Below are 139,634 nucleotides of genomic sequence, written 5' to 3'. Positions count from 1 at the left end.
TTACTAAAGAACAAATTATAAATTATTAAAGAATAAACTGTAAAGGATTAATTTAGGTTTGATTTTTAAGAACACCAGTCGTGTTGGGTCCATGCAGTCTTTGCTTTAATGGGAGTTTAGGAGTCAGTTGTTATTTGGATTATTAATACAAGAAGGTCAATTAGATCTTGTTTTAAACCAGAAATGAATGGTCTCTTTAAAATTCATGCACTTAGGTAATGGAATTAGAATCGAAGCTGAATGAAGCTAAGGAAGAATTTACATCAGGTGGACCTCTTGGTCAGAAACGAGACCCTAAGGAGTGGATTCCTCGTCCTCCAGAGAAGTATGCATTGAGTGGGCACAGGAGTCCTGTCACTCGAGTCATTTTCCATCCAGTTTTCAGTGTTATGGTCTCTGCTTCAGAGGATGCCACAATAAAGGTATGTGTGTGCTCCAGAGAAATGAGCTAAGCAAGTCAGAGACTGTAATAGTGGATATCAGTGTATCAGACTGGACATTCTGGATTGGTGGAAGGTTGTTCTTGGTTCTGCTTCAGCAGGGACAGTTCTCTCAAGTATGATGCCCTATATAATCTACAAATTTTAGTTTTATGCAGGTCCAATTAATGTCTTAAAGGGTACTTTACTATCCTGTGTCTTGAGGAAAAAATAATGAAGCTAATGTGGATTTAGATACCTTAAACCTGTTCCTGTTTCTGCAGCAAACAGTGCCAGCTGAAACAGCAACAGCTTAGTGTGTGGTGGATGTTACAGAAGGGCCTAATAAGCTTTATTTTTATTCTCTTATGAACGAAACGCCCACTTTGTTGTGTATATTTTGGGGGTTTGTTTTTTGTTTAGGATATAATTTACAATGAAATACCTCAATTTTGTGCTTAAGAGAGATACAGTAAAATCTGTAGGAGCTTGCTCTGTTTTAAAGGCTTTGTTTGTGGTTAGATGATGGGAGACTGCCTTAATTAGGAGGTGAGAACAGGACTGCATGCTGTCCTGCAGCTGTTAACTGCAAACATTTGTTTAATCTCTGAGCAGTTCTGTAATCTCTGAATGTTTGAATGTGTGTGTATCAAACTCTTCAGAAGGTTTTGGATTATCACCCCTAACCCAAGGCATTTTGAGTATTGCTTTGTGGTATGCAAAATATTTGCTGGTTGGTTCTGAAGAAAGCAAGTGAATCCTGGAGTGACAGTAAAGCTGCAAAATGGTGAAGGGGACATTAAAGATGATCCTTTCCCCACGACTGAAAGTGGGCTGTATTGCTAGAGAGCTGGCACAGAAAGAGATGGAGAAAAACAGTCTGTACAAAGTGCATTTGTTCTGTCCAGTGTTTTCTAAATTGGCCTTATTTTTAAGGGTACTGGGTATTCAGACTTCCATATGCAATGAAACTTGTCCTCCTGGTTTTGTAATGCTTTCAGATAGCCTGAAAGCAGTTTCAAAATGTATGATTTTAGTTAATTTATAAGTAACAAAATTACATAAGAAGAATGCTTATTTTCAATGCTGTTAAGCTTTTTAGGGCTGTCTGTCTCTTGGTCAATTAAATATTGAACAAGGTGTCAGACTGGCCTGCAGAGTGCAAATGTGAGGCTGGAGAATACAAAGAGTAATGGGTTGCTGCTGACCAATTGTCTGTTCACTTGTCAGGTGTGGGATTATGAGACAGGAGACTTCGAGCGAACCCTGAAGGGGCACACAGACTCTGTGCAAGATATTTCCTTTGACCACACTGGCAAACTTTTGGCCTCCTGTTCTGCTGATATGACCATTAAGCTATGGGATTTCCAGGGCTTTGAGTGCATCAGAACTATGCATGGTAAGGTATAAAGGGATTGATTTAGCAGTCTGTAAAGTGAGATTTTTTATTTTTTTTTTTAATCCAGGAAAACTGCTGATGTGGAAAGGGGTTATAGACCAGAGTATTGTCCAAAAGAAGGAGAGGGGATATTTTGATGCTTTGAGTGCTCTGTAAATAAGGGATACATGTAGCATCTATGGAATGAAATAGCATCTCAAGTCTGCTATGCATGATGCAGTGGGAAGCATCCCATAATGACATTGAAATGAAATGGCACTTAGAGGGATTTTAGCACTAAATCTTAAATGCTTACGAGACAATAAAACTGCCTGCAAATCAGTGAAAGATTACCTCCTTCAACCCTCTGTGTCCCTGATGCAGGGCTGCAGGAAGGGAGCAATCAGGAGTTGTGGCTGCCTCGTGTGTGTCTGATCACACAGGAACCTGCCCTTTGCACCGAGTTCAAAAGCCATAGGAAAAATGGGAAAGTGCAATAACCACAACTGTCTAATATTAACAGCAAATATTTATTTTAGTCTTATGTAAAAGCATTTTTCTTGCTTTTAGTATCATCTTGTAGAAGTGGTGAGTAGGAATAGGGAATGTTTGAGAGTTACAAAAATAAACACCCACTCATAGATATACCCAAGTAAACAGAAAGCAACTTTAAAGGATACACAGTGTCTGGACTGTGTGGGCTCTAAAAATATAAATGATTATTTCATAAAACCCCAAGTTTATATGGAAGGATTATACCATAAAACACGCGCTAGTGCTGTGGCTACTTGCCCAAGATAAAGAAATGATAAGTTCTGTGTCCTATGTGAAAACTCTGCCAGTGCCACTTAGTGAAGGTTTTATTTTGTTTTTAGGTCATGACCATAATGTTTCTTCAGTAGCCATCATGCCCAATGGAGATCATATAGTTTCTGCCTCGAGGGATAAAACTATCAAAATGTGGGAAGTCCAGACAGGGTAAGTGCACTTTTGGGCAAACAGCAACACTGGAACAAAGCAAGCAGAAACCACTGTGTAGAGGAATGGGCCACAGGAATCCCAATGTCAGCAGGCATTGTTTGAATTGAGAAATAATGTTGTGCCCTTTAGACTAATTCAATCATTAGACACAGCAGTTTAGGTGTTAGTTTTAATTAGTCAGTACTAATGGGTTTGTCTTTCTGGGAGCTATAAGGGTAGAACTCAGGACCAGTTAGGGAAACAAATTTGCTGGTTAACAATGACTTTAGAGGAGGGAGCATCTATTACCTTTCTTACACAGATCAAGGTGTTTCCTGATTTTATTGCTTTTTTGTTGTCTTGCTTGTTTTATTCATCAGTTGTCTCTCTGATATCTGAATGACCTGTAAATCTCTACTTGTACTTAAAATACCTATTTGATACAAATAGTCATGTCACCTTTATTTGTCCCAAGAGCTTCCTGCCTTAACAAGGATTTGCCATTTCTTAGTGGTCACTTCTTTCTCTTGTCAATTTCCTTTCTATGAACTGTTTATGGCCTTGTCCATGACCAGCCAGAATGGACATGTGTTTACTAAAATATTTTATCTGAACTACTAAGAGTAGGTTGAGTGTCCTCAAATTTCCAAGGCATGTGTAGTGGGTTATTTGATGGTGGTTGAGTCATGCTGTGGGTTTGGGTGTTTGGTTTTTTTTTGGCAGTTACTGCGTGAAGACTTTCACGGGGCACAGAGAATGGGTGCGCATGGTGCGGCCCAACCAGGATGGCACCTTGATTGCCAGCTGTTCCAACGACCAGACGGTGCGCGTGTGGGTGGTAGCGACAAAGGAATGCAAAGCTGAGCTCCGAGAGCACGAGCATGTGGTAGAATGCATTTCCTGGGCTCCTGAAAGCTCCTACTCCACCATATCAGAAGCTACAGGATCAGAGGTAACGTTCCCAGGCTGTTACACAAGCACACACAGGGAGCTTTGTCCGTGCTCTGTGTAGCGCTGACAGCAACTGAGCTTTGGGCTCAGAGGGCCTGGCAGGTACAACAGGTATATGGGTACTTTGGCTGAGTATCTTGGCATGCACTGAATCCTCATCTTGGCTTCACAGGATCCAGCTCTTGTGTTTATCAGTAGGAATTGCCTTTGCACTAGCAAAAGTGAACTTTGGAGACATACTCTGTTCTGGGAAGGGTGAGAGTGGGACCACTGTTTCACATTGCAGCAAAGAAATGTGGAAGGCAGCTGCTCTGGCATAAAGTGAAGATTATAAGGATGTTTAGCAATTGGGAGCTAGCAGAGGGAAGGAGTCAGTCAGGAATTCAGAATGAAGCTGTCGTGGGTGCACTGTGCTGGAGTCAAGCTCTGTCTGCTGTGTCCTGCTGCACAGTTAAAGATGGGAGAAAGCATTCTGTAACTAAAATGAATCCCCATTTGTGTGATCCCAGATAAGATACCTCTTCTGGTGAGCCTCAAAAAAGGCTTGCTAAAGGCCAGCAAAACTTTTCTCCTAAGGATGTCAAAGTGTAGAAGAAATTAACTAGAAATTAACTCCAGTTTCTAGTCAAGCCACCTGGCATTGGTGTCTCGCCCTCCACTTCCAAAGGTCATGCACACCCCAGGGGAGAAGTAGCTACACCGAACACAGGGACTTGTCTAGTGATGGCTTTTACAGGTTATTTCAGTCAAATTTTACTTGAATCCTTGAAAGATCCTACAATTTTTTAGTTCTAAGTAATTAAAACGAAGTTCTGAGTGTGTCTGTGTTGCCGAGGGCTCTGTCGTGGTGCGTCCCCTGCCCCCTGCTGGTGGGATCGGGCACAGCCTGCTCGGGAGCAGCTTCACTGCACACCTGGGACAGGTGTGTGGCCCTGGCAGCTCGGCCGTGGGTCACACCGTGTGTGGATACACACACAGATGGCTTAGAGCTGGGCCATCAGTCACACCATGCACGTGTACATGTAGAAATGCCTTCAGATAGGAAGTTTTCAGAAGTTCTTCATCCCTCCTCATTGCATTTTATGAGGAATGTGAACACAAAGGTATGTGTGGGCTGTATCCTGGCTTGTCCCAAGATGTGGGGCTTGAGCTATGCCTAATGTTAACAGAGGATGTCTTGCAGTAGGCAAGTGTGTATTCAAAGTGTAATTCAGGTTGTAGCATCAGCAGGCTGTACAACAATTTCTTTTAACAGATTAATTCCTATTTTGGTGTAATTCTCCTAGCATTAGTACTAATGCCTGTGACCCAGCTTGGGTAGTGTGGGTTTATTTGCTGTAAGCTGTCATACAGTCTGATTTTGGTACTAAGAAATAGCACTGGGAAGGGATCTGCTCCCTTTCTCCACATCCCCCTTCCATTCCATGTATGCCATAACTTAAACCATAATTTTCTATAGACTAAGAAGAGTGGCAAGCCTGGGCCTTTTCTGCTGTCTGGATCCAGAGACAAGACCATTAAGATGTGGGACATTAGCACTGGCATGTGCCTTATGACACTTGTAAGTCCTTTGATGTTTTTGTGGCAGTCATAGCTGAGTATGTAAAACCAGTTTTAATGAAATGTATTATCTTGCATGTTATGTTTTCAAGAGAAGGCAGAGTTATGGAAATAAGACAAGTGCTGGAAATACAGTTTAATGGCTTCTATAGTTCAGATGTTGTTGTTGCTGAGAAATACTGAGAATCTCCAAAACCACAGAGTGAATGCTGTCCTGTGATGAGGAGCTTGGTTTGTCTGCAGAAATGCTGATAATAATCTGAATTTCGTCTGCTGTAAAATGTTGTGTTGTTCCCATGTGTGGGACTTCTGTGGGCCATAGCCTGCTGTTCCCAGGCTGGATTCTGGTGAGACTGGGTGGTGGTGCTCCGCATGGAGAGCAGAATTGGTGCAGATCACATGAGGACTGCTGTTTGTTTGCCTTCAAGGACAGGAACACACATTGTTGGGAGAGCTGATAGAGGTGTAATAATAGAAACTGGAGATAAACTGTGAGTTCTAACGAGTTTGAGGAGCTTGGTGCTGTCCTTGTGGGGCCGGGAGGGGGTCCCTTGGTGTGCTGTAGTGTGAGGTGTGGGATGCTCAGCTCTCAGCCTGCACCTGCTCACTGATCTCTCCTTGTGCACAAGGTGGGCCATGATAACTGGGTACGTGGAGTCCTGTTCCATTCTGGGGGAAAGTTTATTTTGAGCTGTGCTGATGACAAGACTCTCCGTGTCTGGGACTTCAAGAACAAGCGATGCATGAAAACGCTCAACGCGCACGAACACTTTGTTACCTCTTTGGGTACGTATTGCTCCCGTGCTTGCTGCCAGGGCAGAGCCAGAGCTGCAGCTGGGTGCCAGGCTGGAATTCACCTTTGAGCTCTAGTGACACCTTGTGCTGTGTGTGTGTTAATCAAATAAGGACATAGAGGAGTTGGAGTGTGCTGGATTTTTCCACTTCTGCTGCCAGTGTAGCGCATGGATAAGGATGTTAACTGCCAGGGAGTTCTGGAACCTGTCAGTAGAGAGTGCAGGCATCTGGGGAGTGCTCTACTGCCAATGCTTGCCCAGCAAAGGGAAGAAAGTGGGAATGTGCACAAAACAGTTAGAAAAAAATTACTTGAATTCCTGGGCGTGCCTGGTTGGTGTTACCAGTTCTTGGTAGACATTAGTTCCCCTTTGCCTTGGTGAAGCCAGAGCAGAACAACCCCTCCCTGTTCAGCCAATCTGCCTTTGATTGGAGTATTTTCTGTTGTTTTTGCCTCTGTTTCCCTGGCAATCTGTAGCTCCTTCAGCAGAGCTGTATGAGTTTGGTCAGCAGGGAGCCTGGAGCTGGCTGCTGAGGTTCCCTGACCAAACTGGCAAGTTTAATTAAATGCAGGGCTTGACTTCCCCCTGAAATGGCTGAGGAGAGCTAAGGAGAATGGGTGAGGAATGTGTGAGTTGAAGTGCATCAGAATCCTAGCAGGGCCTGCTTAAATCTGGAACAGGCTGCTTCAGTTTACAGCTGGATTTTCTGACCCTTTCTACAGCAAGACAGATTTCTCTTGCTTAAACTTCCTTGTCCTGTCTCTGAGCCAGCCCCAAATTGGTTTGTGTATATGAAATATTTGGGGATCTCCTGCGGAGCAGGACACTGTACAGTTTTGAAGAGTAGCTTACAGACTGTACTGTCTGCAACAAAAAGGTCAAGTTTCCCAATTCTTGAACACCTCTTATTAAATACTTGAAGTTCTGTCTCCTGGTAGAATTGAAAGGTTTTATCAGTGTGAGATGTTTTGTAACTTTGCCTTGAGTTCCTTTGTATGAAAGCTCTTTTACAGCTGAACTGAAAGTAGATTTTCACTCTTTACAAAGTTACAGTATGAGAGAATTTGCCTGCAGAAGTACAGCCACAATGAGCTTTGGAATTTAGCCTTTGAGCTGGTAGAATTATTTTGAAAAATCAGTGCCATTCAGTAAGAGTGGGAAGTGCTGAGGTTTTGGGTTCATTGGTAATGTGAGCTTTTGTCTCCTGGCAGATTTCCACAAGACAGCCCCGTACGTGGTGACTGGGAGTGTAGATCAAACAGTAAAAGTGTGGGAGTGCCGCTGATGGAGTTCACAGTGACCCCTTTTCCTCTGGATGCACTCAGATACCATGGTTACCCATTGAGCTCTGTTTAAATAAATATTGTCTTTTCATGTAAATTATTCTGGATGTAGATTGAGCTTATTAAATGTTACACACAAAGTATTCATGCATGGTGAATCCAAATTGTATACTGTAAATTTACATACGTTGTCTAGAAGTACCATAGGTTTAAGAACATGGGCTGGCATTGGTCACATCAGACCTGAGAAGGCAGAAGTGGGATGATTGGAATAGGGCACTTAACTGAATAGTTGACAGTGTCGTTATGTTGGATAATTTACCTGTTTTTCTTTCTGCTGTCTGTTGGTGCCTGAATTGGTGACCTCATTTGGGAAAAGTTTTGTAGGGCTCTTTCAGAAATGTGTATCTATGTAACATCACTTAAGTGTGCTTAATAAATCTTCTCTAAGAATACTAGATAATAAGGCTGCAATTCAGAATCTTCTGAACCTTATATGTAATTAATGGAAATAAATTAAACTCTGGAATATTTGTCATGAAACATTTGCCAAATCAACAGAAAACACTTGTTTTGGCCTCCTATCACGCAAGGGTTGGTATATTTATAGAACTGACTGTAAACCTGAAATAAGACAACAAATCTTAGTAGCAGCTGATGTGATAAATGTATTTATTTTTTATTTGGTCATTGGTTAAGCTGTGCTGTTAAACTAAGTTTAAATGGTTTTTTTGTTTGGATTTTTTTATGCTAGACAAACTTCCAGGAGGAGTTGTCCATCCCACTAGAGTTTAGTGATCCAGTTTCCAGTAGAGCTTCCTCTCCCAAATGACTGCCATGGTCCAACTTGCTGTTTGCTTTCCATGTTTGTTAGAGATGTGCAATTCCTATTACACAGCAGGATCAAAGGACTCTTCCCTCATTCACTGGCAGGAAGTTGGGGTATACAAAAGTTTCCTCAGTGCCTCCTTGGAAACCCTTTGACAATGAGGTGATCCTCACCTTAGCAATGTGGCTCCAATAAAAACATCCTGGGGTTTGCATGTGGAGAAATACCTTGGGCTGCTGCATTTAAATGCTTTAAAGGAAGCACTAAATACCTTGAGACTCAGCTGACAGTGGCAAGTCAGATCCATACAGGCTTCTAAGAGAAAAACACCATGAACAAAGCCCACTTCCATCTGGCGGAATTGTGCTAAACACTAAAACCAAACCCAAATCCTATCAGCAAAACCAGCCCAGCTCAGTTACTAGTATTTATGTTGTTTGGTGTACACAGTTTTTAATTTGCATATCCCTAAAGTTACATATTTTGATCTGAAATGAATGAAAATACTATAAATTAATATTTTAATCAGCATTTTTGTGACAGATTCCATTGTAGATAACAAAGAATTACAATACTTATCAAACTAACCAGGTCTTTTTAAAAATCCACCTTAAAATTGACAATACAATGAATTACGAGGCTGATGTTTTAACAGGTGAATTTGTGCTTTATTTTATTCCTTTGGTTTAATCTGTGGCTTTTAAACTGTCCCTTTTAAAGCTTAGAGTACCTGACCAGCTTAGGGTGGGCTGGAGGGTGAACACACTGCACTGGTGAGGGGGAACTTCCACAGTCACCCCAGAAGGACCCGTTGTTCTGTGGGAGGAACTGGATGGGGGTGTGGGATCCTCTGGGAAAGGATGGAAGAAGCAGCGTTCTGATGTGGGGGTTTTCAGAGCCAGTTTAAGATCCAGGCTAATCTCTTAAATCCAGTGGTTTCTGTCATTCTCGGTGTGTGTTGCTGCAGTTAAGCATGCACGAATAAAGTCTGTTTCGTTTGTTAGCTGCTTGGACTGGAAACATTTGCTGCTTTTTGTCCTATTAGAGAGTTCCAGATACACAAGTAGTGCATCTTAAGTCCCTCCATGCATCTGCAACTGTAAATTAGTAACATCTGTTTAATTCCTGGTAGGACCTAGAAACTTTATTTAAGTCTAAAGTAAACCACCCTCATGTACATAACTCAAACCTGAATGAGAAATTAAAGGTACCTGTGATGTGGAAGTTGTCTACTGCATTTTTTCCCTGTAGCAAGCAAGCATTTACCAGGACAACCAGCCCCAGTGTCACTGCTGCCGTGCAGAGTGAGCCTTCTGGGGCAGCAGGGAATGATCTCAGGGATGGTCCCCGCTGGACCAGAGCCGAAGCCCTGGTTGGAGGGGAGAGCCACACCAGAGGTGTGGGGGTGAGGGTGCCCGGCGTCACTCCGGGACCCCACTGTTCAACTTTCCCCTCTGTTTCTGTCAGCTCATGCTGTGCCTTTGCTGTGATCAGAACTGCAACAATGAGGTGACTGGGTTAATTGTGAGCAAAGTGTATTGGAGGGGGTGGGAGGGTCACTGCTTATCTGGCACTTCTGACTAAAATTGGCAACACTCACCAGGACCCACCTCTGGCCTGTGCTACTGGGGAGCCACTGCAGACCCCTGGGCTTAACCCAGCCCAGGCGCTGCCACATGGGCTGAAAAGTGCAACATTTATTGTGTTTTAGACAGAATCTGGAAGTTGATGTTTTATAGCATCTTGCACTTTAGAAGGTGAAACAAACCCGTCCTGCTTTTGTGTGTGGTGTGACCAATGTGTGCTCGGGGCACTGAGGAAAGGAAAACAACCCCCACTTGGTAGTGAGTGAGGGCTGTGGGCAGGGGGTCCCTGCCTGCCCCCTGCCTCCTCCTTCCTGTCCATGTGAACTGCCTGAGAAATCACTCTTAGACAGCTCCTGACTCACCTGAGAGCTGTTTAAAAGAAAATATACTTTGTTTTAGTAGACAGTGGTGGCTTGGTAATCTAATGATTTGAATATCGCAATTGCTGAATTGAGTGAAGGAAAAGCGCCCTTGGAGTGAGCTGTTGTGTCCAGCTGTACATAAAGTCCGTGTATTCAATCAATACTGAGAGTCCTGTAGCAAGAGCACGTGCATAGAGGGGTGGGATGGCCAGGGGGGGAGCGGGGGGGTCGCGTTGGATTTGCAAGTCACAACTGGATTTAACTGGCCTTTTTATCTTTCCACTGTGTCATGTAAGTAGCTGCTTTCTTGTCCTACCTGTCCCTCAGGCTTCCCCGAGTTCATTCTGAAGAGAAGTTAGCAAAATCCTCACAGTTTAGAGTTGATCCCGACATTGAGAAGGCAAATGTCAGATGTTTGTTCGAGCGCTGTTAGAGGTTGCAATTGGAGAGAACAGTTCCCAGCTGTAGGAGTTAACTGAAGCTATTGACACAATTAAAATCGGTAAAGGAATGTATATAATACTGCTCTGTGTTTTACAGTAAGATTTGTTGCTCTCAGACTGTGTAAAACAAAATTTATTCATGTTTTCTGCATATTAAAAAAGTCTTATTGTACCAATTGGTAAACTATTAAATGCATATAAAACTAGATGTGGTTTTGTTTCCTTGGATGCAAGAATTAAAACTATTTTGAAAAAAGCTCTTGGTGTTTCACCCTCCGATTTTGCTCCACACCTGCTTTGCCTTTGCTCTAATTTGAATTTAACTTGAGCTCACCTGAGGACAAGGGAAGCAGTTTTGAGGCTGTTGGTGGCAGTTGGAGTAGTGAGAGGTTTTGTTGTTTTGTCGGGTGCAGTGAGGTGCTATGGGAGATGCTCTGTGTGGGCTGAGCTGGTTTCACAGGTGGTCAGGAGAGCCTTGTCCCTGCACTGGGCTGATCCCCAGAGCCTATGTACCCATGGCCTGCTCATGCCACGGGGGACCACCCCTAGGGGCTGTCCCAGTGCTGCTCTTCCCTAGTTAGTTTGGGTTTGGTTGGGTTTTTCCTTTACCTTGACCATCTTTTTACCACAGACTCAACAGGAGCTGCCTTTGACTGTTCTGCACTTGGATGTACATGCTGTTGAGGCTTCTGATTGTGCACTGCCATGAATCCTTGGAATCATCACTCCTGACTTCCTGAGGCAGCACAGGTCCAGTGCAGGGGAGGGGGGTACCTGGAAAGCCAAGGCACTGCATGGTTCTGGAAACATTTGTTCTGCTATTGAGGTCTTGCAGCTGGTGTGTGCTTGGGTTTGATTTTTTTGCTGTGATTTGGCCTTAATTGCCTCAAGTGCTGCTTAGGAGATGGGTCAGTGACCTGAACTGGAATGGGTGCATCTTCATTGATGGAAGAGCACAGACGTGCCCTTGGGCTTGATATGGGGAGAAAATGAAAGGGCACTCTTGCCAGCTGAGGTCTGTGGAAGCAGCTTGTATGATGGTGCTTGACAGCAGGAAGAGCTGTGGGATGGACACTTGGAGATGACCCACTTGCATTTGAGAAAAACAACTACAATCGGGCTCTGCCAGAGCCAGCATATGCATGGGCCATGCCAGCTGGGGTGACAGGGTGGCACAGAGGCAGTTTTTGGAATGAGGGTTGGAAGGATGGCCTTTTATGTCCACAAGCACAGTCAGCTTGTCATAGGGAGCATAAGGGAGGTTCAGGTGTGAGTTGCCCTGAGCAATCTGGGCAGTTGAATTTAATTTCCCCCCTCAGTTTGGTAAGTTGTTTCTTGTGCAGTGAGTGCTGTGCTGACAGCAGCTCTGTAGGTGTGTGAGGTTGTTTCTACCAGCTATTTCCATTCCTGATATAGCTCTGATGGATGGGCATTAAAACATTCTTCAGCAGACAGGGCTGAATATGTAGTGACATAGTGTTTGGGAATTGGGGGGGATGACATGGTTGGAAGTGCACAGGCTTCCCCCCCAGAATGTGACCAGGGAATGCCGTGATGGTTTAAGAGGTGACTTTCTTGGAAAGAAAGTTGTAGCTTTTATGGTGTGATGTGTCTGATGACATTTAAGTGGAAAGAGAGGCAGGAGGCTACAAGTAGTGTATTTCCAGGTGCCTCCTTCAGGATTGCTGAGGAGTTGATCTTTCCCTTCAATTACTTCATTTTGCTGCTGTAGCAGTTGCTGTCAGTCCTGGGGCCAGTGCAGCCTCAGGGCTCCTGTGGATCACATGGGGCTTAAATCCTGTCTGGGCCAAACCTGAGTGAGGTGGGCTACATGTACGTCCGTGAACTAGAAGCAAAGGTAGCTTTGCAGGCAAGTTGTTCTAGGGCTGAACATCTGCCCACCTCTGGTCCAGCTGTGGCCCAGGGCTCATTGGAGTCAGTTCTGACATTTGTTTTTGTCTAAGAACTTGTGAACAGAGCAATGAGAACACCCAGATTCTGAAAGAGGTCAAGAGAGGTACAAACAGATGTTGGTAAATGCAGTTATCAGCCTGCTCTGCCCTGGGAGCTGTTGGCACTGGAGCCTCAGTAGCTGGGACTTGCATCCTTCAGTTTCATTGCACATGGGTCCAACATCCCCCAAGGCCCCCTGTGTCCCTGCTCCCCCCTCTTCCCCTGGAGGTGACTCCTCTCCCTTAGCACAGATTCTGCCAGCAGAGGGTGGGTCCTGCCCCTGGCACGTGGGGTTGTGACTGGGGTACTGGCTTAAAAGTTTTAAAACTTCCAGCTCACCTCAACCTGTTCTCTTCTCTGGCTCCTGCTCAAAGGAACCAGGAGTGGTGGCTCCAGTGCTGTACCAATACCTTGCACCAAATCGTAAGAAAACCAATAAAGTACCTAAAATAGTTTAAAAAGCTTTTAATGGACTGAAAGACACTAGTAAAAGAAAAATCTTGTAGGAAAGATGCACTGTAGTCATTTATTGATTGCTTTCCAGGAAATTCAGAATTTTTCTAATAGGAGCAAGTTCATTTGCAGTGAAGAGATTCTGCTTTGTTGCCTCCAACACCTCAGAGGCTGCTCCCTCCTTACTCCCACACCCCGAGTTACAAATACCTGTTAGGTCAGACAGGAAACCGAGGGTACAGAGCACAGGGACAGCACTTGGCTCCAAAGGTCAGTAAAAGAAGCAGCGCAGATTAGCACGGGGCACGATCCATGACAGACAACGCGAGGGAGGGAGAGGCTGGGCACCGGCAGTGCAGGGCTGCGGTGGGCCCAGGGTTGTTCTACAGCTTGATCTGCTTGGAAAACAAGACATTCAACTCTGTCGGCATCCCAGGGCCTGCAGTGGCCACGGTCTTCCTGCCTGGGGGCAGTGACAACCACCTGGGATGTGTGTGTGAGGGGAGGGGACAGGAGGATTTCTTTAGTGGCACCTGCCATTCAGTACCGTCCATTGCCAGCAATGGAAGCTCCTGGTGCCAGTCCCAAAACCAGTGTGCAAAAACTCCAGAGAAGGTCTTTGCCAGAGGTTTCAGTGCTGGGGGAACTTCAGTTTTTATTTAAGCCCCCGGCCCAAAGCCTGGTACTTTCTGGTTGTGATTCTGTCAGGTTCAAGGCCCTCAGCTCTGTCACAAATAAGACCAAGTCTCTATTTCTGACTTTTCCTCCCCTCTCCCCCCACTTTAATAGTGACAATTCCCTCCTCGCTTCCCTCTTAGCTGCGTTCCCACCTCTCTGAGGCACTGGGGTTTCCACTGCAATGGAATTTTGTGCGCTTTTTTAAACATCAAGCCCTCACTCTTTGGATACAGTATCCCAATTTACTCAGCAGCAAGCAGAGCAGAGGTGGAACAGTGAATATCATATATATATATATATATAGATCTATGTATATATCTATCTATATCTTTACCTTGAAAATTAGAATGTGAATGTTACAAAACCCCACTGAATTGCTAAACTGCCAACCAAACATAGAAAAAATGGTTAAAGGAATCCCATGGCTATATCCTGATGTAGAAAATGCTGTACATTCCCCACTTCCACACGTCACAGGCTTCAGTCATTTGAGCGACACAAATATGGCTGTTCTTAGCACAAACTGGGATAGTGACTTGGGGGAAAAAGAATAAAATCAATCTTTTGGCTTGGAATCCACGTTTTACAAGAACGTGGAACAGTAATGGGGCTGGTTCTGTACTGGTTTAGCAAAGCAGTGTCCTTAGTCAACATAAAAATGACCTGAGAAATGTTACATCCCTCCAGACAGTTCATTTGGAATTCGTATGTACAAAGTAGAAATAACTGCTGCGCACACACACGACACAGACACACACACGGCAGGACGGCCCCGCGCGCGCCAGGACGGGTCTGTGCTGCCTCTGGCCACTTCCCCTCGCGTGGCAGACACAAGCTCGGGCAGACAGATTACATTGCTCAGATTAGTTCTTTGCATTGTGTATTAATTGTACCAGTGCAATAACATTGTCAAAAAGGAGGAGCTGCTCAAGCCCCGGGCCAGATTCAGAAAAGGGTGGTTTAAACTTTTTTAAAGCGAGGTACACGTTAAGCAGAGCTCTGTGTTAAGGGGATGGCAGCAGAAGGCATGCTTGGCTCAGCCTCTTTCTCCTCCACAGCTTTGTCCTCTGCTTCCAGCTGTTCCCCAGCTGTTTTCATGCTTTCCTGGAGCTGCTGGCGTCGCTGCACCTCAGCTTTAAGGTTCTCCAAGTCTTTTTGGCTGAAGGGGAAAGCAGGAAGGGGAGCAGACATTAGACTGGTCTTGGAAATGGTGAAGCACAGGGACAAGGTCATGTTCAATGACGAGGATGCACTCCTTGCACCTGCTCTCCCCTGCAGCTCAGCCACACCTGAGCACAGCCAGGACCTGGTTTGCTGGTTGGGTTCAAACCAAGAGGCACCAGGATGTGCCCCATCAGTGGAGCTGGGGCAGAGCAGGGGGTTCATCTCAGTGATGGCCAGGCAGCCTCCTGTTACTGCATTTTTACCATCAGTGATTATATAAAGACTTAGAACAACACAGCCTCGGCTCAGGTCATCTATTTCCACCACCACCCCCATCAAATTTTCAACTACAAGTCTAAGAGACAATTTATAATAATTAAAAAAAAATAATCTAAATCCTGCTGTTCATAGTGTCTTGATGATGCTCATCAGGGCCTGAATTGTGATCTTGGCTAAAATAAACAAATCCTGGGGAGCTGATTTCTGCTCTCTCATGAATAAAGACAATACAAAAAGACGACTTGATTTTTAAGGGCACAACCCCGAAGAATCACTGTACCTTAGTGGAATGAAGAGAATTCCATTGATAATGTTGAGCTGCTCCAGGACACTGGCCATACTGGGAGCTGTGAACTGCACAGCAAGAGAAAAGAAGTTGTAGGAGTCAGACCCCAGAGATGACTCTGAGCAAGTCCAGACACCATTTACCAACAGTTGAGAAAAACCTCAGGCTCATATGACATCCAAACAGCTGCAAAGTGCCATCATTTATATTATCTACCTCTTTACATCCATAAGCTGAAAAGCAGGATCTAGAGCTCCCCACCAGTCCCTGCAGGAACCTCCTGCTGAACCCTGCATGACTTCAGTTAAATATAGCACAGTGCCATTTCCAAAATGTGTTGGATTTTCTACCTTCCTTCAAGTACTGTAACGAGGGTAAAATTTTCAGTGCTGTTTTTATGGGTTGGAGCCTCTTTGCTGGCCCCCATTCCCTGGACTTGACTTGATTCAAGGTCCTCATGCTCCCTCCACTGCCATGAATCCCTCAGGTGTCTTCCCAGTTCTCCACAGGGAGAAGAAAACCCATCCACAGAGCACTGTACCACTCTGCCCTTCCTGTGGGAGGGAGGCTCTGTAGGTGGGGAACCCTCTTTTCCAGCCTGCTGGGGAATAGCCTGGGAGGGAGAGCACCCATCACGCAGGTCAGCACCTACTCCAGGGCTGGGGTGCTCTGCCAGGTGCACAGGCAGGTAGGAGCAGCTGAGTTTGGCCCAAGAGAGCCAGTCACTCCTGCTCCATGTAAGGCAAGACAGCCTCCCCAACCACAACATCCTTGGAAGGAGAACAAAGCACCTAGTGAGAGATGACAGCATTTTTTAGCATGAGGAAACTGAAGTTCTTCTGCATTGAGCAACCTGCCCCCAGGCTGTGAGTCAGCAGCAGCGCAGGGTTGTGCGGAGGTGTGCCAGGCTCTCAACCCACGAGCTGTCTCCATGTTCCCACCACTTCTCTGGCACCCTGTGATGCTGTTCTCTGCCTCTGACTGCCCAAGCTCAGGAGAAAGAGGCAGAGCCCAGAACACTCTCTCAGAGGGGGCAGATGCTCTGTCCACACTGGTGATATCACATTGTGTCTGAGCTGCTTCCCTGGCAGGGGCCTCCTCCCGAGGAAGGATCTGACCTGACACAGCCACTACACCCTCCTGACACTCTGTATCCCTCAGGAGTAGCTGGACAAATCCCTGCTGGCATGGCCCACTCCCAACTGCTCCCGGGTTACCTTCAGTGGCATGATGTTGGCGTTGGAGCCGTTCTTGTAGATCTCATTCATTGTGCGCTGCAGAGCGACCGCTTGCTGCGTCAGGTATTTCAAGTACTCGGAGCTCTCTTTGGTCTTTTCATGGTGTTCACCGAGCTGATGGGAAAGGGGGAAACAAATGGTTCAGCATCACAAATGAGAGCAGGACCCAACCCTGGGCACATTCCTGGGCACTGCCAGCTCAGCATCCCTACAGGAACTCAGTGGAACACAATTCCATCTGCCTTGGAATTCAAAAATCAACCAACGAGTTCCTTCTGGGAGCCTTATTATCAACATTGCACACTTCCATCAAATGGGAGCACATTTGCTAGGTGAGCAGCATTCCCTGTGCTGGGCTGTGCTTCCAGGAGCAGTATTCCAGCATTCCCCACACTAGGCTGTGCCTTCAGCCAGCTCAGCAGCGCTGAGTCACCACATGCAGCTGCAGACATGCTCAGACAGCCCTGGGCTGGGGCAGGAGTTTCGCTGAGCAGCAGCCAGGCTGTGAGCAGGAACAGGCACAGCCCATGAAACAGCTCCACTACCAAACCAGCTTGGAGCTGGTATTTAAAAGACTGGTGGTGCAAAGCATGGGAAGAACAAGCCAGTTCTTTCCAACCCCCTCCAGAATGTGGGGCTGTGCCATGACAGAAATGTCTGTCCACTGATGGGTACAGCATGGTCACACTTGCAGGAAGCTGGGCAAAGACTCCTGGCATAGCAGCAAGCAGTTCCTGCACAGGGCAGCAGTTCTGCCCCTGCTATACAGGGATTCCTACAAATAGCTCTGAGCAGATGGCAGGGAAAGTCCTCCCTGAGGCCCAGCTGGGCACTGGTCTGCAGTGGAACTGCTTGATTCTGGCTCTGCAGTGACAGGACTCAAGTGTATGGTGTGGCTGGTCATCACCTGGTTCTTGTAGATGGTGTAGCCTTCCTTCTCGTGCTGCAGAGCTGACCGGAATTCTGCTTTGCTCTCATACACTCGGGCAACCAAGTGGTGGCTGAGGGAAGGAAAAGGGTTTAGAGGCACTTCCATGAAGGAGAAACATTTCTGTGCTGCAGTGAGTGTGACTGTAACATCACAGTGTTTTGGCTAAAAGTCTTAACATGAGTGCAGAAAGAGACTGAATGCAGCACCCTGGGAGATACTTCAAATGCTACACTGACTTGGGTTGGATTTTTTTTAAAAGGCTGAGAAATTACCTACAGAGATAAAGACCGAACTGGGGATCTTTCCTCTTACACCCAGGAAAGGTGAAGGCCACAGCAGTGAACAGAAAGGAGAGACACATCCATGGGAACACCTCAGCTGGAGAGGGAGGCTGCAACTCTAAGCCCTCACCCTTCCAAAGTGGTCTTTCTGCTTCTTAGAAAGCAGATGTCTGTATTTCTTGATTATTCACAGACAAAATTAAAACCCTTCCAGCACAGCAAGACCCAGGAAAGCAGGGACAGAGCTGGGACCAATTTCCCATGGCTCTCTCTAGGTGGGAGAGCTGAGTTGGCTTGGAACTTCTGGAATGAAGAGACTGCTCTTTTTGGCAGTGTTACTCCGTGGGAGGAGGGACCTCTTCAAGCATCCCAGTGCCACTGAGGGACTGCAGGATGCTGTCTCCAGCCTGCACATCTATAAGCCACTGGAAAACAAGGCAGGCTCTTGCAGGTGCTTAATCAGGTTGATTCACACCCTGATAGAGAACAGATGGCTGTGATGTGGCAGCAGGAACTGGGAGTGGGCCATGCCTGGCTGACAGTGAGCCAGTTCTGCACTCAAGGACAGGGCATCCAGCATTGCAGCAGCAGGCACTGGGAGCAGCTCCTCCAGGTGCCACCGCTCCCAGCTCCCCTGGGAACACACTGAAGCCGCTCAGGGTTTTTATTCAAATACAGGGCTTTATGGCAAAGGACAAAAGCACATTAAATGCTTTTTAAAGATCCATCTTTGAGGGCTGGAACAATTAAACACAAGCATTTACGTACCATCCTTGATTCCCAGTGTAATTCCCTTAGCCTGGCTCTCCCAACCTTCGCTACTGACATACATTTTTCTACTGAGAGTCCACATGGACCAAGGTCATCTTGACAGATTCTGGGGGCAAGCAGCATCACAGCAGATGCCACAATTAACCTTAAGAATGAGGGATCTCCATCTTTTGAAATAGCAGACTTGGATGCTGCACCATGACCTTGGCTCCGGGACAAGACAATCTCCAATTTACAGAATCAGACCCTCCCATGTGAGCACTCAGTGACTGTGCTCGCTCTGACAGTGGTGACCCAGCCCAGCACCCCACCCTGCCTCACCTTAGTGCAACCTTCAAAGACTTGGAGCCGTGATACTTGGAGCTGATGGCCAAAGCATTCTCCAGAAACCGGAGGGACAGGTCATATTCCATGACCCCATGGAGCACCAGGCCAATGTTGTTCTGCACAGAGAAGCCAAGCAGGCATTTGAAAAGGCACATTCACACAACAGTTCCTGCTCTGTGAACAGCAGGACCACCCAGGATCCTCCATCCCCATGGGAATTCGGCCCAAGCAAGCCAAGCACAAAGGATGGAAGGAACTCTCTAGTTAATGACAGGGAAACAAAAAACAAAAAATTCAGGAATTTTCCCAAGGTTTACAGGTGCTCAAAGCCCCATTTCCCAGTGCACAGCTCCAGCAACAGAGGCTGACCATTCCAGCTAAAGGGTCAAACTCCTTTCTTCATGCATCTGACGGCACCAACTGGTAACAACCCAAGGAGAAAAAGCACTGCTTGAATGTTTGTTTTGAACAGCCATCATATGGGCATCTTAAAGGCCAAGAGGTTTCTTAGAGATTAGGAACTTGAAGACTCTTAATAGTTTACTTACATCTAAGAGTGCCATTTCTGGGTGATCCTCCCCAAATACCAACAGCATGAGGTAGCGTGCACGGTACAGCAGGTTCAGTGCTGTTGAGAGTTGGCTGTTTGCAAAGCAGTACAGAGCCAGGTGCATCTGGGACAAGAGAAGGGACCCAGCATTAATGCAAAGGAAACTAATCTCTCCTTTCCACTCAGGTCCTCAGCTGCACGTGAATAAAAACTCTTCCTTAATGGTTAAGAAAGACTCAGCCAGTTCAAAAAGTCCAAGTCTGATGACTGACTCAGAACCCCACTGGGATATCAGAGGACAACACTGAGGAAGCTGTTTATTGAATGTTTCATTTCAATTTCTCTTAACACCACTTGCAGAATACGTCCAACCTGACCTGTATGTATGCCCTATTCTGACTGTTGGGGGGATTCTTTCTCTTTTTTTTGAGATAAGCCCAGGGCCAAAGTCAGCAGAATTAACAAATCTAAAAGGTTCAGCAGACAAACACGAAAACTCCAGGTCCAGCAGGACAAATACTGAGCAGACAGGATGTCTGTAATGCACACTCAGCTACTCAGTTTGCAGGATTGTAGGAGATGATGGAAGTGGAGAATTCTGGAAAGAATGCTGCAGAAGGGAGAACTGCAGCTGTTTTCCAGCTGCAGACACAAGGCTTGCAGACTGCAGCCAGACCCCTGAGGTGCTGCTGCTCCCCCCAGCTCCCCATACTCACGTATTCTTGGATGGTGTTGGGGTGTTCGATGCCCAGGACCCTCTCGCTCATTAGCACCGCTTTCTGCTGATTGCTTAAGGCCTGAACAAAACAGAACCCAGGGCAAGTCACACCAAGGCCATGAGCTTGAGCAAGCATGGGGAAGGAATGAAGGCACTGAGACAACCCACTTGGAGCCCCTGCTTACCTCTGAGTAATCTCCCATGATATAGTTGAGCCGAGCTAGCAGCCTCAGGCAGGCACAGATTTCTACATGCATAGCACCATACACATTGTTGAACAGGTTTAAGGCTTCGTTGATGAGCTCACAACCCTCCTTCAAGAAACCTGAAAAAAGGTATATCCACATACATATGTATGTTAAATAACCCGTAACACTGCTGGAGGCCTGTTGCCCATAAAGCGAGAACAGCAGTGCGATGCACAGCCGTAGGTCACTGCCTGTGCAAGGACAACAGCCTGGGGGAAGGAGATCGCTGCCCTGACCCACCCTTGCTTATTGCTGGGGGCTTTACAGCAGGAGTGTTTCAGATGGTCTTGGAGACCAGGGTTCTCTACCAAACCAGCATGGGCAGGGGTGTACTAGTGGCCGTGCCTCACACAGCCCGATCCTCCCATTCTCAGTGGCTGCCCCTAGAGGCAGAGGCACATGGGGCCTGTACCTTGCTGAACCTTTGCTTGCCCGCTCTGGAAGAAGTGGAAAGCATCGGAGGCTTTGGGGTTTACATGTTTCACTACAGGGAAGATGTTGAGAATATCCTCTTCTGTGAAGGTGGGCTTGTGCCTGTTGTCGAAGTTGTACTCCTTCAGCAGGATCTGGAGGAACCAAGAAGAGGGGAGGGCACGGTCACCACTTCCATAGATACTTGGCAAGAAAAGGAGGGAAATTCTGCATGTGGATTCACAGGCAAAACATCCTGTACCATGAGCTGGGACAGAGCTCAAAGGCAGCCAGATGTTGGTGCGCACCACCATGTGTGTATGGCAAAATGGCACCAAAGTGCCAATGCTGGAGCGTGACAGGAGAGCTCTATCCAGTTGGTTTTCCACAGTCTGCAGAGGAATGAGAAGGCAGTACTGTAGGGAAGGAACTCCTACTTCTCCAAGCAAGGCCCCAAGTCCTGCTCTGCTCAGCCAAAGAGCTGCTTATCTTCAGGGATATGTGGAACCCGCATGTGCATGAACTGAAGCTGAGCTTGGTCTGTCAGCCAGAGCAAGCTACAGCCATTGTACTGAGGCTGGCTGCTCTTCCAAGGAGATGCCAGCAAGCCTACCCTAAGAGGGAACAGGATTAGAAATCTCTTTCTCAAAGCTGGGACCTGTATTCCAACATGAACACAACAAAGACCTTTTGGGGTTCATGCTGTGCCAGCAACGCTGTCCTTGCAAAGCACATCACACTCTTCATGTTCCTCAGTACAGAACATGATGGAAAGGGAGAGGGGATGTAGATCCTTACCTGGACTCCAGTTTTGAGGGAGATTTCACGGAGCAGGGTGATTTTCTGTAGATTATACACTTCAGCTGCTTGGTCAGCATTCTCACTGCAAAAAGCACATACAAGCTTCAGCTTTTGGGTGGGTTTCTGCTCAAGTACATCTCTCCACCATGGGTACCTGAGGCACAGGTCCCTGAACAGCCAGGTGCTAAATGAAACCAATGACCAACACTGAAGAGCTTTTCTGTGGTCTCTGAAAGCCTACAGAGCACAGCACTGTTTTTACTGAAATCCTACATGCGTTCTCTTCAAAGCTCACTGTAGTGTTTGTGCTGAATGCCTTCAGCTCTTGGTGAGGAGTGAGCAATTCCTGACCTGAAGGGATGATCCCTATCCAACTGTCCAAAGTTGGTTTATGCAACTAGTCATGGTTTTTCTTTTTGGCCACTTTGCTGATGCTTCTAGTTTAACACACACAATGTGCCCCTTCCAGCAGCCTTATTGCCCACCTCTGCTCAGGCACAGGAGCAGCTGTCTTTGTTTTTGAAACAGAAGCTCCCTTCAGCCTAAATCATCACTGATATAGACAAGTATCTTTTGACTAAACCTCTTCAGCTTCTCGCCTTCTGCTCCCCTCTGCACCCTTAGGAAAGGTTTCCCTTCCTCCTCTGTTTCTCCAGGCTGCTTTTGCCTCATAGGTTTGATCTCATTCCAAATTTCACTTACATTTCCCCCTGCTGTTCTTTGCCCAATTTCTCTCCATTAAAAACCTGTAAAAGTCCCTCAAGAGTATAAATTTTATTCAAATATAAAACGAGGCAGAAAGGGAGGTCCTGTTAAAGAACAAGATCTACAACTGTTTGGTGAGTCCAGGCAGAAGCCAGGGTCACCTGCTCTGCTTACCATTCAAGACTGAAATCAAAGTAGTTCTTTGCTTCTGAACAAATATTCTTCCATAGCTCCTGAGGGGTCATGCTGGCCCATGCAGTGTTATCAGCATTTCCAAGATTCCTGTTTTTCCTTTTCTTATTCTTTTTCTTGGAGACCAGCTCATCAGCTGGAAGATGGGCAATGGGATTTGGGAAGGAGCTCAGAAAGCAATTGAGAAAGTGGCTGATGGCGGCAGATAAACCCGACAGCTCCACACCCTACAGTGAGAGACCAGAGTCAGTCACAGGAGACACCTGCCATCACACAGGCACTGCTCTGACCCTGAGCCTCACACACATCCAGTCCTACCAGAAACAGGGAGATCTCCATGAGGGAGAGTAAGGCAGTATTTGCAAGTGGAACTAGCAGAGAGAATTACATATATGTAAGTATATGCCTACACTCAAATGTGTAGTTACATTTGAGGCTGCCAACTGGGACAGAGAAAGCGTAAAGAAGGTTTTGGCAATGGAACCAAGACAGGTGTATTGCTGTGCTGTGTGTGGAGAGGTACAAGGATCTGTAGTGTTCCTTGAATTAAAAAGGCTTCTTAGAAGGGAAAAAGCAACACTGTTTAAGAGGAAATTGTATTACAAGGAAAACAAGCTGTGATTTCACTTTTAAAAGCCTCCAACATAATGAGTAAGGATTTGCAGAGGAAAAGCATGAATGATTACTCTCTGGGAAAGCTTCCTTCAAGAGGGAACTTGTTTTCTCTTACACACAGGCTTGTACCTATTTCAGTGCTAATGAGCTTGTGCTTCTTGTTGCCACGCAACCCCCAGGAACTGCCTAATGAGAGGAGAGCCCCAAACAGCTCTGTTTGTGGAAAAAAGTCATTAGAGAGGACACAGGAGGCAGGAGGTCAGACTGCAGGTCATACCTGGAGATACGTCTTGAAGATGTGTTTGGCTGATCGAGTGATCAATTCACTGATTCCAATTTTCTACCCAAAGGAATAAAGAACAGACTGAGTCAGTTGGCAAGAACATGAAAAAATACACCAGGCCTTTGAAATGGCCTTTTATCAAGTTCTGCAGAAGACACACTATTCTTCCTGCAGCACAGAACTGTTTTGCATTTGACAGCTCTCCTGGAACCAGTGAGGAGCCCCTGGCACCTCTGTGCCTGGTGACCACAAGCCCCTGGTGCTGCTCAGCACAGCTCCAGCAGTGTTTCCAGGGGCTGGCACAGCTCAGCCCTCACCTGTTCCCAGGCAGCCAAGCTCACATTTCATAGTTTGATCCAAAGCCTAGATGGATCAGAGGTTTAAAAAATATCCATGGCTTGAACTGCAACTGTTACCTGCTATTACACTTGGGAATCCCTGAAGAACTTTTCTACCCCAAAGGACACTTATATTCCCAAACATTATGAAAGCCATTAAGGATTTGGGAACAAAACTCCCCATCCACCACTTAGAGGTTCTTCTCCCTCTTCCCCTATTTTTGAAGCTGTTTATTTTCGCACAGCAAAAGCAACTGGCCAAATGGGAATCTCCTCAGGGCAAATGACACCAGAGGTGGTTTGAACCAAGCCTGATGTTAAGCCTGATGCTTACAAAGATGTGATCCAGCTGTGCGCGGCCGGGGGTCTTGGTGATGAAGTTGATCACTTTGCCCAGGTAACGCATGTTGATGCCCCTCTGGTGCATGGCCTCAGCCAAGGTCGCCCCATCCATCGGGAGCACTGTGTGATCCAGGCAGTCCTTGACCTGCAGGGTAGGTACAGACTTTGGTTGCTGAGGGCAAACATGAAGGAAAGAATTTCAATTTTTAAAAAAACTAAACAAACCAGGGGGCAGAACTGGGGTTCTGTAATGTTACTGCACACACCTCATTACCTGGGTTGCCCCAAAGGCTGACACTGATCCAAAGGAAGGATTTTCTGGTGAATAGAGTGCTGTAACACCAGAGACCACCATGGAATGTTGGCATTGGGACGCTCACAGCAGCCAGCCCAGTCTGGGCCACCTCTTTGATACTGGAGCCAGTTTTACTCTTCTGTCTTAGTGGGGAAAGAGCAGCACTATGCACTCACAACAGGCAGGGGTAAAACAACTCCTGCTTGTGGAACAACCAGGCTGACCCTTCTTTAAGGGCCTCACAGTCAATAACTAAAGACATTTCCTAATAAATGAGTACGTGTAGCTGTGCACACAAAGCTGATAAGCAGAAATGGCACTTGCATTTTAAGTTGTGTTGCAGTGCTGATAAGCAGGCATTTAGCTCACCAGTTCCTCCCTGATATGCAGAGGACCTGCTGGTCTGCAACCTGCCCTCACACAAGGCCTGTGCAGTGTTTTGAGTTTATATACTGGAGTATCAACTACCTTGTAATCAATAATGACCAAGCTCTTTTCTGATTCTCTCCCCCTCTTTTTTATTTAAAGGTTGAATAGTTGATTCTAAAGGTTATGCTGACTATAGAACTAGTGAATCTAGAGTTCAAAAGAAACATTCCAGTTAAGGAAAAACCTCTCCTACGCAAGACCAGCAACTCCTGGACCTCCTGGAGTGGAGCTCATCAGTTCTCCCATCCAAGTTTCAGTGCCTGCTCCAACAGGGGCGTTATCCACCAATTTAGCAATCGTTTGGAGAAGGGAGAAACTGGGATTTCTTATCTGGCCAGGTGCATGGGCAACATCCAAAATGCTTAAGAGGGAGTTTTTATGATAGCTATTAGTAAGAACAATTTCCCAGTTCACTTCAAATTATTAGTCACCAATTGAGTCACAACCAGGGTCAGCTAAAACAATAAGTTGTGCAGGATGCCCAGGGCTAGGGAGGATGGCTTACATGGTCTCTATTGTCCCAAACTCTTAGCAAGAGCTGTTAATTAGCAGTGCCAAAAATTATTTGTTGGATTGAGGTGGGAAATTTGTGCCATGATGCAAGATGGGAAATGGGAAATCCCTCATGGCCTTGAACGAGATTCCTGTGTTGTTCCCTGTGCTCACCCACCAGTGCTTACTTGGCAGAGCTGGTGTCCCAGAGGTCACCAGTGTCACTGCTCAGAGTGGCCAGGCTCAGGCCAAGCCATTGGAGGGCACATCACTGCTGGCCCTCAGTTCCTTACCAAGCCTGGGATCTGGCAGGACAGCAGGAATGCAGCAGCATCCTTCAGCAGCTGCTTCTGATCCTGCACCTCCTCTTTGCTCGACTCAGGGAAGCGAACACCTGGGAGAGGAAAAGGGGAAAAAAATCAACCACGGCAACTCACAGAAACAAGTCCTCTACATAAAGTGTATAGTAAGAGCAGGTAAAAAGTAATTTTGTCCCCCTGAAATTAAAGATGCTTCAAAAACTCATCTCAAGCTCTAGAACATGTTTTTATGGGAAAAGCATTGGCTGTTGTGCTCAGGTAGTGGCTGGGCTGCTCAGCTCAACAGTATGACCATTCCCCTGCAATGTGCCTGCAAACCGCCCTGGTATTCACTCCTAGAAACACTCTGGGAGCTTCTTTTTCCAAATAAAAAATACTGCTTCTAGCCATGGAAAGCCACATGTGATGCCTGTGCTCAACTGTGCATGTGAAAGGGCACTGTAACTGCTTACCAAAATGTTACTAAAACAAACCCTGCCCTTCACTGAGGGCCCAACATCAGTCGTTCAAGTACAACTGTTGTTTTTTGTGTAAACTACTACATTAGGATCAAATTTAGTTATTTTTCCCCTCCCTCTGCTCTCTTTATGTGGTCTAGCAGCTGGGATGCTGGAGAATTGCAGGAAGATTCTTGGCAGCAATGTGCAGCCCTCCCCCGAGCACAGCGGCGGGAAACACTCACTGCCTGCACTTGGCAGCTCCAGCACGGCAATCCATTACACTGCTTTCTCTCTTCTGTATCTTTGTGCTGCACAGAGAGCCCCACACCATGCCCAGCAAGCCAAAAACCAGCAATTTCCTTGGCTACAGAACACAATTCTTGTCTGCAGCTGGCTAGACACAGTGCCCCTCTGAAGGAGGGCTGAACCCAGCTCTGGGTACACGTACCTGGTGAGAAAATATCTGGGTTAAACCGAATGTCAAATGACGTGTCACTAATGGAGCCCACGGCCTTGCAAGCGTTCCGAATTGCTTCTCTGCTTTTGGGATCCACTGGAGCAGGAAGAAAGACTACAAGTGAATGTGGAGTTCATGAAGTTAGGATAAAAAAGTTTTGTTATTAAAAACAGCAACGATGGCACATTCTGCAGAAATCCATTATAAAAACAATCAATTGTAAAGTATTTGGAAAGGAGAATGGCTGCAAAGTGTGAATAAGAACATGTAAGATGACCCAAAGGCCTCCCAACTCAAAACCCCAAGCCTGGGCTTTCCAAAAGTGCCCATGCACTGCTCGCCTCGTGCTTGACCCAGCACTGTTCTGCACCCCACAGGCCAGCCTGGGCAGGCTTTTGCTCCTGGGCAGAGCTGAGAGGCTGATGGGCTTGCAGGCTTCAGACACATTCACCCACCCAGCCTCCCAGGGCGAGTCATTCATCAAGGTGTGAGCAGCTCTAACAAAGAGTCCAGGCAATACTGACAGGCAGCCACTGCTTGTCCTGTTTAACAACCATCAATCATCCCCACCACCCCCGTTCTGGCGCTGCTCCCACCAGTGACAGCCCACCAGCCAGGGCAGGCAGGGGGCCTGGGCTGAGCTGGTGCTGAGGATGAAATACCTGTTCCATCATCAGACGCGATGGTCTCAGCGAGCTCCTTCACCTGATCAAGTCCAGTCACGTTATCGTCTATTTTGCCATCCTCTGACTCAGGCCTTTCGTTGTCTATGGCACCATTCTCTGGAGAGGCACCATTTTCCAGAGCACCTGAGCTCTCCTGCTTGTTGGCTTTCTGCTGCATCAGCTGCAGTGCAGCCAGCTTCATGAATAAGAGATATCTACAGCAAAGGAAAAGGGAAATTCAGCACAGCAGAAGAATCTCAGAGGATCACCACTGCTTTGCAGGGAAAAACTTCACTAAGTTAGCATTACAGACCATACAGTTTACCTGTGAAATGCAGGGTATACACCCTTTTCCCACGAGCTTTCCAAAAATCTAAGGAACGCACGTTATCAGACGAAGCACAAAACTGGGTTTTTATTCCCCACCCCAAAGGGAAGTGATCTCCTTACTGCAGTTATCATTGTTTTCCATAGGCAGCATCTGCAGCCAGCTTGGGAAGACTCACTGCCAAGAAACACGGGACCAGTCACACACAAACCAGCAGCAGCTTGGCCAGGACAGCTCAGCAGAGAGAGGTCCAGGCTCTGCCAGCCATGGAGCAGAAGCAGTGCCCTACAGCCAGTCTTGTGGGCTGCTGGTCTGGAAGCTGTCCCAGGAGCAGCAGAGCCAGCCTGCAGGCACAGGGAAGAGCCACAGTGGGCAATGGATGCAGAACTGGCTGCTCAGCAGACACAGCTCCTCCGTCAGCAGCAGGAAGGCTCATCTTCCTGGCAAGCAAAACACAGGCTCTGGCCACCTGTGACAGCAAAGCACCCACAGCCCTTCCCACTGGGAGCAGGAGTGTTGACATTGCAGCACCCCATGGCTGCACCACATGACTGCAACATGTCCCACTGCCCAGGCTCCCACTGCCTCGCCAGCACAGACACCCCCACACATTCCACCACAACGTGCCTACAGCACGTTTTTGTAGCCTCTAGGAAACAGAGATAACATTCTGGACATCTGGAGTGCCTGAACAAGAAGCATGTATCTTCCCATTCCCTAGCAATCAGATGCACAGGATACCTGCCGAGAAAGAACTTCTAAATGTTTGGACAGGGACCAACGAAGTGGATCTCAAAACTAAAACACAAACCCTGGCTCCCTGGACCCCTGTACGAATCCCTACTGTTCTCACCTCTCATTAATTAAGTTTCTATAATTGCACTTGCATGGCCAAACAATGGGGCAATTAGCTGCCCACTCCTGGCAGCTCTGTTGGGATGTTCCTGGGACAATGCAGCGTGGTCCTGACTTGGACCGTGACCAGTTGCAGGTAGAGGAAGGGAAGAGCTCTGCTCACCTGTGTTCTACAAAGGCATCAACAAGCTCTTGCCGGAGACAGCAAAGCTTGTGTCTGTGCTGCTTGGGGAACCCCATTTTCTTACATTCCTCTGGCATCTCCTCCCCTTCAACAGGCAGGAAGTTTAGATCTGGAGGGAAGGTGCGGAGCAGGTCCAGGATGTAGTGACGCCCATCATTGCCAATAATGCCTTTGCACTCCACTGAGGAGCACAGCTCCACCTCCTCGTTTTTGTCGTTGAGAACTTTGTGCTTCTGGATCTTCAGCGGCCTGCTGGTCTTCTCTAGCAGCTCCAGGTACTTGGGGTGTGAGACAACTGTCTTGCCAAAGTCTATTGACCCATAGATGACACTCTGTTCCTGCTCCCGCTCCAAGATGCCAGGAATAATTGACTGAGCTGTCACCCTGTAACCTCTGTAATCCACCACAACAGTCCCCAGAGTGTACAGCCCTTCCACATCCACAGCATTGTAGGTCCGCACACCATTGAGATCATTGGTAGGAGCTACGTAAGCAGCCACATCTCCACCAAAGTCCTTGTAGTGGTCACGGACATCAAAGCCCAGGCTGAAGAAAATGTTGTTCCAGATGAACATCTGCATCTTGGTCTCCTCACTGGGGTTGATGGCCATGACATTGCCATCAATGACAGCCATAGCACCTCGTGTTGCTGCTGCAGTGAAGTCACTATGAACCTGGGGGCAGGAGAAGAACAAGCTGGATCAGGACAGGCTCCCAGCCCCCTGCTCTCAAAGATCCTTGCAAAATTTCCCTCCGCTCCACTCTTCCTGATAGCCTTCCAGCAGATAGGCAGGTCCATTGGGTTTTACTTCTGTGAGCCTGGCTGGTAGCTTGGATACAAGCCCCAGGAGCCAGAACACAGGCAGCAGAGATGGGGATGTGTCAGGAGCTGCCTCCACATCCCAAAGTTACCTTGAAAATGGCACGTTCCCTCAGCAGCCTCTCAGGCAGGTTCTTGCGTGGAAGCTCCCGTGTGGTCTGCAGCTCCTCATTCCAGTCTCTGGTCTGAAAGAGGGAAGAAAAGCCTTGTGGGAAGCAATGTATTGTGTGGGAAGGGGCTGGCGAGGCAGCATTCCTGCTTCATGAGGGGTTTCGGGAGAGGAGAGACAAAGGGGCAAGAACTTAGGCTGTGGTGGAGCTCACAGGAAGTGAAATAGCACCAGGAACAAACACACCTCCACACTGGACTGCATTCAACAGGGGTTTGGGACAGATGTTGCTTCAGCCTAGCTAATGCAGAGCAGTGTCACTGAAGGAGCAGCACTGTGCAAGTGTCATCAGTCTGCACAGCAGTCACACTGCAGGCACACACCTGCCCACAGGCAGCACTGCACCAGTTTGTGCTACAAAGCTGCAACTGAAGCATTTGGAATAGTCTTCTCAGAGACAGAAGAGGTGTTTCCACACCTGACTGGCACAGTGGAGCACTCTGCCTCATGTGCAGTGACACACCTCAGAGCAGAGGTGTGGAATTTATAAACATCCAAGCCAGACCTGCACCTCTCAGACCCTTCCACGCTCAAGGAGCTGCAGCCTGAGAAGCACAGCCCATAGAGTCAAGGGCCCTCTGAAGAAGTTTGCCCTTGATGAGCAAAACCCTTCCACAAATACCAGAGGTTACTTGTAGAAAGCTAACTCATTCCCAGCACAGTTGGCAGCGAAACTCCAGCCAGTATTGTCAGGCAAAGCAAGACCAATACCTGTCCAGGTATGTGCTCCTCATAGCCCAGTCTAGAAGTGTAAGCATCTTCTGCCCGGACACAGTCCATGGCATGCTCTGCTTGCGGAGCTGTCCAGCTGTACACTTGGAAAGGAGTGGCTATCCTCTCAAAAGGGTGTCTCTGAACCCTAGTTTGGGAGGGAAAACAATTAGGCATTTTCCAATGAAAGATTTATTTCTATTTTAAGAGAAGTTTCCCTGTGCTTTCACACCAGTCCATACAGGTTGCAATGTAACAGCAGCCCACAGAGGAAACACAAGCACTGCTGAAGGGCCTCTCCTGTAATCTGTCTACTCTCAGCAGGGGCTGGGGGCTCATCTCTAGTTACTTCTGGCCCAAGAAGCAATACAGTATAATCATTTTTAAATGGCCAGATAGTCCCAGTGGTGGCTGGAGGCCACTGCTAATTTCGGCCCTTGTCTAGTGTCACTTTCATCTCCTTAATGAAGCAGCAGCAGCAGAGCTCCCGAAAACCACACAATTGCCTGTCAATCCGCACCCTGCTGAGCGGAGGCAGTTCATTAAGTGACTCTGAAGAATGACAGCCTTTTGCACAGGACCGACTGTCCTGGAGCAGAACAAATGGTCCCTGCAGCAAGGACAGGAGAATCAAACAATGCCTTATTGTTGTTTTATTATTACAGGAGTTAGAGGAAATTAAGAGAAAATTAACATGCACAGACATGTTTAAAATAACCATTCTCTTTCTACTGTAAGCCTACAAAAAGCCCTTGTATGTTATGTTCATTGATATTTATGCTTCAGTCTCTTTTTTTGGACCAGGGAAGAAGTACCTACTGATGAGGTTACCAGTGCTGCTGCAGCCTGTGGCTGTGCATTAACACACTGCTGCCCATGTAGCTGGGCAGCCACCAAGCCTCTCACAGGGCATGTGGCCAACACAGAGCCTCGGCGAGGAGACCCACCCCTTGGGAGATGGTCCCTTATGTGAACACTGCAGCCACCTCCAGGCTCGCACTCGCACTGTGCAAATTGTCCTGTGTGTTCACTCTCCCAGCAGGGACAGAGCAGCTGAATTCCAGATAAGCCCCACAACTGATACTCCCATGGCAACTGAATGCTGTCATCCCCCCACCCTTTGCTTCAGGCAGAACTGAAACAGTAAATCTACATGCTGTAAGCAAGAGTCAGAGGAGAGCTATAGCCAAGAGGAACCATCCAGTGCATACAGATTGGGACTCTGGGCTTCCACTGGCCTCTGTCACTGCTTTGCTGAACACCACAGACAGGCACATCAGCTCCCACAGCTCATGTTTTGAACAAGGAAAAGCCAGCTACACCTCAGGGTGTGCCATGACATTCAGTCAGGTGCTTCTGTGGTCCTTGCAGCTTACACTCATGTGTCTCAACCACCCACCACTCTGTGAGCTCAGAGAAGCAGGCACTGCAAATCCTGCTGCACCAGTGGCATCTAGCTTCACAGGACTAGCCAGACACCTGGGCCTCCCCAACTTCACACCAGGCTCAAGGAACTAGAAAACAAGCACTGCTACCGTTTCTTCTGCAAGGCGGAGAAGTTTTTTTTGAAGGTAGGGCTGATCTGGTTAAGTAGTTCCACCAAGGAATGACTGAGAAAACTGGGGTTTGCAGGTTTGGGATTGAAGTTATATGCAGTAGACCTGCAAGAGAAAAAAGAATAGTCACAAGCCATTGTCATACCTGAGACTTCCTACATCCTGGGAACGTGGAATACGACCAAGAGCTCTCCATACATGGACAGTATCAAAGGCTGCACAATGTGCCCTTGCCTGCAAACTGAAGACCATGGGGCACACACAGGTAAATGGGCTGCAAGGACCCTCTCCAGCCTCCTTACATGAGACACAGCCAGTAATCCTGTACCTGGCCCTGATGGGTTATTTAATTTAGACCTTCCTCAGCCACCCTCAGCCTCAAGAGAGGCTTTTATTTTTATAGCTGGGAAGGACTGATTTAACAAAGCTTCCCAAACACCAAAAGAGCCTTTGCTTAACAGAGAACACCCTTGGCACAGCCACTCCAACAGGCATGGCCACAGCAGTCTCTCACAGTCATCATTAGAAAAAAAAAATTCTAGTCAAATCTGTGCCCAGCTCAGGGAGTTCTGACAGGCTGTGCTTTTGCTTTAGGGCACAATGAGATAGTTACAATGGTCGGGAAAGAATTTCCTCCCGACTCAAAATGCTCTAATTAGCTGATGACATTATGGGATGTTTAAACTTTCCCTAAAGCACCGGGCATTTAGCCACTGTGGAGAAGTGGTACCAGGCATAACTGAACAGCCCAATCCAGTACAGCAACTCCCACAAACCCATGTAAGCAGTGAATTAAAATAGGCTGCTTTCCACCAAAGAAAAAATAAAAAGAAAAAAAAAAGGGAGCAACTGTTTGTTTGTGGATTGTTTTCCAGTTGGCAGCTGCGGGGCCGGACAGGAAGAATCTCAGTTACTCACTGATTCAAGTAAAATCCCCGAGTGGACGCAGTGATACTGACGTGCCGATCCTCCACCGTGATGACATACAAGTACATGAGGTCCCCGTGCATCTTCCGGTTACCGGGTGGAGGGTTCCAGCCACTCATTGTCAATACCTTTAGGCACTGCAAAGGCTACAGAAGAACACAACAGAAGCAACTCCTGTCAGCAGGAATTAATTTCCTTGAGTTAGAGTCATTCAGTGTACAAAAGACAGATCCCTTTTACCTGCTTGATTCCAGAAACGGAGCTTACAAACCCACCTGGTCTCCAGAGCACAGCCTTCCTGAGCCCTCTGCAGCCCACTAGAGTTTGTCTTTCAACACCACAAGACATGGGTGAAAACAGACACCCTGGGCCTTTGGGTTGCACAGGGCACGGATTTCTTGCTGTACTGGTTTTCAAATGGCAGCTTCTAAACTGGAATCCAAGTGGGAGGGCATGGGAAAGCTAAGGGCAATCTGTAGTGATCTGCAGATCCTGTCTCCAAGGACTTTGCAGAGGAACTCTCTCTTCTCTGCCTCCCCTCCCAGCAAACCTGGCCCTTCCACACTGCAGATGTTCAGACTCCATGTCCAGTGTTTCACACACCAGCTCCTGGACTTTATTCTTTTAGCTAAGCAGTGCTATCCCAGCATTTGTTAAGCATGAAGCACAGCAAATCCCAAAGTCCACTCCAGCTCAGCTTTCAATCCCTGACCACCAGTTTGCTGCGAGGAATGTGCCAACAGCTGTTTCAATGACACAGGAGAACTCTACCTTCCAGTCTCTGTTCTGGGGCTGAAGGGCACACAGGGGCCTCTCTTTGCTACCTGGCAGGATATGTTCAGGAGGGGTGCAGTCAATTTGTTCCATTTCGGTACCTTTCTTCTTCCGTTTTCCACTGTCTAGAACGGACAGAGATAGAAAGTCAGTTCTGGAAAGTGCAGCATTCCCTCCTCCAGTCATCATTCAAGGAGGGATGCAGAAGTGCTCCAAGTGTTCCTCCGAATGATGTGGAACAGCTGACTGTTACTGTGTGTTTAACTAAACAAGGAGTCAGGGAATGAAACCCCTGACCACACCAGAGAAGTCTTTTTGCCCCATACCTCCCAAGTCTCCTTCAGTGAAGACACTCAGGAAGGACAATGAGTTACAGTCCACACCATTGAAAGCATCTGATGGGTCAAGACTCTTCAGAAGGTCCCGAATGTGACGCACGTGTATCCTGGCTTCTCGCACTGTGTATGGCTCTGATGAGCAAAAAGTGAGGAAAGAAACTGGAATTACACATTTGCTACTCCTTTGGCACACAGGTCTCAAAAACGGAACCACACGAAAGGGCTGCCAAGTGGCCAAAACCACTCCTTATAAAAGCCCTCACTCATTCCCTCCCACGTCTGAAGGAACTTGCCTTCCACCACTTTCAGCAGCGAGCCCTCCTGCAGTCCTTCAATAGTTTTCAGCTCAGCAAAGTTATCGAGGACATTGCCATCCAGCTGCAAGGAGAAGCAAGTCCGATGGCAGGTATCCTCCCGGTCCATCAAAACTTGGTGGATTTCTTGCACCATCTCTTGTGGAGAAACCTTACGGAGGGAAGAACCCAGTTATTTTTCACCTTCACATGTGCTCCTGCCAAACTTTTTCTCTTTGCAGCAGAATCAAGCAACTCTTGGATCTCCCCAGGCTCAGAAAAGCAGACTCTACATCCCTTCCCAGGAAGATCACTTCTGTCCCTGCTGGGAGAGCACTGCCACCTCTGGCAGGGTCAGCCCCACCAGCTCCATCCCACAGGGCTTGGCACCCAGAGGTGTTAACAGCTGAGTGCTGCACCAAGTACTTAGCATAGGACAGAGGGCAGTGAAAAAAGAGAAGGTGGTGTGGGAAACTGGGGGTTCTTCCCTTATCCATTCACATTGCACATTTGTGGTGAGGCCTTGAATGATGCATGTGGAAAACAGCCCATTTCCTCCTCTCAACAGGCTGCGGTGCCTGTGGTACATGTGGTGTGTCAGTACCACATCTCCACACGGCTCCATGACACCACACACCACTCAGGCTGGTGCCTGGCACTGCTCTCCCACCTCCCTGCTCTGCTCCAGCCCCACTGACACTGCTCACAGGCTCAGAGGACTCGAGGTAGTTTACATAAGCTGCTGTAAAAAACACGGCCTGCTATTATTAGCCTATTAAAACTAATAGCCAAGGGGATTTAAAGGAGAAAAAAAGCCAGGCTGAGACACAGCTAGTTCCATGGGGGATGGGATTTCACTGCACTCTCTGCATGTCTTGGGGAGGCAAGATTTCCCACTTGGTTTAGATTCCAGATGACTCTCCTCAGGAGATACCTCACCAAAACCTATTTGAATGAAGTATTAAGCTAAATGAGACTATCAGCTAGGCATGTCAGAGCCCATCCTGATCTGGCAGCACATGTCACTGTCCACATGACACAGGCAGAGCTCTCCATGCAGAAAGAAGTGGAGATTGCATTGTTCCCTTGGTCCTCAGGCTGGTGCTTGAGCACCCTGAGCTGTGCTAGCACGTGCCACTGTATCAAACCCAGGCTGGCCCAAAGCAGTATCATGCCAAAACTGCTGAGCAAGCAAGAGATTTTCTCTTCCTGAGAGTCAGGCCCAGACATCATGTTTTCACAACCCTTCTTTAGAACAGCCCAGAAGTGGGAAGGCCATTTCCTCTGTGCTCAGCTCCACGTCCAAGCCTTCTGCCTTCTCCCTCCCCTTGCTCCACACCTGGGATCCAGAACAAAACACCCTCCCTATCCTTGCAATGTCCAGGCAGGCCTGGGCCAGGCAGCCTCTTGCTCATGTCTCCTCTTCCTTCCTTTTTTCCCTCAAAGGCATTGGTCAGGCAGCCTCTCTCCTGCACACTCCATCCTTCCCCATTTAGTCCTGTCAGAGGATGAACAGGTCAGGGAGCTGTGAGCAGCCTGAAGGTACTGTCCAGACTGGAGGGGCTAACAGGGGCCTTCCTGGGCACAGTCTCCTCCCCCTTCCCTGCCTGCCAGCTGAAGGGACCTGGCTCAAATGCTTCCCACTGCCTCCATTCCCCTCCCCAGCTGGCAAGGGCTGGTACCTGCAGGGAAAAGGGCTCTATCCCTGGTGCACAGATCTTGACGGTAAATCCCGTGTCCTGTATGACGATGACCTCCTGGTCATTCCCATCTTCTCCCGGGTCAGCCTCCTCATGGCCATTCTGTTTGGCTTCCTTCTCACCCTTGAGGTTGTCATGCGGGCCGCTGCCATTCATCAGTGCCACACCAGACGGGTGCTCTGATTGAGAAGAGAAGGATTTAGACAAGGTCTGAGCAAAGGGACAGTTCTCTGAGTGGCTGCAGACAGGCCGGGACACCACCACTGTCCTATGTCCAGCCTGAGCAAGCCAGGGGTTAAAAGACAGGAAGGGTTTTATTCCGCACTTGCTGTTTACTAGACAGAGGTGTGCCAGTCTCTTCCCTCCCTTCCCCTCACAGCATAATTAATGTGCTCTCACTCGCCTGCAGGGTTTGCATCTTCCACAAACTGTGTGTGGAGAGGGGAGGGAAGAAGGGCAGGAAGGATGGGTCAGTGTACACCACACTGAGTTGTCTTAAGAAGCCTCTTAATTAAAAGAAATGGGTGTGTGGTGCTTTGCGGCCTGGAGGCAGCTGTAACCTCTGCACCAACATGTCAAACAGCACCTCACAGCCCTGCTGGGACGCTGCAGCTCAGGAGGGAGAGGGAGGCGAGGAGCTGCAGCGGCACCGCTCTGCTGCGCATCACGTGGGAGCTTGGTTACTCCACAGCCACACAAACAGCTCCCACACCCCTGCCTGCATCTGGCCATCCTCTGCATTGCCAAAATACTTCACAAGATCCCATGGTGCCAGGGTGAGGCTTCGCCTAAGCAATTTTAGTCAAGAGAAGGGTGACGGCATTTAAATGCTCATTTAGATGGATGTGTCACAGGGTTGGGGAGCTCTCTGCACCTACCTCACCACTCTGCAATGGTTTGTTTTCTTTTCCAATAAGGTGGATAGTGGCAGAGAGCTGGTAAGGTCTAGGAAGCTGCCAGTCTCCCAGAGCTGCCTACACCCTGTGAATCAAGGTGGGGACCACACTAAAGAGGATCAAAGTGCTGCCAGGGTAAGCTGGAAGAGCAAAAAGAGCCACTGATGGCAACTTTGGGAGAGGGCAGTACCCCTTCCCCCCAGCCTGCCAGGCTGGTGCCCCAGAGCATGACACCAGCCCATGCACCCAGGGCAATGGACCCCAGAGGGGAGCCAGCACTGTGGCCCACAGGGTGTGCTCCCAGCAGGGGTGTCCTGGCACACTCAGCTGGACCTCCAAGGTCACACATGGCCCCTCCAGCTTGGTGATCCCAGACACCCACTTGCAGGCAGCACAGATGGAGCAGGTGGGGGTTTTTCCCAGGTAGCAGAAACAACCTTTTTAAGAGGATGCACAGGGTCAGAGCAGCTCCTAGCCAAGCTAATGCCCCAAGGCTGCAGCCAGCAGCTCCATCTGGCAGGTCTCTACTCCTCCTCACCTCCCAGCAAGGCACCAGTCTGCAGCAGATAGGGCAGCTCAGCTCCTTCATCTCACAGACAGGTGCTGTGGCGTGAGGACCTACAGCTGTCACAGCTAGCTCTTCCCCATCAGCCCCAACTGCTTCTGCAGCCCAGAGAAGTTATCGAGCCTTCACAATAACCCAGAACAGGGATGGAAATGCCATAGTCCCCTGCATGCCCCTGGCACACAACACGAGGCTGCAGCAACAGGCCCTGCTGAAGCATCCCGGAGGGCCACACTCTCATTTCAGACTAAGACTGCCAACAGTAAACCCTCAGACACAACTGTCAGGGCTGAGTTAGGATGGTGAAAGGGCAAGAAATGCAATGAGCGCACATCCTTTCCAAAAGGCAGCAGGTAGCAGAGCTGCCTCACACAGCCTCTGCTGCCTTCGGCAGCTCAGCAGCTGCTGCTCATGTTCCCTGTCACTGTTGCGTATGTCCCCAGCACAAGCTGCTCATTTCTTTGACAGATGAAGCCACAGGCAAGCCAGACAAGAGGCCTGGCTCTGGCTCCAGCAAGCTGCAGTCATGCTAGAAAGGAGGACGAAAAGCTCCACACAAGAGCGCCTCAAGAGATGCGGTTTCAGAAAAACCACATCATGCCCAGAGGGCTGGGGAGAGCCCCTCGTCACACCCTACAGCCAGCACAGCCAGACTCCTGGACTGCCTGAACACGTGGGGACCTGAAGGAAGTGCAGAAAAGCCACCACAGAAATGCTGTACCTGGAGCTACTGCAGACAGGATGACCACTCGAGCCAGACTGGCCAGCCCCTGCCCACCCAAGCAGGGCAGGATCACTGAACCTTGGCTCCTGCTGTGGCAGCCAGAAATGCGAGGCAGAATTTGGCTATGAGGAAGGCTGGTATTGCAACCCATGCAAACACTGGTATGGAGCACAATAAATGCCTTCAGTGGCAAAGCAAAGTGAGACAGGGAAATCTTCACACAGCAAGATAAAGTCACCAGCCAGGACCATGCTTCTGCTTTTTACTGCTCAGTGGTGTCAGAAACCCAAACTACTGAGTGTTTCAGAAATCAGAAGATTGTTTCTTGTCTGTAGAAATACAAGACATTTACCCTTTCCATTCCTCTTTCCCTACTCAAGTGAAGACAGGGCTGGCCCAACTCTGTACTTTGTGACAAGAGACATGTAGAGGCAACATCTTCATGCCTCCCTAAGCCAGAGGATCCAGCTTCAGCCAGCACTGGCTTAAGTTTAGAAACAAAAGTTAAGCCTGTACTGAGAAAGACCTGCTGTGCAGCAGGTTAACCCTTGGATGTGAGCCATCCAGGACTTTCCAGTGGGGTCTATACAGAATGGGTATGTTTCAACAAAGCACAAGCTGCCCTGGAGGCCATACTACCTCTTGGGTGCTGACTCACCACATGTGCACCCCGAGGGAAGCAGAGCTGCACCCACCTGCCTTAAAGTGGGTCACTGGATCCTCCCACCCCCTGCAGCCCTGTTGTGCCATGGCCTTGGCAGAACCAGCATGGAGAGGAAGGCAGATCATGGGGCACTCAATTTCAACTTACTTGAGATGGCAGGAGGAGCAACAGGGACTCCTGAAAAACCTCTGTCCTGTTCCTCACTCTCACTTCAAACTGGTCAGCAGCTGTGCTTGGCTGCTAGCTCTCACTGCCATGTGCTGCACCCCAGACGGCTCACGGAAGGTGTCTGAGTCACAGTGAAGCGGTCCCACCCGCTCCAGCGGCAAACCCGGCTGCTCCTCCCGCTTACCGCCCTGCTCGCTGCTGGAGACAGAGCAAGGAGATCCCTTCTCCGGGTCACGCTGGCCTCAAGACACAGGTCTTGACTGAAGGCTGTGACCTCTGGTCTCCCCTGTCATTCCAAGGGATGTGCCAGTGCCCCAGCAAAGACTCTCCTTTTCCTCTCGGCCCACGGTTTGCACTCCCAGGCGCAGTGGAGGCTGCTGAGCTCTGGCTCGCGCTGGCTGGCGGCCGAGCCGTAACACGATGTTCTCATTGCTACTCCGAGCACAGCGTGAACAAGCCTCGTGTACACGCAAGAGCAGAGCGTCAGGAGAGTGGGCAGGAGGTGGCTGGGCACCACCTCACCGGGGGAATCGACCCATGCTCGCCCATCTGCGGTCACACCTGGCAGACGGGATCAGACTGAGGATTAGGTTTCATCTTTGCGCCTGGACACAGAGTTCACACGCCAAGGTGACAGGTCCTGCTTTAATCACACTTCCTTATTTACAGCCAGGCTGCAGAGGTGGTGGGCACCTGGCGAATACAAGCAGGCAGGATCTCTGTGTGGTGAGGGCACACACATTGGTTGTTGCACATAGCCACTTATAGCACAGATCCTGGGAAGTGTTAGCTAATAACTAATTAATGCTCAAACCAGTATTTTAAATCAAAGTTAGTCAGTAATTCTTTTCTAAGATTATCAAAAAGTCAGCGACATTACATTGCTGTAAGCTAGCCTGGTCTGCAGGGACTGCTCTGCCAGTGAGGAGCTTCCTTCCCTACATTAGTAGCCACAGAGACTGTCAGAGGCACAAACCTGGAAATTAAACTTTTCCACCACTGAGTTTTGGAATGCATTTCGTATCAGCTCCAGTGCCATTCTGAGGCACCAAATTCTGCCTTTCCCTCCTTAAAGCTATTTCAAATTCCAAAAAATGTAACACAGTTTCTGCAGCTTCCCAACCAGCTGCAGCCTGAACACCTGCCACTGGCATGTCAGTGGGCACAGGGAAAACGAATGGTGCCAAACCACAAACTAAGCCACCAGCTTGGGTCAGTCACAGTAAACATTCCCCTCATGCCACCGGGTGCACCACAAGACAGCACTTGAGCACTTGATTCAGCCACTGCACAGCGCCTGAACAAAAAACATAGGGATAGAAAGGCAAAATTTGACCTTGAGACTTAAAAAAATAATGTTTCTCAGATCCCAGAAGTCTGAGTGAGGACAAAAGCCTCTCTGAGTTACCCCTTGGTGCCACACTGGAGCGGACGCCAGCCAGTTCATGGAGAAGTGGGAGAGGAGTAAAGACAGATGTGGCCAAGTGAGTGGCTGCTCCCTTTCGACACTGCAACATCTGGCTGAGGCCTTGCTGTCCCCACAGCACTGGAATAATGCATCAAGAGATGAAGGAGAAGGAACATCCCCTTCTCAGCACAGCTGCAGAGCTGCTCCATCCCCGCAGGTCAGGCCTCTCCTCTACCCACATGCAGCTCACAGGAGCCGAAGTTACCCCTGTGCTGGTCTCTCCTGGGCCCACATTTCCATCTGTGCTGGTGCAGGCTGGGCTGGAGAGATCCCGTCCCATCCTTTACAAGGACCATGTTTGCAGTCACAAACAAAAGAGGGATTTGCCTTATGAACTAAAAAGATAAGCGAAACACCCTTACTTTTGCTTTGCTCATATGGACAAGGTATAGATAGGTCCCTCTGCGGTACACACTCAGGTGGGATATCCTGCCACCTTCCTCCTTCTCCCATGAAGTCAAAACATCACCTCTGCTCCCCTCCCCTCTTCTTTGTGCTACCCCATCCCACAGGAAGCCACCCATTCCCACTAGAGGCATACAATGTTTTGGCTCCTCGAAGCATGACAGAGCCCCTGGGTCAGAGCTGAGCACCTGGGAGAGGGAGCTTCTTTTTCTTCCTCTTCTTCTTCTGCTGCTGCTTTGAGGGTAGAACCTGCATCTGGGAGTCAGGATCGCAGCTTGACCTGCCACCAGGGCAGGCAGTGGGCTCTGTCACTGCAAAACCAGTATTTGTGTCCCGAGCCTTAGGTGACACCTTGCCAGGGCGGAAAGGTGGCACAACTGCAGTTTGGGCTGGTGGAGTTTTCCTCACAATTGCTGGCAGAGCAGAGGACTGTGTTCCAGGGCTCCCTGGGGAGTAAGCAGGACCTCCGTGCTTTGGCACAGTGTCTGGACCCACCAAGGCTGTGTCTAAACGCATGGCTGCTCGTCCCTCGCCGTGGCCCTGGCTGGCAGGATGTGCTCCAGGGCCTGGATCCCCCCCATCAGCTGCTGCCACGTGCTCCTCCCAGCGGCAGGATCTGTGGGCTAAGCCACTGGCCTCAAGTTTCATGCAACTCTGGCAGGCCTCAAGCGACTGAGCATGATCAACCAGCCCTCCCGGCCCAGCCCCAAGGTCGGCTGGAAGGACAGTCACTGCATGGGATGCCTCTGCCTGCAGGAGCAGGCTGGCACTGTCAACACTGGGTCTCAAACCACTCTTATCACAAACTGTCACCGTTCCTTCTTTGTCCTTGGTCTCAGATAGGTCTTGGATGCATTTGGTGTCCTTCTGCAGGCTTCCAGTCCTGACCACCTCGCTGGGGATGATGTCTGGATACAGCCCAGCACACTGGGCAGCTTCTGGCATCTCCGGGCAGACAGCACAGCTTGAAGGAGACTTTGGCAAGAGGGGAGACCTCTCATCAGGCGAGTCAGAGTTGCGTGGCTGGAAGAGGAGATCAGTGACTTGCCTGCAGCAGTTTGCAAAAAGGCTGTTCCCCATGATCACTGGCAGCCTGGCTCATGCAGCACCAGATCAGAACAGTCAGCCGTGTTTCACACATACACTGAAGTCCCCACAAGGCACACTCCCACGCGCAGCCCGTGCCCTTCGCTGCCTTCTCACGCGGTCAGCCGCCTTCTCCAAACAGAATTCCTCCTTGGCCCGAGAGTGGCAGGACACAGAGGACCTGCAGCCCTGCAGAGACTCTGCACAGGGTACCACGTGCTTGCAAGAATCAGATGTTGAACTTGCAGCAGCTCTCCCAAAGTGCTCCCCAGCGACCTTCATCCACCACCGTGCCTTCGCCCCTCTCCCCTCCTGCCACGCTCATGCCACAATACCCGCCAGGCCCCAGAGCAGCTCTCGCAGCGACGGCTCTCCCTTCCTCTCCTCTCCTCTCCTCGGCTCTCCCCACTGTGCTGCAGCACAGACGGGCTCTGAGGTTCTCCAGGCGCTCGCAGGGGGATGCCGGCCCGATCGCCCTGGCCCAGGGAAGTTAAAAATAGCCCGATCTCGAGTGCCACACCGGTGCAGCATGGGATGAGTGCTCATGCCCCAGCGCTGCCAAACCTGAGCAAGCGAGATGCATTGAATTACAAGGCGAGGGCAGTTACTATGGCACGCCCGAGCCCGGCACAGCCATCCATACTAAGCAGGCGAGCACAAAGCAGGCAGGCATCGAACCAGTAAGTAGTTTCCAGACGAGTTTTCTCTCCTCTCACTCTGCTCTGCCATATCAAACACAAACGAACCACAAAATCACACACACAACCCCCTAACACCTCTTCTCTCTCCATGCTACCTTAAGAAAAATCACAGTAACTGAATCAGGGATTATGGAGCTGGAGACTTCTCCAAGCATCAGGTGCCCTGGGGAGGCTGTGGCCAAGCAGGACACCACAGGCTGCCAGTGAGGCTGCACTGCAAACACTTGCTCCTCATCTTCTCTCGGCAGTATCAGCCAGGCATCACGGCTGCTCTGCACACATCCTGTGATGCCAGGCATGATGCTCAGCTACATGGGTTCCTTCAGTGATCCAGGTTTCCTGGGACACATGCAAAGAACCTGATCTTTCAAACACTTGACATGATGTGCAAGAGCTGCAGACTAAACCAAGCAGCCTTGGACCTGCCTGGGAAAGCTTTCGTGCACACCTGACATAGCTACATTAACAAGAAGGGACAAACTCTGCACCAAGCAAAAGAAAAATACATGCCACGTCTCCAGCACAAAACCACCAGAACTAGAACAAAGCCAGGACCACACAGCTCACGTGGTCCCTGCTCAAGGCCAACACAACACACACAGAGGCAGGGCAATCCCCTTGCAACAGGGGCACTGGGAAGGCCAGGAGCAGCCCGCAGAGCCTGAGCCAGCCAGCAACCTGCCAGAGAAACAGGCTGAAAAACAGATCAGCAGCTCTCCACAGAAACCCTAGCCAGCTTCTGCTGTCCTTTTAAAATGAAGAGGAATCAGAAGCCTTTCACAATCCAACTTGTTTCAGCTCCTGTCCCAGTAAGCAAGGAGCCCTCAGCACCCCCACAGTTGCTCCTTCAGTGCAGCAGCTGATGGGTCTTTGGAGCCCCAAGACCGGGTACCCCTCAGCCTCTTGAGCCACCACCAAGTTTCAGACCACATCAGTATTGCTAACTCATGTTTTTCTGATGATTTTTTGAATGAGTTCAGATGTACTGACAGCATCAAGTCTTCTTCCTTACCAAAACACCTCCGTGAAGAAAAATCTCCCAGAGAAGCACCTTACCAGGTCTCATGAAACTGAGCCAGATTTCTTCGACTCCAGCCAAAGCAAGCTCAGACCAGCATGATATGTGTCAGCTTTAACATATGAAGGCTGCTGTCAGTACAGCAAATGCAAATTAAATTTTAGTGAAATAAGTAATTAAACTAAATAAATAGTTTAATGAATCCAAATAAATTGACTAAATGAACAAGCATTATGTCCACAGATGGCCCTAATGGAAATGTGACTGCAGGACACCCCATCGGGCAGGTGGGAGACATGCAGAGGTGCCTCCTGCCTCCCCCGTGGAAACCACAGCTTCCCAAGAACTTCCAGCACTTTAGGTGCAACAAGGACTTCTTTTAATAAGAGCCCACAGTAAAACATTAGAGCTGTTCTACTGCCATCTTTAAACTTAAATTGGTTCTAACCCATCTGTGGGCAGAAGTACAAGATCTCTGTTTCTTTCTCAGCAGCTTCACACCACAAGGAGTGACTGACACAGAGAGCAGTGGTGGGGCTGCTGCCTGCAGTGGTCTAGGCAGGGCCAAGCCCCAGAACATCCACTGGGTCCCACAGCTGCTGGCTCGGGTACTTACAAGCACTGAAATGCCTGTGCTTTGCATCTGGCACTCTGAGCCACCCACAACGTGCTCTCTTCATCTGGGAACTACATTTAAACCCATTTGTAAACTTTCCATCTGGCCAAAGCTTTGGAAACTTAGCCCTGAAACTGGCTGTCTGGGTGACCTTGCTACAACAACATGCAATTCAAACATCACAGAAATCAGGAGCAAAGAGTAGGACTAAGGCAAAGTGCAAAGATCAGCACCAACAAAAACATCAACTGTCTCAGGGAGAGCATGTTTCTCAAATTTCAAGAGAGCCGAAGGAAGGAACTGCATTTCAGACAGATCCTGAGAAACAACCAATAATTCTCCAAGTCTCTGCGCTTAACTCTGGCACATATCTTAGTTTCACAAAGCTACTGGGACAGCAAGAGCCCAAGGCATGGAAACAACCTACTGGTCTCTGTGTGCAGTGGGACCAGCCGAACATCAGGCCTGCAGACAGAAGTGGCAATGCTGGGAAGCAATAGCTACAGATCCACAGTGTTGCAAGGCAGAACTCCAGCTTCACCTCACGCTACCACCAACACCTGTCACCACAGCCACAGTGGCTCTGGATAAAACTACATGCAGCAAGAGAATGGAAGGACCAACTTTGCCAGTCCTGAGAGTCCCATACAAAGCCAAGAGCCTCAAGACCCACAGAGGGGGTGGCAGGGAGCTCTGGGTAGGGTTTGCAGGGAAGACCTGACAGCTGTGCTGTTGTCCTAAGCAGCTCCCACTGCCTTCCTGCACCCTGTGGCACAGCTGTGCCGATTAGCCTGGAGCCTCCCACTTGGCCACCCACAGCTGCCCCGGGTCCGCCAGGGCCACACACAGCCCTGGGGACAAGACTGGGTGGCCGCTCCCCACAGCTCTGCAAGTGTACTGTGAGCAGCAGCCTGGAAACCCACCCATCCTGCAAGAACCCCTCTGCCAGGGACATTGTGTGACCCCATCCTACCCTGCATAATGCCCAGTGCCCTAACCCAAGTTGGTACCCAAGCCCACCTCAGCCCTAAGCCCAACTCACAGCTGAGCTTCCAGGCTTTGGCGACTTCACAGGCTCCAGGACCACTGACAGCAGAGTCTTACCCCAGTGCCCATCCACAGGGCACTTGGCACAGCTTGTCAACAGCCAGGATCCACCATTCCCAGGCCTCGTCCAACCCCACCAGTAGGAGGGTGGCTAGCAGGAAGCCTGGGAAGCAGGGCTGGTGTCAGGGTAATCAGACCTGCTGCAGCCCAGGGCAAGAGCTGCTATCCTGCAGTTTCCTGTTGTTGGACAGTAACTACATACAACTCCTCTGAGCCCGCAGCCTCTTCAAGTCAAAGTAGAGATTTTCTCTCTAGGACATACTTAAAAGAAATGTGCCATTACCCCAAGGCCACTCAGCAGTAGGGAACCTCACTTCAGTGGTCCCTTTCATGGGATTTTTCCCTCAGAACCAGTCAAGTGGCTGTTGAGCACCACAGCAGTTATTTCTTCAGCTGGAGAAAACAGCCTGCATTTCTGCAAGCGCAGATCTATTGTCCCACCCAAAAGGGGGAAGGTTTGCCCCCTGTGTAAGTGCCTCTATGTCAAACAGTCAGAAAAATGTCCTGGACTCAATAACCTCAGAGAGGCAGAATGCAACAGAAAGCTCCAGTGGCAAAGATGCTCTGCTGCATCAACCACGCGCTTGCAGGAGGCAAGAACCAGAGGCTAACCCTGAGACACCCTTGCTACTATAGCAAAATCCTGACCTGCTGCCAAAAGTGACAGCCACTGCCACCACGAGGAACCACGCAATGGTTTTCATCTTTGACACTGTCCAAGCACTGCCCCATGGACTGGCTTTGCTTCTCAAATGCAAATAAAAAAAATACATGAACTTCAGACGTGTAAAGCTTCTAGAAGTAACAACTTTCCAGCACAACCAATGGAGCACGATGCAGGAAAGCAAAGCGGGTGCTGGGAAGCTGCGCCAGGAGAAGGATGTGCTGCCAAGTTTAGTCATGTACAGACAACGAAGGTAAACACAGGACTCTGCAACACGGTGCTGGTTTTACTGTACATGAGGCAGTTCTGTGTCTGCAGGTGGATTTATCTCAGTGCATGTTCCTGACCTACTTATTTCCACTTTTCAGCTGGGAAACCCAGGAGCAAGGCTGCTCAGGCAGAGTAGCAATCTTCCAGCAGGAGCTCAGCTCTTATCCCAGTTGCAGAACCACCCTGAACATGATCACCTTAGGTTCCCATCCCTCATCTCACTGCACAGATGCTGCGTTATCATGCTCCTTTCCTCTTCTTATCCTTATAGTGGTGATCAGATTTCTCTTGCTCAACTTTCCTCTGACTTCCCTTGAAGCCTGTTAGAGCTGCATACTAAAAAATCCCGACTGCCAGCAATTCAGCCTTTTCTGAAACATCAGTGAACCTCCAAGGTCGGGCTACAGACAGCGATAGCAGATCCCCAGATTAAGAATCAGCCTTCTGACCTTGTTGCTAATGCACAGCTACACTTGCTTCCACAGCAGTTTTCCATTAACACCTGCTCTAACAGAAGACATGGCTGAAGGCATGGGTGGCTGGGACACTCAGGGATGGAGGGACTAAGCTAGAAAAGACAAAATCTAGGCAAGGTGAGGTTGAAAGGCATTTTATGGTAGCCAGAAGCACTGATAACCTTGCACATGAGAAATGTGTTTTAAGGGCAGTGGAGACTGTAGGAACAAAAATAACCAACACTGTGCACAATGGCTGTCTCTGATCTGATGCTAGCTCATAAAAAAGGTAACTTAAGCTACAACCGCCCTCATCAGAAATCATTATAGGACCACCCTTGCCCCCTGCTCCCTGACAACACCTTCCCCCATTCCTCCCAAACCCCAGGAGGTGCCTGAACAATTGTGCAGTGCTGAAACACATGGAGAATTTTTCCACCTTCCATCCTCCCTCAGCAATCAGTTGCACGCAAAGAGGCAGGGATTACACCACGTAACTTTTTAACCCAGTTGCTGGCAATGCAGGCATGATGCCTGCTTCAAAAATCTGGCACAAGGCGGAGAGGGGGAGGCTCTCAGCACTGAGCTCCCCACTCTTGAACTGCATCCAACCTGCTCCACAACTAAATGCCAGTGAACTTTGCTTTGAGTGACAAACTTCAAAAATCCACCTCGACACCATAAAATCAGGGGCGAGGGGGAAAGAAGTAGCAGGCAGGTCACTCAGTGGATTCACGTGCCTCAGGACGAAGACCAGCCACAAGCCATGCTGCTTGTAACCCTTCTGATTGTACTTTAGGGACCAGAGAAAAAAGCCGAGCCTGAAATCAACCCTCAAGAGTTTTAAGTTCTTCAAAAACCCCCAACATACCAATCTGAGCAAACCCAGGGCAGGGGGAGGCAGGGTCTGTGCCAGCCCTGCAGGCGGCACTGAGGACAGCCGCTCAGGCTCTGATACACAGCGAGAACAGCCAGCAAACAATTAGTTAAAATCTGCGATTTCTAGCTGAGGTCTTGAACAAGGCCCTGCCTTTCCCAGAAAAATCCTTGCTGCCATTTCCTCAGGTGTCAGTGGCTCTCGCACCCCGAACTGGCAGCAGGGCCGACCCCCTCCTGCCACCACCCCCGGGACACCCGTGTCCGTGCGCGGGCAGCACCACGCGGTGCCCGGAACGAACTCCGTGCCCGCAGCGCCCCACGCAGCCCACCCGGCCCCGGGAACGGCCCCGCGGCCCACGGGAACGGGGCCGCTCCCGGCCCGGGCCCCCCCGCGGCCGCGCGGTGGAGCGGCCCCATGAAGGTGACCTTCACCGGGCCCGGGGCTCCCGCTCCGCCGGGACGGGCCCGCCTGGGCCGGGGGCGCCGTCCGATCCCGCGGCTGCCCCGGGCCCGGCCCGGCCCCGCCAAGCCACGGACGGGCTCCGGGGATCGCGCGGCCCGGCCCCGCTGCGGCCTCCAGCCCCGGCAGCCAGTGCGGCCCCGGGGCTGCGCGGAGCCTCCCCGACACACGGCGAGGCCGCCGGGCCCCGGCACGGCCTCCCCGCAGAAACGGAGTCCCCCGGGCCAGGGGATCGGGCACGCCCGGGCCGCTCCGCCCGGGTGTCCCCAGGCGGAACGAGCCGCCCGAGCGGGCCAGAACCGTCACGGGGCTCCACTGCGGCCCCGGCCCCCCGCGACCTTCCCAGCGAGTCCCGGGAGCCCCGGCGCCGGAGACGGAGCGGTGGGTTCGCACCGCCGGCACGGGCACTCCCGGCACGGGCACCGCCGGCCCCGCCGGTCCGGCCCGCGCTCCCGCCGCAGGCCCCGGCTCGGTGCCTTACCGGGGCGCTGCTGCGTGTCCGCGGGCCGGCTGGCGCGGGGTGCCGGGTGCTGCTGCTGCTCGGCGCCCTGCGCGGCCGGCACGGCGGCCGGCGGCATCTCGCCCGCTCGGATGACCATGGGCCCGCCGAAGGACAGCGCCGTCCGCCCGCCCCACGTGGTGCGACCCCGCCGCCGCTACGGCGCCCGCCAGGGCCCAACCCCCGCGCCGGCAGCGCCTTAAAGGGGCCGCGCGGCCCGCGAGCCCCGCCCCGCGACCGGCCCGCACAGACCCCGCACGGCCCGGCACACATCGGCACACACCCTGCATGGTCCCGCATGGCCAGGCATGGAGCACGCATGGCCCAGCACGGACCCCACACAGACCCCACATGGCCGGGCACGGACCCGGCACAGCCCCACCCTACAACCCCGCGCCAAGCGGGGACACAGGCAGGGAGTCTCCAGGCCCCAGCGAAGGTCACACCTGCTGCCTGTGACCTTCCCGGAGGCCGCAAGGTCGCCGGGGGGCACCGGGGTGACCCTGCGGGGCCGGCACGGCCCGGGGGCTGCCCTGGCACTGTCACCTCCGGGCTTCGGCCACCCTGCGCGGCCCAGCCGTGCATGACAACGGGATGGAGCAGGGACACCTTCCACTAGACCAGGTTGCTCCAAGCCTCCTTGTTACTGAACAGGTTGTATTTCTTTGAAAAGGAGTCTATAATCTATTACTTTGGGGGAAACTTGGGAAAATACTTAATTGTAACAAACAGTGGTTAGTAGTAAGTGAAAAAAAAAACCATAAAACAACTTCCTTAAGAAAGGATGTTCTTTGATGTTTGATCTTTGTAACTTTCAAATCTAATCAACGAGAAGGGAGATTTAATCTGTGAAACAGACAACAGCTAACAAGCAAGATCCAAGTGATGTACATTTGTTACAAAAACAAAGTTTAGGGCTTGACATGCTTCAGTGATCTCAGACTTGGGGGAGGAACATAAAGAATGCTAAATTTACAGGCCACAAGGACATTTGGCAGGACTCCCAAGATAAGGAAGAAACTAATGAAACCAACTCAGTCGCTGTGCAGAAATCAGCCCAAGTGGGAAAAAGGTCATTCTGGCAGGATCTGCAACCACCAGGCCAAGAAACCCACCAACTCGAGAGAAACTGAGTGTGTGGACTAATAAGCATGAGAAGCAAGGGAATAATTAACCAATAGAAGATGGAATACTAATTAATGAGAGAACTGGGTAGCTTGTAGCCAATGAACACTAACTCCTTTTTTTGCTAAAATGCATTAAATAGTTACAAGTTTTGATAATTGGCACACATGTTCAGAGAAGCCATCCCCATGTACCCAGCACTGAAGAAAGCAATGTTGACTTTCTAACCTAACAAACTGCTTGAAGAATTAATTTCCTGGGTTTTGGTGTCACTGTCCAACCTGGCCCTGAATATTTCCAGGGTTGGGGTGGCCACAGCTTTTCTGGGCAACCTGTGCCAGGGTTTCACCACCATCACAGGGAATATCTCATCTAACCTCGCCCTCTTTCCATTTGAAGCCATTCCCCCTTGGACTGTCACTCCAGGCCCTGATTATGATCCCCCCCCCCAATTACTTGCAGGCCCCCTGTAAGTTCTCAGAGCTCTGAAGGGGCTCCAGGTGGTGAGGTAGGAGCCAGTCCTGGGACGGAGGCAGAGATGCTCATGGTTTGTGGCTGGAGGTCCCGGGTGCTGAGGCAGGACAGTACAACCCTCTGCAGATTTCAATCTCTTTATTAAGAAAAGGCATATTACAACAATTCCTAAAGTACTGCTCCATACTCTAGTCTCTGGGTGTTAACATATTTTGAAAAGCACTTGGTTAAAAAGCAAAGTCAACATGAACATCATCCTGGCAAATAATGGTGACGTAGCAAAATGAACATTCAAATAAAGCAGAGCAGTGTCAAACCTTTGGCATCTGTCCCTCCATGGCGCTCCCCAGCACGAGGCACAGGCGTTTATTGTTCTCACTGAGCTTCTCAAATTCAGCCAAGGACAACATTTTTGCTAAAACAAAACTGCAGCTGCTCTGGGACCAGGGGAGCTGGGACCAGGAGTGCTGCCCTCCTCTTCCCTCGGCCAGAGCCCTCCCTGGCACCCCAGCACAGCTCCAGCCAGGCAGGGGTGATGTCCCCACACATGGAGGTCTGTTAGACCCTTGACAGAGATTGAGGTGATAGGGACCTTGAAACATACAGACAGTGCTTTTCCCCATAGGGCTGCAGAAAGGGTCTGCTGCTTCAGACATGCAAAGATTTGGGGGATTCCCATGGCCTAATAGTCTAATTTCTGTGATAATTGCAATGATGGGAAAGGAGAGCTTTTTTTGGAAGTCTATTGGGAAGAGCCAGGAGGCATCGCCTCACCCTGTCGGGGAGGACCAGGTGCCACTTGGGTGCGGCTTGGGTGCACCTCTTGCACACTGGCAGCTTTGCACTTCTGTCTCTGCCTGAAGGTGAGAAGGGAGGGAGGGTGAGATGAAGGGATCGGATGTGGTGGCAGTACTGAGTGTTACCCTCCGTGTCCTTCTGTCCAGAGGCGCCGTCCTGCCATATGGCTGGGACAGCAGCATCCTTGCAGGACAGGAGGAGAGGAGACAGAGGCAGAAATGGGGCCCTGGAAAGCAAAGGGCAGCTCTGACAGAGGGGACACAGCGCTTTGATCCTTGTGCTTTTACAGGTCGTGGTGTTTGGCAGCTCCTCCGTGGCTGCTGTGCTCATCGATTCCAAGCTCCTCCTGCTCACACAGCCTGGCACACTGGCACTGCTGATCTTATCCACAGCGTGAGGCAACCCATGGGCGTAAGGGAGTTCTCTCCCCTCCTGTTGCATTCCCTGTAGGACTTGGCAGCCAGGCACCGACAGTGCAAGAGAGTGACAAGAACAGGCGTGCACCGAGGCAGCTGCGGCGTCACTACAGCCGCACTGGCTTGTCAGGGCTGCTGGGACATGAGGGCTGGTGTTCTAGGAAAAAGGCAGGATGGTGTGGCTTCATTGGGGCAGCAGGAGCCAGTTCACAAGGCTGCATACAACGACTTGGAAATGTTCACCTAAGCTCCAAAAAGGAAAGTCCCTCATCGTGCTGCTAATTTACCTTTCTGGTGGGGAGAGCCTGGGGAGAGCTGGCTGCTCCTCTGCATCCTGGAAGCTTGTTTTAGGGAACTTGTGCATGGAGATGCACTGTGCAGAGCAGAGTAATCCCTGCACACCACCAGCTCCAGCCATTCCAGGCAGGATGTTTCTTTCTGTGTTGCTACCAGCTTTTCTGGGCACCCAGGAGAGACCACCCCTCAGACCCTCCAGAGTGTCCATTAAGCTGGGGCCTGAACCTGGCTTCACTTGCCATAAGGTGGTTCACAGAAAGCTTTGGGCTCTGCTTTGGGCAAAGCTTCCACAAGCAGGGGGCCTGGCCTCAATGCAGATGGTGTCTGCACACAGCCATGAAGTAGCGGGAAGGTCAGGAGGCTTGCAGGGATGGGAAGGATGCAGCCAGGAGCGTTTAGATTAGCCCCAGCAAACACATTCAGAAAATATGGCTTTTTAATTAAAGGTCAAGAGGAAGAACTTCCTGACCAATCTGCCTGGGATTAAAATAAGTCCAGGGGAGTGTGTACCCTGTCACCAGAACAGGTTCCCCCACAGCAAGTGCAGCAGGCACATGTCACCCATCCACTGCTCACCCCACACCTACTGCAAGGTGCATTTGAGATTATCACTTTCTGAGACAACACTGGGAAAAACAACAATAACAATAAGGAAAAGAGAGATTAGCAAACCCAACACATCAAATCCATGAGCCTCTGCAGCACTGCAGAGTGAAAGGGGGAGCAGAGGAGAGGAGCCCGGCTGTTCATCTGCAGACAGCTCTCAGCACGTGGTGGTTTCCGCACATGAGACGTTGTTTAACAACCGAGCGTTATTGCTATGCTTCCATTTCCAGTCTAATCATTAAGCTTTACAAGTCAACATCAAACACTGCCCGTTCCATACAGAGCACGTAGGTGCTGGCGGTTGCACTCCTGGTCTGTGCTCTCCAGTGTGCGGTGTAGGTCCAATCTGTGTGCACCCTTTGGACTCCCAAGGAGTCTGGAGCAGGGATTAAATGCACCTAAAGATCCCTGTTACACCTTACAGGCTAAGGGCTCATTTACAGTGCGAGGTGGGGGTCTGTGAGAGCCCCCCCACCCAAGGAGGGGAGGGCAGGCCCTACCCTGGGCTACAGCAGCTCCCAGGCTTGCAGTGTCTCCAGCAGTCTTCTCAGTAAAAAATAGGAACACTGGCTTTTTGATCTTTTTTTTCATCATTTCGATCTTTTTGATCATTTTATATAAATACAAAGATTAAAATAATTTATCTCAACATCATTTCTATTACAATCATACAGTGTTTTCCCTTCAAAACAAGTGCCTGTATGTATACATATATATATATATAAGTGTATATATAGTATCTCTAGAGCTATCCTACTCCCCAAGAAAAGCAGCAGTGACTGAAGCAGGTACAACACGCAGGAGCTGATCCTTCCTGCTCTGAGGCAAATGTGCCCAGGGGAAAGCACAGGGTTTGCCCTGGCAACTAATTTCCAAGCACATTACATTGGCATGAAGGGGGAACTGGGGTGCTCCATCCCTTTGGGAAACACCCCCCTTGCTGCAGGCAGCTCTGCCTGCCCAGCTGTGGCCTCCAGGGCTCCGGGCCTGCCCAGCTGCCCACCCAGGAGCATCAGGAAGAGGGAGAAGCATTGGGGGACTGGCAATGAGATCAACTCCTTGAGCAAGCCGCTAATTAGTGGTGGAGAGGAAAGGATCCTGCAGCTCAGACAGGGTTGCTTCATTTACATACTAGGCACTATGGATGATTGCTAGGAAGGTATTTACATAGAAGAAGGATCATACCTCTCCCTCCCCTTTTCAATGCTTGAGTCAGTCATGAACTCCATGATCTCATCAAGGAGTTTGTAATAAAAATGCATCATATCTATCTATTGGGATTGTCTAGGAAGGATGGGGGAAGCAGCTGCATGCACCACAGCTGTGGGAACAGCTGAGCACGCAGGGACGTGCATTGCCCTCTCTCACCTTAACAGAGGAGAGAGACAAATCCTCAGTAGAATCTCTCAGAACCTGAGAGAAAAAGCAATTTCCAGAGGTCAAGGGCACCTCATGGGAATGACACTCCTGGAACCACAATGCTGCAGCCCTGGGGCTGCTCATGCAATGCCTGACAAACCCCCCAGTTGCTGCTCCTGTGTGTGGGTGACACAGGAGGGTCCCCAGCACACCTGGCTCACCTCAGAGCGGGAGCACGGCAGAACTTGCCTTAGATCACTGTACAAAGGGAAACAGGTGAGAAGCATCCCACAGCCTTGCTGGCAGCCAGGCTCAGGGTTTTCTCTCTTGTGCAACTGGAGCCAGTGCTTACAGACCAGTGGAATGTTACCAGTGCCCCTCGTGTTGCCCTGCACCCTGCCAGCCCTGGACAGGCAGCCTGGACATGCAGGGCTCTGCCAGAGCCTCCGAGTGCCCTGGATGTGCTCTGTGAAGCCTCCCATGGTGATGACAGTCTGGGAGGGCAGGTGGGGGCCCTGTGCTCCTGAGGCAGCAACAACAGGTACGTCAGGGGCCTCAAAAGTTTCCTGCTAGAGCTTTTGTGACCCAGGAGCTGCACACCTTGGCCAGCCTTCAGGCAGGGTGGCTGCTGCCTGGACCCTGCAAGGCAGGTTCTGCCCAGCATGGCTTTGCTGGACTCCTTCCCAAACCAAGGGGTGTTAGGGACCATGGGAGCAGCTAGAGAGTGGGGGGTCCAAACCCTCAGGGGTGCCCTGGGGGAGCAAGAGGGGTCTTGCCCTCCAAAGCCTGACTATTCACATCACAGCCAAAGAAAAGGTAGAAAAGCTGCTAAATTCTGCCCTGCTAGTGCAGCTTGCATGCTTCAGGGTTCATTTTTACCAAAGAGCTGGTCTGGGAACTGCTGCTGCAAATCTCATAAAAGCATTTTAATAGAGTATATAAATATTGAACTACAAAAATAGACAGCTCTGACTGTATGGGTACACTGCGGCTGAGTGCGGGCAGGCCAAGCCTCACTAGTCTATGAGGGTGACATCTTTGAAGAGATTTCAAAGTGAATTGGAAGGAAACGGAGTCTGATCACACCCTCCAGCTCCCTCCTGCCCATGACAGCCATGGAGGCAGCGAGGGTCCTGTGGGAGGCTGCTGCCCACCAGCCAGGCAGGGCATTCACTGTGGACAGGGGTCAGGTCCCAGCTGGGCCAGCCAGGGCTGGCAGCTCATGCGCTGGGGTGAAACCAGCCCCTTGGATTGCCCCAAGCAGCACAAATCCCACAAATGGTGAGACCTTTGCCCTGCCTGGGTGCTGAAGCCCTCCCCTCCATAGTGTTTCACAATACCCAGGGAATAGATTGTAAAGCTGACGGTTTGGCTGGAGATCGTGCAAGGTTGCCCCAGCAGGGCGAAGGTGGCTGCCTGTGGCGGCTGTGCTGGGAAGGACAGGAGGCAGTGAGGGAGGACTGGGGATCTGCTCAGCCCTTGGCAGGAAAGACAGGCCTGGCTATTAGATGTGACTAAGGACTGAAATGCTGGTGCCAAGAGCCCTGTGCAGGGAGCACAGGGCACAGCCCTGCTCCAGCACCACATGAAGGGGCCCAGGTGTGGTGGGTGAGGAGCCATGGTGGGTCTGGCGGGACTGGTGCTCCCTCCTAGCTCTTGTCCAGCCGCCTTGTTTGAGTCCTGTCTGTGAGTGTAATGTGGGGGAAATCCGTGTTGGAGACAGGCAAACCACTGTGCAAGTGAGTGTGGGATGGGACCCGTCCGGCACAGTGGCACTATCACTGTGGAAAGGGATCCTTCTGTTACCCACAGGATCGATTGTCATTCAGCTGCCTGCATTCTGGAGAACCTTCCTGGTGATGTCTTGGGTCCTCTCCAACCCAGCCCGGTGCCGGTGATGCCCAGGGCTGGAGGCCTGGCTGAGCTCATCCTGTTGTGCCAAGCCACACGCTTACAGCCCACTGCTGCTGCACACGCACCTCCTGAAACCCCTGGATGGGGAAAATACACCTGGTGCCCACTCCAAGGGTAGCAGCAGGAAGATCTTCTCATTGCAGAAATGCTTCTTGTTTTTTATTTTCTCTCTTTCTTTCTTTCCTTGGAAGCTCTGGGCAGGCACTCAACCATGTCACCTCTGTAGCCTGGGTGCTCGGTGCTCCCTTGCCCTGCAGCTCTGCCAGTGACACCCTTGGCTCAGATTTTCGGGCAGAGGAGTCCCCCCTGGTTGCCTGTGGGTGTAAGGTGCGTGCAGGGCATCAGGTTTCTGCTGCCCCTTCCCCCTCTGAGGGGATGGGGGGAAAAAAACCTCTGCCGGTGCCCGCCTCAGTGCTGCCAGGCTCAGGCCTTCCCAGACGGTTGGGCCATGCTGTCCCCTCACCATCTACTCCTGGGCCCGGGGGGCACCATGAGCACTGGACTTCTTGCTGGGCTCGCCCTTGGCCGACCTGGCCCTGGCCACTGGCTCCTGCACAGGCTGCCGTGGGGGCCTCTGCACCCGGGAGGCCGCGGTGGCACTGGCCGAGGCGCGGGGCTGGGCTGGGGGCTCTGGCGACAGGTGCTGCGGGGCGTGTGGCCGCGACGTGTAGAGGAAGAGGGCTGGGTCAGGCATGGCGTCATGATCCTCCTGCACGAGGTCCCTGGCACGGGCACCGTCCCCAGGAAGGCGCCGGGCGGGCGCCCTGTGGCCGCGGCGCCGGGGCCTGCCCTCGGCCGGGGGCTGCTCTGGGGGCGGCCGCTCTCCTGCCCGGGGGCCCGGCAGCCGCTGGGCCGTGGCGTGGAGCTGCAGGGAGAGGTAGGCGGCCGCCTCCGTCTGCTTCTGCAGCTCGGTGTCGAGGATGGTGACACGGTGGCTCCGGCGCTTCAGCTCCTCCAGGAACCGGCGCTCCTTGCTGCGCAGGCTGGACCGCAGTGCGGCCACCAGTGTCTCCTTGTGCTGCAGCTCCTTGCGCAGCTCCAGGTTGTCCCTCTCCTTCTCCTGCAGCTGGGCCTCCATCACCCGGCACTTCTCCTCCAGCTCCCGGTCCAGGACATCTGCAAGTCAAGGCACAGAGAAGGGTCAGAAGAGGCAGACAGAGCTCAGCCCAGCGCTCCTGCCAGATCCCTGTGATCCCAGCACAGGACTATTGACCACTCCACGGTAACAGCATGTCCCAGCAGTGCCATTGAGGCTGTGTGAGTGCTTCTTGGAGCTGGGGCTCCAAAACTATCCCTGAGCTGCCCAAGCACGGGCTCTCTGCCAGCACAGGCACAGGAAACCCATCAGCCCTGAGCCATGGTGCCACTGACACAGTGCCATCTGTAACACCCAAATGCAGGGTGAAAGCAAAAGCAGTTTCAGTGGAGGACACTGTTGCCATGGAAGCTGACATCTCTTTCTTTAAACCAGAGTTTTAAAATTTCCCAAGGTAACTGGTTTTTCATTCTGAAAGTGATGTTGAGTTGTGCAGAGGGTATGGCAGAGTATATGGGCTGGGAGAGAAAAGGAAATGGTTCAGGGAAACCATCAGCTCAAGTTTGGCCTCAAGCCCTAGGACTCCACAGCCCAGTTAATGAGGATGGAGATGTTAATCCAGAATTACAGAGGAGCTGGGCTGTGCTCAGCAGAGAAGGAGCTTCCATGCCAGGAGGGAGGAATGGGTTCTGGGGAACCCCATCCTGGCACAGGATGGCCAGTTAGGCAGGTGGATTCACACCTTGGGGTGTAGGGACTGAGCTCAGTGGGCAGCAGGAGGGCTGGGCTGGACTCCTGCCCCAAGCAGCCCCAGCCACCCACTCCAACACCCAGCCCTTGGCAGGGTGCAGGCTGGCACCTGCCCACGCTCCCTGGCCTGCCCAGGCCTGCTGCCATCCTCTGCAATAATCTGCTTTTTACAATACAGTCCTTACAGCCTGAGCTCCTCAGTGCTGCTGCAGACGGAAAACGCTTTATAATGAGGTCCCAGGGAGGCAGTTGCAGGCAGTAATTATTGCATGAGTGGCATTAGAAGAGCAATCATTTGATGGCATCATAAAGGAGGTGCTGTCCTATAAACATGGCAAAATGATCGTTTTCATCAGCTCTAAAAGGCTGAAGGATGGGCAGGGACCATGGGTGGGTCTCACTGCATTGTGGCTGGAGACACTCTGAAGGCAACTGGTGAGTTGGGCACCAGACCTTTCACCAGCAGAGAGCCCACTGGTGCAGGGAAGTGGCCCCTGGCTCTGTGGGTGGGGCTGGGAGAGCAGAATCACCCTGGAGCCAACCACAGTGCTGGGCAAGGGCCAAGGACCCCAACAGCCCCAGTGAGAGCAGCCTGCACCCACCTTGGCACTGCCAGCCCTGGCGCTGAGGACGCAGCACAAGCTGGGGCTTAGTGCCAGGAACTGTGCCCAGGCAATGCCAGGGAGGAGTTTGTTTCATCCCTGGGATGGAGGAGGGAGAGGAGCCAGGCTGCTCACAGAGCATCCTCTGCCGGCTGCAGGGTTCCTGGGCAACACCAGCATTTATTGGGCTGCCAGGAGACTGTGAACTGCATGCTGCCTTCCAAGCCCTGCCCTCAGCCCCTCTGTTCCCTCAGGCGAGGACCATGTTCCATCCTGGACAGCCTCAATGTGTCTTGTCTGGCCCATGCTCTTCAGGTGGCCCCCACACCCAGACATGCTCCCCTTTATCTCGTGACCAAACCTGTGCTCTTACCTTGCTGACGGGCCTCCAGCTCTTTCATTTCAAGGTCATGGGTGAGCTCTGTAAGTAAAATGGAACAGGACTGAGGAGGAGCATCCCACCCATCCTGTGCTCCTCGTGTCTCCCTCTGCTCCCTCCAGGGCACTGGACATCACAGAGGCTGCTGTGCTGCCTCTGCCTGGCAGTCCATGTGGAACCAGGGCCATCTCAGTGCACCAGCCACAGGTGAGCTAAAAACAGACAGTTTTGGCAATTTATGTTATTAAGCAGGCTGGTGGCCAAGGCAGTGTCCGTGGGTCCTATCTCACAGCAGAGAGGGAGGCTCCGCTCCTCTGGCAATACCTTCCTTTTTCTAAGAGAGTTGCTAAACCACTTTTAGTGTTTTAAATCAGGACAAAGAACAGAGCAATGGACTGAAAATAGATCAAAGTGTAAGCTGCCACCCGAAGCATTTCATAATTTACTGCTCCAGGCTGATTGCTGCCTCTGTGCATGACGCAAGCGGGACTGCCTCATCCCAGCACAATGTGCCTGCAGAAGGATGCTGCCCTGCTCCAGGGCAATGTGGAGCTTCCAAATCCCTTCCAAATCCTGGGAGCTGCAGCCCCTTCTTGCCTGCTCAGCTCTGACATGCTGTCTCCTCTCTGCCTGGTTTCTGCTTAGTCCCGTGCTACAACACCAGCTCAAAAAGGGCAGCTCAGGGACCTTCTGGAGTTCACTTTAGCCTGCATGCTCTTACAGACAGTATCTTTTGAATTAATTATCACAGCCCACCCAACCACCACCATTCCCCTGACTAGGGGAGGAGAGAGGCAGCAGCAGCATTCAGTTGTTTGGGGTTTTTTTTTCCACTGAAAATGAGTTCAAATGGTTAATCTTTGCCCTACATTTTTCTTTTAATCTGCTTTCATGTTGACTCTAATCCTCATCACTGCCATCCTCCCAAAACGGAACACTTGGCTCAGGCTGTTTAGCCTGTCTGTCTTGGAAAACAAATCTGTAGCGAGAAGGCAGAAGTACCCAAGAATGTAATGCAGTTTCTGGAAAGCATTCAGTGTTCCTGAGAGCCCCGGTGGGAATCAATGGCCATTGTGCTATTTTTCTGAAGCTAAAATAGTAGGTTTGAAGTCTCAGATGTATTTCAAATGAAAACCAAAGCAGTTCCCTATTTCCAAAGATGCTGTCCTGCTGAGCAAGTGCTGGGGTGGCACACAGCCTGGGGTCTCAGCTTCTGTGCTGGAGCCATGTGGGCTGGTAGGGACCTGCCCCAGTACCATCCCCATGAACCCTGAGGGGCAGCAGAGCCCTTCCCACAGGGGTGCCTTGAAGAGGCAAAGCAGGTAGTGAAAAAGTTGGAAATAACAGTGCCAGGGCAGCAGGCATGGCTTTGTGGGGCCACAGCGAGGAAAAACTGATCTACTGACTACACTTTCCTCCTGCAAACAGGCCCCCAGATAATAGCATTCAAATGTCAGCAAAGTCACCTTAAAACTACCCAGGGGTTGCCCCCATCACTCCTGGCAGAATGGGCACTGCAGAACCACATAGCTCACCTGGGAGGACAGGAACCCTCCAACCAGACAGGGCTGTCCATGGGTCACACTGGGAAGGGGAGATCATTGACAACCAACTGTGCAGTGGGCTCAATTCAGCCCCTGGGGACAGACCCTTCCAGCCTGATTTAGGCAGAAAAAATCCACTGTCTTGCTTGTCTGGAGAGGCTGTAGATGAGGCCATTAAAACAATGAAACAGAACATCAAAAGCTCAAAAAGGATGGGGGGAAACAGCCAATTTTATCAGTGCAGACATGTCTTTGTTTCCCAGGAATCTGTGAGGACGAGCGGCTGGAAGACAAGGAGTAATTAGCTATGGCTGAATTATTGATGAGAGCAATGGCACAAGTTGGAATGAGTTTCAGTGGTGGCAGGAGGCCGGGCAGCTGTCTCCTGTGGGGATGGCTGGAGGGAAGGGTGACACTGCTGCAGTGGGGCTGTGAGCTGGGAGCTGGCAGCTGTGCACCCCACAGCCACAGCCTGGCAGGGCCCCGAACCTTGCGCTATGGTTTGGTGCTTACCTTCCCTGCATCCTTCCAGGTGCCTGTGTGAGCACCCTGGGGAGTCAGTAGGAGCTTTCCTGCCCAAGGTGCTCTGTGAGCAGGCAGCTCATAGATGCTGTGGCCATCCCAATGCTCACCTGAGCAGTGCTTCTGCAAGCGGAGGATCTCCAGGTGCAGGTCATGAAGCAGCTCCATCTGCTCCTTCTTCAGGAAGGCGATGTGTCGCTGCACGCTCTGGATCTGGTGCTCCAGGGACACTGTCTCCATCGTAACCAAATTCACAGTCCAGGCCTGTGGGGAGCAGAGATGGCTGGTGATTGAATGTGCAGCAGCACATAGGGCTTGCAAGCCCCAACCCCAGAGCCCTTGTGAGGGGCACAGCCTGCGGGTGCAGAGTGATGCCTGCTCTTCTCTACCCTTTCCACAGGGATGTGGTTGTGGAGGAGGCAGCCCTGCCAAGCTGATCCCCAGGGAATGGCCCCAGCCCTATCACCACCCAGTGCCTGTGGGGTCAGCTCCCATCCTGCCTGCTCAGAGACTGCACAGGCAGAAAATGGTGCTGCATGGACCTTGGCATCACAGCAGCCATTTCTGTTCTGAATTTTGCCCCAGGAAATATTTTATCACTGAGCAGGATGCATCTGGGACAGGATTGCTCCCCACCATCCCCAGGTGGGAGTTGCACCAGAGACGATTTTGGCTCTCGCTTGACAAGCCACACATTATGCAGCAGTAACTGCAGCGAGTGATCCAGCACGTGAAAAATACAATATGCTCCGTCTAACCCGATCAGTGCTGTGTGGCGAGGACAGTCATACTGTCTTCCAGGAGAGGAAACGTCTTCCCTGGTAATTTGCCTGGCAGACAAGAGCTGCTGGCAGTCTGTGCTGGGTGGCTGAGCCGGGCTGCGGGTCCAGCACCATGTGTCATCAACAGCTTCGGCAAAGCAGCTGCATGAGCCACCCACCTGTGCCGCTGCACAGAGAGATAAAAATAACTCCTGAAAGAATCCTTAATCTTGGGAAATAACATTTTGTGGTGTGTGGAATCTGTCCTTGCTCCCCACACCCAGCTCAGGAGGAGTAAAGCTGCAGCAAACCAAAGTAACCTGAAAGTGCTGGGTGAGTGGCTGGACTCAATGGTCCAGAGAGGTTTTCTCAACCTAAACAATGCTATGGGAAGACATTGCGCTACAAGCCTGAGGGATAGTGTGCACCATTCTGTCCGTGGGAAGCTGCTTCCATTCCCTCCTTCATCCACATCTGACTCCAGTTTTCTTTCTACAGAAACTCCAGAACCAAGCGTGTGGTGTGGCTCATGGTTCTGGCATGCCAGGCATGGTCACATAGGGCATTTTAAAATAATTTGTGCAACCAGAATTGATCAAACTGCATTTAAGCTCAGTCCTACAGTAAGCAATCTTGGCAGTGCCCCAAGGTCAAAGCTTTGTTCCTGGCAAAGGCTCTTCAGGTTTGTGATAACTCTTCAGTCAGGTCTCCATGTTCCTCTATTTGATGAAGTGTGGGGTGCAGGGTGATTGGAGGCAGTTGCAGCACCCAACTGGCATGTAAAGGAGTAAAAATGATCCAAATTGTGTTCTGCTGCAGTTGTCCCTACTGAAGGGGTCAGACCCAGCTGTGCCAGGAGCTGGAGCTGGCCTGGTCATCCCCTCAAAGGGCTTTATGTCCTGGTGCCAATGCAACAGTTATGGGAGTTAATTGTCATTTGCCAGAGACCAGGGATGCAAACCACACCACAGATACACCCTCCTGCCAGCCCTGGCTGTGATGGGCTGGGCACCAGAGCAGCTTATTGATGGGAGTTGTGGTACCTCCTCTCAGGAAACATCAGAAAGTAGGTTGGCCAAAGCCCGGGGGACACATAGTGCTATTTTCAAGCACTTTGTTCTGTCTAGTTGAAAAGTCTTTTAGTAGAAATGGCTGCAAATTTTCCATTGAACTTTCCCTTCTCCCTTTAAGTAGGAAATTACTCCTTTTTTTAACTAATGAAAGTTTTCCTTTAAAAATAAATAGCTGATAAATATCAAGCTGTAAAGGAAGTCAAAGAAAAACAAATCTGGAATTGAGCATCCCTAAAGTTATGAGGGCAGCAGATAAGCACTTGCCTCACCAAGGCAGTGTCTACCCATTACCCCACAGGCCTTCAGAACCAGCCTCTCAGCAGCTGGAACCTTCTCTCCATTGCTTCCAAAGTCAAGTGGGGATGGCAGCAGCATCCTGAGCCTTTAGTTCGATGTTTGCCTTTGGTCATTTCACACAGCACGATCCTTGGGGAGTGCTGGGAGTTAAAAAGGATTAGCTGCTGTTGCTGACTGACCTAACACTTGGAGAGCCACCGCAGCTCCCAGCTAGTAATGTCAAAGTTACCTGTGCCAAGGGCTTCAGAGCATCTACACTGGTGATGACCATAAGTCTATGCAGTGAATAAAGGCAGGAACCTTCACCCTGTGCCACAGACAGGAGAACCAAAACATAGCGAGTAGAGCTGTCCCTCCCTCTGGCTCCTGCTGCTCCACATAGGTGACGTGGCTCCCAAAAGGATTGCTGTACTGCAGCAAGTAGGGATGAGGTTGGATGCCCCTGCTTTGATCCATGCCCTGTTGCTGTAGCTGCTGCTTCTCTTTCCCAGACTAGTTCTAACTTGCCAAACAACTAACTGGTGGTGAAGCTCGTAGAATGACAGTGTACTCTGAAGAGTTATGGATGAGTTTTTACAACTCCAGAAAACAACCTCATTCATAACAAAAGCCAAGGGTAAGTGATAGTCCTCTTTAGCTTGAAGAATGCTCTGTGTCCTTGTGCTTTTGAGAACTGTACCTGTATGTACACAGCTGGAAAGGAGGCTGCAATCAGCTGAGCAGCGGGGTTTGCCCCTGTTCAAAGGTGACACAGCCTGAGCTGGCCCCTGCTCAGCTCTGGCTGAACAGCTCTCTCCAGTTTTGGAGAATAGACATCCAAGGGCCTTTGATCCATCACTGAGAGCTTTCCAGGAACAAGGTTCCCCTGCTGACCATCCAAGAAATTGAGCACAGGACTTCTGAGCCAGTGCTGGGCTCAGGCCCCTGCATTTCTCCACACAGGGTGACTATGGGCACAGTCTCAACTGCTGAACCTTCTTGTGGGCTTGCCTCTGCCTCTAAACCACATTTTCCCCCTGCTCCTTATCCTTTCACCATGCAACCCAACCACAACCTTTGGGACAAACACATTGGGAGTCCTGATCTCAGCTGGTTGTTTCAAAGTGCTGTTGGAAAAGCCCAGTGAGATTCACAATTTCTTCCCAATTTAAAGATTGAAGCAGCCTCTGGGAGTAGCAACAATGACCGATTCAGTTGCAGGTCTGTCAAGAGCTGATTTCCTTTGCCCAGACAGGTTGGTTTAGAATTTGCTTCCTGGGCAAAACTCTGCTGAAGTCTGTTGTTCAATGCAAATCAGAATCCCAAAACTCTGACGCAAGAAAAATCCTGCATCTCAATGATGCATCTGAAAGGCATATGCAGTACTACATGTCCACGTACCCCTGCACACACACCATCACAGCAAGGTCCAGCCCTTATCAGTGTGATCATTATTCCCCACAAATGGCAAAGGAGCTGAGAGTCACAGGGCACAAATGAGGTTTGCAGGAACAGGTCGATAATTTATCCTGCTGTGGTTGCCAGCAACCCCGTCTCCTTTACATCAAAACATACACAGGAATAAACACTGATACACATTAGAAATCCATAGTGCTTAGTATTTACAGCTCAAAGAACACAAAGAAAAACTTTACAGCAATGCCACGAAGCCACTGTGTCTTTAAATGTAGGGAAATCAGACAGCACAAAGCTCAGAAACTTGCAGAAGGTCACAGAGGCAGTTGCAATGCCAGGAATAGAAACCAGAGGTGAAATCTCGGCCTTGGAAAAGTCAGTGGGAAACCTTCCCTGATCTCAGCAGAGGCAGAATTACACTGGGAGTGCTGTTTCCTATTCATTAACTGTCAGTATCTATTTACAGATAAAATCAATACAGACGTTGATTATAAATTATCGTGTTTTCTCACAATTGTCTGAGCACAACCGCCTGAGGAACAGCCCCAGCGAGGGCTTGTCAGGGGGCTGCGGATGCTGAAGGCAAGGCCATGCTTTCTGCTCCCGGCTACGGGGGGTTCGCTATGGATCGAGCTCTGCGTCGGGACCGGAACCGGGCCCGTCCCCGCCGCTCCGGGGCAATCCTCCCGCCTAGGGGCGCTCCCGGTGCCGCCCGCACGCCGGGGCTTTGGCAGCGGCACTGCCCCGTCCCGGCGCTGAGCTCCGCAGCGCGCGGCAGGGCTCGGGAGGGGGACAGCGGGGACACACCGCCGGCGGGCCGGGCACCGGCGCTGCGGCGCGGGGAGCGGCACCGTCAGCGGGGTCACGTAATGGAGCAGCAACTTCTAGAACCGGCATAGCGGGGCTGTGGCCAACTTCAGCGGGGCCGGCCCCACCGCCCGGGGACCCCACCCGCCCCGCAGCGCGGCCCCGAGCCCCCCGGCCCCGCGCCGCCAGCCCGCCTCGCCCCGCGGCCCCGCGCCCGGTCCCTTACCTGTGGGGAGCGGCGGGGCCCCGCGGGGCGCCCGCTGGGCGTCATGGGGCGGCGGGGCCGGGGCCGGGCCGGGGCCGGGGCCGCGCCGGCTCCCGCGCTGCCCGCGCTGCCTGCGGCGGCCCCGCCTTGCCCGGCCCGGCCCCACCGCCCGTAAACAGGCGGCAACGTGACCGGAACTGGGGAGCTCCGCCGGGGCGGGGGGCGGTGGCGACCGGGGAGAGACCCCCTCGCCGGGAACGCTCCCCCGGAGCCGGGCGGGGGGAGCCGCTGAAGGGGCAACCGCATCGGGAACGGGGCGCCGCTTCCCGGGACCCTCGGTGAGGTGGGGGCTCCGCTCCCCGGGACCCTCAGGGCCCCGCTCCCGCCTCTCTGGATCTTCGGTGGGGCTGGGTCACGATCCCCGGGGCTCTCGGGGCCCTGCTCCCCGGACCTTCAGTGAGGCGGAGGTTGTCTCCCCGAGGACCCTCGTGCCTCCGCTCCTGCTGCCCGGGGGGTCCCGGGGCCCCGCTCCCCGAGCCCCTGCGGTCGCCGCTGCTCCCCGCCGCTGTCCGCGGTGCTGAAGCGGGAGGCCGGAGCCGCGCCGGGTCCTGCCGCCGCCCGCCCAGCCCCGGGCGCAGGGACCCCCCGAGCAGCCCCAGGGGGACAGAGCGGCGGTTGGGGGACTGCGGGGAAGGCAGCGACGGTGCATCCCTGGCGGGGCTGCGGTGTTACCGCCACTCGGGGAGGATGGGAGTCAAATGTGGGCCGCTGCCGACTGCAGCCAGGAAACCAGTGGGTCAAACAAGCAAAGCTGCGGTCAGATAGTGAAAAAAGGTTGTTTACTCATGTGGTTACTGATTCCTCATGCCTTTTGTATGCGGTGCACAGACCAGCTGGGGCTCCACATTCAAAGATGACTCAATCCTTTGCGCCTCTGCTCCAGCGGGAAGGCTGGGATGCGGTGGCCTGTTCCATGCTGCGCGGCAGTGACGGCGCAAGGAAATGGTAGCGTCCTCCCCGTCAGCTGACAGTCTGCTGATCCCCGTTCCCTTAAACCCAAATCTGCCACAGAGAGTGCGGTGTTCCTGCTCTGATGCTCAGCTGGGTTGTGCTGCAATCCTCACATTAAAACTACTGCAATTCTGCTTGTACCAGTGCACAACCAGCACACGGAGGAGTTATAGGGCAGCCCACAGGGTATGGTCTGTGGTATCATTCTGCCATCCCACATCCTTTCCTCCCCTTGGGTGCTCCCAGGCTCTGAGTGAGTGCCTGTGTTCCACAGAGTGGCTGAGGGTATTTCATGGCCAACACACTGCTCTGTGCCTGCAGCAGAGCACATGCTCCATGTGTGATATGGAGGGTTTGTGACACTCTTGTGTGGTAACTGCTGAGGACTGGACCCTCACCTGATGCTGTGGCTGGTAGCAGAGGAAGGCTGGGCTTGGTACTAGGGCTTGCCTATGGAGATTGAGTTTATTTCACACAAAGAGAGAAATCATTAAATCCAGAGAAAAGAGGAGCAGTGGGATCTGAGGGTCTACACATGCACACACAAGCAGCTGATCTCTAGTGAGCTATTCAGACATCTACTTGCAGCCTCAGCCAGCACGATCGAGAGCTTCAGGGCCTCCCAATGCTCACCCAGTCAAGCCATCTCCTGTGTGAGTCTCCTCTCAACTTGTTTTCTCTGAGGCAAGTTGTTAAGAGGCAATGGATGCCTGTGTGAAGAAGGAGAGTGAAGCCTTTCTTGTTCAAAGAACTGCTGTCTCATTAGGAGCCCCTTTCATCCATTTATGACCATCAGGTCAATGCTTGCCAAGGTATCACTTGTCTCTCTCAGGGCAATGTGCCATGTTTGGGGCGTGTGGGTGTTTTTAATGTCTCACTATGTCTTCCCCTAACTTGTGTACTAACTTGAGTAGCAGTGAAATACAGACAGGAGGTGGGGGACATGGGGGTAGAGGAGATGTCTGAGTGCATCATGTTTCATGAGGTTTGTACAATTTTCATTGATTTTCCACTGGATAGAACAGTCAAGGTCAGCCACTCAGGGACAGAGGGCTGCTCTTTAAATGAGGGCATTGCTCCAGGATGCAGCCTGCTGCGATGGATGGCAGCAGAGCACCACACATCCTCTGCACCCAGCATGGCACAGGATAATGCCAGCTGCCTCCACTGTGATCACCTGGCAGCTTGTCGTCAAACTGATGCACGCTTATTGTTCTTGTTTTCCATCACCAGTTCTACAACTGGTTTCACTGGCAGCTTTTTGGAGCAGGACCTGAAAATCCCTTTGCTGATGCCTCCAGCCACCCTGATGTTCTGCACTGCAGGTTTGCTGTGACCCTTCCCTGTTCCTTTGCTCCAAGAGACAGGAGCTGCTTGTTGAACAGGTCTGAGGTTGTTTGTGATCAATATAACAATGCAAAGCCGGCAGAAATGCCATTTCAGTAGGAATTGTGGGGTCCTGTTTCTGGTACAGACTTGTGGGTGAACTCTGGAAGCAGCTGGACAGAGCCAGCCCATTGTACATCAGCTGGGAGACATCTCACTGCCTTGCGCCTCAATGAGGGCACTGGCAGCCTCTGCTCGCGGTGACCCCAACGTGCAGCAGAGTAGCAGTGGGGCCAGCAGACACTAGGGGACCCACTGTGCACCTCGGCCCCAGGTTCTGCTCCAGCGACGTGGCCTTTCCCCTGGAGTGAGACTGGTGGAAATTGAGGGGATGGAGGATACAGAGATGTGAGAATGCAGGATGTGTGATGCGGGGATGTGTGAATGAGGGGTGCAGGATGTGGGGACGTGGAATGTGGGTATCTAGGATGCGAGCATGTGAGGATGCAGGGATGTGGGATGTGGGATGAGGGATGCGAGCTCTGCGGATGGGGCTGCGGGGGGCAGCTCCGCCGAGCGGGGCTGGGCTCGGCTGCTGCCGCTACGGCCGCCGCTGCTCCGTGCCGGCACTGACCTCTAGTGGCACCGGCAGCGGCAGCGGCAGTGGCACCAGTGTGGAGAGCAGTAAGGACAGCGCTACTGGCACCAATGTGGACAGCGGTAAGGACATCGCTACTAACACCAGCACCAGTATGGGCAGCGCCCGTGCGGCCTCGTGGGTGTGGGTGGCACTGGGTAACGTTCCCGTCAGGCTGCAGCTCCGGTGCTGCCAGGGCTTCTTGCTGTGGCTGAGGGATGGAGCTCTTGCCTGCGAGCCTGGATGTGGCCGAGGACCTCTGCTGGGTGGGCGCAGATCCCCTCTGCCATGACGGATTCCTGGAATAAACATCTGATTCCTAATGGGATCTGCATCCCGTGTACACTGGAGTTAAACCTGAATTCCGCGCCCTTCCAGGCTGACTACAGGAGTGCTTTGAGACCACAGCTTCCCCCTTCCCATCCCCGCGTTAATTATTGGGGGATTTTTTGCATTTAATTTAAAAATGAGTTTAACTTTGCTTCAAATATTATTTTTCAGCCTAATTGAAACATAGTGTGTGTGTGTTCTAATTGCTTTGAAGAACCTAATAAGAGGCTTCTTAAAGTCTAAAAGCTGGAGGGTTTTAATAAATTTAACATTAGCTTAACATTTCCACGGGGACTGGAAAATATCTACTCATAAGGATATTTGCTTGAGCTAAGCAATGCAATTTGTCCCTTCATGTTATCATGTCTGTGATATGTGAACACACCAATTTTTAATCTTTCTCATTATTTTAGATTTTTTCCCCCAATTTTTCAAGTGTTTTAAAATAAAAGTTGGTTTTATTTCTAAATCTCTGAGGTCTGCAAAAATCGTTGTGCTGAAGCAGGGCTGAGTCAGCTCCTGGGCTCCAGGGGCAGCAGGGTGAGTTTCAGCCTCTTCTCATCCCTCCCCCTGCGTCCCATTACTGCTGCCCTGCCCAACAACAGCAGGACTTCAGAATTACAAATAATAGGTATTTGCTTGAGTAATTAATGCCATTTAGTTTAAATGAAGTTGTTGGATTGTGCATGCAGCACCTGGGTTTGCTGAGCTGTGAAACTAAGTTCTCAAAGATCAGAAAAGTGAGGATTTAGGTCCAGAACATCATCATTTTCAGAAACAGTTTTCAGTGTTATTTGAAGCTCCTTGAAGTAACACTGTGCTCCTGGTTTGCTTCCTGAGACCCCCATAGTGCCCAGAGGCTCCTGAGGGGAACCTCTGACTCAGGCAGGTTTTATCCTTGAATCTATGGGAGAATAGTTCTGCCAGTACTGCCAAGTGAGTTGGCTGGGTGCTCTCACATTAAACAAGGACTGTGACAGAAGTAGGGATGGGGTCTAGCCCCCAGACTGCACTGGTGAAGCCCCCACTCACGCCTGCACACTGTTTGTGAGAGATGGAGTGAGGGAAGGGCTTGGGGAGGCTGGCAGGGGCTCGTTTGGGGGTTTCTTTCCCTCGGTGGCTGTTCTGGAGGCACTCTGGGATGCTCGGTGCAGACTTGCTCTAACCGTTTAAAAGGCTGGAAAACGTCCATTTCCCTGGCGTCCCGGGTGGGATCCAGCTCGTCGGTGGGGGACTTTGGGGTTCACAGAGGGGTACAGGGGGCATTGTGTGCTTCTCTTGCCACCACAGCCCTCTCGGCCGTCCCTCGAGGCTGCCCCGGTGAGGGGCATTGCATAACGCTTTACATAACCGGGCAGGGCGGTGTGGCCCCCCCGCACCTGCCCGGGACCGAGGCACCCCCCCCGTCCCGGGTCCCCCCGGGCGCCGGAGGGGGCGGGAGCGCAGGAGCCAACGCAGCCGGCTCAGCCCCGGGGCCGGTGCTGAGGAGCCGTTGCCGGCTCCGAGCGGGGTGTGCAGGCTGACCCCCTCGCCCAGCGGGCCCCCCGGGATGGCCTCGGGCAAAGCGGCAGGGGAGCGGCGGTGGGAGCTGGTGCGCTGGTGAGTGCGGCGGAGGCCAGGGCGTCCCAGCAGGCTCGGGAAGGGAGACCCGAGAGGGAGATCGGGAGGAGCTCAGTTTATGAGGGGGTTTGGGCTTTGGCGTGGGGGGTGCTCCCACACGGGGAGAGGAGGGGAACCCCTGCGGGGGGGGGGGGTGCCCCCGGGTGGGGTTGAGGGGATGCGGGACCTCGCCCCGGATCTCGGATGCTGTTGGGCACTCCAGCCCCGGCTGTGGGGGTGTGGGCGTCCCGGGTGCGGGGATTCCCGGCGGGGTGGCTGCTCCAGCTGCGGGGGACACGCGGGGATGCAGGAAGAGGGCGGGTCCGTGCTGGGAGGGGGATTGCTGGCTTTTGGGGTTCTGTAGAGGCAAAAGATTCGGATGCCAAAGACTTCCTGCGTCTGGGAAACGGCCCTGCCCGCGCAGGAGGAAGCGTGGGAGCGGCAGCGTGCCGGGGATGCCGGGGTCCCCCCACCCTGGGAGAGTTCCCCGGACACGCGTGGGGTGCTGAGGCGGCTCCGAGCTCTGTCTTGCAGGGATGGGTGCAGGGCGCTGGCGGTGCCCGGAGCAGCCGGGACGGGCTGACATTGGGAACAAGCTTTCTCTGTATTCTTTTATGTTGAATTGTGCAGTTTGTGACGTCCGAAGCTTGTGACTTTTGAGCAGGGCGCTGCGACGATGCCAGGCTTTGGCTGAGTAATTCCGCGGCGATACTGATGGAAGCGCTGGGATGGGGCCCAGGCTGGCCCCGGCAGCTCCTGGGAGGGATCAGAGCCTGAGCCAGGCCAGGGCTGAGTGCCGGAGCCCCAACTGTGGGTGGGAGCCCTGCAATCCCGGGCGAGTAGCCAAAGTGGGAGTCACTGAAGTTCTTTTGTTTTGTTTTGTTTTTTTTCTCTCTTCTTCCCCCTTCTTGCAGCCAAGGACACTTTTTTCTTTGGACACTTAGACCCAAACTCTTACAGTGTCTGCTTTGCCTGGCTGTTCTACATCTCCACTGCCTCACCCCCCACTTCCCAAGGGACACCCTGGCTTCTCTGCCTTCCCTACCTCTGCTCTGTGCGGGGTTATCCTATACCTGAGCTGCAGGGAGCACTGGGACTGCGCCATGCTTGATTGCTTTTACCAAGAAAATTGGTAGGTCACTCTGTGCTGGGGATTCTCAAGGAGCCTTTTGGGTTTCCTTTAGCTGCATCAGGAGGTCCAGGTTCTTGCACCCCTTGCTCCACAGGACTCCACAGCACTGGGCTGGGCAGAGGGGGTTCAGGCAGGCAGCAGAGCCCAGCAGCAGCACAGTGGTTCATAAGGGCTGCACAGAGCTCATGACACTGCAGTGTGCCCCCTCTGCCCCATCAGGGTCCTGTGGCTGGATCCGTCTAGTTAATGTTGGGCATGAACCTCCTGGAGCATCCACATACAGAGGAGAGGACATGAGCTTGCCTCCGTTCTGGCTGAGGTTCATGGACACTGCAGCTGTGTGTGCTTGTGTCTCCAACCACTACCACAGGGATTTTAAATTATTAATTGTTTGCTGATGAATTTTCATGTTCAGAGCAGGGTATGTGAAGTGCAGCTGGCTGCTGGGATGGAGGCAGGCAGCAGGATTTTATTTTAAAAGAAGGGAACAATGGTGGTTACCAGACTTTTCTCACTTGACAGAGAATCCGTGCTTCTCTAATCAAATTCATAATCAACAATTCATCATTTGAATATTACTTAATAAGCCTCAACATCTGGCTTGACATTTGAAATTATGCTCGAAAGGCATTAGCTTGGCCTTGGAGCCACTGATAGCCTCAGGACAGGGCTGGTGTGGGAAGGGCAAGTGGGTATTGAGGACAGGCTGTGCCCCAGGGTGGTGGTAATGAACAGGGGGTGCTGTATATCTGCCTCCCGAGGCTTTACAGGGGAATATCCTGCAGTGCTTTGGAAAGGTTTACTCTTTGTTTTTTTACATGTGACAGTTATGGGTGCTCGTGGGTCTGGCCCAGGGGTCCCGTGTGGTTTGTGAGCTGTACAGAGGCTACAGTTGGCAGTGGGTCCACAGATGCCCATCTAGAAGGTGCAGAGACCCCCTCTCTGAGGGTCACCCTCAAGGAATGCACTGTCCCAGCTACAGCCATGTGCCTGTGGGAGCGTCAGCTGATGGGCAGTGGGGGACAGGCAGGCATGGCACAGGGATGCAGGCATACAGTCTGTGAGGTCATTTTCTGCTCCTACTGAAGAATGTGTGGTGTTGGACTTGCAGCTCCAAGTGGCACTGCCGAGCCAGCCACTCCCTCTGTCCTGCCGCTTCCTCCCCGCAATCCAGCGCTAATGAATATTTCAGTTTCTCTGGGTGTTATTTTTAGGTACGTGCGAGAAGGCCGCTTTCGCATTGAGGAGAGGACACTGACGGCTTTCCAGTGGCTCTACTCACCCCACCAGCACCGCATCGTCAGTCGGGCAGACCTGGGCTCTCCCAGCAGGTAAGAGGGGTACAGGGCTGGGGGGGAGCACTGGCACATCACCTGCCACTGCTGCTTGCTCTGTCGCAAGTCCTTGTGGTTTTGACATGGGCCACCTGAGCCCAGCATATCTGGGAGCCCTGTGGTACCTGAACATCTTGGGCTTTGCTTTAAAATGAAGTCCGGGGGGCAGCAGTTGTACCAGGAGGTGCAAATACCATGTTAGTGCCCTTGGGTTTAAAACAGTGGAAGGGACTTATTGCCTGTCTGCCCAAACTTTGCTTTAAAACTCCCATGCTTTTGGTCAAGCACAAACCTGTCAAGGATCTACTTTATGCATGCAGCACACTTGATATTTACTTCAAAACCAAATGGGAGCCAGGGCCCAGCCATCAGTGATCATTGGAAAATATCTGTTCTGATATCCTGATTTTGTTCAGTGCTTAAATTCTCCCCTTGGGAGCTGGATCCCAGGCATGTGCCATGGCTCTCCCTGCTGATGCATATGCATTGTTGTCTGTTCCCATCCTGTGTTTGATGATAAAACACCATTAACATAAAAGCCTCATGGGCCTACAGACACACAGAGCACAGCATCTGTTCTCTGGCCTGCGAAGAGCTCTGGAACATGCTGAGTCCCCGAGTGGCTGTCACACTAAAAGCTTTTCCCTCTCCATTTCAACAGTAGTTTTGCTCCAAGAGCCCTTAAAGCCCTGAAGTATCTATCTGCCCAGAATTGCATGGAGGAGAACAACAGTGGAAGGGTGGCTGTGGAGGGAGGGAGGGAATGCCCAAAAAGTTCAGCTTTCCCAGGACAGGAAGGGCTGTGGGTGCTCTTCCTGCAGGGTGAGGGGGTTTCTGGGGGTGCAGAGCTTCTGGAACAGGGTGAGGAGGGAGCGAGGGATGTGACAGCCACTCCAGGAAGAGACTTCTAGGAACGTAAGGGCCCGCTGTCCTCGACAGGAGCCATGGCATAGATGCCTGCTGCTGCCAGCTGCTTCCCGTGATGGCAATTCCTCTGCCTGTAACTGCAGAGGCTTTCCAGAAACTGAAATGATGTGCTGGTTATTGATTTTTAACTAATTTTTGCAAATTGCTGTCAGAGGCTGTATTAACCTCACCCTGATGCACGTGCATCATTTGGCATGTGCAAATGAAATGTGTGTAACATCATTTATAATTAATGTTAAGTGCTGTTGGGGTTAATTTCACTAGATTAATTTGATTTGCTGATGGGGTTAATTTCAGTGGATGTGTTTGATTTCCCAGAGGGATGGGAAGTTACCTGGAGCTGTCTGGAGAGTCTGTGGGACATCAGTGGCCAGTTATGAGCAATACCTGCATCTGTCTTATGGGGATAAAACGTTTACCCAGACTGGGGGTGTTGCCCAGGGCAGCCCAAAAGCAAACTGGCTCCTCAGGTCCCGGGTTTGCCAGGCTCTGGCTGTGCTAGCAGACAGGAGAGCAGCGGCGGGGCACTGCCTGCGGCCGGGGAGGGGAGCTGCTCGCCCTGCTGGGGCACAGGGCCCTGCGGTTGGCCGGGCCGGGCCGCTTGTTGCAGCTCCTGCTCCTTGGGATGGGAGCGAGGAGAAAGCCACGTCGAGGATGTGGTGTTGCCTTTAAGCCGCTGCAGACAGAGCAGGGCAGGGCAGGGCGGCAGGAGTCGGCTCTGCCCCCGCAGCCTCGGTGCCCGCGCGCGCTGCGGGATCCCGGGGCCGCGGCGGCGGGCGGGGAGCGCGCGCCGCTCCGCACCGCCCCGCACCGCCCCGCACCGCCCCGCGCGGGGCCGGCATCGCGACCGCGGCGGGATCCGCAGGCGGCGAGCGGCAGGGACGGTGCGGGGCTCCATCCTCAGCGGTACGTACGTGTTCCTGGCAGGGCATGCGGGAGCCCCGCGGGCGGACCCTCAGCAGAGGTGCCCTCGCGGCTCCCGGCTTCTCTGTCTGCGTTCGGAGCCGCGATGGCTGCTCGGGGGCTTGGGGCCGGGACCAGAACCCGGGGGCTCTGCGAGGACTTGGGGCCGGGACTGGGACACAGAACCCGGGGGCCGTGCTGGGGCTTGGGACAGGGATTCAGAACCCGGGGGCTGTGCGGGGGCTTGGGGCCAGGACCGCAAGCGGGACCTGTGTGGGGGGTGACGGCGAGGTGGCTGCCACCGCTGCTCTTAAATACTGACCGTTCAAGGAGGAGACTTCCACAGCTACCCGCTGTCCCCGGCGGTCATGGCGGTGGGGCCTGGTGGGGAACAGGGGGTTCCGTCCTGGGCAGCCCCAGGTGTTCACGCAGAAAAACGCCGTCTGAGCGTCCCTCCGCACCCCATGCCGGTCTGCTGGGGTGACCCTCCCCCGCACTGTCCCTGAACAAGGCTGCAGCTCATCCCTGCCAGGGAAGCAGCACAATGTCTGCTCGCCAGGCTGAGCATTTCCCTTCAACCTGCTCATCCCCGCGGGCAGAGCACCGGTGTTCCCGTTATGGAGCTCCACAGAGCCTGTGAGGGCTGTGTGAGATGTCGCCTGCATCCTTGGTGAATGCAGGGCGTGAGATGGATCCTGCCAGGTGCTGCTGTTTTCTGCGTGCTCCAGGCTCTGCTGTTTCATTTAAAACTGCTTGTTGTTTTAGTAGCAGAAGGGACACAATATCTGTCCACACCGCACGACTTATCAAGAGTTGGAATCATGCCAAAGAGTATAAATTCAGATCCAACATGCATCATGATTGCAGGCATCAGGCTCGCGCTTGCACACACCACGTTTCACAGATACTGTGTTCTCCCTCTGCTGCTGGTTCCTCCCACAGAAGATGATAACCATAGCAGCAAGACCGCCTTTTTCTTTGCTTGTTTGTTTTATCATCCTTCCTGCCCTTCATCCCTAAGCATATCTGTATGGTAGCAGAGTCCTGGATGCTGCTCAAAGGGTGCCTGTCCTGCTATTGCCTGTTGTGTACCTGGTCAGATGCTCTGGTTGTTGTTAGCAGCTGCTTTGGAAACAGAAACAGGACTTCAGCAGCAACAGGAGAAGAGAAATTTTTTCCAGGAGCTAAAAACAGCTCATTCACCCCAGACCTCTTTGCAATTTCATGGCAGTGGATGTATCCCTGCTTCAAGTTAACATCTGTCTACAAGTTGGATGCCAAAACAGAATGAGTGTTTCTTAACTCTGATTTCAGTCTAGTTTGGCTCTTGCAAAAACAACCCAAAATGGTGGAAAAAATCTAGGTGATGTTGGCAAGAGATAGCAGGATTTGGAAAAGCTCAAGTCCGAGCCCTGTGTGCCTTGTTTGCAACATTCAGAGGGAACCACCCGTGCAGATTCCCTGTCTGTTGCTGAAGCCAGGGCACAGAACATGGGGCAGTGGGAGGAACAGCCTCTGTCAGAGGAAGGTGTGAAGGTATGCATTAGGTCAGTGAGCCCAGTGCCCTACTGCTGCAGGCACGATAAAATTACAGAATGGTTTGGGTTGAAGGGACCGTAAAGATCAACCAGTTCCAACCCCCATGTCACAGACAGGGACACCTCACACTAGTCTTTACCATGTCATGTAATGTCTTCACAAACGTGCTGAGCCTTACTTAGGTTTAGGTTTGTTTTTTATTTTTTGTTCCTTTACTTCTGTTATTAGGAAACTGTTCCAGAGAATGTTTGTATTGAAGATTATTAGAAACCTCCTAATTTCCAGCCAAATCATGTTCAGGTCTCTCTCATTCCCATGCTTTCCTCCCGCCCCCACATTTTCCCAGCCCTGGTTTTTAGTTTAAGCTGTTCTTTTTCTGTCTCTCCACCATTCCTTCATTGGCTGCAGTCATCCCCCCACTCCACCCCTCCACCTTGTTTGTTGTGCAAATTGGGCCAAATGCTCTCTGGTTCTTGTCGCAGCTGCCAGTGCCTGCCTGCCACTGGGAATGGGCTTTTGGGAGGTTTGCCCCAGTGCATCCTTCCTCCACCAGTCCCTGCAGTGCCTGGGCAAGCGGGTGATGAGCTCCTGCTCCTCAGTGCAGTGGGGACTGAGGACGGTGGTGTGGGATGCGCGGCGGATGTGCAGGTAGCCATGGTGACAGTGCCCAGGGACCTGGTGCTGGCATGGCAGCCGCTTGCCTGCCTGCAGCAAGGATGCCCTGGGAATAGCAGGGAGCATGGTGGAAGCAGCGATGCCTTCCCTGTCTCTGGAACATCCTGAGCCTGGCACCCTCATGGGCATTGTATGGAGGCACAGAACAACCTTCCTGCGGGGTCCTGGAGAGACACAGTGCATGTGGATGCGAGCCTCTGCTGCTCCCCTGAAGCATCCTCCCTTGGGCTCCACTTGCATGGGAAGGGGATCGTTGGAAGAGGTGGGGAAAACAGGCACAGAAAATTTGTGTGCTTGAACAGGCTTTTCCTTGAGCGAATCTCTGCAGCAAATTTCATGCCCTCACTAGCAAGACAGGGCTCTAAAATGGGTGGACTTGAGAAAACAAGCAACTCTGTGTGTTAAATTCACAATGGGTTGAGAAGAATTCAATGAGCCTGTATGATGAGTTTCTGTGCACAGGCCTGTGATGAGACACAATCTGTGTCTTTCTGCGGCAAAGAGCTGGGTCATGTGATGCTGAGAGAAACCAGTGGGGTTTTAGGGGGGCACAGGCACCTGGTCAGTGCTGAGGGGTGGCTCAGCTGGCACCTGTTGCTTTCCTGGGTTCCCCTCCTCCGTGCTGTGGTCACCTGGGTGTGGGGACCTCCTTAGTGCTGGGCAGTCTCTAGACTGCTGGGAGTGCTGGTGGTGCCATACCTGCATGTACCCCTCTGTTACTACTGTCTGAGAAGTGATGTTTTGCAGGTTGAGTGGTGGCTTCCTCCAGGATTTGTTTTCCAGCTGTTTTCATAGAACTGAGCAGGAGGGATCAGGTTGCCTTGGATGTAAGGATGAGTCCATGAGCCATTAATGATTCCTCAAGGATGTGGAAGAGGAGATGGAGTGTTGTTTGTAGAGTGGGCTGTGCATGACCCTGGTCTCAGGAAGGTTTATCTGGAAGCTCTCCTCAGCTTTCCTGTTCTTTGGCTAAAGCTCTCCTCTTGGGTGACACGCAGTGTCCCCTCCCCAGCGTAGTGGCTGAGGGAGTGCTGTGATGGCCTGTGAGTGCCACTGACCTGAGGCTGTTGGGTGGTAAAGAGTCAACTCTGAGAACAAGCTGGGCTTTGTGGGGAGCTTGCATTTAAGACACTGACTTTTCACTTTAGCAGCAACAAAAGGGGGAGAAAACGGTGTTAAAAATATTTCATGATATTTCATGGACTGAGTCAGAGTTAATTCAGACACTGTTGTCCTTTGCTCTGATGATGTGCACAGTGTGTTCTTCCTGCCAGGACAAAATCTAATATTTCTGGGTACCCACAACCTTCCTTAGAATCATAATAGGAATCTGAATGCCCTCAGAGTGCCGCAGGTGATATTAAAGCACTAATGATGTAATCAGTCTCTTAACGCCAGTAACAAAGGAAAGGATTATCCTGACCTTCCTGAGCACCATCCTGCTCTGAGGTGTCACGAGTGGTGTGGCAGCCCATTCCCAGTGGGCTGAAGCTGTTCACTGGGTTGGGTTGGAGTGATGGGATCCTGGTTCTGGCAGAGGTCCCTGAGAGATATTAATTTAGACTGATGCAGATGGTACTGAGGAGCTGTCCTCCCCCAGGGCTTTGTTCCCTAATTTTGGCTGCTCAGTTATGATTTGGCTGTGTGGACTCCGAAAGGAGGAGGAGTTGTTTTCGCTTTTGTGTTTGAGCCCAACTGTGTGAAATACCTCGGGGGGAAGAGGAGAAGTGAGAAAATGTCATTGCAGAGACTATTTCTGGATGCAGTCCCATGCAGGCGAGGTGGTGCTGGGCAGGTGGTGATGTGGTACCTGGAAGCAAGAGATGATGTGTACCCAGGAGCAAGGGAGACTGGTGGCCTCGGGGGAGCTGGAGCTGCCTCCATGGTATGTTTTTGGTCTTTACCTGGTACAAATGTAGTTTGTCACCTGTATGTGGGGTGGCTGACATGGCCCTCGAGTGCCGCCAGACATGTAGGGATGGGGAGCAGGCTTCCACCCTTCCCTGGGCACTGGTGTGGGGCAAGGTGGGTTTCTATGGGGACTGTCCCACACCCTCTCGGGCAGTGGGAAATGGAGGTATTTTCCTGTGACCATACCAGGGTCCTGCCCTCTTGCACTCCAAAATCCTGGGGGAAGGTATGTGATCTCTCTGTGTTTAGCAGAGATGAGACATGAGGAAGAGCTGCTGGAGTGATTCTGACCTACTGACTGCAGAGACCTCCTGGCAAAGGGGAGTTGGGGCCTACCTTTCTGTGTGTGCCCCTGTCACTGTCCCTGCTTCCATGTCATCTCTGGCAGCTGGGAATTCACACAGGGCTGAAGTGTCAGAACAAGATGTAGTAGCTGGTGCTGATGGTGCTGCAAGGGCAAAGATCTAAGTGGAGAGCTGGACACTTCTCTGGGACTCTCCAAGTTGTTCCCGATGTGGTGCCAGCTCATATCAAAGCTTCTCACAGCTGCTGTCACTCCCTGTCCCACACCTCCATGTGCAGGGCTGCACTGGAGCGCATGTGTTGGGTGTTATTCCAAAGTGCAGCAGAGTCTGGCCTTGCAGAGAGCTCCCTGGTTTTTATTTTCAGGCGTGTTAATTGTGAGCAGCTCAGTAGAGATGGGCAAAAATCAGCTGGGATGAGTGTAAGGACGATGAGACCTGGGGGAAGATGAAGAGAGAGGATAATGTCACACTGCTGTTGATGTAGAGCTTTGACATGGATCATGCAGGCCAGGAGCAAACGTGCTCTAAGCAAATGTCTGCTCCAGATGCTTTGTGGTACCTGAATTATGGCTGCAAAACCTGCAGCTTTTTTATTTTTTTAAATAATGTCCTTAAGAGCTCTAAAATGCAAAGAATTTCTATCATTTCATCCTTTTAAGGCTGTGGGCAGAAAAGTAGGAGTTGAAATAGCTGGATTTCAATCCAAGTTTTTTCCCAGGAGTTGAGTGATTTCTCTCTCCAGCTCCCTGTACCCACACCGCCCCATCCCCCGCCCCTTTCTTTCACACATCAGACAGAATCCAAATGTCTCTCAATTTAAAGCTTTTGGGTGCTTGGATGAAAGCGTTGGGCTAGAGCTGCCTCAGTCCCCGGAGCCAGCACTGCCTGGAGGGCCAGGGCAAAGGGATGCTGTATGTCTGCACCAGACATTGGTTTGGATCACCGAGGTAGGAGGTGAGTGTTCCATAGCCGACCTGGTCAGACCTTGACAGTCAGACTTTTGCTGGCTTTTGAGATGCCTTTGGGATGTGAGCTCTGGGCTCCTGGACCCTGTGAGCATGGTGGATGATGGGTGGCTGAGCAGCTCATCTCCTCCTGGCTGTGGTGCCAGGCTTTGCTCTGGTGTCGCACTGTGGCCTCAGGAAAGTGCAGCTCCCCTGGCCCCTCGATTGCTGAGGGGTGCTCAGGGTTCCCACCCTTCCTCCTCGCTTTGACTAGTGGAGGGTGATCCCCCAGTGTAGCCCAGCCCTTAGTGGGTGCAGGTGTGCACTTGTGGCTGGTTTGGGGAAGTGGAAGGTGTGAGGACACCTGGGCACCATGCCCACCACTGGAACTGGGCTCACTTCCCCACTGCTCTGCTGTGCCCTTCAAAGCCTAAAGCCTGGTGCAGGGAACAGCATCTGCTTTCTTGGGATTTGAGATGGATGAGAGCTCATACCCAGCTAGAGGTCAGCATTTCCATTTCCATGGGACTTCTGAAGCCTGGCTGTTAAAGGATGGTGGGGGTTTGGGTGGTAGTCAGGCTGTAGATGCCACTTCAGCTTTTCAGAGCTGCTGGGGAACCAGAGGAGGGAAAACTTGTGTGCTGGAGGCAGCTGTGTGGGAGCTGGTGGAAGATGGCTTGCCATGCTCTAGGGCAGTGGGATTTGTTTGCCATGAGAGATGAGATAATGGGGTTTTTGCTTACTGAGGTTTGATGCCTCTAATATGATGTCCCCTGAAGGGCACTGGAAGGGTGGCTGGAGGTTGCCCCTGCCAGGGAGCCAACCTTGTGCTATGACTACAGCCCGACCATTTTGGGGGCAGAGAGGAAGGGGCAGATCACTGCGCTGCCACCAGTGACCCTCTGGATTGGGTCTTGGTGGCTGGGGCAGCCTCAGGGCATGATTTTTGTAGGTGACACCGTGCCCATGGCTCAGCCCTGCTGCCCACACAGCACTGCCAGTGGCTCCTGCCTTTAGGAGAAATACGATATTTTTGGTGTGAGGTTGCGAAAAGCCTGTGGCCACGAAAAGAAAAGGAAATGACTTTTTTTGTGGTGTTTGTGTGTGCATGCGCTGCTGCACTGGGGGCAGCTGACCGGGAGGTGCCGGGGTACCCCCCGCCCCAGCACAGAGCCCTGACGCCGTCAGGAAGCGCCACCGTGGCCGTCCCCTGCACGGCTGGCACACGGGTACCACTGCCCCATCACTGCTGCCCCGGTGGCCACAGCGCCCAGGCAGCAGCGAGCCACCACCATGTTCCAGAGGAAGCGCAGCGTCTCCTTCGGCGGATACGGCTGGTGGGTGCCTTCCCTTTCCCTCCCTCCCTCACTGCTGGGAGCCATGTGAGGAGCTTTTCTTCCCCCTGCGGCTTCAGAGGAGGAAGCACCATGCGCTGCAATAGGGTGCCCTCATGGCAGTGCCCTTCCCACAGCCCTGTGCCAACACAAGCATGTGGGTATTGGGAAGGACCTTCTTTCCCCTGTGCTTGCAGGAAGCCTGGCACAACGTCAACCCAGCAAAGCCCTGTGAGCCTTGCAAGTGCCAAACAGTGAGGGGACCTCCTCTGGAGTTCATAGTGGGTTCCTCTGGGCATGTCATTTACAGGAGTTTCTGTGCCCCTGCACCATTCTCTTGCTGCTGAGCGCCCGCTGCCTGCTCCTCTTGTGCCCGGGCAGCCATGCTTACAGCCACCTTTGGCACGTTGTGGTATGCAACAAGGTCCCACCTGGTCCATGACAGGTTCCTGGCACCACTGGCACCTCCGTGAGTCATTCCTGCTTTGTCTGTCTTCAGCAGAGCACCACAGCTTTTGCCTGCACCCTGAGTTCAGCAGGACTGTTTGCTCCTGTACCTTCCCTCCGAGAAGTGTTGATCTGTAGGGAAATAGCTTGAGAAAACGGCACTGTTGTCTCTGTGCCCTCCCTCCAGATCCCCTCTCCAAGGTGTTTTATGCACATTCCAAGTCTGTGCTGCATGGTTGTGATCAGCCCTTGGGAACTTCTGGCCCAGTTGGTGACGCTGTAATGGTGTTGGGTGTTTGGGGCACAGAGTTGTTCTGCAACAGATGTAGGGGCCGGGACTGGGCAATAGCAGCCCCAGGGCTTTGTGCAGAAATGTGGTGCCGTGGGGTTGGAGCTGCCTGAGTCCGGCTGGGGGAAATGCTGAGTAACTGCGAGGTCTGTGGGAGGGCAGGCGGCGCGCCGAGGCTTTCAGCAGAGTCCCCTGGGACTGAGCGCACGCCTCGCTGAAACCAAGCATACAAACAGGAAGGGTGCACTTGGATAAACTGTACAAATAAGCTATGTGCTTTTGAACAGCTCTGCCCCACAGTCTCTGTTGGGAGCAGTGGCTCTGGGACCCTTGACTGCGTTGGGGGCATCCCAGGAGTTTCCCGCTGCGGCGGAGCAGAGCCGTGATCCCGCTTCGGCAGAGGCGTTCAGGGGCAGCTGCGCTTTATTCTGTTGTTTTTCTGCTGTGCTTTGGCCGTTGCAGGAAAAAGACAACGGCGATCTGGAGAGTCCCTCGGAAATGCTGATGAGAGAGGGGGCTGTGCTGGCTGGTGGGAGGGGCTGTGTCGGCTGCGGAGGGGCTGCACTGTCTGTTGGTTGCTGTGCCGGCTGCTGGCTGGGCTGTGCCACCATCACAGTCAGGGCTGGAGGGAACAGGGCATGGGCTTTCCTTTAAACACCAGCGCCGGTGTCTGCATGGTGAGAGATCCAGGCTGGGAGTGCGGGCGAAGGAGCCCCATTCTTCATGTGCTGCCAGGGGAGTGCTCATGGGGGTCGGTGCACATCTACCCGTGTCCTTGGGTAAAATGCTCCTGTGAGCATCCAGGAGAGCCCTTCCGTGGGCGTTTATGGGAAAAAAGGGACTTGCTACAGCCCTATACCTGCACCTACATCTTCTCACGGTCCCAGCGCACCCACCCTTCCTGTGGGGCCGGGTTTGAGATGGCCGGGCACACCCAGCCACTTCTCGCTGTGGCTGCACTTGCTATTTCCAACCTCTGCTGGGCTAGAAATGTTTTGGGTTTTTTTGCTCTCCGCCGGCTGCATCTGCTACAGGCGAGGTCCCAGAGCAGCCCACTTGTCTTGGGGGGCAGATGCAGTGTCCTTACTTGTGTCCTCACTTTGGCTGTAGGGATGCACATGGTGAGCAAAGCCATTGCGTTCTGCCTCGGGACCCGGTGCTGCCCAGGGCCAGGTAGTCCCAGGACTGTACCAGTGCACAGGCATGGGGTGTTTCACTTCACCTCCTTGGGAGTAGGGCAGGGCAGGGCAGACAAACGGCTTTCACAGTCATAGTGCAACTGCGGTTACCCTAGCAGAGGAGTTTCTTTCCTGTGTGTTTCTTTTTTTTTTTGTCTTTTTTTCTTCTCTCTCTAAGAGGCCGAATAACAACTGGTTTTTCTTCCCATAGTTCCAGATGGAGCCACTCATGCAGCCTCCACTTGGGCACCGGTCCCACAGGAGCTGCCCCATCCACCCACTGTCCCTGAGACCCTTTGCACCTCCCAACAAGTTTAGGAACAGCTTTGCCTCCCAGCACATTCTGATGTTCAACCTGATTTAATGATCAACAAGGTCTGGGCAGGTTTGTTAGGTATAACATGACAATAGCAGGTGCCCTAGGTCTATTTTTAAGAACAGCAGCATGCTGTCTTTCCAGGGCGTAGAGAATGGGAGCTGGTGTTTGGGGAAATGCCTGGAATAGAGCTCCTGTGGCTGTGGAGTTTTAGGAGTGCAATGGTGGTGCAACAGAGGGACCGTGGGAAGGGTGATGGTGCCTCTTTCCTTGTCCCTGTCAGACTCAGCTTGTGGTACAGCGTGCTGGGGACCTGGCCCTGCTGTGTCACCTGCGGGTGCAGCCACCTCGTGACAGCAGAGCCCAGCTGTGGGATGGTGAAGGTAAAGCTGTGAGTGGAGGGGAAGCTGTGTTTCCTTTGTGATCACGACACAAAACAAGAGGGGGTCGGGGTGCTCTTTTTGCTGTTTGGTCTCTTTTGAGATGTGGAATTGCTTCCATGTGGCAGATAACAGATCATTTGCAATGACTGCCAAAAGACATTGTTTTGCATTTTGAGACATTACTATGACTTGCATTAATTAATATTAATATTACTCTAACCATAATGATTCTGTGGAGATGGGCACTCATTAATGGTGCCAAGGAAATGAGTGAATCAACTGGGCCTCCTGGTCCTGTGTAAGCCAGCAGGCACTGGGGCTACTCTGTACTCTGTCTGCCCCAGGCAGGGTCACATTTGTGGGGTTTGGTGGGATCTTCCCAGTGTGTCAGGTCTGTCACAGGTCCATCATGTGTAAATACATGTTTTATGGGAGCTGTGCTTTGGAGATAGCCAGGACATGGTTATGTCCTCCTCTGCTGCCCAGCTCACCTTCGGCATTCCATGTGGGGAGGCAGCAGTTCTGTGCTGGTCACCACCAGGAAAGAACTGGGGTGGTCCTGTCTTGCTTGCTGCCAAGCTTCACTTTGGGTTAAATTATGGCTGAATTTGTTTCCTAATGAAGTCTTTCAGTGGTGACTGTCATGTCAGCCAGAACACTGGCACCTCTGAAGGAGATGCTGAGGTTGGATTTGGCAGCAGCCTCCAGCACCCCAGCCATCCAGCTATGTCTGCAGCCCTGTGCCCTCAGTAATGCTCTCCTTTGTTCTCTCCCCAGGATCGACAAGACAATGCTGGCCAGCCTGAAGATCAAGTGAGTACCTGGCTCTTCTCTTGCATAGTGATTTTATGTGAAATGTGTAGTGCTGGGAGCTAGGTCTGTGTGTGGAATATGCTTTCCTGGGATCTGGGTTCCAGCTGGCGCAGTGGAGTCCAGCCATGTCCACCCATTCCAGGGCACGTGCTTGGTGCATGTCCCGTAGCCTGATCTACTAAAACTCTAAGGTGCATCAGGCACTGAGAGATAATACAGTGACACGATTGCTATGAGATCAGTGGGATGAGATGTGCACAGGCCAACTCACAGGGTGCCAACTCACAGGGCACCGCCTCTGCCTTGGGTGTAGTGGAGGTGGCAATCAGCGGGACAGGCTGGTAATGAGCTTCTGGGTGTAAATCCAGTGCAGTCTGGAAGTTTCATATTTTGTTTTTCAGTAAGGTAGTCTGGAGAGGGGGTCGGTGTCAGTGGGAGAGTGAGTGCCCATAACCCAGCTCCTCTCTCATGCTGCTGAGGAACACTCAGCGCTACTCTGGAGAGGGTGGAGATGTAGCTGTGGCCCACGAGGGTCTGTGGACTGGCAGTATTGCTTGGTGGGTCCATCCCAGATTAGCTACAGACTTGTTGGACAATGTTGGTGTGGACTGTGGCACTTTGGGAAGACAGGGGCTGGGCCAGGTCTTGCGTTGTGGTGGAGCAAGGCATATGGGGTCACTGCTCCTGCTGGGAAATGTCATTGGCTGATGGGGAAGAGCAGGTGAGGAAGGTCTGGGAATGGAAGCACCGATGCTCTCTCCTCCCCCAGCTCGAGTGGTTGTCTGGGACCTGCTTCCTGTTCCCACCAGCTTTGTCCTCCCAGCTGCATGTCTGGGGCACCAATCCCTTCCCTTCCCTCCCCCTGAGGTGCATCCTTCCCTCTTCTGGATTCCCAATAAGCTCCCCAGGTCAGGGGTTCTCCATGGAGAGCACACAGGCAGCTTCAGCACTATAAGCTTCACCCTGTGCTGATACAGAAATATTCTGCCCAAGTCTCCCCTGGGCTCCGGGCAATGTGTAGGGTGACAGCTCATGCAGTTTCTCTCTATAATCATTACTTGTGCAAATTATTCATTAATGGAAAAGTATCTGGAAAGCCTGGGGGAGCGGCTGCCTGAACGAGCCAGCAAATGCCCATTGTAAATGGCACAGCAGAATCATTGGTGCTAAGCTCATTGCTCAGGTTGTGCTGAACTAATGAGAAGTTTAAATCAATGTTTAATGCTTTGGGGAGTGGAGGGAATTCTCTGCAGACTTTTCTTTTCCTGTGAAGCTCAGAAGGACTGAGTTGCTCCTTGTATTGTGCCACACACTGTGCCCTGATTTTTTTCCAGGCCTGGTGCAGCAGTTCTGCTGCAGAAACCCCATGTACCCTCCTGTCCCTACTCTGTGCCAGGCAACTAGTGCCACACTTGGAACATTGTGGCAGTGCTGTGGATATGCTGCCATGCTCCTGCCTGCGCACATGAGGGTCTGAGTCCACATTTCTCTCTCCCTCTTTCTGCTTCTGCCCTGGCCAGTGGAGAGAGTTTCCTTGGAGCTTTTAATAGCCCTTTGCAGCTATTGCTTCCCACTGCCCTGTAATGCTTCTGGTCTGTGGGGAGGTTGCTTCATTAAGTGGTTCTGTAATTGGGTCCCAGCCACGTTTGATACTGGTAAAAGCTTTCAAAGTTATAAAAATATAATAAACCCAAAGTTTTGGTTTTCTAGCACCCTCTTGTTATTGCTGCAGCCTCTGGCTGAGTGTCCTGGCTTAACCCACAACATGGAGGCATGAGGCAAGAGCAATTTTCTTTCCCTGTATAAGTTATTAACAAAAATCTAAGCCGCTTTCTACATGCCCTGGGAGCACCTCAGGGAGTCTCGTGCTGCTGCAAACATCAACACTGACTCTCAGAAACATGGCAGTGTGCAGTGGTGGATGTAGTCCCTCAAATTTGGTGTTTTGGTGAGGATGGAGTGTGTCAGGGGGAGGGCTGAGCGAGGCACCAGGATGCAGGGCAATCCCTGCCTGACCTCCATCAGGATAAACTCGCCCACGCAGGTGGCACTGGAGCATCAAAGCAGTTTTCCCTTTGCCTGTCTCTTCTTTTTCTTCTTCAGTTTGGGTTTCATTTGTTCCTATGGCAACCATAGGAGGGACTGGACAGCATGAGTAGACACTGTGAAATGGGAGGTGATGGGTGGAGAGCCCTGGCATCACAGGCAGGGGCTTGGCTGACCCATCGAGTGATGTGTGCTGACAGACGTGCCATTGCGGCACTTGAGCAGGGAAGGTGCTGCAGAAGATCCAAGCATCCCTGTGCAGCTGCTGTCAAGTGGCCATGCTTGCTGCTGGGCCTCTGAAATGCCCAGGAAGTTCTGGTGAGTTTGAGTCTGACTCTCTCCCTGGGACCTGTGCCATGGCCATGGCCATTGGGCAGAAGAGAGCTTGGGCACCCAGCCAGGAGTTGGCATGCCCTGTGCCACCACTTGGGTTTGAAAATGCCCTGGCCACAGACCAGCCCTGGCTCTGGAATCCACTGTCCTGGGACAGAAGGAAGCTGAGCCTCTGGCTGCCATGGGGAGCCATGGGCTGTTCTGGGGAGCTGGGACACACTCCACTCTCATGTGGCTGAGGGCTGTTCTGGGGGAGCCTCATTCCTCCTCCTTTCTGGAACAAGCTGGCAGAGTGGTGTCCTGCAGGGGGTTCACCAGCCTCTGCCTGCTGCTGTCTCTCCAGCCTCTGCACTCTGGTTATTTGCTCACTGGTATTGATGGGATGTACTGAGAAACCGTGGAGTATTTAACAAAAAAGAATGAGTAAAAAATTTCCTCCTTCGGGTGAAGAGTCACCTCTTCCTTTAGCCTTATAAAGAAAAAATAGCACTGAAATAATCATGTCTCCATGGAATGGAAGAGCCATGTACAGCAATTACTGGGAGTCAGCATGTGTGCAGTCAGAACTCACATGAAAGAGCATGTGATGCTCCTCCGCTGGTGGGAGCAGGAAGATGAAGGTGGGAAGAGTTGAAAGATTTACTTGACCTTCGTAAAACGAGCTGTGTCCAGGCTTGAGGCTCTTTAATATTTGATGGGCTGGAGCTGAGTTAATGGGAAGATGTGGGAATGATGTAGCTTTTTGGCGAGGGCTGCACTGACTATTGCACTAATCTTGGAGGTTTGCACTTGGGTCCTGTGAGGACAAGGTCTGGCAAGCAGATTGCATCTAAGTAAATTCCTTTGACTTATTAGCACTTTATAAATGGATAATTGCATGCAAATATATGTTTTTCAATTATGCTTAGCTGGAGTAACACATGCAAAGGAAACTCTATCAAAACTACGGCAGCTCACAGGGAGGCAGGCGGGCTCCCTTGCTTTGGAACTGCTCCTCTCTGGGTCTGCTGAGCCTGGAGCCAGCCCAGTGGAAACTCCAGCAGTGACCCCCCACCTGCTGACATGCCTAGGGATGGTTATCCCAGCTCTAGAGCCTGATGGGACCCCCAGCAGTGATCCTGCCTGCAAGAGTGCCAGGGGATGGTTATCCCAGTTCTGGTGTGGACATGCCGGGGAAGGACTGAACATGTGGGGCAGGTGTGCGAGGGGTGCCCCGGGGTTTGGAGTGAACTTTAAACCCTATTAAAACCAGTGCTGAGCTGGAGGGACAGAATGAGGCCAGGCTGAGCCTCTCAATGGACCTGTGCTTGATGGGTGTTAGTCGGGCACCTATTAAAGTACAGGGCTGTGGCAGCTTGGAGGCTCGTGGCCAGACACGGCATGCCAGGCAAAATGAGTCCATGTGTTGGCAGTGGGTCTTGTGCTGGGTCCATGCTGGGATGAAGCCCCTCACAGTGCCAAGGAACTGCAGGCACATGGCCAGGGACGGTGACAGGTCCCTGCTGCTGCTGCAGGCACTGTCTGCCACTGTCCCCGGTCGCCGTCTGCTGTCCAAGTTGCCTGCTGGGATGGTGACAGGGGCGCAGTCCATCCTGCCCTGACCAGCCCCAGGACTGGCAGGGGATTTACAAAATCCAGCCAGTCCCAGTGTCTCTCTGCTATCTCTGGTGAGCAGGCAAGAGCGCTTCCCTCTTCGTGGAAGGGCGGTTATCGTCCTGGCTGCCTGCAGACACCCAGCCCCGCACCCACACAGCATCCTCCCATCACGTCTCACAGCCTGCTTGGGACAGAGGAAACTTTCCCAGGAGGAGAAGGGTGCTGTCAGCTCTGAGGACTCGGAGGGTTTCAGCCATTTAATCTGGTAAGCCTTAGCTATATAAAATTTCAGGTTTGGGAAGTGGATGCTGGCACAGCTCCACCGATGCTCCCCATTGGTATTTGACTCCATGCTTTCCTCTTAGGGTCTTGCTGTATATATTTGGGTTTATGGGAGGGTTTATTCCTGGAGAAAGCCCAGTTATGGAGAGGAAGCAGTGGGCTGGGAGCTGGCGATGCAAGTGCTGCTTCCCAGTGACGTTGGAGGTGGCGCAGCGGCACGTCCTTGTGTGTGTCGCCCTGTCCATATGTTAAAATGTTGTTGTTGCTGTTAGACAGCCTTCCCATATTTAAAGCTAGATTATCCACAATTACATCTGCCCAGAGGACTGAGTAGCACCACGTGGGTCTATTTTTAGCTCTGTCTCAGGACTAATAAACTGTGATGGTTTATACATCTTTTCTCCTGCCATGTTTACAGCCTGTCAGGCTGGGAGCTGTTTGCAGACAGTTGGAGGGCGGCTTCTCAGAGAACAGCCTTCTGAGGGCAAATATTGTTGTGATGGGTGGAGAGAGCTTTGATGGCCATGGAGATTGAAGTCCTGTCTGCCTGCAGGTTCACTCCCATATGTCTGGGAGGCAGGAGGATAGGGCTGTCTGCAGGAGTCACAAGCCTCACCCAGGCAGGATTTGGAGAGGCTCTTGCCCTACTCAGTCTGCCCGCTGGTCTCCCCTTGTGCCCACTGGCTCCCCTCAGTCATGGCCATGTGCCTGCTCACCACTGGGGTGCGATTTGGGCAGTGTGAGCAGCCCCAACTGCTGAGCTGAGGAGCCTGGAGCAGAGCAGGCAGTGCTGGCGTGGCTGTGCAGGCACTCTGCCAAAGCCTGTGGTTTGTTCCTGATGATAATTTTGTTAATTACTGTACCACTCCCGCCGGCTGTCATTTTTCCTGCGAATCGGCAGGGTCCTGGCTTCCTGCCGCCACCCAGTGCCGGTGAGCCCCATGGTCCGGCAGGGATGGGCAGCTGCTGGCGCCCAGCAGCATTCCTGTGCCATGGGAAGGTTTGGTGCTAGCAGGGCCTGTGGACCTGGGCTATAAATACACTTTTCCATCTCTGCTGTTTTATTTCCAGTGGGGCTTGTGATGCTGGTTTTGCACTTGGTGAGCAAACACAGGCATTGGATCCATAGAATATTCAAGGAACTCCCATCTTCCAAAGCCTGCTGTAAAAACATAGCTCATCTCAGGCTACCACCCAGGAGAGATGTAGAGGCTTGACAGGTACTTGAATAGGTCAGAGCTACATTTTGAGTGTCTGTGAAGTCTAAAAGGTCAGTCCTTTCAGGCACTGTCCCAGCTCATTCCTCTCAAATGTTACTGGTGTCACATCAGGGACCACGACAGCTCTTTCTTCCTACAAGCAGTGTGGTGTTAATTCTCTCCAGTTTGGAATGCAGAGCCCACTTCCCAAAATCCTGACATGCTGATCCAGATCTCTTGTTCCTGATCATTGATGAGGTTGCAAAGGATGAAGTGATTTGATGAGGAAGACAGTGGGTTTCCAGATAAAAACTTCATTTTCCATCTTTTTTTTCTGAAGCAAGAGGCAAGAAAAAAGCTGTAGAGCAACAGAAACCCCTTTCTGGGTGTGATTGACTTCAGCACGTTCCCTGTAGTATGGATGTGTCAGAGATAATTCCTGTGTTTTAGCTCCACAAATTATATGTCTTTTAATGTTCTCACATCAAACAAGGTGTCTGACGGAGGTGGGTAATTGAGATGGTGTGTTCTCCTGGGAGAGTTGCTGGGACCCAGGCACTGCTGCTCCAGCTGCCACCTCTTGCATCCCTGGGACTGCTGCCCTGGGACCTTTCCCTGCATGCACCGATGACCCCCCACCTTGTTGCTCACCACCACTCCTCACCCCCACCCAGGGTGCCTGGAGGTAGAAGGTGTTTCTCCCTACATAGCACCCATCCACGGTGGGCCAAGGGGTGCCACTGTGGCAGTGGAGGCTCTGGAGATCAAGCTATGGTGGAGCCACTGGGCAGAGGGATTAGAGAGGCCCAGTTACATGCTCTGCTCAGCTGGGCTCCTCTTCACGTGATGTGATCAGCACTTCTGCAGAGCAGGAGCAGCCCTCTGGAGCCACCTGTGTGTCCAGCATTGCCACCAGCACCTGCCTTTGTAGCCACCAGCTCTCCTGCTTGCTCTGCTCATGCAAGGACTCACTGCAGCCCACCTGTGCCATCCCCACCTGTGCAACATCGTGCCCAGCAGTGCCATGGCTTCTGGGGCTAGGTTAGCAAAACCTGAACCTGGGTTTCAGCTGTGCAGGGTGAGACTCTTGCCACTGTTCTGCATCCCATGCTGTCACTGAGTGCTTTGGGATGTTTATTCCAAGACTGGTTCTCGCAGGGATGGGACTGAGGTGGTGGTTTCCTTTAACAACAGGATTCAGAGACACAGGTCAGCACTACCTGTAGTTACACAGCCCCTCACCTCTCCCAGTATTCCCCTGCTTGTGACTGATAAGAGCTCGTGAAGGGCAAAGGGCAGCTCTTCCTGCAACGCTGGTCTGGGCAATCAGTGCCTGGGAGCCTGAACCTCCTGCCTGAGCCCACTCTGCTCCTCCCTGCCTTTGCCTGGGGTCAACCCCTGCTCCCACATCCCTTGTGGCATCCTTGGGAAGGGCATTGCTCAGCTGAAGTTAAAGTCCTGAGCTTCCTGGCTGGATTCCGGTGGTGATTGATTGGAATAATGGTTCGGGGATGGCCTTTGCTCTGCATGGGGAGTGGAGGAAGGACCAGGGGCTGAGCAGGATGCTGGTGATGCTGGAAATGTCGGGCGAGTGGTGCATGTTAGTAGCTGTGCATCCCAAATCTGGCTTTGTTAGTGATGTTAGTGATGAAGGGTGACATTTGGTTCACTGATTTACCAGTAAAATTCAGAGGATCTGCTCATGCTGTAGAGACTAATTTCCTCTTCTGATTTGATCTAATTTAATTGGATGCTGAAATCTTGGAGCTCATCTCTTCAGGAAGCCTGTGTTCACAGGGAGAAATACCCCAAATTATCAGGAACACAATTTCCCTGTAATTGTGCTGCTGTCATAGCCATGACTACTTTGTTCTTGTTACACTATCGGAAATGATACAGTTACCCGAGGGAGCTGCTGATGCTGCTCCCAATCGCAGTCATGCAGCCACACTGCTGGGCAGAGAAAGCCCAAAGGTGTCTCACTCAGGCTGTTGGAATTGTGGGATAGTGTTTGGTTCATATTCAAATGGCACACAGTGGACTGAAGAGGAGTGTGTAGGAGACTCCTTGTACCCACAGCTTGCTTTGTTCCTTGATAAATGAGTCTTGGAAAACCACCTGCTATTCATGTGTTGATTGCATGATCAGTGTTCCAGGCTCCTGTCACTGATGCTCCTGCATCACTGATGCTCCTGGGTCACTGCTCCTCAATGACTTTGCTGGAGGAGTTCTTGGCCTGGCTTTACCACCTTTGAAGCTGGTACCAAAGTGTAGCTGGTCTGTTTGAGTGTGTCCATCACATGAAGTGCTTGGCATTGCCTGCACACTCTGCTGCCATCAGCCATTCCATTGGGATGCTTTGGAGACTGTATGGCCTTGACCAGGGACAGTCTGGGGTGTGCAGGGAGGAGCTGCTTCTAGCACCTTCCTTAGCTGTGCACCTGGCAATCTGCTCCACCTGCCCAGGGGAGGGTGACAGGACCTGGCTGACCTCACCTTCCTCCTGCAGTGAGAGTTCTTTCATTTTTGTTCTTTCATTGTCACTTTGGCTGCTCTCCCTGCTTATTGCCTGGGAGGTCTGGACTTTGTGCTGGGGAGATGGACCATTGTGGGCCCCAGGTCAGGCAGAAGGTTGATGCTTGTCTGCACTTGTGATAGAGATGAGCTCTGGACAGGGGCAAGCCTGTGGCCTGGTCTCCTGCCTGAGCTCCACAGGTAAATTTCTCTTTGTACTTCAACCCTGTCCTTCCATATGGGAGCCACAGTGCTGGGGTGCAGAGAGCTGCCAGTGCTGGGGCACCACAACGTGTGGGGAGCCTTGCAGACTGTTTGGGGTGGGAGCTGGGGCTGCACACATCAGTTTAGTTGCTTGGAGTTGACATGGTGCCACAGTGGCTGCTGCCAGGTCACACCTGTCCTACACTATTTCTAGGAAGATAAACTTCTTGTGCTCTGTCTCTCATTGCCTGCATGGACGAGCCAGCTCTGTGTTTTCCTGGGATTTCCTCCATGTCTTTCTAACTGAAGGCATAAAATAAATTTCTAATCAGATTACTTGGGACTGGATGTAACGTAATCTAAAGCTCTATTCCTTGTGATACTTCTCTAAGACTGGATGCCCTCTTATCCTCTTCCTGCAGTGCCGATTGAAATGCTATAATCTCTTTCTCTCTCGTTTGCAAGCTCCCAAATCCATTTCTGCTATGCCAGGGAAATCGGGATGTGACTGCTCCTTTGCAGAGAAATGGTTACTATTTTTGGTTTTCAGTCCATGTTGTATCGGCTCCTTTTGTTTCTCTCTGGCTCTCAGTCCCCAGCGCTGATGCAGCTGCCCCATCCCAGCTCTCCCACCTGGGCAGTGCAGATGCCCATGCTTGTGTGGTAGTCAGAGCCCAGCAGGACCCTGCGTGAGTGCCTGGGGCAGTGGGGCAGGGCAGTGGGGAAGGGTCCCAGCCAGGTCTCTGGGCTCCCCTGAGCCACTGCAGGGATGGGCTGGCCTTGCCTCCAGCCCGGCTGTGGCAAATGCCTGGCATAACTCATGTATTTCTGGCTCTGTCCCTCGTGAGTGAGTGAACCAGAAATAACTCCTGCACAGGGAGGCACAGAAGGTGACAGGGACGTGTTCTGCGCCATCTAATGAGGCAGTGCTGTGGGTCTGGCTGAAGGATCCCTGAGTCACTGGACTAAAGCTGAGCCTGCAGCTCAGGTGTGAATGATGGGACTGGGTTCTCCACAGGTGGAAATGCCCTGTTGGTGGCTGAGGAAGGTCAATGAGCTTCTCACCCATGGTGAGTTTCATCTCACTGCAGCGTCAGCACAAACTCCAAAGTTACTACATAAATGTATGGCTTTGTAATAATATTAAGTGTCATTTATTCACAGTAGATTTGGTACTCTTGGAGATGAAAGCTCAGTCTTGTCCCAGTCTGGTGTTTTCAGATCATTCTTTCTTAACAAAGTGTCCAGAAGAAAATGGCAAGTTCTGCACGAGCGAGCCGGCCACCAGCTGATGTATCAATCACGGTGTGTCATTGTCCCAGCCTGCCGTGTGCTCCCTCCAGCCCCTCAGGCTTCCTAGCCTGCTGCCAAACTGTTTCTCTGAAGCAAAAATGTCAGGGCATTTTTAGAGATATTTATTTCTTCATAAACCAGGGACAGCTGCTTACCCTGGAGATCATTTAGTCACTGAAGAGGTGATACTGTTTTTTTTTAAAGGAAGGATGAAGACTTGGAGCATCTTGAGCTGCAGTGTTATATCTGAGGAGATGTCCTTTGGCATGTCCGGAGGGCTTTCAAGAGTGCTGGCCCTAGCAGGACAGTGGCAGGGGCTTTCAGATGCACCAGCTGTGACACCTTATCTGCCATCCCAGGAATCACTGTCATCCTGCCTGCCCCATTCTGGAGCAGCCACCAGATAGCAAAACCTAAGAAACACAGGGCAGCTTCTGCAAGGTTTGTCACAGCCAGAAGTGAAGTCCTTCAGAGCAGGAGGTCCCCAGTTCCTTTCACCTGTGTGCCCAGGGGCTGAGCATCCTGCCCTCCTAAGAGAAACAATGGCCCTCCAGCCCTCCTCCAGCTCTTCACCATCTATTATCTTGCCCTCAGCCTATAAATTACAGATCAATTGCAATGAGTCCAGAAGCAACTGCTTCCAGTGTGGGCTGGGCAGTGTTTGGGTGGAGAGGGAACCTGGCTTCGTGTCTGCTCAAAGTGTTTCTCTATTTCCAAATAGGAGAGAATTGAACATCTTTAAAAATCAATACAAAGCCACTTCAGCATAAACCAAGGGGAGATTAATACTTAACTTGTCTGGAAAAGGGGAGGAGAGACGTGGAAAATGTCTCCAGAGAGAGAGAGACTCAATGAAATTTGAATTTGCCTGTTTAATGGGAGAGGTAAAAGGTTTAAAATTAACCCCCCTCCCCCTCCATTAACTGGAAGCTAATGAGGTGCTGGAGAATTGGTATAATTTGGCAGGGAAATGTGATCTAATTTCTTTCTTCCTTTTTTTTCTTTTTTTTTTCCTGTGCCTGAGACCTCTGACAGACTGATGGTTTCTGTTTGAAAGGAAGCAGCCAGGTATTTTGTGTAGGAACAGATCTGTTGATCCACCAAAAAGTTTATTGAGAGGCTTGGCAAGCAGGTGAAGGACTCTTCCCTGCTGTGGGATGCACATAGCACCCAGGTTTAATTCTCTTACCCACTCTCATTCTCTCACCACTGCTCACAGTTTGGCATCATTGAATGTTGTTCTGAGGAGGCAGAAACACATTTTGTGGTGTTTGAAGAATGGGCTGGGCTTTTCCCTGTGGGAAAGGGGGGACCTCGACAATTGCCTGCTGGAAGTGCTGCTGCCTCAGCTTCCCCAGGGACCTTGAGATCTGCTGAAATACAATCATACTGGTCTTGAGTTTAAGTTTGGATCTTGACTCTCTGGAGAGCTCTACATGCACAATGTAGGTTGGGATGGGTGCTGTGGTGACAGTGAACCTCTGTCTGGTTCATCTGGGGTGAATTTGTGTGGTATGCTGACAAAAATAACATCATGCCTGTTTTTATCTGATTTACAGTAGGATATAGAAAGAGATTATGGTGATGATGAGGGTTTTGTTGCTGATTTTAAAGAATCCATCTGATTAGAGATGGTGCTGAAACATTTAGATAGAGATAGCTAGTCCTGAGGTTATGTTGATCTCCTTACGGATGGCAGGCAGGGGAGGGGCAGTGATAGGCAGGAGAGTGACAGGCAGGAGGAGGCAGCAGGAGCGGCTGCTCCCTGCCAGATGTGATCTGTGACCTCTTGGGAGCAGTTTCTCCTGAGCAAACACATTTATTACAGGCTTTGTCAGGGGAGCCCCATGTGCTGTTAATGATTGACTGCCCCAGCTGGGGGTTTCCAGGCAGCTCCTGCTCCATGCCAGGCTGTTGCTCTGTGGGTGGGAAGCAAGGGGCTGTTCTCCCACCTTTGTCTAAGAGCTGCTGCGGGTCCCACTTGAGTGGACGATGGCTGTGCTTGCCTGTAGCCTGTGCATGCCCCCTGCTTCTGGCTCCTGTTTGCAGCAGGGTCCCCCCAAAGCCCTGACTGGCCGACTGTGACACTTTGCAGAGCATCTGCCCCCATGGCCCAGTGCCCTGCTGCCAGTGGAGTTCTGCCCTCCCTGCTCTAAGGTCCAGCTGGTTAAACCCACCCAGGGGAATGCTTCCATGGGCTTGACCAAATGCAGGAAGATTGTTTCAGCTGTTCTGAGGGGCTGCAGGGAGTTGGAGCACTAGTGGGCTTTGGGCAGGAGTCAGCATCCTATCCTGTGCTGGGTGGGATGCTCTTATCTATGTTCCCACACAGCATGGATGGTGCTTTCATCCATCAGACAAGGAGCTTGCTCAAAGTGCTGTAGTTTGTCCTGTGTCTAATTCCTGTGAAAACTAAACTGGCAGAGAAGGAAGGTGAGACAAGGGGGGCAGAGGGACCTGGGTGTTCTATCACCACGGCAACAGAGACTTCCAAGGAAAGGTTCTGAGGTGTGAGAAGTCGATAATTTACATTTACTTGATAAAAAAAATAACTCCCATTTCCTGGCGGGAGCTGTGTGCCAGCTTCTGGCATGAGGGACGGGCTGTAGGGCCTGTGCTGTCCCACAGCTGAAGACTGGGGCTCAGTGGGGAGAGATGCTTGGCCCTGGCAGAGGGATGGCAGGATCAGGCTGGGACCAGCTGGAGCATTCCCGCGGGGGTTTGGTGCGGTAAGGGACACATCTGGGGGGCAGGAGAAAGTCCTCCCGCTGTGCAGTTTGAAGGGGCCGTGCTGGCACTTCCCCGCTTAAGGAGCCAGGGCAGTGGGTGCCGGGAAAGCCAAGGCAGCGGGAGGGACCCTGGGGCTCCGCCGCGGGCAGTCGGCTCCTTGGTCCCTTACCGTGCCCAGAGCCCCGCTTGCCCCGCAGAGCCGGGCCGGGGGTGTCCGGGGGTGTGCGAGGACACAAACGCACAGCCCGAGGGGTCAGGGGAGCGGAGCTGCCGCCATTCCTCAGCCGCTCCCTGCGGGGCTCCGTTACGGGTCCCGCGCTCGTTACCGGCGGCGCGGGGAGCGCGCGGAGCGCGCGCGGGGCGGCGCGGGGCGGGGGCGGTCGCGACCGTGGACGCGCCGCCGCCCCCGCCGGTGCCGGTGCTCGGTCGGCGGCGGCGGCGGCAGCGCGATGTCCCGGGCGGGCGGCAGGACGCGGTCCCGGCGCGCGGGAGTGCGGGCGGCCGTGGTGCTGATCGGGCTTCTGCACCGCTCCCGGCAGAGCAGCGAGAGAAGGTGACACCGCGGGGGAACCGGGGAGCGCTCGGTACCCGCGGCCGAGCGGAACCTGGGGGCTCCGTGGGGGTTGCGTGGGGGTTCGGGGCCGGCGGCGGAAGCGGCGGATGGAGCTTCTGGGCGGTGTGTGCTGACGGCGGTACCGGGATAGCCGTGACCTGCTCGCCGTGTGCGCTGTGTGCCGGCAGCGGTACCGGGAACAGACAACGGGAACCGGGAGAACAGTGGCCCGCTCAAAGGGCGCCCTGCGTGCTCGCAGCGGTACCGAGAGCCGGACACGGGGATAACCATGACCCGCTCGGGGCGCGAGTCCGTGCATATGTGTATGGGGCTGCATTCCAGCCTCCTCGAGCCGGGTTAGCTCCGACACCCGCTGCTGCTGCAGACCCGGAGGACCAGCGCGATCCTCAGGGCTCCCGTACAGGCAGAACTGCTGGAACTCGGCTCCGCAGCTTTGTCTGCTTCGGGAACAGCTGACAAATGGTTTCATCTTTCATTGCCGAAGCCACGGGCCGTACTTCGTGTTCAACTTTGTGCCGTACGAAATGGCCTGTTTGCAGCACTGTGCGAGCTGGCATCTGCTCCTCGGGCTCTGCTTCCCCGGCTCCGCACGGGAGTTGCTGTTGGCATCAGAGATTGACCCAGTGCTGATCTGTGCAGGCTGCCCCGGGCAGGGAGTTCTCTCCTCCAGGACTGTACTGCTCTGGCAACTTCGGTGTTAAAAATAGTCAGAAATATGCACCCGAACCTCACAGGGTGTGTACCTCTGGTTTGGGGTGAAAGTGATGTGGGCACTGCTGCAGACCTAGGGAGTTTTTGCTTGTTTCTTTTTTCTTGGTTCAATTTGTGATTTTATATCAAAACCACATATGAATGAAGAATTGATTATTTGGAATCTTTATTGTAAAGTATCCTCCCATTCCCTAATCTATAAGCATGAAAAATCAGAATAAGGCAACTGGGGATGAAGCTTTTTGTCCACCGCCAAGTGGTGAGTTGCAGGTCCATACCCCATTTTTCAGTGCTTTTGCTGTAGAGACTTTGCCTTGGACAGCTGGTGCCCTTGGGAGCAGGTTTTCAGTGATGCTTTAATGACTGATGAGTGGCCTTCCTAGGGAGTTCGTGTGTCACTGTTGTTTTGAGATATTTTCTTCTTTCTTGCTGGGGTTTTACGTAGATCATCAAAGATGACCAGCTGGGTTTTGTCTTGCTTAGCCCAGGCCCACCTCTGACATAGCTCTGCCCATGGATCATGGGTTTCAGCTATAGGCAAGTTTTGGAGGGGCTGGCTGATTGGGGAGATGGCCTGTAGTCTCCTCTCCCACTTTAAGGTGCTGTGTGTGGGGAGTGTCAGAGTGCCGGGGAGGTGCGTGCTGCCAGCAGGGGTCCAAATCCTTCTCTGGATGTTGTTCCCACTGAAACCTGTTGGCCATCCCGTGTTTGCCTTGAGGCCAGGGACCGCTTTACCAATCACACCAAACAAGACTTTTCCAAAGAGCTGTCTTTCCCCCAGGTACCAGATTTCTGTGAATGACCTCAGCATGACTCTGGAGGGCTGAAAAAAACCCCTTTGGCTCTGAACTCGCACAGGAATCTGCTCTGTGAGGTGCAAGTCTGGTTTTCCTTTTTACTTTTCCCCCCAGCATCATGTTGTGCACAAACTGTCTCAGTGCAGTTCTTGCTGTGGGGTTTATTGAACACAAGAACCACATAGACATCTCAAAGAGAGAACAAGACCCTGAGGAGGTTTTTTCCTGTCTGCTATGGACTGAGAAGCCTCCATGGGAGTGATTGCAAGAATTCAAGCAGTGCTTTATGGTGGTTGCTTCATCTTATGCAAGCTACCAGGGCCATCAAAGTGACATAATCTGCAGGAAAAGGAAGGGACTGCTAGCGGCATCGTCAAAAGGGACTCAGTTCTTCCACCTGCTCCTATTTGCTTTTTTTCTCCTCCTACATTCAGTCTTTGTTCTGCATTTGCAGTTGAATTTCGCTTTCCATGAGCCATATGCAAGCCTGGCAGGATCAGTGGCAGCTGTGGAGTCCCTGGTGGCCCATGTCCCTTTCTTGTTAGCAACCCAGCAAAGTGCAGCTCAACACACCATCTTCACCAGGCTCCACTCGCAGAGCTGAGTGATGCCTGTCCACCTACAATCTGCCACCTCTCCCTCCCCTGCGCACCTGAGCTGGAGAGGAGCAGCAGGGAGGCCTGGGAGGTGGCTACTGCTGTGGGCTCCTCCTAGCACCTGTTCTGATTTGGAAACCTGGAATTTTGCACTGTATTTACATCTAAATGAGTTTTCCTGAATGTCCCACTTGCAAGTGTGGTGATGTGATGGTGGCTGTCCTCTCGTGGAGTAAAGCTGGTGGGTGGGTGCCTCTGTGTGGGGCACCCCTCCATTCACAGCCTCCCCTTGCCCTTTGGCATCAGTCCCCTGGCGCTCAGAAACGCAGGTTTCTGGGAGCTGTTCTCTGCAATTTGCAAATTATTGAATCAGCTCGGAAACGGCTGCCCGAGGCTCCTGGCTCAGGTTTGGCAGGAATAGGATCAGACGAGCCTTCTGGTCTGAAAACGTCTGCAAGTGCCTTGGCTGATTTACCCAGATCTGCAGGAAATCTCCACTTTCTCTGCTCCTGTGAGGGAGAGCAGGCAGCATATTTTGTAAAAGATAAAAACTCATTTCCACCATTCCTTGCATATCAAGCCCCACTGTCCTGATCTGGCCTAGTGAGAAGTCCTTGGCCAGATGGAAAGGTCCCACTGCCTGTAGAGGTGCAGGCAAAGCAGGAGTCAGCTCCTTGCTGTCTCCCTGAGCAGAACAGGCAGGCTGTGGTGCAGCAGAGACTGCCATGACCAGGACAGGCAGCTGGGACCCCACAGCTAGTGTGGGCAGGGGACCCCCATGGCCAGCAGAGGCAGTTGGGACTTCCATGGCCAGTGCAGGCAGCAGGGATCCATTGACTGCACAAGTGCGGGACACTCTGAACTGTTCAACAATGTTTATTCTCTGTTTGGAGGGGTAATTAAAGCCAACCCCATTGGCAGTTAAATGTCACCTTGCTCCAAGCCTGGCTCTGGTCCCGCTCGGGCAGTGGTTCACCAGCGATGCTGTGTGTGTGCAGGTGCAGGCTGGCAAGTTAAATACACAATTTATTGCAAGAAATGTGGACCAGGAAATGCTGCACTTCTGTTTTTTGCTGACTCCAAGGCTTCTAGGTGAGAAGGTAATGCTGCAGGGCTATCCTGAGCCAGGACATAACAAGGTAAATCAGTTTTTAGGGAAGATGCTCTGTGGCAGGGGTTCTGCCCAGTGCTCCGCAGTGCTGGGTGCCCGGGTGTTGAGGGGCTATGAAGCCTGGGTCTGGGGGGGTTCTGGAGCCTTGGGGCTGTTTGACATTGGTGAAAACCTGCAGCAGTGTGTGTCCTCTGCTCATGTCCTCTCTGGGATGAGTGATGATGCAGCGAGATCTTGCTTGCCTGGCATCCCAGGATTGGGTGGAGAGCTGCTCAAAGTCAGGGCAAGGTGCTTCGTTCAGACACTCACTGCAGATTTCCAGGTGTAAACCCTCAGCAAGGTGCCCTTGTCTGTGTTGCAAAAAGCCCACAATTTTGATTGGATTTTTTTTGTAATTCATGAGCAAATGCCAAGGAATCTTGGCCACCGCTGGGGTATTGGCAGGCACCGTGTCCTGGGAGGCAGGGGTCGGTCCCTGCTGTGTGGGGGATGGAGAAGAGCCTTTGCAGAGGAAGGGCAAGCAACCTGCACCCTACTCCCACCACCTGCCATGGACAGGGCTGAGCCCGGGTTGGGGGAGGGTGGAAAGCAATATGGAAGAATGGTCCCCTCTGAAAACTTAAAAGACCGGGCATGGAATATTAAATAAACTAAAAAGGGAGCAGTTGGTAAGGTGATGCCCATCAAGGATAAAAAATGATGAGTCCAGAAATAGAGGCTGTTGATTTAGAGAAGAGTCATTGTTGACCTTCTCAAGGATGCAGCATCTGACAGGCGGAACTTGTTGCTGCCGGAGTTTGGCTCCTCCCAAGGCCAGGTTTGATCTGTGGAATTAAGTGTAAGCATAAGGGTAACCTGGGATGCTCCTGCCTCATTTACACAGTGTGACAGAGGTGGAGCCAACTGCGTGGTGTGGAGCACTTCTCCATGTCAGATAGTATGTTGACATCTCCCCTTCCCACGTGAGATTTATATGAATGTACTATGTCAATTTAGAATCCATCTGGGAAGTCAGACAGACAAAACAAGAAGGTGGGATGCATTAGGAGTTTTCTACAGGGTTTGGGCTGAGAGAGCAGAAAGGAAGTGTGCACTTGGAGTCAGGTTCTGTCTGGGAGCACTCTGGGGGTCCAGGCAGCCCCAGCTCTGTGCTAAATAGGACTTTTTAGTCAGAATTTCAGTATGTTAGTGGGGTTTACCAAATGTAGGATATAAATTTAAAGGTACTTTTGGGATGTGGTCGGGGATGCTCTAAAAGAGAAAGACCTCACCTGCCCTTGCTGTGTTGGGAACTTGCCAATACCCATGCATTCAGAATGGGGGGGGGAAAATCCCCATTTTCTCCCACTTTATGAGGAGCCAGGGCAGGAGCCCTGGCCTGATGGGCTCTGCCTCCTTGGGAGCTGGCAACAGCTGGGTCCTGGATGGGACTATGCCAGGATGGCAGAGCTTATCTCAGTCTCTGCTAGGAAACCCTGCAGTCAGCCCTGCATAACTGCATTAAGGTATTTCCTTAATTAGATTTACTAAGTATGCAGGATTCTAATTCTTTCTTTTTCTTCTCTCTTAATTTGCCTAATGAGAAAAACAAAGAAATAAAATTACAGAAGTGATGCCCTTGCTTCCGTCCAGAGAGGCCGGTGTTCAGCTGTGCGGCTCCGGAGTCTGCTCTTGCCCATCCTCTGTGCTGGTGCGTGGCTGTGGCCACGGCCAGGTGGGTGCAGGGACACTGGGGCCAGGTGCTCCCTCGGGGAGTGAGCACAGTGCCATGACCTTTGGTTGCGTTCTTGATGCTGGGGCTGTGCATCTTCCATGACGCCAGGGAGAGGAGAGTGCAGGGTGAGCTGCATGCCATCCCCAGCCCCGGTCCTCACTGGTGTGGGCACCTGTGACCTTTGCTGTGGCTTGGGCTCTGCAGAGACTTGTACTCTCAGTGCCAGCTGGGCATCATGTCTCAGTGTGGGGCTGCCCAGAGCCTCCACTGTCTCTGGGGTCACTTCAGGGGGATCCCTTGGGTCGTATCCTGGTGCGCAGACAAAGACATGCTAATCTTCCTCATGATTCATTTATCGTGCTGTGAGGGTAATCTGTTTGGGAAATGGGCCGCCAGCCCTTGACCCTAGCACTGATGGTGGGTTGAATCACAGGCGTCTGTGGTTGGACTTTAACATAACAGATTCCCAATGTGGAGGCCAGTTCCTAGTAGTGATTGGGGATGGGCTTGTTTTGCTCTCCCAGAACTGCAGGAGCAGTTCCAGCAGTTTGGCCCCAAAGAAGCAGCCAGCTTGTGACAGAGGAACGTGTTGTTGAGTTGGGTTATTTTATAATACTTAGAATACGATGCTATGGCAACCCACTACAAATCCCAGATCAAATCAAATTATTTGTGCGCATCCCTGTAACTTTAATCTTTGCAAAATCGTATCCATTTTATGCCTTTGAGGCCACTGTGCAGCTAAGTGCAATCAGGCAGAGCTCAGAGTTCAAAGCAAGGAGAGCAGAGGATGAGTGGTTTGCTCCAGATCAGGCTGTGCTTTAGTGTCCTAGAAAGCCAAAGAGCAAAATCTGTCAGCCTTGGCATTTTTCAGCAGTGGAGTCATGGTGAGGTTGTGGAGAGCAGAGAGGGAAGGAGCTCAATAAACAGTATGGGTGGGCAGGACGGGAATTCTGCTATTGCCCCAGATTGCTTCAATTCATTTCTTGCATTGAAAAACTGGAAAATGCCAAGAGCTCAGAAGAGGAGTAACAATTTATATTTAACCTGCTTTGATTAAAAATAGAAATTGTATTTGGTTTGCTATAATGTGAAACATCAGTCCTTGGTATGCATTCACATTTGGACACAACCTGATGGGTGTTTCTCCCAGTGGCTCTGCCTGTGGCCACATTGCTGGCACAGCTCAGGTGGTGCTGCAGTCCCCAGTGCCTCATGGCTGTGAGGGTGACAGTGATGCTGGTCCCACTTTGCCTTCCCAGCATCCCCACTATCTCCCTGCTTCAGTTCCACTTCATTCCCTCAGCATCCTCACAACATCTCTGGTGACACAGGGCTCTGCTGAGGAGGGGCTGCAGGCACCTGAGCCTCCCCTGTCACCGGCAGGGGATTGTCACCTGTGGTCTCAAGTGGTGGGACTTGGGAGGAGGGGGCAGTGTGAGTGGGAGGGCAGGGCCCAGAATGGTGGGGCTGGTGGTGAGGGCAGGTGTTTGCAGAGGTCAGGTGTACACCCTCTGGCAGGAGCTGTGTGTTATGGAGAGGGCCCTGGGGTGCATCAGTGCCCACTGCTGTGCATGCTGTACTGTGCGGAGCCATCCCGGGGCGGGCTGCCATGGGAACCAAACCTCGTTATGGCAAGATAAACAGTTGGACATTTTGGCCCAGTTTCTGCAGGACTAACCTGGCAGGGACGAGAGGAAACTAAATTAAATCTCAGATTTTCTGACTCCCGGGGGAGCATCTGGCAGTGTCACTGCGTGATGGTGTGGCTGCCTGCCCGGGAACCGCCGGGTGAGAGGAATGGGGATTTTGTTCAGTGGATGGCTGAGGCCATGCCATTCTGAGGTTTAAGGGACTTTTGTGCATGGCACAGGGTCTGCTCCCTGCTTCCCTGAGGTCTCACATCTTCATGATCCCTCTTGCTGCTTCCAAACTCAGTGCCTATGCCAGGTGCCCTTTTGTCAAAGGGGCCCTTGGCTGGGTCTCTCCAAACCCATGCTGGGGTGTCCCTGGGTGTTGGCGAGCCGGGAGCCTCCTCTGCTGCCAGAAAGCTGCTCAGCCGCAGGTCCTGCCCTGGTGGGGAAGGTGCTGGGGGTAGAAAAGCCTTGGGGATGAGCTGTCATAGGAACCCAGCTCTGCTGTCCCTGCACCACCAGCACCACACTGAGGGGCAGTGAGGGCTCACAGCCCGCCCGGGACACAGGGCTTTTCTGGTGACTTATCACTTTCTCACACTGTCCATTGGGGTTTTGCTCAGATTCCAGATATTACTGTAGAGGCAGCCACATGTTGTGGCTTTGCCAAGGGAGATAACCCTTATCTCTTGCCTCGCGCGCTGGCTCGGGCAGGGGAGAGCTGACACGCCTGTGTTTGGTTTTCCAGGAAGCAGGAGCTGCTGAACAGCTCAGATGTGACTGTCCAGGAGCGGCCACTGTCCCCCCCTCTCACCGCCCCTCCGACCATGAAGGTGAGTGTACAGGCGCCGCGGTGCTGGGCCGGGCCGTGGGCGCACAGGCCAGTCGAGGTGCCAGTTTTGGAAAGGCAGGCTGGTGAGGAACGGCACTTCCAACGCAGCAGCTGTACAGATTAGGGCTGTTCCCGCGGGAGCAGCAGTAGGTGGTTTCTGGAATTCAGCCGGCAGCCTGTTCCGACACCATCCATCTATCCGTCCGTGGCGGCGGGGCATGCGTGCCGGCAGCCCATCCTGCGCTGCCGCTCACATTATGCAATCACGAGCAGTGATGCCAAGCAGGGTGCTGAGTTCCAGTGCTGTTTTCCTTCCAGTAATCCTCCCCAAGCACCGTGGTGGGTGGCTCTGTGCCAGCACAAGGCACACAGTGCATCCCAGGCAGGTGGGCACTGCTGCAGTGGCCAACCCGCTGCTCCTTCCTGCTAGGGACCACTCGGCCACCGCTAAGCTGTGCCAGGCATAGGGAACTCCAGAGGTGCCAAACAGAAATAAAGCCGTGTGTTCTCCAGGTTGGAAGTTGCCTGTGAGCCTCTGGGTTTGTTTGTGTGTCTCCTTGTTTGGAGGTTCCCAGTGCCCTTGCTGCCACCTTGGTCCTGTTGCCATTGGCTTAAGGCAGGCAGAGGGTGGGGTGTATTCTGCTGACACTTGAAAGATGGACGTTGAGATGCCTGGGACAGGAGATGTCAGGGATCAAGGAGCCATCAGCCTCATGAAGGGTGGGAGGCAGAGACCTAGTTCTCAGGAGTCATCTGGGTTTTCCAGCTGCAGCAGCCAGCACAGAGGATACAGGACATGACTTGGCCCTGGCATAGCTGAGCCTGACATGAGATGCTGCACAGCATGGGTGCATTGAGTTGATTTCCTTGCTGCTAATCCCACTCTGCCCTGCTCTTGGTAGACTCTAAGGTGCTTCCCAGAGATCTGCACAAGGCTTAGTGTCATGGAAAGGGACAAGGGGTAGGCACAGGTGTTGGGACAGGGATAGGAACAAGTCCTTGCTTTCTGAGACTGCCTGGTTTTTGTCAGAGTTGTTCAGGCATTCTGGCCAAAGAGGCCATATTTTGCCTTCTCTCTTGTACTGCTGGGACAGGAAGGTCCTGTTGGTGCTGATGCCCATTCTGCAGCTCCTGAGCCAGCAGCTTGGGTTGTCCTGCACTGACTCTGAGCAGATTTGTATTTGGGATTTGTTCAGCTCCTTTGGAATGGTTGTGGCTTTTTTGTGCATACAGATTTCCAGGTCAAGAGGGATTTTTTGTCTCTTGCCCAGTGCCTGGTTTCTCCTGCCGCTCTCCCAGGAGAGTGTCCACCTGAGGGGCACAGTGCATCCCACTGCAGGGCCATGAATCCCACCACAGGGCCGTGCATCCCACCATAGGTCTTCACATCCTGCCTGTGGAGCTTTGCATCCCAGCAGGCACCTGCCTGTCTCCTGCAAATCCTCTTTGCTTCCTGCCCAACCTGTTCCGGGCACTTTGCGTCCCAGGGGAACCACCCTTTGAAATAACAAGGCAGCCATCCTGCTGTGCCTCTGGCTTGGGGAAACATTAACGAAGGGAGGTGTGGGGCTGGGCAGGGATGGCCGGGCTGGCGCTCAGCCCTTCTTGCTGGGTGCCCATGAGGAAGACTTGCCACCGCAGTAGCCATGGCTTTATGGCTGATGCAGGTGGGGGCTGATGCCGAGAAGGTAATGGATTTCTTCCGGGGTTTGCTGGTGAGTGCTGCCTCATGTGGAGGGGAGTGCTGGGGAGGGGTGCTGGCACAGTTCTGCTCACTGTCCTCCATCCGTGGCAGCTCTTGCCTGGTGCAGGGTTTTTCCAGGTGTCATTTTACTTGTAAACTTCTGAATCAGGTTCTTGCTGGCCACTGCCAGTGCCAGAAGTTGCCAACTGCGACTTCTCCAAGTGCTCCTTATTCACGGAGATCTGCCACCAAACTCACAGCCCAGGTCAAAGTTTGTCTTGTGTAGGTTGCAGAGCAGCACTGCTTACTCTGGCTGCTTTTGATGTCATTGCAGATACCAGTGCGGGTTCAGTTTGGAGCAAAAGCCCAAGAACCCACACAGTAAGTGTCATCCCTCCTGCTGGCTGTGCCCTTGGTGGGTGACATGGCTTGCTGCCGGCGCCACAAAGGTGTCATTATACACAGACTGTAATTATTGAAATGTTTGTGGCCTCGTAAAGCTGGCTGTAAGTATGCATGATGTCCTGAAGGGCACAGGCTGCTGCCTGCTTTGTTTAGTGCATGTGGGCATTTTCTGCAGGACTCACTGCAGTAGGTGTGTCTGCTGCTACAGTGGGATCGGGTCTCCTCTCTGGCTACCATCAGAGCAGGACCTGAAACTATCCAAATTGACTTAAAGAATGATTGTACCTGGAGTTAAACAGAAGCCAAACCAAGCTCAAACTAAGGAAAAGACTTTTTAAGTGCAACAGCAGCTGTGGACTGTCTGAACCAGGGTTCTTTTTAAGTCCCACTGGGGTGGTAGGTAAGGGCGGGTTTAGTGCAAAACTGGAAATACTGCCAAGGCTGTGTCCGAGCCATGGCTGCCCCACCTGTGCTGGCAGCTGTAGACTGCTCCTGCTGTAAATTCGACCTTTGTGCTCTGCAAGTATTAAAGGAAAATCTCTTTCAGGTTTTCTTTTGGTATTTGATTTTAATTTCTTCATCTCCTCCTCTGTTTTTTTCTTCTCTTTTTTGTGTTTTGAGAAATTCAGTCTATTCTAAGAGCTCACTAAAAATCACCCCCTGGGCCTTTCCCCTTGTTACCATGACCCCTTCTGCCCAAATCATGCATCCCTCTCCCACAAACTGTTTCTGATAGCTGGTAGCATGGGAGCTGCTGATCCTGCTTTCCAGTCTCTCTCCAGACTGGCAGTGTCTGCCATGGCCCAGCCTCTCCTCAGCCTTGTGAGCTGGGATGACTGCAGCTGGAGCAGGAAAGGAGGCCGGGAACAAACATACGTTAGGGGAGAGGAGGGGTGAGAGGAGGGACAGGGCTGCTGCGTCACACCTCCAGAAAAGCCACTTACTGGTTCACTTGGAGTGCCACAACATTTACAGCCATAGTTTGACTGTGTAATTGTGTGTACCTGAGAGCAGGAAAAGCTGGGCCAGGGATCAGGATTGTCCAGCTGAGGTTCTTCTGTGCGGAAGGGGTGGCCCTGGAGCAGCTGATCTGTGCACTGGCCACCACCAGGACCAGAGCTGCACTGGGAAGCACAGGTAGATCAGGGTGGGAAGGGGGTTACCTGAAGTTCCCTGAGTTCCTGGGTGACTGGCACAGTCTTGGCAGCTCTCCTGGAGAGGCGATGATGGGCTGTTTCTGGTCTGGCTGGGTTCTTGTTCCTGGGCCCCCTCACTATGCATAGCTGAAGGTGCAGGGCTGTGCACCCTTCATGTGCGGTGGCTGCGGGTCCTCCCCGCGGCACTGGCCGGGCAGGGCAGCCACGGCCCTTGAGCCAGGCAGCAGGATGGGCTGCAGGACGGGCTGCAGGACTGGTGCTCTGCAGAGGACACATGCAGGGTTTCTAATTGGAGTCCAGCACACTAATCTCTTTAGTTTATTTGGCAAGTGTGGATTAACCCTGCACTGGGCAGCCCAGAGCCACCGGCAGTGGCTTCACTAACACTGCTGTGGTTAGGAAAAGAAATGTCTTCAGACCCCTGACAAAGCCATGCACATGACTGGGGAGTTGTGGAGGCCAGAGGCTACCCGTGAAGGGAGCTGCAGCAATGATGCTGATCTCTGAGTTGGGCTGGACAGGAGGTCACACAGTCACAGCTGCCTCCTCACGCATGAGGAGCAGGACAAGTGCTGTGGCCTTGCTCAGCCCCTCTTCTCAAGCTTCTCTGGAAATGAGGTGTGGAGCAGGAGCCATTGAGTGGGCAGGGAGCTGTTGCCCCTCACTGATCCATGTGCTGCCCATGGTGCTGGTGGGGGCATTTGGTGTGAGGTGTCTTCAGGGCCCCAGCTCTGCCGAACAGTGGACCTGGCTGGTATATCTTGGGGGCACACCCCCTCAGTTATGGATAGGGTCAATTCACATTTCTGCTGAGGGCCAGAGCCAGGGTGCCTGGTCTGGGATGGGGATCCAGTGTCCCTGCTGTGATGCGACTTGGGCTGGCTTGCCTTGTGTCTGCTTTCATCGAACAGGTGATTTCCTTCTTTTCTTTTCAGTCGGCAGAATTCTTCGAAATGCTGGAAAAAATGCAGGTGAGCAGCAGTGTGCATGCCAGTAACAGTGGGATATTCCCCCCAGCAGAACCCATGAGGGCAGAGGCCCCACAACACATCCTAGATTATTGTGCTGGGAGGCTTGTCCTGAGCACAGACCCACTTTCCAGCCACTTGGGTCAGGGCTGTCTCCATGTAGCAAAATACCCTCATATTGGTGGACCCATCCCCTGTGTTGCTGAAAACATCTTCATTATTTGATCCATTCATTTTGTTCCAAACAGGCACCAAAACTGGAAGAACAGAAGTCTGGAAGCCAGAAACACAAGGTTGGTTGATTTTTGTTTCTTTTGGGGATCTCTTCAAGGCTACCCCCCTCATCTCAGAGATTTAATGTGATCATCAAAAACAGTCACTCAAAGGGCTGGAAAGGATTTAGATGTTATCTGAAAACAAGACACTGATTTAATTGCAAAGATGGGAGTTGGGTGCCTGTAAATCCCTAATCCAGCTTTATGTCCAGGCCAGTGCATTTCAGTGTAGGGCTGTGTAAAAGGTTTGCTGCAGCACTGGGAAGTTGCACCCCCAGCAGAACCCCCTTTAAGCAGGACTTCCCCTGCATTGCCACCTCCCTGCAGACCCTGAGCATGGAGAGGCCCCTGCACTGTGTCCCCAGGTGGCACCACTCCAGGGCTCACGCCCCTTGCTGCAGCCTCACTTGACCAGACCATCTCTCTTCATTACTACCTGGTGCAGGGCGTACGATGGGAGGGACCAGGGCAGCAGGTGCTGGAGGTGCTCCCCAGCTTTTGTGTGCAGGGCTTGGGTGAAGGGATGGCTGGTGGGAAACATATGGTCATAGATGGTGTTTTGGTTCCTTTTTCCAGGAAGACTACATCCCATACCCCAGCATCGATGAGGTGGGTGCACTGAACCCCCCTGAATGCCTTCTGGTGAATGCCTTTCCAAATTTGCTGATGGCAGGGGAATTGGTGGAGATTCTGTTTCTGAGAGGAGCTACACAAAGCATGTGCCCTCTTCTAAGAGAGAGAAGAGGTTTCAGAGGGTCTGGACTCACCCCCCTGGTGCCAGGGCTCGAATCTGCTGCAGGAGGGGGCAGAATATGGGGCAATGAGCTCTGCATCCTACATCCACACCTGGCCTGACCCCTGATGGCACATGTCTCTGCAGATCCTAGAAAAGGGCAGCCCGTACCCGCTGATCATCCTGCCCCAGTTTGGGGGGTACTGGATTGAAGACCCAGAAAACCTTGGCACACCCACCTCATCTGACAGCAGCATCTGTGAGGAAGAGGAGGAGAACCTCAGCCCCAGCACCTATGGCTACAAGCTGGAGTGCAAGGGAGAGGCCAGAGCCTATCGCAAGCATTTCTTGGGGAAGGTGGGTGCCCCTGCCCCATGAAGCTGAAAATTGCACATCGTTTCCCAAGAAAAATCTCTAATTGCACACAGGATGGGTAAATTTTGCAACTTCCCCATTTACAAGGAGTGAAGAGACCAATGGGTCCCCACAGTGGCAGTAATGGCCACACACAAAACACACACAGCCTTTACCCCTGGCCTCACAGCCACAGGGATCCCAGGACACCAGTGGGGACACTGGCACTGAGCCTCCTGTCCATGGGGACTCTGGGCTTAGCTGCATGCAGGGGCTCATCATGGCAGCCCCCGACCTCTTGCTTAGAGTCCTGTAATCCTCTTTGACCCTCTGAACACACCAAGAACAGGGTGCTAAAGTTCACTGGCAGAGAGATTACAGCCCTGGTCCTGGCAAGGGGGTGAGAGTGTGTGTCCCTGAGGGGCGGGAGGTTGGCAGGATGGCAGGTGAGTGTCCGGGCAGTGTCCTCATCATCAGTAAGCTGCTTCCCTGCCACTAGTGTGCTGTTTTCTATTTTTAGGATCATTTAAATTTCTACTGTACAGCCAGCAGCCTTGGAAATCTGATCCTTTCTGTTAAATGTGAGGAGACAGATGGCACAGAATATTTAAGGGTTATACTCAGGTATGGAAAAAAAGCGCTTTGTTTAACAAAATATTCTCTCTTTGGGAGTTTCTGGTTTCTATAGCAGATACTCGAGCTGGACTGTCATGAACGTGGAGGGTGTCAGGGTGGGATTGGAGGCAGTGGCAGCATCCTTGTGTTTCTGTGCTGGGACTGCCCAAACCTGATAATGAACATGAGACTTTGATCTGTTGCTAAACCCACTGGAACAGCATGTAAACCTCTGTGGGTTTAATCCTCCTTGGGATAACACCAGTCACATTTCTCGCCTTCCCTTCTAAGCTGACAGGACCCAGCACATCTGAAGCATTCTGTCATTTCCCTCCAAACTATGAATTTTTTAAGAGCTGCAGAGATGAGATGACAAATTGAGCCTTTGCTCACTTAACCAAGCCCAACAATTGCAGTGCAACAATGGTTCCCAGCAGCCAGCATCACTTTGCTGTAGATACTCCCTGATGTCTGTCTGCTCATTGTTGTTTCTTTGCTAGGTCTAAAGTGAAGACGTTGCATGAAAGGATCCCACTGGCAGGATTGAGCAAGCTTCCGAGTATCCCCCAGATTGCAAAGGTAAAATGCCTGACTGGGCTGGGACATGTTCAGCAAAGCCTATGCCACATCCTCATTCAGTGCTGGGATGTATTGGCCATCGTTGGGATGTGTTAGGATGTGTTGGGCACTGTTGAGTGGTGCTGGCTTCTTTATAAGACATTCATGGCCTTGCTGTGACGTTTTTGCCAGGGATCTGGCACTGATAGCTCTTTCCCCTTTCCCACAGGCCTTCTGTGATGATGCCTCTGGGCTGAAGTTTAACCCGGTTCTCTACCCCAAGGTGAGGTAATCTGCCCAGCAGGGATGCTGAGAACCCCACCCAGGGCCACTGTTGAAACCTTTTGGCCTAATTATACGGAAATTTGGGTTCTTTCCTCCTTCCACTCCCTCAGGTGCTGCCCAGCCATTGCCATACTCTGTCACAGCTCCAGTGGGCTCTTCCCCACTCCCTCACCATGAAGGAGTGGTGTTACAGCCTATGGGTTTGATCTTTTGGCCATCATGCCTTGAACTACCTGATGAAACAATTCTTATTTTTCTTTCCTGCAGGCATCCCAGATGATAGTGTCTTATGATGAACATGAGGTCAACAACACGTTCAAATTTGGTGTGATCTATCAGAAGTTCAGGCAGGTGAGTTGCCCCCATGCCACTCTTGGGGACCATGTCCCTGCACACCAGAGATCCGCATTTCACGAGCACAAACTCAGCTCTGTCATTAATTCTGCCACGTGCAGCACCTCGGTGTCCTCACTGCCTGCGTTTCTCATTGCTCGGATGTTTTCCCGACTCATTAAAAAATGATGTGACTGAAAAATCTCAGTGTGGAAATCAGCCCACAAGCTGCTGTAGGGAAAAGCGGATGTGAAAATGGATTTTAGCAGGCGTGGTATTTTAATCAGATATATGTTTAGACAGCAAAACAGCTATGTTTGTCTAGAGGGACTGTGGGCTCTGAAGACAGGCACTTGCTAAAAACGCTGTCATTAGCTGGGAGACTCTGGGTGGGGAGTACAGTGGCAGCTCAGCCTCAGAACTCACAGAATTATTCTGACAGGCAATCTAATTATGTTACATACTGCGTGTTGGATTGGATTGAGTGACTCATGCAAGGCCATAATGAGGGTCTCGTTGTTTTGAAATAAAGCATGTGGGGGGTGATTAGGGCTTAGAGTTTCTGATGGAGGATTCACTTGTGTTTTGGTATTTCCTGGACATTTGCCTAAGGTGCTCAGTGGGGGTCAGAAGTGGCCCTCAGTAGCTTTATCCTGGGGTGTCCTGGGAGCCAAGTGGGCTGTGATGGCCCATGGACAGTTCTGGTGGCTGGTGGCTAGTGCTGTGGTGCCAGCTGGGGAGCAGAGGCAGGGAACAGCCTGGAACAAGGTGTTGGTCATATTCCGAGGACCCCATGGATGAAACAGGAGGTGGCAGGATATGGACAGGCAGGGAAATTGGGGTTGTCAGCACCCTGTGTTTTGCAGACCCAAGAGGAGGAGCTGTTTGGCAATAATGAAGAGAGCACTGCCTTCAAGAACTTCCTAAATTTTCTGGGAGACACCATAACACTCCAGGACTTCAAAGGGTAAGTTAGATAAAAAGAATGATTTTACAAATACATTAACAAGAGACCATGTCATATGTAAAAATATCTACGTGTGAGAACAGAAGTCATCTTGCTCATGAGCGGGATGTGCAGAGCAGAAACAAATATAGCTTTGGCTTGTTTTTCAAAGCTGGGGGAGTTTAAAAAAAGAGAGAAAAACTTCTTTTCCTGCAATTTTGAGGTTGTGATAAAATCTGGCTATACTCAGCCAGAGATGGAAGGAACTCTGTGTGGAAATGCGCCATGCCCAGTGTTGTGGCTCAGCTGCGGGTGCCTCCAGGTCGGTCACTGCAGTGGCTGTGGCATGGGCAGAGAGCCCCTGCTTGCCCATGAGGGATGGTGACGCCACCAGTCCCATGGCTGTGGTCAGCCCTGGCTGACTGGCCCTGCTCTGTGCACACCCTGTATTTCAGGCTGGTGATGGCAATGCTTGGTTACAACACATGACACACAGTTTTTCCCTTCCGTTTGCTCGCTAGTAGATAAAGATAAATGAGCTAGGCTGTTCCATCAGCCTGTCCCCTGACAGCCGCTGGCACTGTCTGTGACGCTTTCGATTAATATTTCTTTGTTTCTCCCCACCTTTCCCTTCATCTCCAGTTTTCGAGGAGGCCTGGATGTCAGCCACGGGCAGACGGGAGCAGAATCTGTGTACACAGTGTTCAGGGACAGGGAGATAATGTTTCATGTCTCTACAAAGCTGCCTTTTACCGAAGGAGACACACAACAAGTAAGAGAGATGGACTTCCTTACACAGAAGGGTATGAGTGGGGATGCGCTGATGTTGCCCTGCCCCATGCTGTGGGCACTCCTGAGCCCCAACACCATGGCACCGCAGAAGTGGCTGTTTGGCTCCCTGGCTCAGGGCTGGCATTTGCTTCCAAGGGAATAGAACTGCCTGGCTTTGCTAACCCAGTGTTCTTCCTTCCTGCTTAGCTCCAGAGGAAGAGGCACATTGGCAATGACATCGTGGCAATTATCTTCCAAGAGGAGAACACACCATTTGTCCCGGACATGATTGCATCCAACTTCCTGCACGCCTACATTGTGGTGCAAGTGGAAAACCCTGAGGCAGATAACACAGCCTACAAGGTGAGGACAATCCCAACTTGCAGTTGCCTGGTTTTGCTTTAGCATCTTTTGACAAGGGCGTGGAGTGACAGGACAAGGGGAAATGGCTTCCCACTGACAGAGGGCAGGGTTAGGTCAGAGATTAGAAGAAAATTCTTCCCTGTGAGGTTGATGAGGCTCTGGCACAGGCTGCCCAGAGATGCTGTGGCTGCCCTATCCCTGGAATTGTTCAAGACCAGGTTGGACAGCGCTTGGAGAACCTGGTCTAGTGAAAAGTGTCTCTGCCCATAGCAGGGGGTATATGACTAGATAATCTTTAATGTCCCTCCCAACCCAACTCATTCCATAAATCAATCTCAGACCGAGTTTTGGAGGTGGCTGTCCAGCACCTGCCCCATGTTCAGTGACACAACCAGTGTTAGGTCTAAGGGGCTCATGTACCTTGTACTGAACACACATACGTATGCACACGGGTATATGATGTATGCACTGGTATGTAACATGTGTATACAGACATCTGTGTGTAAAAGATGTGCATGTATAACAGCTCCTGTAACAGCTTGTTTGTTAAAGAGTTTTGATGCTCCTCAGTGTTTGAATGTGCCGTGTAACAGCTCACACCCATCTGACACATCACCTGGGTATAGGTAGCCTAAACTCTGTTATCCTGCTGCACCCATGGGAATAACGTGTCTCTTGTCTCCACAGGTGTCAGTCACAGCCCGGGAAGATGTCCCCTCCTTTGGCCCACCCCTGCCAAACCCACCAGTGTTCCAGAAGGTAGGAGCTGAGAGGGAAGTGTGTTCCAAGCCATAAAAGCAATAGATGTGTATGTCTGAGGTGTTTCCAAGCATTTCTACCTTCTTGGGGAAAACATGACTTCTGCAATTGATCTGTCCTGATTTTAGTTTCCAGTGAGGCCCTGGGATTTATGGTAGGGTGAGTGGCCATTCATCACTGCATGGCATCACCCATAAAAGGCAGCAATGGCGGTTCTGATGCTGGGTCATCTGTGTTGATGCGGGAGGGCACTCCAAGCCTGTCTGGGGTTTTCCACCATGCTTTGATGTCTGGAGGGGCTGCAGTCTGCTGTGAGCTCAGGTTTTGTGTTGGTACAGCTCTGGTTCCAGGGATATGGAGAGTCTTATAACAGTGGGTGTTTTCCACCTTGGCACTGTCCCTGCAGAGCCCTGAGTTCCGGGAGTTCCTGCTTACCAAGCTCATCAATGCTGAGAATGCCTGCTGCAAGTCTGACAAGTTTGCAAAGCTGGAGGTAATGCTGTCCCTGCCCAGCACCATGGCACGGTGTGGGAAACTCTTCCATTCCTCCTCACCTTTTCCTGTTGAACTGGGTTGCAGGGATGAGTGACTGGAGCGTGACAGCCATGGGGCTCCATGGGGAAGGCACTGCCCTCAAGGAGAGATGAGCCAGCTGTGCAGTGGGTTGGTGCCACTGCTTCTCCCTCAGGGCCCCTGGCTGAGTCCCTTCTCATTCCTGCAGGACCGGACACGGGCTGCCTTGTTGGACAACCTTCATGATGAGCTCCATGGGCATACGCAGACCATGCTGGGGCTGGGACCCGAGGAGGACAAGCTGGAGAATGGGGGTCATGGAGGCTTTCTGGAGTCTTTCAAGGTAAAGCCCTGCCCTTGCCAACAGCAAAGCTAAAATGCACCCAGGGCTGGCAAAGTGCAGATTTGTGGCAGATGCAGATGAGCAGTGTTGAGGGACAAGAAGTGTCCCCTGAGGGCAGGGTGGTGGGAGGAGGTGGAGGCTGCTGCCAACAACACCTGCTTGGCCCACCAGCATCCAAGCTGGCCCCAGTGGGAGCAGGTGCTGGCTAGTGTGATTGCATTGTTGGTGAGTGTCCCCATTGTGGTGACTTCTCTGGAGCTCCTGAGCACCTCCTCCTCCACCACCAGTGTGCTGCCGCATTTCTTGTGTGTCCAGAGGGACCTCGGTCCAGCCCCCCATCACATGCTGTGCCTGCAGCTGGGCTCTGCTGTGACGGGGCATGTCCTGCTCATGACACCAGTTGCTGGCTGCCACTGCTTTGGGACAGGGATTGTGAGAGATTCCTGGGGTGGCTGCCGTGGCAGGCGGGTGGGAGGTGGTGGTTATTCTGCTTGCCCAGGAGATAAAATGAAAGGTGGGGGTTGTGGAGAGGGTAAGTGGTGCTGAGGGTGCTGTGGGGACTGGGTGAGTGTGAAGTAGAGCAGATGGTGTGGGCTGGAGGAGAAGGAATAGAGGTAAAATGCTGTGGAGGAAACTCTGAACAACTACTGGCAGTAGGGTCAGTGAGTGGTTGGGCAGCTGGGACATCCCTTGAGATGAAGGGACAGAACCTGAGTCTGGGGGAATGAGCCATTTCCAGGTGTCTCTGGTGGGGCTGCCTTGTAGTGGGGAGAGGGCTGATGCAGTGTGGCCGTCACTGTCTGGGCAGGGGAACTGTCCTGGCTGCCACTGTTCTGGGACAGCTTCTGCAGTTATCTCAGGCAAGGTGATCTCCATAGTGCAGAAAAGTGGGCACTGATGGATGAGTCACCTCATTCTGCACCCAGAGAATGGGGTCATGGAGGAGGGGTGTGCAGGTTCCTAGGCCCTACTGCAGTGGTGTAGGTGTGTCCCATTTCAGTGTGAGACATGTATCAGTGGAACTGCTGTGCAGTCAGTCATAATTCACAGCATTCATGCCAGGATCTCAATGCTGAGGTTAAACAGTCATGTTTTGGCCTGCTTTGTGTGTGTGCGGAGACAGAACGTGCTCTCTTGGCATTGCAGGGAGTGCTGGGGTGGGAGGTGAGCCCCATGGTCTGTGCTGGGCTGCGCCTGCCCGGCCACCTTGGGCCTGTGCTGCTGGGCTGCCTGCTGGCTTACGTCCTGCACCGTGCGTTCTCGGAGTGACCAGGGAGAGGACAGACGGTAAATGAGGGCTGGAAGGGGTGAGACCTGGCCCTCACAGTACCTCTTTGCCCGATGCCTCACACCCACAACCCAACCTGCAGCCCAATCCCCATGGCCAGGTGATGGGGGAACAGCTCTCAGAGGTGAGCGGAGCTCATTTTTGCTGGACTCTGAGTGAGCAAGAGGTGCCTTTGCCTCTGCTGCAGGGACAGGAGCTGCTCTGTGGAGATGGGATGCTGGAGTGCCCCACATAGCTACACAGTCCAGGGCAGGAGCCTGCAGGGTGTGAGCACCCACAGGTGTTGCTTGGCAGCAAAGCAACTGGTCACTTTTACCTACAGACATGGTCAAATTATGTATGAATTGCTGCTGACCCAAGTAAATCTGATGTGATGTACTCTTGCTTGGTGTTTATTATTGGATGGGCAAGAGGGTCTGTTGGGGCTGTGGTGTCCAGAACTGGGAGCTTGGTGAGAGCTTGGGGGTGCAGCTCCCGCTTACACCAGTGGACTTACACCCACTTACAGCTCCATGACCTGCCTGTGCACTGTGGATGCAGTTCTGGCACCTTCAGGAATCTGGATCATTTCCTCTTTTTAGCCTGGGCTGGAATTCAGGGGCTGGAGGAGCAGCAGATGTAGCACAGTGATAGCACAGCACAGGGAATAGGTGGAAACGGAACAGGGAAAGGTGAGTGCTGTGTAGAGTGAGGGAAGGGAGCTGTTTCATGGGGAGAGATGATCAAAGGGAGCAGAGAGCAGTGCTGTGATGCCACTGCTATGCAGCTCACTTCCACTCTTTTCCAGAGGTGGATGGATCAAACCTGCAGCAGAGGTTCAGGCTGAATGTATTCTCAAGCATTAACTTTCTGAAGAACAGAAGCACTTTTGTGTGAAGCCTCCACCTCAGGGACTGTTTTGGGGCAGGCTGGAGAGGTCCATCAGTGCAGATGTGCAGGCAGGGCTGGAGGCTGTGCAGATTCTATCCTCTTGTAGTTCAGGGAGAATCGTGAGAGGTGTGCACACAAACATGGCTTATCATTCATCTGTGGTTCCCATTTCTGCCAAGGACTCTGGGACATTGGTCAGGCACTGGACAGGAGGCTGGACCTGGGGCTTGTGTCTGCTGCTCCCAGTCCTATAGCTGCAGTCTTTGGTATCATGGAGAAATGTAGGGAAAATCTGATGTTGTGGCGGCAGTGGAACTCCCCCAGGGTGACCCACACTCAACGGCACCTGCCATACCTGCTGCTGTCACCAGTCAGGTTGTTGTTGAGGTGTGCTGGCTCTTAGGGAGCCCCAAACAGGTTGCTCTCCCAGGTGCCTGGGGGAGACCTGGAGCTGGGGAGGCATTCTGGAGCTGTCACACTGCAGGGGGGTGATGACCTGCTGTCCCCTGTCCCCTCCACCACAGAGAGCCATCCGGGTGCGCAGCCACTCCATGGAGACGATGGTGGGCAGCCAGAAGAAGCACCATGGTGGTGGCATCCCGGGCAGCCTCAGTGGGGGCATTGCACACAACAGCGGTGAGGTGACCAAGACCACCTTCTCAGTGAGTGCAGCCACTTGTCCTTCTGTCCTGCTGTCCCTCTGTCTCACTGTTTCTCCCTCTGTCTGGCCCACCACAGCCCAGTGGGGCACTGTGCTGACACAGTCTGGCATGAACAGCAAGAGTAAAGTAGAGGGGAAGACCTGAGCAGACCGTGGGTTTGGGTGCCTTGTTCAAGTTTGGTTTGTTTTGTGGAAGAGCCAAATATGAACTTTCTGAGATTTTTAGCCCCAAAGGACATAAAAAAGAAGTTCTGGCATTACATGTTTTCTAGATGTGTAGGCTGGGAATTGTGGGCAACACAATTCCTTGCAGGATGTTTAGTTTCTGAGCTCCCAGGAGGGAGCTGTGCTCTCCAACCCAGACTCTTCTCTGCTTTCAGCCCCCTGTACCAGCCGCTGCTGCCAAGAACCAGTCCAGGAGCCCCATTAAGCGCCGGTCAGGGCTGTTTCCTCGCCTGCACACGACATCAGAGAGCCAGGCAGAGAGCAGGACGAGGTGGTAAGTTTGTCATCGCCCTGTCACTAAGGTTAAAAGCTGCTATTGCATGTTAAACATGAGAAAACCTGTTGGTGGGTGCTGGAAACCTATACTTGGGTTTCCCCGTCCCCCCTTTCCATGCAACCAGCAACAAGAGCTACTTCTGCTATGTTTGAGAAATTGTGCCTTGGATCCCTTCCCTCTGTTTTAAATTGAAGTTGTCGTACCCACAGAGCATCTGTTAGTCTCACAGTTTATATTTAGTGTTGGGGAGTATAACTTGACCACCCTTCTTAAGTCTCTTGTTTAACATGTGCATCCTGTGTCTTTGTGCCCTCAGTGACAGTGTTTCTGGAGCCCAGAAGACACCAGATTTGGGCCATTCTTCCCAAGAGATGAAGTCTGAAACCTCATCCAACCCTAGCTCCCCTGAAATATGCCCTAACAAAGACAGGTGAGCCAGGAGGAATCCATCCTTCTCCCACCACAGCTTAACAGACATCAGGGACTTTGTCAAACAAAACCATTGCTAGGTTTTACTATTAATAAGGTTGATACTGAGGAGAAAAGATTCTCGAGATTCATGAGCACTGCTTCTTTATGGTCTTTACAAAGAAGAGCAAAGAGCAGTATTTAACAGAGGCTGCCCAAATCCTCGGGGCATGGGAACTGGGAAGGCTGCAGTACCTATCCCTTCCTGCCTGGGCTTCTGCTGGGCCACCCACCGACCGCCTTGTCCCACGTCTTTGGAAGTGGTTATGTATAGAAGCACCCAGAAAGGTTCATCCCTACGGCAGCACTTTGCTCCAGGGGTGCACAGCAGGGTCTGTCCCCCTGTCACAGTCCAAGGGACGCACTTCCCTAGTGACAGCCACGCGCCCTTCCTTCCGTTCCGCCTCTCCCTAGGCCATTTATCAAGCTGAAAGAGAACGGGAGGTCGAATATCTCCCGTTCCTCCTCCAGCACCAGCAGCTTCAGCAGCACGGCGGGGGAGAGCGAGACCCTGGAGGAGTACGACAGTGTGGTAGGCACCAAACCCACCCTGTGGCGAACTACACATGTCCTTCGGCACCCTACTGCCTCCAGACCCCTGGGTCGTCTCTGTGGGGGGATGTGACTGCTAGGCAACCAGATGCTTCCTCACCACTGACATGGAGGGACTTAATTGCATCTCTGGGTGTGGGGAGGAGGAGGGCTGGGGTGCCTGGTGGCACATTGGGGTGTTATGGGTGCCCCATCCCTGGAAGTATTTAAGGCTGGGTTAGATGGGGCCTGCAGCAACCTGGTCCAGTGAAAGGTGTCCCTGCCAATGGCAGCGAGGATGTGACTGGATAGTCTTTGAGGTCCCTTCCAACCCAAACCATTCTCTGATTTTGTGACACCCCAGTGAGCCATGGGGTGCCCTGGGCACTGCTTGGTATGCCCGGGCTGGGAGGTTGTTCCATCAGGACAAGGTCTCCACCAGCAGCTGATGGTGGGTCTCCAATGGGCAGAGGTGCAGTGGGGCACCAGCAGGGTGTGGGGGGAACAGCTGGCTGCAGGAAAAGCTGTGTCACATCTCTCTGAGCAGGGAAGCCAACCCTCCACCGCATCACCATTCAAGCAGGACGTGTTTGTCTACAGCGCTTCATCTGGCAGTGAGAGCCCCAGCTCAGGAGCCACAGCCACTCCTGTCATCATGAGCAGGAGCCCCACAGGTGGGTTGAACGAAGGCTGGTGGGAGGCACTGGCTCTGACTTTGTCCCTGAAGCCTGTGGAAGCCCCCAGGTTTCCTATAGTGGTGGGTTTGAATGGGCTCCATTGATTTGGGATGGAGGACCCTCCTCCCAGCCCTGCCCAGGTGCCAGGGTGAAGTGGCAGCCACATTCACCCTGGCAGGGTGGGTATCCACAGTGTGTGGGGCAGCCCCCATCCTGACAAGGCTGTTCTGGAGACACAGCCCCATGTGCTCTAGTTCTGTATTTCCGTGGGGACTTTTTTCCCTTCCCAATTAGAGCACAGAGGTGGCTCTTATTGTGGCTTTGTTCCCTCTGTCTCCCCTGACAGGCATGTGCAGTAGTCGTGGAAACTTGCTGTCTTCAGGGGCCGAGCCATGACTCACAATTATTTAATCAACAGGCAGCTTCCCGTGGTCTTGGCTCTGTTCCCCTCCTGCCAACCCGCTCACCAACCCCATCCGTTTCAGTTGGACGGTTTGCACAATGAGGTGCAATTCAACAGGGCAAAACTGGCAGGAATGGCCCTTTGCCAGCACATCCTGTGGTGGTGATGGTGTGGTGAGCTGGGGGATGGTCATAAGCACCCCTTGCCCAGAGATACCCATGGCTCTGATTCCTTGAGCCACAGAGAGCCTGCCACAATGCACTGCCATCCACATGGAAAGACATTATCAGTTGAGGAGCTGTTTGTGAAGCAGCTGGGGAAGCACAAATACAGCCCAACAGCTCCATAACTGGGAGCATTGTGGGCAAAGCGAGTTCATGGGGCATAGGCAGGCTTTTCATGTCTCAACACCCCACAAGTCCTCCTCCTTATTTTGTTACTAATTTTCTGAACTCTTAAACCAGCCCCTTTTAATGTTTCAAGTGTTTATTTTGTATTTTTCCTGCCAAGAACATGAAAATCCACCCATACATTAAACGGATCAGTTATTCCTTGTAGCCTTTTCAGTGGCATTTCCAGGAGAAAGACTGTGAAATGTAATTAAGCCTCAATTTGTTCCATCACAAACATTTAATGTACAGCTTTTGCCAAACATTCAGCCAAGACAGACTAAATATTGGTAGCACTCCTGAGAGTCTATTGGAGTGCCTGGCTGGGCAAGTGCAGCCAGCACTACAGCAAATATTTTTATTCACAGTTTATTATTTTTGTTCCTTGTTTTTCCCCTCCCTCCAGCAGATCTAAAGAACAGAAATTCCCCAAGGTCCAACCTGAAGTTTCGCTTTGACAAGCTCAGCCACAGCAGCTCCAGCATGGTAGGTGTCAGGGTCTTGATGTTGGGATGTTGTGTGGGCTTGTCCTCTCTGCCTGGCATGGGGGGTCTGGGCTCTGGGAGGGCTGTGAGGCCTATGAGGGATGGGAAGGGAGGGAAGGGGTTTGTGATTTCTTGCTCCTTCGTTTGCAACCCACCCTGTGTTCTGTTCTTTTACATAGAGCCACTAGCAGGAGGAAGTCATGAACTTGTCACAGGTGAGTGTTGGTATTGTGGTGTTGTGCCCCAGGTGTGTTCGGCCAACCATGGCTGCTCACACCACTTGTTATTGCTTATGGGATCCCTAATGTACCTCAGAGCATCCCAAATGATGCTGTAGGTGAGTGAGGAAAAGGGCAGGGGTCAATGACAGGTCTGTGCCCACCAGTACTGCTGTGTAGTCTTACCTGTTTCTTTCTGGAGTGGTTTTGTGTGCTCTAACATGCTCCTGCATCTGCTCCGAGGGTGAAGGACTCCAGCCCAGCAGGTTGCATTTAACCTTTGTCAAATGCTGCTGCCCATCTCCGCAAGGAGAACAAGGTTTTGTGTGCTGTGCTTTGGGCAGGGAGAGTGGAAAGGCAGAGAAGGTCCTTACCGTTCCAAAACCCTGAGGGAAATGGCAAATTCACAGGGTGGATTTCGTGGGCAGAGGTGAAGGGAATGCAGCGGGTTTCACCTGAGCTCCTTCTGTGCCATGAAATCAGGGATGTCATTAGGAATTCCCAAGCTAAGCAGAAGAGCCTCTAGAACTTGAAATGAGAGGAATTTTGATTTCTGAAAGCATGGGTGGGTCTCAAAAAGCAGGGATTTTCACCCCATCACTGAGTTTGCTTCTTTCCCAACCTGGGAATGGAGATGGCGTGGTGCTTTGGGGATGGGCACTTCCCTGACTTGAGCTCCCTTCCTGGGATGGGTGCTTCACAACCATCACTGCAGGAGTGGGAATATTCTCCTTCCACAGCTGCCATCTCTGCAGTAGTGAGAATATTCTCTTTCCAAGGTCTCTGACACTTTTGTCATTTTCTTTGCAGAGAATTTTTTTTTCAGCAAAGGGAAAACTCTTCAACACCCCACGGGACCACACATGCCCTGCCTGCTACGCCAGGAAAGAGCTCTCACCTTGCCACAGTCCTGTCCTGACAGGGACCAGCCACCTTCCCACCCCTGTCCAGCACACGCCCTGTGTCCCCCACTCTGTGCACAGGAGGGAGTGTGTCTCTAACTGTGTCATACACACGTGTGGCCAGGGCCATGTTCTGTCTGGGTATCATGCTGGGTCACCCTGTGAGCACCTACATGTGCTGTGACTGGTGGGCACTGTTCTTTCCCCACCTTCTTGGGCTGCCTGCCAGCATTTCATGGGCAGAGGGGCAGCAGGGCAGACCCCCATGCACATGAGTTCCCTCCATGGTTTATTTGTAGTTATCATTGGGGAAATGTTTTTTATGTTTGTTTTTTTAAGGAGGGGGGGAGTCAGGATAAAGTGTTAGTGGCTCCAGGGCAATTACCCCTCTGCCACCATTTGCTGTCACTCTTCTCTGGGGGCAACAGGGCAAAATGTCCCCATGTGGTGTCCTGGGCAGCTCTCCCCAACACAGGGTTTGTAGTGTCTCTCCAGCTACCCCTAGCTGTCTCCCCCCAGTTCCTACCCACACCCCAAAACTCTTGGGGCAGAGGCAGCCCCTTACTCCACATTTGCTGAGTTTCTTGCACAAGAGATAGGTGAGTGAAGTGGCCTAGGGAGCAGAGCTGGGGGCTGGGGCTAACTCACCTTCCCTTGGCAGTTTTGGCCTTGCTGCCTTTGTCCCTGCCTGACACTGAGCAAAGGGCATGGGAAAGGTGACGCAAAGCTAAAGCTGTGGTGTATCTGAGTGCTAGAACTGAAAGCAAGGGAATTTAGCCTGTGGGCTCTGCTTTGCCCTCTGGCTTGTATCACCAGGCAAGCAAATGTGTAAAACTCTGACAATTTGGGTGGCATTAGGCTGCTCCAGCCCTTGGAGAGTCTATCCTGCTGCTTTTGAGTGAGCTCTTGTTATTCTGAAAGATGAGGATTGTGGATTCTGCAAGGTGACTTTCCTTTAATGCCCTTTCCCAAAAAATACCTTTCTGAACATTTCAAGAAATCCTTTTGCTCTTATATGGAACTTGGTCTGAAATTTCCTGAAGCCTGTCCATGAATTTCAATTGCTCATAGATTTTCCTTACCTATTTTCTGGAAGACAGACCATGATGCTGCAGTGATGCTCTCCTGCCCCCTTCAGCCTGTGACCTTTGGAAACCCGCCAGAATTCAGGGTCTCAATCTCATGTGAACACAGTTCTTCAAACTTGTGATTCCTACTAAAAACAGAACTTTGAGTGCCAAAGTCATCTTCACACAACTGGTGCTCCAAGAGCCACAAAGTACCTGACAGCCTATTTCAGGAGGTGGGTGCAGAATTGTGCTCCTGGAGCAGCCCAGGACAGCTGCTGTGGCTGTGACTGCTCCTGCTCCCCTCTCTAGGACAAGTGCTTATAGGATCCAACCATTACCCTCCCTCCTCCCCATCACCTCCACAGGCCAGAGATGAGCCCAGCCAAACTGAACTGGCTCTTCTTACCTTGGCTCTCCAGGGAGATGCTCTCCAACAGCCTTACGATCCGGTTCATATAGGTGCTCCCCTTATGCTGTAATTGATCCTTGTGGAAAGACTGTAGCCCAGTCTGGAGATGAACCAGGTTAAAGAACACATTGAGAAAAGGCAGGGAACAGTTTTCACTGGCACTAAGCACTGTGTAGAACTAGTAAAATATCAGTAACCCCCACAGGGATGCTCACTCCTGCGCCCAGCCAGTTGCATTTCAACAGTTTAAACCTTGAGTTTCATTTGGAAGAGGAATGCATGGTGTGCTCTGCCCAGGCCGTAGCTGTAGGTCTCTCAGGATCACACGCTTTGCTGTTCAGCACTTGTCTGATGATGCTTTAGTAGCACTTTCAAACCCACCCCCAGTTCTCTTAGAAGTTTTGGTCTGGTTTCCTGAAGCTGTGCCGTGAAACACTGACTGTGCAATGACTTGCTCTGAGGGTCTGCTCTGGGTTTGCTTTTTCCTCTGAGAAGTCGCTTGGTTCTGTGGATGTTATTCCTGTGGGTGTTGATCTCCATGAGATCTTTCAGCAGATGATTCAGTGGCTACTGTCAGCTGGTTTGTCATTCTTGGTTGTTTCGTTGTTGTGGGGTTTTTTTTCACTTGAAACTGTGATTTTCCTTTCTGACCTAGATTGGTTTGGGAATTATTCAAATGGGACTAACAGGCACGAGGACAGCCTTAGGGAGAGGTGCAGTGTGTTGGATTTGTCTTTCCCACACCAGCCCGCTGGAATGGTGGCGGGGCCGGGAGCTGGGGTCTGGCATGATGTTTGCCAGCAGTTCCTATGGGATTTGGGACATTTTCAGCAGCATGCACTCCTTGCCACAGGCTATAAAACCTGCTGTGCATCCTTACCAGCAGCTGGACTTCGGACGCTCCGGTTCTGGCCAGGCACTGGTGAGGTCCTTGCCTGTGCTGGCCTGTGCCTTCCAGCTTGGAATGTCCTGGATTGTCCTGTGGTGGTTCTGGGGACTGAACAGCAGTTCATTACACCCTGGGGACTTTTGCACTTCCAGTGGTGGGTAAAGGTGTTCCTGTATATATTTTGCAAAATGTTTTGTGCTTATAATGACACATATACATCTATACATATATATAAAAGGGATTTATATATATATATATATACACACACACATACATACATATATATGTATATAAAAGAAAGGATCCTTAACTGACACTAGAATTATTGCGCAGTGCATTTTCCTTTCTGATCCCACTGTTTCCATGCATACAACTTCTGCCACACTTGGAAGTGACTTTGCAGAGGGAGCAGAAAGGGCTCAGAAGTGCGTTGGGGGATGATGGGAGAGCTCCTGCTGTGTGGGGAGGTCTCCCCTGTTACAGGGATCTGTTCCCCTTCCCACTGGGGTTTCAGTCCCCCGTTTACTCCTGCTGCACCCCAGCTGCTCCCTGGCTCAGGCCAGCTCATGGGCTCGGTGAGAGGCAGCAGTAGGTTAGGTGCAGGTCTGCAGCTCCAGCAGTGGTGCCAATGGCTCCAAGTCTTTATGCAGAGTGGGGAGGGACCCTCTGCGCTCCACCAGAATCATCTGCATCAGCCCTGGAGCTGATGTGCAGCTGCCAAGGGTTGGCAGCAAGCTGCTGCTCTGGCTGGGCTTCCATTCAGGAAAGCACTTGGCATGTACTTGCATCCTCTTGAAACCCCACAGAGCCAAGCACAGGGTGCACACCTAAGCACAACACAGAAGTGCTTTTTCCTGAGTGAAGTGGGGGAGCCTAAGCACAAACTCAATTTCTTTCCAGAGTTTTGAGGGTCTTTAGGAATGACAGGTGATGGGACCAAGAGATGTCTCTGCCATGAATGGACTGTACCCAGGGCTGGGATCTCTCGCTGTGGGCTCTCCCCAAAGCCAGGGCAGAGCCCAGCACCTCTGTGGGTCCCACCTGTGCTCTCACTGCTCTGCTGATGTTCCAGCCTCCCCCTGAGCCAGTCAGGGGCTGCTCCCCAGCCCCCCAGCATGTATTTGTTGCATTCAATGAATGTAGCACTGCTTAAGTCCTGCAAGGAGAAATGCTGGATTTATATAAGAGAATATGAAGAGAGTTTATAGAGTGAAAATAAATCTTGAAGAAATGTATTTGACAAAGTTTATTTTTGATGTAGAGAGGCAGTGCTTTGTAGTTCCTGGTGACCTATGTCTGTTGTAAATAATGTATATTTAATTTATTGCTATGGTAGCAGATTGTATTTGTTATGTATAAAACTAAAGGTTCACAAATGTATATTTTGTTGCTTAAATGTGTCTTTGCAAAATTCACAATAAATAACATATTTTGTGTCCATATATGTAATCCATGTGTGTCCATGTACTGACAACTTTAGAGGTGCTCTTTGGAAGCATTCCTGTGTAAACCAGGTGAGGTCATGGAATGGGGCTGAGCCACGGCTGGTGGCAGCCTAGGAGAGCTCACATGAAGTCAAACACTGAGACAGTGGAAGGAGAGGAGCATCAGAGCACAGGGATGTGTAAATGGGGACATCTCTGCTTCCAGCACTGAGACCGGAGCAGCAGAGGAGGTGCAGGGGTACTCTTTGGCCAGCACACTGCCATTTAACCGAGGGAACTGTTCTGCTTGAATTGGAATTAGTGCCCCATAAAGCTCCATATAAACCAGTCCGTGTCAGCAGCCAGCCCATGTGACAACATAAACAAGCAGCAATTCTGTCTAAGCCAGTGGAGCTTACCTCGGGCCATCAGACTCTGGCAGCGCCACTGTCTCTGGACATCCCCAGGGGGCTAACAAAGGAATTGGATTTTCTCTCTCCAGTTTCTAAGGCTCCTTTCCAATCCCCCTAATTTCCCAGATTTCTCCCTCCCAGGCACTAAGAAAAGAGCTGTCCCTGTTTGGAGGTGGCATGTCTGGCACATCCTTGTAGACCTACTTCCCTTGCACCCCATCCCCAGGGACAGGGAGCCAATGCCAGCACTCATGGGAGGGTTCTGAGGAGGTAAGGCTGATTACACTGTAGGGGCTCCACTCATCGAGTCTGTCTCAATTGCTAAACCAAAGCAAATACAGCTTTACATGCTCCTATCTGAGCACTTCCCATCAGTCTTAAAAATAATGCAATCCCAAGCCCCCACCATTTCCCTCTCCTTGCAGTGGGACTCTATCCAAGCCAAGGAAGACACTGGGACAAAGCATGAATGGGTTCCCTCATCCCATTTTCATTTCCCCAGGGGTTTCCCAAGCTCTCCACAGTCCTGCAGTCATGGGCTGCCACTCTTAACTGCAATAGAAGGTTTAATGAGACAGCATTTGGGTTGCCCAGAGAAGCAGTGGGTGATCCATCTCTGGAAAGATTGGAGGGAACTCTGAGCAACCGGATCTGGTTCATGATATCCCTGCCCATGGCAAAGGGTTGGAGTGGGTGACCTTTGAAGGGCTTTCCCAGCCCAAACCATTCTGTGATTCCATGATTTCCTTGCCAGCACACTGACTGTTTCTTTGGAAATCATTGCAAACCTAAAAGCTATGGAAAATGCATACAGGGGACTGACTACATGTGCCCTTAACCCTGGGAAGTGCTAAGAAGCATCCCAAGGCTCTGGAAGGCAAAAGGAAGTCAGCAGAGTGACCCAATTAACCTGTTGTCAGGGACTATGAAAGGCAACTGAGCACTCCAATGAGACTGGATAGGAGAGTTCTGGGGAGGATTGACCCTTGCTTGGTTTTCAGGCTGGGTTTCTGCTACCTTTCATCTGTTTAGGTGAAGCAAGACTCTGTCACCCCAGTGCTCCTGATGTGGTGAGTCATCCATGTACTTATTTATTTATTTAGTTATGTGGGGTGTTTTTAGTTTGTTTTTTTTTTTAAACAGAGGAAAGGGAAAATGCTGGTGTGGGAGAACCCGAGCAGTTCGATGTGCCAGCAGTGGCCACAGCACAGCACGAACAGCCTGTCTGGTACCACAGGCTGTTGTTACATGGTGCAAAGTTACTGAGAGTTCGTTGTGTTCAGAGCAGGGTCAGCCTTGAGAGGTTTAAGAAGTTAAGCTTTAAAATTAAATAGTGTGAGACAATGTTGACAGATAAACAAGTTTAGACATATGTTTTAAAGGAATTAACAGAAATCTCTAGACCAGGCAGATGGGCAAGTTGGGAATTAATGGTTGAGTATTCCAGCCAGAATTTGGAAAGTCTCCCAAAGAATCTGGACTCTAAAATTTGGTAGGAGGGAAAATCAATTCTACAGACAACTGAAAAACAACTCAAACAGGCTCCTCAGCCAAAATTGCTTAACTCACTTTTACAGTTTAAACAAGCTGTGTGTGTTGTGGAAACCTCCAGGTTTCAGAGGGTTGTGGATAGCAATTGACTTAATTGTTTGCTTCTATAGCTGTGATGGACTAAATTGTTAAATAATGTGCTTGAGAGTGCTCAGCTGCTGTGAGTGTTACTCATTAGGTGAAACACAACTCCAAACTGCAGATCTTGATTCTGTGAGGTCACAGACCATTGTCTTGTCCTAGTTTGGGATTATTTTACGATTTCTTCTTACTTTAGCTGGGGAACCTGCTTCAGCTCACCACTAGAGGATTTAAGACACTCGTCATAATTTATTCCAGCAGTAACTGCAATTATGATCTGCTATGTACACAATTTTACAGCTCAGCCTTATTCCACATAATTTTGAACTTTAGATGTCTCATTCAGGATCCCAATTCTCTTGGCTCTGTCTAAGGTCAGATGCACACAATCAGTGACACTTTGAAACTCCCTTTATTACAAACTACAAGGGATCCAATCAAACCTGAATCCAGGCTTAAGAGTCAAATGTAAATAATAATTTCAGCACTTATCTACTAGGTGTTTATTCCCAGGTTACTTACTGAATTAAGGTAGTTTTTTCACACATGCCACGCCTATGGGCTCAAAGCAACTCTCCTGCCTGGAAAGGATCTTTCTCTGGGCATTAGAAGGCATTACCAGTTTTCTTGGAGTCTTTCATTCACTTGGTTCCAGCTTTCCGCAGTCCAAAGAGCCAAGTTCCCTAACTGCTTCTGCCAGTGAATTGCAGATGTGTGCAGAGCCAGAGCTGAGGACACAGTGGCTGCTGCTCAGTGCTCACCTGCTTGGAGGTCGGGAATGATGGGAGGATGGTTTTACTGCCCAAGCCCCTTCTCTGCCACCTGTAGGTATGTTCACTGTGTCATGGATTGCTGGTCCTGATCACAGAAGGGAATGATTTGATCATTCAGTCACAGGAGCATCTGCAGATGTGAAGACACTGACCCCAATTAAAAGTGGATGGATGTTCTAAGGCTGTTTCAAATCATCTTCAGAGCTTATCAGATCTGGCAGGGCAGCATGGAGCAGCTATTAGGGAAGCTGATAAGACCTCATCTGTCTCTCATTTTTAATGAAAGTCTGAAGGAACCAGATAATCATGCTGAATAGTGCTCCGTGGAAAGCCTCCTGAATGTAATTTATCAAGTAATTTTCTAGGCACTGTAGGAGAGTAGAATGAAAGAATGAAATCACAGAATGGTTTGGGCTGGGAGGGAAGCATAAAGATCACCTACTCCACCCCCTGGACATGGGCAGGGACACCTTCCAGTAGACAAGGGTGTTTAAAGCCTTATCCAAACTGGTCTTGAACATTTTCAGGACTGGGGGATTGGCATTGGGTATCTCTGCAGAGTTACTATTGCAGAGCCAGTTCTGACAGTGGTTTTATGTGGCTTAACAAATTAACACATCTGCTAATAAAAATCAGATTTAGTCTTTAATATTTAAATTTGCGATTAGGGACAAGAATTTTTTTTTTTTTTTACACCTGTGAACTCTCAATACAATATGAAAAAACTGTTCACAACAACTATTTACCACAGTCATTTGTCTGTGTGGTTGGACGCTGGGGAGTGTTTGAGGATGAGATGTGCATTCCCATGGCTCAGTCAGGGCACTGACCCCACAGCAGTCTGGGACTAAAACTCCCTGGGAGAGCTCAGGATGACATAGAGAAGAATAACAACTATCCTGGTTTTATACTTTTGTTATTTATAGCCAGACTTATGCTTCACTTTTTTTTTTTTAAATAATGGATGTTTATTTCTCTGATCCATTACATACCATCCCAGAAGCTGCATGAATTTATGACAAACACAAAGTGAAGCTGATGTACTTTCTTTGTAAAATTAGCAGGTTTTGGCACTTGTGGGTGTCTCAAGCGTGCAACTCAGTGTGCTGTTGAGCTACTGGAAATGTAAATTCTTCAGTGTTGAATTTCAATAGTGACTGAGTTCCCACGTGGGTGGGGAAGAATTTTCCAGTTTCATTCCTTGGAGCTGCTGAACTCGGAGGTTTCCTTTTTTGTACAGAAGGTGGCACTGGAAATACAGGAATGAAGTGTAATCCTCTGCCTTTAGAAATGGTCTTGTGTCTGAGTAACTACTTGTCAGAGGGTATCTCACCTTCGGGAACAGGAGTGTTTAGTCTTTCTCAGTCACTGAGGCCCCGTTCTGCTTCTTGCTGAGGATTAATTTATCAGGTGATTAGCACTGACTTGGGAGGGAATTACGGATGTGCAGGGTGTGCTGAGTCCCAGCCCCACAGTGCTGTGGCTGGCATGTTTGTGCAGTGTAGGGTTTGTCCAGCCTGAGGTACAGAGCTCTGAGTGAGCCACAGGTGCTGATGGAAGTTACCACAGAACATACTGAAAACATGTCTGGGCCTAACAGATGAGATGAGGTCTGGGAATTGTCACAGCCCAAACTCTCAGGATACCAAGACACAGTCCTTAACACTGAGAGCTGACAAGCACTGTCTCCTTTCCAGCTCCTCTCAGTGCTAGTGAGAAGGGAGCTGCTGGGTGGCTGCACTGGGATTAGTGGTGTACTGGGTGCACTGGTGTCCCTGGCCAAGCGACCAAGAGCCAGCTCCTCCTCACTGTGTGGACCCCTCGATGAGGGTCCATCTCATAGCTGCCCGTCCAGCAAACGTGCAGGACCTCAGCCCAGCTCACCATGAGCAGGGTGAAAGGCTCTTTCAGCTGATCTAAGCCATGGGCAGTAGGAGCGATGCAAAGGGGGGGAAGATGCTGTTCTTCACTGGACGGAATGTAGGCACAGCCCTAGAGCTTCCTTGATGTGTTAGCTCTGCAGGAGCCACAGAGCGGCAGCATCGCCTCAGTGGAGGCGCTTTGGCCCAGAAAATAAAATCTGAGCATGCCACGGAACACAGACTCTGAAGGTAACTTAGAAACAAACAAATGTATGTAGTTGTAGGAGCTTAGCATTTACATGCTTGACTAAAATGGAAAAATCTTTTTTTGCAATGTTGGAGGTGCTGCAGGAGACCTCAAGTTCATGAGCAGCCACTTTTTGGGGACAGGAGCAGCTGCTTTTGGGAGAAGTTCAGTTGAAAAAGGTCAGTTTGTGTTCACAGTGTTACTATTTATTTCTTTACCACTTTACCAAATGCAACAATTGTGAAGAATTTTTGTTCTAATGAGAAGAAATGAATTAGACTTGCTAGAAGTGCCTCCTGTGTTACCTCATGTCCCATCTTAGATAGAAGTGGCCATGGCTGCTGGGACACAGATGGAAGGTTGCTGAATAGTTGTGAACTTCAATAATGCCAAGCACAGGTTTGACCAAGGCTTGAGAGCTGGCTGACCAACTGTCAGCTCCCTGTCTTACAGCCCGTGCCACAGCCTTTAAATTCCATGGTGTTTCTGATTCTATTTCATGTCTTCCTCTATCCTCAACAACACTTCCCTTCTGTTACCTGAAGTCAGATGCAATTTGCGTTATAGAAATGGCCACTTTGGGACACTCCAGTCACGCCTCTAATTGTCCAGCAGGGACTGTGCTTCTTTGCTTTGCTCTGCTTCTCTGTCTGGATTTTGCATGCAGTAGTAGGAACTGGGCTGTATCTGCTGTGTTCTGTTAGCCCTCTCTTCGCTTTGCTTGAAATCTTCCTGGAGGAATTATTTATTAAATGAATTAAATGTGTTGGGAATAACACACAATTGTTCATAATTCTTGTGTAAACTCAATTGTGTACCACTGGCACCAGTGGGGATTTCTACCACATCACTAGCACAGTGCTGAGGCTGAAGAGAGCACTCTGGGAGGTGGTTCTGCTGCTGAAGACGGGACCATGTTCATTGACAAGCAGAATTAATTTGTTGGACTTTGTTTGCATGGATTTTGCAGGAGTAAAATCCCACTTGTTTTCCATTTCTGCACCATGAGAAGTGTATTGATTTGTCTTCACTTCTGATTGTTTACATTACTGGATTGCTTTTAAATACTTGACAGAGATCATTTGTTTTCCTCCCCCAGTATATTTTACAGTGCCTTCCCTGTTTATTTGTGTGTGCTTTAGATGGGTTCCCACAGTTACACATCACAATGATCCCTTTCTGCAAACTGCAGCCGAAGGCATGTGGGGGGAAACTCTTTCCCCCACTGGGTTTTTCCTCCTTCCTGCCTTCTCTCCAGCAGCTTCAGCACCTGCATTTCACCTTCCTGACTTGCAAGCTGGAGCTGAGACTCAAAAAAATCTGAGCCAAAGATTAGAACAGGCCAAAGAAACAACATGGCCATGGATAAATCAGAGTTCCAAGAGGTGTTGGTTACTGACAAAACATTGAGAGTCACTGGTGTTTGTCATTGTAGGAGTGTGAATAAGGGGTGATGACCTCGTCAGGGAAGCAGGAACCATCCTTCCAACCTGAGAGACAAAAGAAATGAGAGAACCTCTGGTCATCTCTTCAATGCAGAATCCACCACGCTGCCTCCGCACAACACACAACAGCACTTCTTTAAGTTGCAGTACCTTTCCCAAAGCCAGACCTGTCTGTGGCACAGAAGGAAGCTGTCTGAGAGCTGTGGAACAGGAACAAACACTCAGTCTGATTTGAGTTTGAAGATGAGTGTTAGAGGAAGCCCCAGGTGGCCCTCAGCAAAGGAAGGACATGTGCAGCTCAGTGCTGGTTTGAACAGACTCACATATTGTGCAGGTATGTTAGTTCATTTCTGCTCTTTGCCCTCAGAGAGTGGAAAAGTGTCATTTCTTGTGTTCGTAGATGATATTAGAGCTCAGGTGTCCTAAAATATGCAAGCTTGTCCTGCATAGAATTTATGTCTATCTCGGTAGGAGCTGCATATGTGGCACAGAGCTTTTGCCCAAAAAGGTTAAAAACATCTAGTCTGTTCAGCAAGACCATGATGGAGCTAGAAATAGTTCTGATGCCCAGGGCAAGAGATGGTGGGGAGTAGCTAGATCACGGACTTAATTCAAAACAGAATACTATTCTGTTGGGTTTGTCTGTCCACTTAATTTATTTCTCTTTTTTGTTGAGTGTAGAATGGCAAACATGATGGAAAAGGGTATTTATTTCTCATAGCTCCTTATGCTGGAAAAATAATGGGGCCTATTAGTGCTCATGTTAAATCTTATTAATATTGATTAAAGTATCATTCCTACTATCAATCAGCACTATATAGAATAAGGATATACTGTGGGTGAACAGTGCCTTTCTTGTTGCTGCTCTGTGTGAGGAAATCCTGTGTGGCCGTGGGCACTGGAGCCTGGGAGGGCTGGCCTTGCTCCTGCAGTGAGGGCTGAAGCACTCACATCCTGCACACCTGAAAACTTGCAGCCCAGATCAAAATCAACATCAGCATTTTGTCGGTCTGTTTATGCCTTAGGTGTAGCTCTAGGCTAAAAGATATTTTAAAATTGGATTTACATGTGAAATCCTTGGTTTCCAGGGCATTTACAATGGCCGTGAGATGGAGAACAAAACACACCAGAGAGTTTGTCACAAATTGGGAGTGAGGAGTGTGCTAATGAGGGTTCACAAAATGACAGCGGGAGGGTCTGTCTGCTGCTTGGGCATTTGTAGACTTCTATGAATTTAAGTATTTTTTTCTGGGGGCTGGTAACATGTCTTCCCCAGAGAAAGAGACAGCAGCTTGGAGACTCCTTTCCTCCTTTCTGTCATTATCAGGTCTCTTCCTGTCAATCTAAATGAAGCATCTACACTTGTCTCACGGCACATCTTCACTAGGGAATGTGGATGGAGTTTGGAATGGACCCACACACTCCACGTGTTGTTTGGTTTTAGGCTATTTGCCAGTGGACAGATTCAATTTAGTTCAACAATATGATACTAGAAAGCACCTAAATAAAATTAATGGCTAATGCAGCATTTCTCAAGAAGGAAGAGCACTACTGTACCATGTTTTATACTGTCAATACTCACCTAATGCTGCTGCCCATCTGCCCTCAGGGGATGTGAGCTGCTGCTGCTGACCCAGCAGGGAAAGGTGAGAGTCTGTCTGCTGGGGGTGGCTCAGAGCTCCTGAGGGTTCTGAGCAAGTTGTCCTGTCTCTTCACTCTTTCCCCTGAGCTGTGTCGCCTCTCCAGGCTGGGAGCCCTTTGGGAGCAAGAACTGCCTGTTCCTATTTGCTTGCACAGTACCTAAAGCAATGCGGTCCTGAATTCAGGGAGACCTCCAGGCATCAGGACAACAGTGCTAATAATGAGAATTAATCACTCATTTATCACTTCACTCTTGATGAATAATTTCCGATAATCTTATAAAATTTGCTGCTTCAGTGAATACTCTGATAGTATTCACTGTAGATAGTAGAGCTGGTAGAATAAAGTCACAGGAGTGAAAACAGCATGTAAAAGGAAAGAGAAAATGGTCAAGACTAATTAAAAAAATCCAAGAAATTTTTGTGCATAATCATTTGCCCAGATCTAGTAATGGTTTGCATAGACACATGGAAGGGAGATAAATGCAAGTGTTCAACCCTCATACCCAAGATATCAATGTATGATCCCAACCAACAGCCCATGTTCTGCGGTCACTGGATGACCCAGGAGGTGCTTTTTTCATCTTTTTAATCTTGTTCTGGGAGGAAGGAAGTGCAGTAATAGAAAGCTGCTTGCCACTGAAGCAATTAAGTGGGAATTAAATATTCATAAGGCTCAAATGATTGGGGCATCCAGACTGCAGATCAAAACCAAGCCTGCCCTGGGAAGGCAGGGAAATCTGCCTTCCACGTGGCATTGTCTCCAGTGCCATTCAGGGGGAGTTTGCATGGAGCTGTTTGTGATAGCTAAATGACATTGACTTTCCCATTTGCTCTTGCCTTTTCCCTTCCCTGGATTACTGACTGCTTGATCCATAGGGCTGTGCCCATCCATACCATGTGCATGTATTGCAAAGCTGTTTGTGACAAAGGCAGTTTTTCCAGCAGCAAAGAGCTGTGTCTGGCCATGGTGTTGTTATGGGAAACTGCTGAAACGTCATCTGTTCCCACATGGAAATCTCTTTCATAAATGTACTCCACTTGAATTACACCATTGTATTTTAGCTCAATGTCTGTGTTACTGCTCATGTTATCCCTCACTGATGTACAGTGATGATGCATATGTTACATCTCACAATGCTGAGAGAATTAACATTTCAGAAGTGTTTATCTGCCCCGTTACTGATGCTCTGTTGGTAGCAGTGTGCTAATATTCTCTCCATAGAAACTATTGGCATTGACAAAAAACACTGAGCTTCTGTTCTCATCTAAATTTTCAAAAGAGAAATGGCATTCCTGTATGCAAGCAGCACTGTTTGGTGACACAAACCTGTTTCCCCTTTTGAGTTACAGGATATTTGTTCAGGTTTTCTTTTTTTTCTGGACACTTTCCTGAAGCATGACTTGGCAGATGCTGTTTACTTGTGCTTTGCTCTCTTACATCTACTTCTACAGAAGAATTAAAGCATTTAAATTCCATTTACACAGCATAAGTTTGTGACTAAAGTCCTGTTGGTGGGATGAACTGCTAGAGCTCTCCTGTGTAATGAAAGATGTGTATTTTCAGAGAGAAAACAGAGTCTAACATCCTAAAGCTATAAGGAATTCAGATATCTTGTGTTTTGGACAGCTGGTTGGAAAGTAAAAATACAGGCAGGGATTTACTCATTTTCTCATTAAGCCACCTGAACCAAATCACAATGTCTGTGTGAGACGTTTTCAGTGAAGGACACAGATGTTTGCCAGAACTAATCAAAACAGTGCAGGCTTGGGAATACCCCACTGGCAGCCGTGGCAGAGCAGCCGGGCAGCCGTCCCGAGCTGGCACTGGGTCTGGAGCTGCTCCCCACTGGCACTGGCAGAGGAGAGGCACAGAGCTATGGGAGCACATCCCCCACCTGGGATCACACTTTTCTCTGCAAGGCCACCGACCTGGCTCCAGGAGCAGGTCAGGGCAGGGGCTGCAGAGTACCATGGGCTTTTGGAAACTTTCTTCTTCCTGGTGCTGGCACCAGCTGATGCTCTGAGAGTTACACCTGAGCCAAACTTTCATGGCCATGGAGCCTCCACATCCTGCAGCCTTCATGTTGCCCACTGCTGAGCACATGCTAAATGTCCATCTTACAGACATGTCCTGAGACTTAATTAATGCTTCTGAAGTACTTTAAAGCCCTTGGATGACAAGCAGGCTAAAATATCACCAGTCCTTTGGGAGCCTTCCTCTTCAGGGAGGAATCAGGGTGTTTTATTTAATGAGCAACACTGTCTGAGGACTGTCCTGACTGATTATTTCTGAGGCAAAGCAGCAACACATTCACAGTGTGCTTCTGAATTTTAAATAGATTTGAATTTATCATAGAAATACAGCACTGGAGCAAGTGCTCCTTGCTGCACCCCTGCAGCCGTCCTGGCCTGGGACTCCCCGCAGGAGCTGCTCTATAGGGACAGAAAAGAAACCCATGGAAACCACTGCACTGTGAACAGGTTGGGAAGGTCCTACTTCTTTTCCCTCAGGGAAAAATGTACATAGCCAGGTGATGCATCTTTTCTCAAGAATCTGTCTTACTCACCTTTTCTGCATCTCTGGGTTGGACAGCATTGGTCAGCATTGGGCATCATCTCTCTTTACACCCTGGGAGTGCTGGGGCAGCTCAGTGATGCTGATAAACAACTTCATGATAATGCAGATTATGTAAATGTAATGTTTTTTCTACCATTTCTTGTGCTACCCATGGGAGCAAGCATTTTCTGGTGTGTGAGCAGGCTGCAGCATTGAACCTGCTGCCTTTTTAAAAATCCTTTACAGGAGAAGAGGTTCACTTGCCTGATACCTGAACTGGTGACTGTGAACACGACGTGCACCACACAAAGCCAAATAACCCTCCAGGAATTCTTTCTATTAAAATAATTGCTAGGGCAGAGGAATACTGCAAACAGCTGTGGTTCATCCCATAAACATATTCTCCCTCCTTTTGGAGCCTCAGCCTCCAACTGATGCCAGAGCCTGTCAGCTGCAGGAACAGTGGAACATATTTCCTTTGTAGAAATGAAATGATTACTGTTGAATAAATCTGTTGTGCACAGACCTGAACTCCCCAGTGTGTGCTGCATATGCAAAAGGGAAAAGTGACAGTGTTTCACCCTGGAATGAGCTGAAGCGACAGTTCATCTGCTGAACACGCTGGCTGTGGAGCTGCCGTGTGTTAGCAGCCTAGCAACGCTGAGTGTGATGGAAAAATCCCCCGAAATCAGTCCAGCACTGAGTGGCATCATCTTGCCACACAGTGCCCTTGCCTTGGCAGGAAGCAGCTGTCCCGCATCACAGGGATAATAGAGGAGCTCCCTGCACGCCCAGAATCCTCCTTTTGGCAGCCTGGTGGCAAAGGGCTGAGCTGGGGAGGAGAGTGAGGTGGGGGACCCTGGGACCACAGGGCCTTGGGGTCCCCAGGATGGGGCACTGGGTGTTTCTGGGCTGTGGTTTTCTGCTACAAAAACCCAGACAAGAGGTGAGTCCCTGACCACACCAATCCACCAAGGTGACTGCCTGGTGTGGAGCAGGAGATGAGAGGGACCAGAGTGAACCTCACTCTGCAGCTGTGAGGGCACATAAGGGAAAAATTACAGAGGTCATTGTGACCCATATGTTCCCCAGTTTCATGGGCTGACAAAGTCAAACCCTCCAACAGGCCTATTTATTTCTGTAAGTCATGTCTGAGTGGAGGAGATGAGCAATGGACATTGTCACTGCTGACCTGGATGTATTGGTGAGTTGTCACCAGCCTTTCTGTCACGGTGGAGTGTGGAAAGGGGTGGGTTCTGTAGCCAGCAGGAGCAGTGCTCACCCAGCCCTGGGATTGCCTGTCAGGCTGCTCAAACAGCCTGCACTGTATTTGCAAAATATTGTTAATCAAGAGACACAGTTCAAGGCATTTGACTGGCACATCCAGTTAAGTGGTAGCAAACATGCTGTAAAACCACTGTGCTGAGGCCACCTTCCTAATGAATGCAAAGTGGGAGCAATCAATCAGGGCCAGAGCACAGCCAGTGCTGGCACCACCTCTGCAAATGCAAATTGAATGAACAATAATGAGTGTTATCTAATTAGTCCACACAGCTGCAATGTTACAGCCTCATACAGGACACACCTTGTTAAATTTCATGGTATGCATCACAGAGTGTCTGAGATAAAATGATGGAGATTCATCACGTGCACACCACAGACGGGTAGATTCTTAGTGATAAATGCATTATCCTCAGCAAGTGAGCTCTGGATTGACTAGTGCAAGGATCTCCTTGAAAATCAGCTAGTTAATGTGCAAATAGCCAGCACAGTGAAGGTTCTCGGTGTGCAGGGACGTTGGCTGGGATTGCCAGCAGGTTGGGACCATGGACCTCACTGACACATGGCTGGTCCTTGTTGAACTTCCTCCCACAGCTGCTGCTCCAAGAGCTGTTACTCAGTTTGGAGGGTTGGGAGGAGGACAGGGTAGAACTGTCCAGTGCAATGTTGCAGAAACTGCTCATTGGGTGATGTCCATGGCTGTTTTTTTGGAGCTAGCCGTTTTAAGCTGGGGACCTTAGTCCTCTGCTAGCCATGGAGCTTTGCCCTTGCAAACAAACCTCCTCAGAAGTGAACACGTCTCCTTCACCCCAAATTACAGAAGGAGTGCTGCTCATGCTGTCCCCAAACACAGTCATCAGCAGCGACATCTGGCATCTGGTGTGACTGTGCAGATTCCTTTTGCATCATCCAGTTTTCTTGGTGCTTGAAGCACTCAGTGTGAAGCGATGCTGGGAAGCACATGATAAATGATTCAAGATCGGCAGCTGAAAACTCATTCTCTGAAGCCACCCTGAATTCTCTCAACCAGTGTGTGAGCTGGATGCACACACTGAGTATCACAGGGCCTGGGAGCTTCTGAGTCACTAGTGAATCAGTCCTGAATGCATTTGTGGTGACTTGGTTGCTTGAAGCAGCTGGAGCAGTA

The 139,634-nt window shown here is 51.3% G+C and overlaps 4 protein-coding genes across 15 annotated transcripts in view; 2 read left to right on the top strand and 2 right to left on the bottom strand.

Moving 5' to 3' along the window:
• Positions 1-10,771, top strand: part of PAFAH1B1 (platelet activating factor acetylhydrolase 1b regulatory subunit 1) — a 29,377-nt gene extending 18,606 nt beyond the window's left edge. For both annotated transcript variants that reach the window (XM_071574801.1, XM_071574802.1), the window contains exons 5-11: positions 216-422; positions 1,650-1,818; positions 2,673-2,775; positions 3,481-3,709; positions 5,168-5,269; positions 5,898-6,054; positions 7,274-10,771. In XM_071574801.1, the coding sequence (XP_071430902.1) occupies positions 216-422; positions 1,650-1,818; positions 2,673-2,775; positions 3,481-3,709; positions 5,168-5,269; positions 5,898-6,054; positions 7,274-7,347 (1,041 nt within the window). In that variant the 3' untranslated portion in view covers positions 7,348-10,771. The remainder of the gene's footprint in view (positions 1-215; positions 423-1,649; positions 1,819-2,672; positions 2,776-3,480; positions 3,710-5,167; positions 5,270-5,897; positions 6,055-7,273) is intronic.
• Positions 10,772-12,968: 2,197 nt separating this feature from the next.
• CLUH (clustered mitochondria homolog) lies at positions 12,969-48,699 on the bottom strand. Of its 5 annotated transcripts, none has more exons than XM_071575400.1 (26): positions 48,510-48,699; positions 35,865-36,061; positions 34,183-34,354; positions 33,878-34,021; positions 33,549-33,676; positions 32,769-32,923; positions 31,830-31,955; positions 30,295-30,442; positions 29,507-29,599; positions 28,574-29,268; positions 27,225-27,442; positions 26,554-26,676; positions 25,639-25,739; positions 24,122-24,274; positions 23,444-23,506; positions 22,534-22,778; positions 21,652-21,736; positions 20,855-21,008; positions 20,380-20,519; positions 20,193-20,273; positions 19,475-19,600; positions 18,921-19,042; positions 17,524-17,617; positions 16,596-16,730; positions 15,373-15,446; positions 12,969-14,808 (listed from the first exon to the last, which is right to left on the bottom strand). In XM_071575400.1, the coding sequence occupies exons 1-26, from the start codon at positions 48,625-48,627 to the stop codon at positions 14,637-14,639; spliced, it is 4,062 nt and encodes a 1,353-aa protein (XP_071431501.1). In that variant the 5' UTR covers positions 48,628-48,699; the 3' UTR covers positions 12,969-14,636. The 5 variants fall into 5 exon arrangements, with proteins under 5 accessions (XP_071431501.1, XP_071431502.1, XP_071431499.1 ...); XM_071575401.1 differs by having other exon boundaries at positions 26,554-26,658; positions 48,510-48,698; XM_071575398.1 differs by lacking the exon at positions 48,510-48,699 and adding an exon at positions 40,961-41,867.
• A 1,548-nt stretch (positions 48,700-50,247) lies between these two features.
• CCDC92B (coiled-coil domain containing 92B) lies at positions 50,248-65,018 on the bottom strand. The gene is made up of 4 exons (XM_071575208.1): positions 64,909-65,018; positions 60,460-60,613; positions 58,278-58,325; positions 50,248-56,632 (listed from the first exon to the last, which is right to left on the bottom strand). The coding sequence occupies exons 1-4, from the start codon at positions 64,951-64,953 to the stop codon at positions 55,983-55,985; spliced, it is 897 nt and encodes a 298-aa protein (XP_071431309.1). The 5' UTR covers positions 64,954-65,018; the 3' UTR covers positions 50,248-55,982.
• A 9,004-nt stretch (positions 65,019-74,022) lies between these two features.
• RAP1GAP2 (RAP1 GTPase activating protein 2) lies at positions 74,023-126,650 on the top strand. 7 transcript variants are annotated; one of them, XM_071574791.1, is made up of 25 exons: positions 74,023-74,089; positions 84,185-84,220; positions 104,303-104,387; positions 108,568-108,603; positions 108,849-108,893; positions 109,452-109,484; positions 109,756-109,965; positions 110,483-110,586; positions 111,078-111,156; positions 111,365-111,418; positions 111,688-111,771; positions 112,620-112,720; positions 113,342-113,471; positions 113,678-113,833; positions 114,521-114,592; positions 114,999-115,085; positions 115,314-115,448; positions 118,131-118,268; positions 118,648-118,766; positions 119,086-119,199; positions 119,652-119,769; positions 120,316-120,442; positions 121,644-121,723; positions 121,902-121,937; positions 122,751-126,650. In XM_071574791.1, exons 2-24 carry the CDS (start codon positions 84,198-84,200, stop codon positions 121,908-121,910), a joined length of 2,139 nt encoding a protein of 712 aa, XP_071430892.1. In that variant the 5' UTR covers positions 74,023-74,089; positions 84,185-84,197; the 3' UTR covers positions 121,911-121,937; positions 122,751-126,650. The 7 variants fall into 7 exon arrangements, with proteins under 7 accessions (XP_071430892.1, XP_071430891.1, XP_071430889.1 ...); XM_071574790.1 differs by lacking the exons at positions 74,023-74,089; positions 84,185-84,220 and adding an exon at positions 96,833-96,970 and having other exon boundaries at positions 119,709-119,769; XM_071574788.1 differs by lacking the exons at positions 74,023-74,089; positions 84,185-84,220 and adding an exon at positions 96,833-96,970 and having other exon boundaries at positions 121,647-121,723.
• Positions 126,651-139,634: the final 12,984 nt, after the last annotated feature.

The sequence above is a fragment of the Pithys albifrons genome, chromosome 21 (assembly GCF_047495875.1).
Source record: "Pithys albifrons albifrons isolate INPA30051 chromosome 21, PitAlb_v1, whole genome shotgun sequence".
Classification (NCBI taxonomy): domain Eukaryota; kingdom Metazoa; phylum Chordata; class Aves; order Passeriformes; family Thamnophilidae; genus Pithys; species Pithys albifrons.
This window is presented reverse-complemented; position numbering and strand designations above follow the sequence as displayed.

Coding starts and splice junctions, on each gene's coding strand:
- CLUH (XM_071575398.1), bottom strand. CDS start 41,852: ATGGGGAACAGCCTTTTTGCAAACTGCTGCAGGCAAGTCACTGATCTC. Junction 34,355..35,864: donor TAGAGCCCTTTTCCCTGCAG/GTACCAGCCCTT, acceptor TCCCTCCGTAAG/GTTTCTCCACAAGAGATGGT. Junction 24,275..25,638: donor CCTGCCAGATCCCAGGCTTG/GTAAGGAACTGA, acceptor CCTACCCTGCAG/GTCAAGGACTGCCTGGATCA.
- CCDC92B (XM_071575208.1), bottom strand. CDS start 64,953: ATGACGCCCAGCGGGCGCCCCGCGGGGCCCCGCCGCTCCCCACAG. Junction 60,614..64,908: donor GGCCCCGCCGCTCCCCACAG/GTAAGGGACCGG, acceptor TGCTCCCCACAG/GCCTGGACTGTGAATTTGGT. Junction 58,326..60,459: donor CTTGCAGAAGCACTGCTCAG/GTGAGCATTGGG, acceptor TTTTACTTACAG/AGCTCACCCATGACCTTGAA.
- RAP1GAP2 (XM_071574787.1), top strand. CDS start 96,867: ATGTCCCGGGCGGGCGGCAGGACGCGGTCCCGGCGCGCGGGAGTGCGG. Junction 109,966..110,482: donor GCAAGCATTTCTTGGGGAAG/GTGGGTGCCCCT, acceptor TTCTATTTTTAG/GATCATTTAAATTTCTACTG. Junction 119,200..119,651: donor ATATGCCCTAACAAAGACAG/GTGAGCCAGGAG, acceptor GCCTCTCCCTAG/GCCATTTATCAAGCTGAAAG.